The sequence below is a fragment of the Drosophila ficusphila genome, unplaced genomic scaffold, assembly GCF_018152265.1.
Source record: "Drosophila ficusphila isolate 14025-0441.05 unplaced genomic scaffold, ASM1815226v1 contig_286, whole genome shotgun sequence".
In the NCBI taxonomy this organism is placed as follows: domain Eukaryota; kingdom Metazoa; phylum Arthropoda; class Insecta; order Diptera; family Drosophilidae; genus Drosophila; species Drosophila ficusphila.
This window is the reverse complement of record NW_025064189.1, coordinates 3,124,133-3,228,296: the sequence shown is the minus strand read 5'-3', so window position 1 is coordinate 3,228,296 and position 104,164 is coordinate 3,124,133. Positions and strand designations below refer to the sequence as shown.

At 40.9% G+C, this 104,164-nt stretch overlaps 12 protein-coding genes and 1 long non-coding RNA gene across 18 annotated transcripts; 7 read left to right on the top strand and 6 right to left on the bottom strand.

Annotated features, from left to right (window-relative positions):
- Nucleotides 1-1,103: 1,103 nt before the first annotated feature.
- Nucleotides 1,104-61,335, bottom strand: LOC108089476 (collagen alpha-1(XVIII) chain). The gene is given in 25 exon segments (XM_017187739.2): nucleotides 1,104-2,622; nucleotides 3,176-3,409; nucleotides 3,475-3,654; nucleotides 4,206-4,278; nucleotides 4,281-4,335; nucleotides 4,712-4,726; nucleotides 5,990-6,112; nucleotides 8,478-8,570; nucleotides 8,655-8,803; nucleotides 9,792-9,869; nucleotides 10,049-10,304; nucleotides 10,411-10,488; nucleotides 12,298-12,540; nucleotides 15,151-15,264; nucleotides 18,694-18,840; nucleotides 21,069-21,206; nucleotides 21,781-21,926; nucleotides 22,030-22,096; nucleotides 22,371-22,439; nucleotides 22,535-22,570; nucleotides 23,143-23,238; nucleotides 46,274-46,812; nucleotides 47,346-47,455; nucleotides 60,374-60,566; nucleotides 61,236-61,335. Coding segments are annotated over 23 exon segments (3,114 nt in total). The 5' UTR covers nucleotides 47,437-47,455; nucleotides 60,374-60,566; nucleotides 61,236-61,335; the 3' UTR covers nucleotides 1,104-2,528.
- Nucleotides 31,001-32,097, top strand: LOC108089478. The gene is made up of 2 exons (XM_017187753.2): nucleotides 31,001-31,299; nucleotides 31,441-32,097. Exons 1-2 carry the CDS (start codon nucleotides 31,054-31,056, stop codon nucleotides 31,903-31,905), a joined length of 711 nt encoding a protein of 236 aa, XP_017043242.1. The 5' UTR covers nucleotides 31,001-31,053; the 3' UTR covers nucleotides 31,906-32,097.
- Nucleotides 61,336-66,000: 4,665 nt separating the features above from the next.
- On the top strand, nucleotides 66,001-67,696 carry LOC108089593 (differentially expressed in FDCP 8 homolog). The gene is made up of 2 exons (XM_017187951.1): nucleotides 66,001-66,819; nucleotides 66,893-67,696. The coding sequence occupies exons 1-2, from the start codon at nucleotides 66,075-66,077 to the stop codon at nucleotides 67,600-67,602; spliced, it is 1,455 nt and encodes a 484-aa protein (XP_017043440.1). The 5' UTR covers nucleotides 66,001-66,074; the 3' UTR covers nucleotides 67,603-67,696.
- Nucleotides 67,618-70,499, bottom strand: LOC108089592 (protein KRI1 homolog). The gene is given in 5 exon segments (XM_017187950.2): nucleotides 67,618-68,469; nucleotides 68,532-68,695; nucleotides 68,759-70,056; nucleotides 70,059-70,259; nucleotides 70,326-70,499. Coding segments are annotated over 5 exon segments (2,538 nt in total). The 5' UTR covers nucleotides 70,444-70,499; the 3' UTR covers nucleotides 67,618-67,712.
- Nucleotides 70,500-70,758: 259 nt separating this feature from the next.
- On the top strand, nucleotides 70,759-71,393 carry LOC108089646 (autophagy protein 12-like). The gene is made up of 3 exons (XM_017188014.2): nucleotides 70,759-70,918; nucleotides 70,987-71,123; nucleotides 71,182-71,393. The coding sequence occupies exons 1-3, from the start codon at nucleotides 70,843-70,845 to the stop codon at nucleotides 71,302-71,304; spliced, it is 336 nt and encodes a 111-aa protein (XP_017043503.1). The 5' UTR covers nucleotides 70,759-70,842; the 3' UTR covers nucleotides 71,305-71,393.
- LOC108089645 (NADH dehydrogenase [ubiquinone] 1 beta subcomplex subunit 5, mitochondrial) lies at nucleotides 71,384-72,409 on the bottom strand. Its single transcript, XM_017188013.2, has 4 exons — nucleotides 72,216-72,409; nucleotides 71,916-72,145; nucleotides 71,668-71,774; nucleotides 71,384-71,608 (listed from the first exon to the last, which is right to left on the bottom strand). The coding sequence occupies exons 1-4, from the start codon at nucleotides 72,298-72,300 to the stop codon at nucleotides 71,467-71,469; spliced, it is 564 nt and encodes a 187-aa protein (XP_017043502.1). The 5' UTR covers nucleotides 72,301-72,409; the 3' UTR covers nucleotides 71,384-71,466.
- Nucleotides 72,410-72,688: 279 nt separating this feature from the next.
- Nucleotides 72,689-77,364, top strand: LOC108089526 (rho GTPase-activating protein 68F). 3 transcript variants are annotated; one of them, XM_017187858.1, is made up of 7 exons: nucleotides 72,689-72,784; nucleotides 73,823-74,006; nucleotides 75,032-75,063; nucleotides 75,145-75,270; nucleotides 75,422-75,457; nucleotides 75,515-75,710; nucleotides 75,782-77,364. In XM_017187858.1, the coding sequence occupies exons 5-7, from the start codon at nucleotides 75,430-75,432 to the stop codon at nucleotides 76,821-76,823; spliced, it is 1,266 nt and encodes a 421-aa protein (XP_017043347.1). In that variant the 5' UTR covers nucleotides 72,689-72,784; nucleotides 73,823-74,006; nucleotides 75,032-75,063; nucleotides 75,145-75,270; nucleotides 75,422-75,429; the 3' UTR covers nucleotides 76,824-77,364. The 3 variants fall into 3 exon arrangements, with proteins under 3 accessions (XP_017043347.1, XP_017043345.1, XP_017043346.1); XM_017187856.1 differs by lacking the exon at nucleotides 75,032-75,063; XM_017187857.1 differs by lacking the exon at nucleotides 75,032-75,063 and having other exon boundaries at nucleotides 72,698-72,932.
- A 106-nt stretch (nucleotides 77,365-77,470) lies between these two features.
- LOC108089525 (eukaryotic translation initiation factor 3 subunit L) lies at nucleotides 77,471-79,572 on the bottom strand. The gene is made up of 4 exons (XM_017187855.2): nucleotides 79,421-79,572; nucleotides 78,819-79,297; nucleotides 77,789-78,761; nucleotides 77,471-77,729 (listed from the first exon to the last, which is right to left on the bottom strand). Exons 1-4 carry the CDS (start codon nucleotides 79,451-79,453, stop codon nucleotides 77,595-77,597), a joined length of 1,620 nt encoding a protein of 539 aa, XP_017043344.1. The 5' UTR covers nucleotides 79,454-79,572; the 3' UTR covers nucleotides 77,471-77,594.
- A 646-nt stretch (nucleotides 79,573-80,218) lies between these two features.
- LOC108089480 (neurexin-4) lies at nucleotides 80,219-90,940 on the top strand. 2 transcript variants are annotated; one of them, XM_017187755.2, is made up of 12 exons: nucleotides 80,219-80,675; nucleotides 82,350-82,466; nucleotides 85,587-85,783; nucleotides 85,936-86,077; nucleotides 86,140-87,318; nucleotides 87,382-87,507; nucleotides 88,034-88,237; nucleotides 88,297-89,226; nucleotides 89,288-89,467; nucleotides 89,528-89,872; nucleotides 89,933-90,070; nucleotides 90,130-90,940. In XM_017187755.2, exons 1-12 carry the CDS (start codon nucleotides 80,570-80,572, stop codon nucleotides 90,318-90,320), a joined length of 3,855 nt encoding a protein of 1,284 aa, XP_017043244.1. In that variant the 5' UTR covers nucleotides 80,219-80,569; the 3' UTR covers nucleotides 90,321-90,940. The 2 variants fall into 2 exon arrangements, with proteins under 2 accessions (XP_017043244.1, XP_017043243.1); XM_017187754.2 differs by lacking the exon at nucleotides 85,587-85,783 and adding an exon at nucleotides 84,781-84,977.
- Nucleotides 82,493-83,917, top strand: LOC108089481 (L-aminoadipate-semialdehyde dehydrogenase-phosphopantetheinyl transferase). Its single transcript, XM_017187756.1, has one exon. It carries the CDS (start codon nucleotides 82,972-82,974, stop codon nucleotides 83,854-83,856), a length of 885 nt encoding a protein of 294 aa, XP_017043245.1. The 5' UTR covers nucleotides 82,493-82,971; the 3' UTR covers nucleotides 83,857-83,917.
- Nucleotides 90,941-91,120: 180 nt separating the features above from the next.
- LOC108089482 lies at nucleotides 91,121-98,696 on the bottom strand. 2 transcript variants are annotated; one of them, XM_017187757.2, is made up of 3 exons: nucleotides 98,440-98,693; nucleotides 93,450-93,989; nucleotides 91,121-92,390 (listed from the first exon to the last, which is right to left on the bottom strand). In XM_017187757.2, exons 2-3 carry the CDS (start codon nucleotides 93,882-93,884, stop codon nucleotides 92,031-92,033), a joined length of 795 nt encoding a protein of 264 aa, XP_017043246.1. In that variant the 5' UTR covers nucleotides 93,885-93,989; nucleotides 98,440-98,693; the 3' UTR covers nucleotides 91,121-92,030. The 2 variants fall into 2 exon arrangements, with proteins under 2 accessions (XP_017043246.1, XP_017043249.1); XM_017187760.2 differs by lacking the exon at nucleotides 91,121-92,390 and adding an exon at nucleotides 92,646-93,216 and having other exon boundaries at nucleotides 98,440-98,696.
- On the top strand, nucleotides 95,761-96,743 carry LOC108089483. Of its 2 annotated transcripts, XR_001771286.1 has the most exons (3): nucleotides 95,761-95,920; nucleotides 95,980-96,192; nucleotides 96,285-96,743. It is a non-coding gene; the product is annotated as an uncharacterized LOC108089483 (long non-coding RNA). The 2 variants fall into 2 exon arrangements; XR_001771285.1 differs by having other exon boundaries at nucleotides 95,761-96,192.
- Nucleotides 98,697-99,184: 488 nt separating the features above from the next.
- Nucleotides 99,185-103,650, bottom strand: LOC108089316 (opsin, ultraviolet-sensitive). The gene is made up of 3 exons (XM_017187492.2): nucleotides 103,314-103,650; nucleotides 102,444-102,769; nucleotides 99,185-101,920 (listed from the first exon to the last, which is right to left on the bottom strand). The coding sequence occupies exons 1-3, from the start codon at nucleotides 103,547-103,549 to the stop codon at nucleotides 101,028-101,030; spliced, it is 1,455 nt and encodes a 484-aa protein (XP_017042981.1). The 5' UTR covers nucleotides 103,550-103,650; the 3' UTR covers nucleotides 99,185-101,027.
- Between the last annotated feature and the right edge of the window lie 514 nt (nucleotides 103,651-104,164).

Below are 104,164 nucleotides of genomic sequence, written 5' to 3'. Positions count from 1 at the left end.
ACTCAAAATACAAGGGCCTCTGTCCTTGTACTTTTTGGGAGTGAGACTTGATTTGGCTTCGCAGCTAATCAACTAATACCGCAGATTGGCATGCATTCATTAAATTAAAATTTCATCCCGCTCATCTGGTTTGATTGCTTTGTGCCCAAGTGGCGGTCGTTCCCCCAACTCCTCCTCCTCCAAATTCGCCGTCATATTGCGGCTTCCGACACAATTGGACCTGGCAGTCCCAATCCCAAACCGAATCGCAACTGTTGGCGCTGGGCGGCTTCTTGGCCTGTTTGTTTATTTGCCTGACAGCAGCCGAAACCCCATGCCTCCTAAGTATCTCTATCTTCATCTGTATCTGTATTTTGTATCTGTATCTGAGCATCTCAGCCAGGATAAAATCCGCATCCGGAAACTATGTTGGCCTGCCATTGAAATTCATAAAGCATCAATGGCCCCGCCGAGCTTCTCTTTTCCGTGGCTCTTTTTGTTTGAAATCATTTGCTTTAATTCAAGTGAAAAATTATTTAAATTGGTTATCAAACGTGCGGCTCAGACAACCATCAATGTGCCTACGGATGCAGATACAGATACACGCTCAGATACAGATACAGATACAGATTCAAATTCAGATACAAACACAAATACAGGTGCACGTTCTATAGACATTTGTTTTTCGGGGGAAATGGCATAATATTCTGTGTTTTGCCCTCCAAACAAATACCTTTTGTTGCCGGTCTGCTGGTGGAAATGAAAATTGATTCCAACTTAAATGAAAAATATTGATCAAAGTAATTTCTTGGCTTTTGCCCAGGTAGATGAATTTGTAATATTTTTTTATTTAGTGAAAAATGCATGAGCCTATAAAATATTTCCAATGCAGATAGACAGCAATTGCGCCTGGATCCATGGGGATTTTGTCGATATGCCAGAAGTGCTCCGTTCGCTCTGAAATTTCCAATGCGTGTTCGTTGCCATTAATATTTTAAGGCCAAAACAACTGACACAAACTTTCCGGGTTGCTTCATGTGCAACATCACTTTTACTATTATTCTGCGGCCAATTATTAATTTTTACCTCTCGAAATGTTTCCATTTAAAAGCATTTGGTTTTTTGCATTTGATAGTTTACCTTTTATTGTTTCGTATTATTCAATTATATTATGCTATTATGTATTTCTGTTATGCTCTCTTTTCTTCATGTTTTAGGCTTAGGACTAGAGGGTCTGCACTTCAGTTTTGATTTCACTAAATATATATTTTATACTTTAATCGTACTATATAATGTCACCTTGCGGCTGGCTACCGCGCGCCATTCGCATTGTGTTCTGCGTCTGTGGTTTATTGTTTTAAATTAATACCTTAACTGTCATTACAATTACGTTTAATTACATTACAAATTTTGTAGTTTGGAAATGCATTGGTTAAATGCAAAAAGAAATTATCATGTAACTAACTATGCTCGGTAATTATAATTAGAATTTAGTTAAGTATTCGTTATCGAATGACAATAAATTACGAATTCACCATCCATCGGGTGTGCATGTATTTATGTGTGTCGATTAGGCTATAATTTCATTACCGTTACTCATTTGATGCATATAAAAACTGCGATCCGAATTTGGATTTCGATTACGAGTATTTTGGGAGTCGCGCTGGCTACACTGTAGAAAATCTCTGGCCTAAGATAGGAGTAGAAATCGGTCGTAAAACATATATCCTATATATATATATTATATATAGAGTGGGCAGAAAGGGCTGCATGCGATAGTTTAAAAACGGTTTCGTATCGTACCCATTCGGATTTCCTTATAATGTACACACACCTAGAAGTCTTTTGACAAAAATACACATTTATACACGCATATACAGGGTCCTGTGAAGAGTTCGTCCTTTCTCGCTTATCCCTTCTCTCGATTATTAGTTCTTGATTCTGGATTCTCGGGTGCACTGCCATACGAGCTAAGTAGGATACTAATTTGGCCAGTATTGCGTAGGCGGAGGCGACTGGGTGATCCGCTGCTGTGTTTGGATGAGCTTACGTAATTACAAAAATTACATTAGTTCTCGGTTACGGCTATCGGTTAGTTACAAATTACAGATTACAAACTACGAATACGTTTTTCCTGCTTGTACAAAAATTGCTATTTGCTGTTGCCTCTCGTCCTGAACATAAAGTACAACTCATATATATATATCAGCGATATATATCCTTAGCTGTGTTTATCATATATGTTACGTGTAGAAATACATTAGACATTACCTACGAGTAGTGTGTATGCGTATGGGTAATATAGGTATGTATTTATATGCAACATCCAACTGTCGTCTGAGTATTCTCTTTTTGGTTTTTGTTTGGAATTCGCTGATTATATGCATGGCCATGATTTACGTTTACATTCAATGTGTGCACGTGTCTCTGTGTGTGTGTGAGTGTGTGTGTGCTGTGATTTGTTTTGTTTCGTGTATGAGAATGGTTTGGTGTGACTCGCTGCTGCTTCTGCTGCTGCTGCTTCTGCTTCTTCTTCCTTCCGGTTCCGCTTACAGCAGTAAATTTTCTAAATGCGCTGCATACTCATCGGCCGTCCGGAACTCCAGACTTTCGCTCTCACCGTGACTGCGACTGTTGCTATAGCTGTAAATTTACACATCGAGAAAAATATTATATTACCTATATAGTGAAAAAAATATATAGTTGGGTATTTATGCTAGCCATGATTTAATTGGTACAATTATATACATTTCATTCAAATCGTGAAGTAAAATTCAACAGCTACCCCATTTTTTTATATTTAATATACGGTTGATTATTTCGGTAGCCAAAATTTAATCGGTTAAATTAAACAGATACATCCAACATCTACTCACATTTTTAACAAAAAAAAGATTTTTAACCTTAATTGTAATACTTCAATTAATTATTGTACTGCGTTCTTTTAAAAGCCTTAATTCTTTGTTTTCAAATAAGTATAAACCTGATCAAATTTAATTTTTAGCTTAAAAATTAAAGGCCACCACTTGATTTGAAAAATACTCAATTTAAAAGTATATTAAGAATATGTACCAAATTCCTAATGGAATATTTTCTAGCTGTGTAGTGTTTTGCGACCACAAAGGTAATGAGTAAAGTTGGCGAGTAATAAAACGTTAATGCCAAATCAATAGGACACGTGTCGTTGTTGTATTACCTGTTTTCGGAGAGTTCCCGCTTCTTGCGCTTTCGATCCTGCGAAAGGGCCTCCACGCACAGGATGATCAGCTTGCTGTCGCAGGACTGTCGCTTCTGTTCGAGCAGCTTGTGGCCATCGAGATTGCTGGCATACCCGGACTTCAGGTGGTCACCGGAATGCCAGGCATCGCAATACGTGTCCATGGAACGCTCTCCATTTGGCAGCGAACCATGCCAGACCATCTTCATGGGCCTAAGAATAACATTAATTTTATATCCTATTTTATTAGATTTAAATGGGATTTATAGAGAGCTTACCACAAGGGATCCGTCATCACGTTCTTGCCGCTGAAACTGTAGATTCGCGGCGCTTGGGAGAAGAACCCGCCTTGGCCGTTGAAAATGCCCTTCCAGGAGTTGAAGAGCACATCGCCACGGGTGTTCACCACGGGCAGATCCCGGTCAGCCGGACGGACAATCGTGTCCAGATTCTGTACCCTGCAGGCCACCAAGAGTTAAGCATTTCGTTAACGTACAAATTATATTGCCAGCATACGAGCGCCAATTACACGCGCACAAACAAACCGCCATCAAAAGATGTCTGAAGGGCAGGTGCTGCGTGCCAGCTCTTTGTTCGTTCACTTATTTATGTTTTCACCTCCCCAGAAACCCCCAAAGCCCCCGAAAACCAAAACTCCCCGAACTCGAGACCTCGTTGCCGGAGCACTGGGTAAATAAATTGCACGAAATTGTTTTCACAAGCTTTTGTTTTCATACTTCGAGCGCGCGCTTTTTTCCGCTTTCGCTTCGCTTCAAATATCAAGATTATGCGGCAACTAATGAGTTCCCAAAGTGTCGGCTCAGCCCGGCAACGTGGCGTATGAGCAACGCGCGGAGTATTGAAGCGGCAAATACGCTGGTCTGGATTTGCGCAAAATCTTAATAGCCTGAACCCCGAGAAAAAAACTAAACAGGAAAACAGGCCTAATACGCGTGAAAAATCTAAAGAATGATAAGACACATTCGCCAGTTCTTGTTGGGTAACTCACCTGGATGAGAGGAATGCCTTGAAGGTGCCCAGGAGTCCTGCCCGTCGTCCTTGCCGATAGCAGGCGAAGTCCGCCCCCGAATCCCCTGCAAATCGCCGGTGGAAGGCTCGTTCAACGCCGCAACGCGTAGCTATTCCGGATCCAAGAAAATATGGCATGAAATTAATGCGGAATTTATGTCAAGCATTTTAAGATCTAATTAATACAGAATTTAATAGCCAGAAATTGTTTGTTTAACAAAGGTCCTGCGTTGGATGGGAAACGGGAACCAGAAACAAGAACGAGCAAAGCCCGCGGGGAATGTAGCGCAAAATGATAGGTGGGAGTAATGGATAGTAAAATATTTCAAATAATTGCTGGGGCCCCGGAGAAACAATAACAAAAAATATGCTGAAACCCACTTCAGCGGGGGCAAAAAAAAAAGCACTCATAAAATTGCCGGTTTGTAGAAAGGAACTCAAAGGTCGGATCTAGCTTAATTGAAATACAGGGAACAGAGGACTCACCATTCGCGGATACCACTGGAAATGCGATTTAAATTGAATTTTTTTTTTTTTTTTTTTGTCAATTCCGTTAATTTTGTTTGAAGACGCAGCAGTAAGATGTGGGACGAAAATATTTTTCATTTAATAAATCCAAATGGAAATTCTGAGCATTCTAACACCGACACATATATATATAAATTTATATAAAAAGAAGCTCTCAACATTCTCGACTTTCGTGTCGGATGCGAAATGTTGAGAGCAAAGCTTCATGGATTACCCAAAGCAAAGACAAAATTCAATCAAGAAGCGTCTAGTAAAATAGCAAATCACACAGAAAAACACACAGAAAGCAATGGAATTAAAAATATAACTTATTTAAATACAAAAATATATGGAGTTTCCATTGGCTCAACAAAAACCGACAATCGGTAGAGACAAAAGCAGAAAATCAAACTACACCAATTGTTCCGTGTACAACAGCAGAACTTCAAATGCAATTTTCGCTAATTAGAAATATTTCCATTGGCCAGCAAACAAAATCAAATTATTTATTCAACGAGTGTGTGTGCAAGAATCGTTGGCTGATTTAAATTCTCCCGTTGGTTTTGTTATATTTTTTTTTAGTCGACACTAGGATATGCAATATTATGGATTTAATTACCGTTTCGTATTCGGGCGCGGTTGTAAACTGCATTTAACGACAATTAATTATAAATAAGTTTAGTAGGTTATATCGATAACATTTGCTTCAGTTCGTTACACTGAGTATTAATTATGAAATTAGGAACAAGTAGTGTGTGTGTTTGTGGTGTAGTTTTGTTGCTTGTCTTGGATATTTGAACATTACAGTGGTAGTTCGATATGAGAGCAGGAAAGTCATCGATTACATAAAAATTATGTTTTTACGAGTACTTTTTTGGCTTAATTTAAATCATGGAGAACATTTCTTTGACTGAATTATTAACCATATTTTTTTATCGATAATTTGCCAGCTCTTTTCGAGTTGTAGTAGTAATTGTTAGATACTGCCGGCGGGAAATGACAGCCAGGCGAAACATCAGCGTCAGAGCTTTGCGCTTTATACATAAATATTTCATTTCGAACTCATCAAAGTCGAGTACAATCAAAGCACACAAAGGAAATCGCAACTAGGACTTCTGATTTCCATTCGAAGGGCTCTGTATTTTCGCCGGCATTCAGTATCAATGTCATTATCCCGCCGACGGAAGCGAGTAGATGTGGAAAACATAATGTGCGGAAAAAATAACAGCGATGGATGTGGATGCAAACATCACTCACCGTTGGCGTGTTGAGCAGTGGAGGTGGACTGTTGAGCAGGTTCTTCGACTGCAGGTCGAATCGCATCGATGGAGCCACCGTGGTGGGCGGAGCGGGCGTGGCAATCGGGACCAGGGTTCCCAGCTGCGAACAGATAACACACAAAGGAGAATTAAATGCGAAATCGTAATTAAAAGGCGCGGCGACAAACAAGCGTTTGACGAATTCGTAATTAATAAAACAAGAGCTCTCCGCAAATAAATATGTATGGAGGTATATATAGTATGTATGTGTTCTCGGCAGATCCTTTCAAGTAGTTAATATTTCAGGAGGAGCGAAAGGCAAACAGTTGAGCTCTCCTGCTGAAACTGAAATCAACGTTGTATTGAAACTTTTGCTCAAATATTTGCATTACGTGTAGCAAAATATGTATCAACTGTCCCGGTCGCAGTTAAGGTTCCATTCCAATCCCACTTCTCAGTCGAAACGAAAATCCCGCTCAAAACTCCTTGCAGGCACGGCACTGTATTAGGGTCAAATTTTCGACAGCCATAATGCGCGACGTCGTCTGACAAAAGTTTTAATTACTATTTTGAACTTTAAGTAGTCGACTCGTGTACTGAAATCTAATTAGGCTTGCGACTCGGCTCCCATCTCGGTATCTCGGCAGACAGCTGTGTGTTTCGCCCAGACGAATGCGAAATGCAAATGGGGACCCGAGTACACTGTGCAAAATTTTTAAATTGTAAAGAACACTTTGTTCACTTTATGAAAAAAAATTAAAAATTTATTGACCCTTACTGTATTCAATTTTATTTAAATGTATTTCTTTAAAAAAAAATATTTTTTAATAATATCTTCAAAAAACTTAAAATTTCATTGTCATGATGAACAATGACTTTTACTTACTCCACATAAAAATAATTATTTTTCTTGGATATTTTTCTTGTGCTGTGAAACCCAATATAAATTCACATCAAACGAAGGATTAAAAAATATAAAAAATATTTTACCGTGTAGGCAACTTCGTGACTCCCCGACCTAACCAGATTTCGCCAACAAAGGGTCCCTTGCTTTGGCCCGATTTTGCCATATTATTCGGCACACCCTGACAGTTCATGGTCCTGTGCCGGGTTTTTGTTGTCAAAAGTATTTAAATGGCGCCGTCAAAGGCAAGAGATTTCGTTTTCATTCCGGACTGCCTCATGCACATGCCAGTTGCCAGTTGCCAGGAGCGAAGAGCATGGAGCCAGGATCCAAAAGCCAGGAGCTCGAAGCCTGTGCCACGCCCCCAAAGCCATGGGGCGAAACCCTGTTGTGCCTGCTTTTGTGCCCTGCAACAACGGAAGCGGAAATCGAATCTCGAGCAGTTTTTTGCCACTCCCCGAAATTTTGAGAATATTGTACACTTCGGCACTATGTAGTTTCTCCTGCCTTTCACTCCTGCCTTTCATTTTCAATTTTTTTGATGATTTCAATAAAGCAACAAGCTGGCGAAATTGCGGCCACTTTAATGTTTAACAACCTATTGAGTAATCGACCAATTCTGCGTGTAATTTCGCTAACTTCAGAGGACTCCACAAAATGCTGACCCGCACAAATTGCCGGGCAGAAAATCGGGTAATAAAAGGCTCCCACTCGCCCAAAGTTCACCTTGGTCGAGATTAATTGGCATGTGGCAGAGGCGAATTTCGGCATTTCAGGGGAAAGGACAATAAAACCTTCGATTTCCGTTTAATATTATTTTTAATCTGCCAAAGGAATTTATGGCTCCAAGGAGGGTCCTACCCACTGCCTACTTATGACCCCCGCAGATCGGACGGATGCATGTTTTATATATGTTTCATCAATAAATGTTTTGAGCCTCTGACTACTGACAGCCTCACTCAAATTGCCTGCCACATGCCACATGTCCCACTGTATCCCCAGTATCTCTTGTATCCGTTAACCGGGACAAGTGAAAAGCCAAGCGCAAGTCAATATAATTGAATAACGCAGATATATCCACACACCCACACACACACTTATACACACACACACAAGTGACGGATGGCAATCCAATGGCAATCAGTCTGTACGTCTGCAACATTTAATGTGCAAATAAAAAACGAGTCGATACAAGGGCAATGCCAAACAAACCTTACTTTATGGCAGGCAAGAAAAATAAATAAATAAATAAGGCGAGCAGAAGACAAACACGGGATACTGTCCTTTCTATTTTTGCATGCATTTGTCTCTTCGTTGGCTCCTATTTTTTCTTTTTTTTGTTCTTTTTTTTATTCACTGCAAAGGGGCTTATGGCCATAATGGAACAACGAACGAGGGAGCGGGATCTATAAAATAATAACCGCCCGCCAGCGAGCTCAACGCCTGTCATATTTGGCATTTTAAAAAGTGCTACCCGAAAAGACCCTGTTTGTTTGCTTAGGAGCAAGAAATCAAATCCTGTCCCCCTCCCTCCCCCCCTCAAGTTTGGCTAAAAGTAGAGGGGATTTGGGCCAAAACTCACCGCAATGTACTGCCATCCCTTGTTGACGCGAACCAAAAGCGCCTCCTCCTCGGTGATGTAGGCCAACGTGCCCGGCGGATTGAGGGCCGATTTCTGCGGTGGAAATATCATCGAAAGAGTTTTTTTTTTTTATTAAAAATACATGGCAGTTGCCAAATTTAACCAATCGACACCCACTTTTGTCATTTCATCGATGTTCTGGAAGGTTACTGCTCCCGGCACAATCTTCATGTTCATATTGGATGAGGAGGCCGAGAAGTAGGGCTCCTCGCCCTCGACGTGGCTCTCATCGTGTTTGTGCGAGTGTCCCGACTGGCGTGGCGGCTCTGAAAGGATAATTCATGCATTATGACACATGATTCCGATATCCTGCATTCATTTAAATGCGGACTTTCCAAGTGCTACGCCACAACAGTGAATAAAGCTTTATTTATAACTTTCTGTGTGTGCTTCGAGTTTTTTTTAATGGTTGGAAAATCTTTCAAAATAAATAATGCAAGAGCTTAAGTTTAAATTTACAGGTAATACTTTCAAAGTATTTAAGTAGTTGGAGTTCAACTTTGTAGTCTTCATGCAATTACTAATTTAAATTATTAATTTTCACTGTTGAATTTTAATTTCGTTTTTCATAGTTTGAACAACTTTAGGGGAAACATTTGCTTATACAGAATCAAAGTTGATAATTGTATTTCAAATTTATTTTTAGGTTTTTTTAAGTACCTTAAAATACTTCATGCTACAAGAAGTGTATGATACTTGGTAATGAAAAACTTGTTATTATGCTTATTATTTTATTTTATAGAAAAAAACGTATAAATAAGTCCAAGTATTTTTAACAAATAACTAAAATAACTTCTACTCTTCATAATTACTTATGTCTGCATACGCCAAAAAGTGTGTTTTAATACTTCATCATTCCCCCCATTTAAACTGACTGAAGGAGTCAAATACTCGCATTTTAGGTAACTAAAATACCATGAGTCGCGGGTTTGAGTTCTTTTTCGGCTGAGAAAAGTCATGACGGTGTGAAAATACGCGCATAAAGAAAATGTTTACACGTTGTACTCTATCAACGGCAAATGAGTTAATGATGATGTGCAAATATGGCCATTAAAGGTGCTAGTTCATGAATGGTAAGGTGTGTGTATATATGAGGGCATGCCAGGTGGAAATTGGGGAAGGAAAGGTGTGCTGAGGACTGGAGGCAATTAGCTGGTTCAACGGTGGGTCATGCGAGCATTCCATAAAAAGCTACGGCTAATATGATGGATGGAGTTGAGATTGTAGGTTTTTAGTTTGGTTTAGTTCGATTACCGGCTGTGCCATCGGGACGATCGCGCAGATCTTGAAGCTCTCGCAGGGCTTTGAGTTCGTCTAAGGATGAGCGCGCTCCTTGATGACGAGTACGATACAAATGACATGGATTGATATTGGTTGGATAAGTTAGGTTCGTTTTGTTTGGCTCTTGGCCAAGGATAATGCTAGCTATGTACAGATATTTGACCACTAACTAAGCTCACACTTCACATATTTACAACATGTTTAAGCCATATTCTTTGGGTTTAACTTACCTGGTCTTCCATAATAGGAGGCATCACCAAAGAACGTGCTGCGTGAGTCCATTCCGGGTTCTCCTTTGGGTCCTGAAATCGATAGGCCAGGTAGACCTGGGGGTCCTGGAGGTCCTGGCGGTCCTGCCGGTCCTGGCATAGCTATGTACTGCACTCCGCTGCTGTCGCCATCGCCACCTCCAGTGGCTGGAAGTCCAGGAGGTCCTGGCAAGCCATCCCTGCCATCCTGACCTCGGTCGCCTTTATCGCCCTTCAACTGCAAACAAGATACACCCGTCAATACAACCGGAAACCCTTCGGTGATCCATCAACATTCTGTCGTCGAACGGGGCGTATACTTGACATTGACTTTTGGCACTTACCCCCTCGCGGCCTCCGGAATCGCCTTTCGGTCCCTTGGGACCCATCTCACCCTTTGGTCCTGTCATTCCAGGGCGGCCCTGTGAAGCAATTAAATTACAACCTGTTATTATCATTAAGTCGAGGAGTTTGAGTAGTTAATATGACGATTAATATGTCAGATCTTTGACTTAATAAGCCATTAATCATTATTGATTGTGCAGCAGCTATTTCTTCAATTAATCAACGTGTTGCCTTTTTCCAGCTTTAAGTTTAATTATTTAAATGGAGTGCTTTATATCTACTAAATAGCAAAGTCACGTAGCAAAGTTTGCAGATGGCCAGCATTCTCCCATTCGTAAGTGCTAAAGTTGAGAGCAAATTATAAGATCATTGGCAGCAAAAGCCGGCAGAAAACAGCCACATGAATGCCTCGTGAGGAGCGTGCAAGTTGGCCAGAATGCAGTTTGCAGTTCGCTGGCAAAATCGGAGCAACGAGGCAACTTGAACTATGACCAAAAACGAGCAAACTTTTGCCGTTTCGAAGTGCAACAATTCCTCTACTCGAGTCGCAACGTTTTTGTCTCTCCACTCTACTCGTTCCGGCAATTGAGCCAAAGTTCCGGGTCGCATTCTACCACTGCCAGCTCATGTAATTACGTTGCTTGATTTTGATTTCGGGCGGTAAACGATGCCAGTTGGCACAGAATGCCAAAGGACATCGCGGCGGAGTAGCGCAGCACACGCGCCTGCCTCTCACAATTCAGTGACTCAGTGATTCCGTGGCAAAGGGAAAGTTTCCTTCGCACTCCTCGCTGCCATTGCCATTGCTTAGCTGTTGTTATTGCGAAATAATGTTGCAAATTCTGGCCAAACTGCAATTGGAATCGTGCGATGCGCCGACTGCCGCGTCCTGAATAACCGTGATGAAAATGCACTTAAAATACTTTTCGTTTGAGTTTATTCCGCTGCTCTGGTTCTTTTTTTTCTTTTTTTTTTGTAGTTGCTGTTCCCTTTCTGTGTCTGAACCTCTTTCGAGTGCCCTGATTGTCTAGATCGCGAATGCGGCCAGAAAATGTCTGTTTGTCTCCGAACTTTTCCGGCAGCGACAACAATGGAGCCTAAATCATGGACGTAGTAAGCGAAAATAATCCTAAGCTCGATTATCCAAGCAAACAAGGTTGAGTTTTAAAAAAGTTTTACAAGATTAATATAAACTTCTATAAACTACTACTAGAAATTTTTGACTAAAATCTTTAAGACGACCAGCAAGTTTTGGGGATAGTTTAACAATATCAGACAAATATAAGTATTATAAAATTTACTTTGAAAGGCATTTTATTCATGATGTTTTTTTCTGGCATGTATTCGTTCTGGTTTAAGTAGTCTTTATTATACTTTTTATAACTTTGCAGAAGGTTGATTTTTTGACCCTGTTTTGACCCTGTCAGAAATCCCAAAAATTACTTTTTTTGAAAAATGACCCAAAACCAGCACTTCAAAGCCCAAAGCTTCCGTAATTCAAGTTGTCACATTGTCTCCTAAGAAACTGCATTATTATTATTATTATTATTATTTTTTACATTTTTATAAAAATACTACAAAGTGGCTTTTTGTTAAATGGCGTTAAGAATTTAAAACAGCCTATAACTTTTCTTAATGATGTCTGATCTTGGATTCGTATACCTCAAAGAAATGAAAATTATGTTTGTTATCATTATAGAACCCTATCCTTGTTTGACTGTTAAAACCACATTTTTCCTATCGCACAACCCGCAATCTGGCCCCTTCAAGTGATTTCGACTACGCTTCTGGCCAGAAGGGCTGAAAGCATGTGAAAGTTGGTCCAACTCATGAATATGCATGCAAAAGTTGCGAGTGGCCGAGTGGCGACTTTGCCTCTTACTTACCGAGTGTCCAATATCGCCCATGGCTCCGGGTTTTCCTGGCGGTCCGATTGGTCCAGTGGCCCCAGTCCCGCCGCGCCTTCCCCGCATACCCTTCTCACCCTTCTCGCCCTTGGTCCCGTTGGCGGAGAGCCCCTCGAGTCCGCCGGGCTGTCCGGCCTGTCCGGGGAGACCCGGCAACCCAGGAGTTCCCGGTTCGCCGGGCTCGCCCTTTGCGCCGCTGGGTCCGTGTGCACCTTTGTGACCCTGTTGTTGTTGTCGGTGGAAAAATGGCAAGATGGTAAGATGGCGAGAAAGGAGCGAAAGCGAGTGTGTGAAATGATTTACGGTCTCAAATATACGGCTACATGTGCCCCAAAAGGAAAACTGGGAGGGGGATTCAGGGGGGCATTGGATTGGTGAGGGAATTTCGGGGGAACTCTCTTGCCTAATTTGGCCGTAAAACTCAATTTCAAACGTTTTGTCGACGACAGAAAAAATTCAATTCAAACTCATTTTGAAATCAAATCAATTCCGAAATCCCGCACACGCACACATACACTAACGCACACTTACACACACAGTTATTTATGCAATGGCTGGGCGACAAGCCCGAAAACACAAAACCATATTCCTTTTTGGGGTCCTTTGCCTTTGTGGAAAATTTGCTCTCTTCCTTCTCGGCTGAACTCAATTCATTCCCAGCGTCGTCGTCGTCGTCTTCCACATCATCAGCGCCTTAAATGGTTCGCCATAAATTCGCACGCTCGATGTTGGTTAAATCCGGAGGCTGGGAAATCAAGCTGGGTTATCCTGCTGCTGCTGCTTTCACTTGGGCTTACTGTTTCGGGCTTGTTGCGAACGCCAACTTAATACCAACTAATGAATAATTAATAAGGCAACACACACACTCATACACAGTTGACTGCTCCGCAGGCTGTCTTTCAAGATCCCCGGCTTGCGTCTGTTTTTTAGGCCTAATGAAACGTACCTAATTGTGCGTGTATTCATACGTTTAAAATGCTAATTTCCATATTAGTTTCCCCCCCGGAAAATCGTAATGCAATAACTTTGGCTGGCTGGATATACTCGTACCTATATGATGGCGTCTCCCTGACAAATTGGGCGTGAATTTATCATAAAATCCCAATCGATTTTTTTTTCATCATAATGTGTGTGTGTGTGTGTGGTGTGCGCTTCGTCGACGGCGGCTGTTTGCATAATTTCTTTTTATTTCACGCACGATTAATTTTGGGTGTGGCCACCGGGGGAAAAACTACTTAAAAGCGACCTTGTTACGCCAGATTCCTTGGCCACAAGCCGCATAAATATTACTTATGTATATCAAAGGTCGTGTCGGTGTCTTTATGGGGCCCAATTTGGCTCCTGTTCCCGAGGAGTAATCTGCGACACCGGAAGCCCTCCTCGTCCACGTGAGAAAGAGACCAAACCCAACCTAACCGGCCACATCATTTCGACAGCCGAAAGCCAAAGCCTGGCCGAAAAACCAACAAACAAACAGACTAACAACAAGCACATTATGCGAGTCCTGCTTGCCAGATTTAAGTTTTGAGGTTGCACATAAAAGAAATACGAAGGGGGGATCCCTTTTTCAGGATCCTTCTCCCTTTTTTTTGGAAGTCCGAGGGTGCAAAGCCACCCCAACTAAGCTGCTAAATGGCATACAGGGTAATGGCTGGGAAGTAAGCGGCGTCTAAGCAGGATGAGCTCCCCAAATGGCCAAAACTTATTATGAACGTAATGCCAAAACGAGAGAAGTGAAAAGAAACGAAACGAAATAGTTTATGTTGGTTGGTTGGGACAGACAGCCCCTCAGTCTCAGCTTGCGATCATATCCACTGAAAATCAAATGAGCTATAAATGCACACAAATTGGCCCCCGAACCAGACGAGAAATCAGGAGACATCGACATCGACATCGTCTCAAGTGACGCATTTGGGGCCAACTGCTGATAGAAATTTATGTCCCAAATTGTGTATTTCCTGCACAAATGACTGCGATGCTATAAATATGAAAGCGGTGGGAGGGAGCTCAGCTGGAGACCCAAAAGAATTATTACTATCTATCAAATTGGGTACAATTTCGCTTCAACTCAAAGAAATAACGTGGGAGTTGGGGATTTATCCTTTCACGGGGTTAATAGCCTGGAATTTATTCCTCAGATATTTATTTTCAACGAGCTATTTATTTTGGGAGCTATAATTTGGTAGAAAATTACTGATAAATTGATTTAAAACTTTCTTTTCATTCATAGAATATATTATCTTTTATTTTTTGGCCATTTAGTATTTTAATATTTTTTTTAAAGGTTTTAAAGATTTCGTATAATTAGACTTTAGATAATTTTATCCAAAATAATCCACTTTTATTACTCTTCGATCCAATATGCTATTTACCGCATTTTCAAATGGCTTTTCAGGGTTTTCTAAAACATAGATACCATATTGTAATTGCTTTTGTCGGAACACCACAGTCAAATCGATAATCAGCACACATTACTATATCATAAATGCAAACCTCAACCGTTTTGGCCCGAAATGCCCTGCCGAAAACGATTATTATCCAGACCAAAAACAAATTTTCGTCGCCGCCTGTTTGCTCATTTGGACGAAAAGCGACGAGCTGCTTGGCCCGATTGCCCTTTTAAGAAGCCTCAAAATCAATTGAGTAGTCAATAGGGCAGAAGTTATTATATATTTGAAACAACAATCGTGTGGGCCCGAGAAACACTTTATAATGCACACACACACACACATCACATACAACCACGCATTTCAGGGATAAACTGGGGAAAGGGAAAGCAGTGGGAAAGTGAGGAAAACCCTGGCCATTTATTAGACATGCCCTCTGACTTACCGGATCGCCACGCTCTCCTTTCTGGCCGGCATCACCTTTCTCGCCGGGAACACCTTTGGCCCCCGGTTGCGTTGTGCCCCGGAATGTGCCCATCGAGTTGACCATTAGGGATTCCTGTGTGTAGGCATAGTAATTTGTTAAATATTTGCTTGTTGTACAATTTATTTTCGATACATGTATTTCGCTGCCCCATTTCTCTGATCATTTTTTCTCTTTTTTTTTTGTAGGCAGCAGGCGGCCCTTTTTGACGAGGGACAAATGCAACAAACACACGGCGGAAATTTGATTAATGATCTTTTTTTTTTTTTTGGTGGACCGCCCACTCAGATTTCGGGGCGGGGCTAATGATGGCAAGTGGTTCTAGTCCATTAAAGGCTGTGTGTGGCCATCGCTTACCCCCGGCAAAGCAAACCTTTTGCGTTTTGTTTTTAGTTAAGTGGTTGTAGGTGGAACGAACATAAGATGAAATTGTTAAAATGTTTATACCTTGAAGGTCCTGGTTGGATTCCAATTTATCTGTTATTTATGTGTTGATTGTTACAAGAATACATAATTTTCGATACGATATACGTTTAACAATAATATAGAGCAATGGGCGTGAAATTGAAGCGTATTAGTATATGATTTCACTGGTTAAAAATCAGAAAACTTTTCAAAATTGCAACTTTTACGGGGGAGCACTCGAGTGTAGGTAATTAAATTTCTGAATAGAAGATCTGAAAACGAGGAGGTCGTGTCAACAATCAAAAGCCGTTCTAATAAACATAAAAGCATTTCCCTTTTAAAGACTCAAATTGCTCGGGTCTTCAAACCCATTTCATACCCTTCAAATTATGGGGTTAAAAATTATAAATTTAATGCTTCAATATTTTTTGAGTACTTTCCATTGACAATCTGTGGGCAACCCTTCCTTTTTTTCGGATTTCTATTATACTATTGTATGCCCGAATCGAAACCCATTTGTTTAACAGCCGGGAGCTTCCTAGCCAAATGTCCTGGCTCCGCCCAATGCACAGGATAACAAAGAGGGTACGACACCCAGAGAAAGCTTTTAAAAGGCACCAGCTTTGGGGGCGATGATAATGATGATAAACCCGCCGACATTAAACAATGGGAGGCGGGCCGACAGGCGAGTGGCTGTCTGATTTTTACTGCCGCCTCGTCGACCACAAGTAGCTTGACACTTTCATAAACGTAATAGTGCGATAATGATTACAACCCACCCACGCCCACTCCTTTCCACAAATACATTTAGACGGGAAGCGGGCAACACACGGTGTTGAAATGCGGTGATAAAGCCGAGCGGCAAAAAGAAAAGTTTCGCTCCTGCATGAAAGGGTTCAAAGTGGCAACGGTGCGGATGAAAGCGGAGTGATGTGTTTTTCAGCTCGCCTTTGTGTGGGTGACTGCTCCCTGTACAGTGTTCCCTGCTCCCTGTTCCCTGTTCACTGTTCCCCTTCACTGTTCCCCCTTCTCTGTTCCCTGTTCCTGCTATCAGTATCTGTGTGCGTGTTACCGCATTTAACCGCGTGAACTGCGCGCCCTGCGCTGATAACGGTAATTGCCACCAGCTGGAACACCGCCATCTACATTGCCATGTGGCATGCGGCAGGCGGCACCCCGAATACAGGACTCCTCAAAACTGAGCCCATGCCAAGCGAAAGGACTATACTCAAGTCTACAGCTGCACTGAGATTTATTCAATTTATATACTACTCGTGTGAATGGTAATTCAAATTTTGAAGAAAAAAAAAAAAATATTTAACTGCTCATTAAAATAAAAATTTTAATATAAAACAAGAATAAAAGTTTCCTTCAATTAAGTGAAAAAATAACATTTATTTCGGTTTTTAAACATAGTTTAAAATATTTATGTACAAGTAAAGCTTTTAAAAGAAATGATTATTAACCCAAAAATTGAAAAAACTCATTTACACTTTCATGTTTACTACAATATCTTTTTCTCCGGAAATTTCTCATGTAATTCCTGAATAGTTGACTTTTTAAATTACTAATGCGAGTCGTAGGCTCACAATTCCAAAGCACTGTATTCTAGTTATTAGTCCTTACATTGTAAGATAGGCTGTTACATGGAAAAATTACTAGCTTCCTATACAAGTTAATTTTTTGCCTGTGTAGACTCCACTTGACTTCAAAGTCGACACGACGACTCCACTCAAATTTGGGTTATTCCTGGCGGCTCGCGTGCTCAAGACGCTTACGTTTTGGCCCTTTCGCCAGGAGATGTTTCCGTGGAACCTTTGCGGTTTTAAGATTATTAGCAGAGATAGGCCATTTGTGGCATTCGCGACAACGACAATGGTGGCCACTGAACGTGCCTGCTCCCGCCAGACTCTGCCACTCTTCCACCGAATAGAGGAATCTGGAGCTGGCGTGACGCCACGAATCCTCCAGGGTGGCAATTTTTCACAGTTACTGCGCGAGCCAGGAAGGAAATTAGTTTAGGCAAATTGTGCGGCGTGTAAAACACGACGGACGTTTACCTCGGTCAGTTGCAATTCATAAAGATGTGCGTGATTGAAAAAAACAGACGGAGGAGAAGGACGCGGAAGGATACAGGACCAGACATCGGACAACTGCATTAGCCTCCACTCCTATATTTATCCTGTGTAAAAGGTGCAATTTTGATCGAAAGAAAACGCAAAACGAAGTATGGAAAATAAAAAAAAAAATCTTCGATTATCCGAAGAAAAAATACCTTTGCTCTGTATAAAAATAGTTACGTAGTGATTGTCAACAAAAATATTTAAAAACTATTAAGAACATATTTTTATAAGAGAAAAGGTTTTAAATTCTTAAGATTAAAAATATTACATAAATTCTTAATTCAACCTTAAAGCTCTGATCGTTCCAAATAACTTTTTTAGTAATTTTGTGGAGTTAATACTTATTAAAATATTGCTGTCTTTAATTTAAATATATATTTTGGGACTCTAATGAATGAAGAAGACTCGAAGATTCCATTTAACTTTAATTTAAAGCTAAGCTGATCCAGTGAATTGTAATAATTGAAAACAGGCATTTTCACCATTAATGAGCATTGTGAATAATTAAACAATCAATAAATTAAACAAAAGCCAATTCAGTTTAGAATTTCACAAATACTTAACTTGCATTCTGATTGGTATTCATAGTAAATTCTTTTTATATTTTACGGAATAACTAAATAAAAAAAATAGCAAAACTGACTTTGTAATGCAGCAGAATAATAATGTTTTGATAGAGGAGAATGCAGAATAATAATGTTTTGATATAGAGGAGAAATCTGGAAGCAATTTATATTGATTTCAATTTCAACTTTGACCTAATTTAAACCCTTGAGCCATAAACTTGTTGCAATAAAGTTAAGCATTTTGCATGCTGCAATTATTTAATAATTTAAATCCTATAATCTCCACATAAAACCCTCAGTGCACTTTAGCACGTAGTAATGAATTCTTTGTGCAAATACGTAATTTAGCTTACAAATTTGTATATATAAATTGAAATAGGTTTTATTTTGGGAGGAGGAATAATACTTACATCGTAATTCTCGGGCAAACCAGGCGGACCCGGCGGTCCCGGCGGACCCATGACTCCGGGCAGTCCGTCGACGCCTGGCTCGCCCTTCAGCCCCTGGGCACCTTCGGACCCCCGGGCGCCTCTGGCTCCTGGCACTCCGGTGGCTCCCTGGATAAATGTTAACGGAAACGAGACGGAATAGAGAGGGGATAGAGGGGGGATTGAAAAGGAGGAGGGAGGGGGTAGAGGTGAGGGGGTCGCCAGCAGCGACAGAGAAATAAATCACATTAGTGGGCGTGCATACAACGTGTCCTGCGTCCTTAGAGCTACAAATCTACGTCTACATGGCAAGTTCTACACGGTCTGCTAGCTGAATATTTTGTGGGGGGTTTCCTCATTCGAGGTCTGGGGTTCCTAACTGGCTGCGGTCGATTTACATAATCGTTGCGTTTTAGTCCGAGCTCATTAATCTACGCGGCTGGCATGTGGTTCGGTTTGGTCTTCGGTTTTTCGGTTCTCAGGACCTCTGGGATTGGATTTGAACTCGATTTTGGGATTGCGGAGGGGGGTTAGCTTTTCGGGCCTTCGACATTCCAATGGGCATGGCATGGATGGGTAAGCCCCACAAAAAATGTGTCTTCCGATGTTCTTAATCTTATGCAAAATGGTCACGCTGTGAGCCATTTGCGTGCCATGTCCTTGTTGCTGGCCAACTGTGTAGTCGTGTAGCTCGTGTAGCTGTTGCTTATCGCCGTCCTTTAAATTAATTGCCATTAGTTAAGGGATTAGCAGTGGGCCAACAAAGTTGTCGCTGGAATTTCCGGTATGCGCGCCAGCTTGCCATATTTCACCGGGGCAGCAAAGGCTTTTTGATGGAGGAGGAGGATGGGCATAAGCATTGCGGGTTTTAGAGGATTTTCGGGGGAGGGAGGAAAGGGTCATTCAGCAGGCCGAAGAGGATTTTGTGGGTCGTCGGAATTGGGCTGGCATATTTCCCTAGCTGGGTGAAAAGCTAGCTGCTGCTGGCAGTGGACCGCAGAATGCCCGGCATACCGCTTTCCTTTTGATGTATTGCATCGCATTGAGGAGGCTGCGTTCCACAGGTTGCTGGAGTGGCCCAGAAAAATCCGAGAGAGAGAGATTGAATGGAGGACACGACGACGACGACGACGACGGCTTTAGAAGTTTCCGTCTGTCTTTGGCCTGCTTTCGCTTTTTGAATAATTCCCAGAGTAATGGACATGCATTCATCGTTTTGTGCTATACTTTCGGTTAGCTGCTCAAAGTTTTTTTTTTCTATTTTTTTTTTTTTTTAGCCCTATTGCGTGATAAGCACTTAAGTGAGTCGAGTAGCCGAGAGGAGAAAAAGAAGAGAGGAGTTCGTAACATTGTGGACTTTGCCTTTGACCCGCAGTCACACACACACTCACTAGAAATGGAGTAAATGGCAAGTACGTAGTCAAGTGAAGTTCAACACATGGAAACGGAGACATCCTTTGTGTGTTTCCACAGCGAACTCTTATGGTTGCCAAAGACGTTACCAGTTGATGAGATAATATAACGACTAGCACCCGAGGAGTGGATAAGTGTTTAAGCGTGAGCTGGCGCATAAAGAAATTCTCTTTACGATTCGCTTCCATTTTCTCCTTTTCCTCATCTTCTTAGTGTGCGTGTGTGTGTGCGTTAACGTTTTTTCCATTTCCGGTTACACGCACACACTTACACTGCAGTGCAAATTATGATGTTTGACATAGGAAAACATGCAACCCCCTTTGGAGATCCCCTGCCTCATCCTCCTTCGAGCCACTCTTCACTCTTCGAGATTAGACGATGTGTGTAATGAAATTGAAAATGTGTTAGATTCATGTCAAATATTGCCTTTTTGCCAACCCGTTGTAACTCGGAATTGCCGTGCACACAGATAAGCCCGTCGAACGGAAGAAAAACACGGAGGAAAGTTCCGCATCAGCCATCGAAGTCCTAAGTACCTTTCTGTTTGATTATATGGTCCGACGAAGCCTGAGTGTTTCTAGTATACGACTTATTGACAAAAATAGAACTGAAATCTCTTTCCCTACAATCAGTATGTGAGCTATAATCTAGTTTCCTGATAGCTTCTATATTTCAATAATAACAGTACGTTCTGCATACTTATTCATGTTAAACAGTAGTAATACAGTTCTTCCTTGAGTTAATTATACTAATGAATGCTCAAATATAATTACACATATGTATAACCCTTTTGAAATTAATCTCTGTCTAAATATTGAATGTAAATAAATTGAAAGCCTATCCTAAATTTCCTGCTAAACTTATTGCCATAGCTAACTAGTCTTCTGACAGCGTATTGAAATTGGTATAGGAAATCAATCAATAGGAGAGGGGTCTGTACTTACGGTGTGACCAGGGGTACCTGGCTTTCCATCCTTGCCCGGCGTTCCGGGCGCTCCTCGCAACGTTTCCCGCAACGACTCATTGTCCTTGATGGCCTCTAGGATATCAGACGCATTACATGTACACTCGCCAGTGTATTTCTGGGGGAGAGATGAAAAACAAACTTAGCACCTGGCTGTGCCTGTGGATCGGATCGCATTACCGCCGCACATCGTTATGCCAGGCAGGCAATTTCGCGTTGCCCACCACAACTGCACAGAGAAAAATTCTTTATTGCTATAAGATTGCTTAAATTTCATTCTAAATGAGCAATAGAGCAACACAATAATAAATAATATTGTATTAATTAGCTTCTTATTAATGGCTTAAGTTGTTTGGTAAAGAAGTAAGTTGATTTCATTTTAAATTAGATGGAAATGTTTCGAAACATTTTCCTTTCAAATATTGTTTCTTGAATTATAATTCAATATAACTTTTAACAGACATGGAATATTTATTTATTTATATATTTATTTCATTTTTTTTATTATATATTTATTTATATATAATATTTATTTTATTATTTATTTATTTATATATTTATTTTATTATATTTATTTATTTTTATGATTTAACTCAAATTTATTCTTTATCATTTTTTATTCTATATTGCTCATTAGTATTTTTCTCTGTGCAGATGCTGGCGGCGAATAAGTCTCAATTTGCAATACTCACAGCCCCCGCACTCGTGGTCTCGACAAAGGGCGGATAGGCGGCCGTTTCGCCTTTGGGCCCGGGCGGACCCGGCGGTCCCGGCGGACCGCGAATGCTGTCGCCCTTGGGTCCGCGCTCTCCCTTCTCGCCCTTGATGCCGCGGTACGCTGCAAAATAAAATAGAGGAGCAAAAAAGAGGGAAGATAGAGATTGCATTAGCTTTGGACACATTAGCCGGAGTGGAATGGACTCCGGCGGGGCAGCACTCACGTCTCTCGTGCGAATATGTCGTCTGTCCCGGGGGCTGCATGCCACTGGCGTCGAAGATGTCCGTCGCCTGCGGAAAAGGGGGAAATCGAATACTCATTAAGACACGAGTGCAAACTGTTGTCGAACTCATCATCGATTTTCACTTCCACACCGCGGCATTAACTTATGGCTAAATATAAATATTTAATTATGCAAAGTGCAGCCAGACTGCTGACCAATATCCCCATTTTATGGCTTTTCAAGAGCACTGTCAATAGCAATAGCAATATCAAATTGCACTTGCTCCATGAACCAACAATTACTCTATTTGTTTTACTCTTTTTTTCGCACGGTGCACTAACCTCGTCGTCTGTCTCCCAAAAATCATCATTTAAAAGGTTAACTTCCGTTGACTCTTCGAAGGTAATACTCTAGGGGCCAAAAAATATGAAAGGAGGAAGGGGAAACAAATAAATGAAAAGGGGGAAAACAGTTTAAGCAAACAAGAATTTGGAAACCAACATACCTCTCCAGATCCTTCCATTAGAAAAGATTCCTCATCCTTAAAAAATAAGAGAAAATAAAAATAAAAGGCCAAAGTTTTAGGTAAAGAAAAAAAAACAAAAAAGGGGGATGAAATATATGTAATAACTTAAAAGGCACAATAATAAAAAAAAATATAAAAAATAAATACACATTTTTAGATAAATAAAAAGTTTTCAAAAAAAATTTAAATTACTATTTTGGCTTATTATTTTCTATTGCCACATTGCAATGCATTGCACTTCACATTTGCAGGCTTAAACCAACCAGATTATAACCGATGAACTGTTTAATTCACAAATTTAACCTTACTGTGCCTGGATTAAAAATACATGATCGAATAAGTGTATCTGATTACATGTTATTTGCGGCATTAGCAGTCTCAATAAATAAACGCAAAGCCCATGCAAATATTCTCTCACTTATGGAGACATAATGCAATTTTAATGTAATTTGTCAGTAAGATGATTTGCCTGGCCATTCATTAATTAATTTAAATTTAAACCATTTCATCGCACTCTATAGCTGTTGTTGTTATTGTCGTTTTTGTTGTTATTGTTTCTGGTGGTGGTGACCCCAATGATGACTTACCGCTGTGGTTGGGGCGACCGTTGCCTTTGGGGGCGGCATACATGTGACGTTTATGGCATCGGGATTACCATAGACATTGATTTTTTCTAAATAGCCCTGCGTTAGATATTGACGTTTGTGTTAGCAGGGAAATATATGCATACCATAATGCGAGGGGAATAATTTTCGAAACGCTTTTCATCGAGTCCAATGCACAAGGCACACAGCCCACAGGCTCCCCCATACATAATAAATCAATCAATTTGTATACTATATATATATAAAGCTATAAAGTATATCCCTGTTTAAGCCCACGAGTAGAACCAGACGTAATTGCCGCAAATCGAAATTTATTATTGATGTTAATTTGCAACAGTAACTGCCGACCGGTTCAACTAATGTGCCGTGGTTTCGGATTTGAAATTACAATTAAGCATGCATATTTCACATTGGCCAAAAGGGGCCTGGCCAACTAACCACTTGCAGCCAGCAGGCAGTCGAACTGCTAACCGCAGATACTAACTACGGAATACGGAATACGAAATACGGAATGGGCCTATAAAGACAATGAACCACAAACAATGCGCAACGTTCCCGGGTTCCTGAGTCCTGAGTCCTTAGTCCTGCTCCTGAGTCTCCTGCTCCCGATTCTGATTCCGATTCTGATTCTGATTCTGGTTGTGATTCTGAGCCCGCTTCTGTTCCTGGCTGGCAGACCCACTTACCCAGATAGAGACACAAATGCTCAATGCACATTTGCCCATAAACTCAACCCCTGCAAATAAAAATGGCAGCAAACACTCAGGCCCAGAACTCCGGTTTTCAGGACTCGAGGAGACCAGTTCGAGGATCCCAGGACTAAGCCACCGTAATGGCAGCCGGTTATTGTAGTTGTTGCTGCTCCTCCTGCTGCTCCTCTGGCTGCTCTGGCTGCTCCTCTTGTGAATGATAGTAATGGCCGAGGAGCTTTTATGCTGCCGCTCAGCTAAAAAAGTTTTGTCTGAGACGCTAACTCGTTGAATTTCGGGTTAAAAGCGTACTGGCGAGGCCCACAATGGCTTAATATTCGCCGAGTCTGTGGAGGACTCACAATCTGGCTTTTGGACCCCAAGTTTATGGCAGAAGCAGAATATACTATACATGGCTCGGATCACAAAAGCGAGAATATAGAGTTTTAGAAATTTAAAACCTACATTTACCATCTTTAAACTTGAAACAGTTCCGTAAAGAATTTTATTACATTAAAGGAAATATTAAATGCATAATTCTTTAATATTTAAATTTTATGAAACAAAAACCAATTAAAAACTTTAGGTGTTCACCTTTTATTATAGCATATATTTTTAATAAATTTTTTTAACGAAAAAAATACCACTGCATTTTAACTATTTTTTGACAAGAACAAACTTCGATTTTTAAACAAGTTTTAATATTATCTTCTTCTGCAAAATCCCTGCAGGTTCACGAACTCCGGTTCTGTTCATCGCATAAACTTTGGTCAATGACAAAAGAAGGGGTTTTCAGAGAGTATTTATATGGGAATCGAGGGGAAGATAGCGGGTTGCTACACACACGTGGCCCATCAATAGACATTGAAGTGCGCATTGTTCGCTATGTTGCTTGTAGCTTGTTGCTGTTGTGCCATTGAATGCGGATATTAAAGTTTTCGCTTTGTTTCTGGCTCTGCTTTGTTTTGGTTCAAGAAAACTATGCGCTAAACAAATGGCAAGCCGGCGAAAATCACTGGTCGGAGAGTCAGAGCATGAAAGCAATGTCCGGGTCCGTTTCTACTCTACTCTACTATATATGTCCGTACTTTTGTCCGCCATGGTTTGTCCGTCCGTGGTCGTGTCCGTTTGGCCCAGTTTCCATTGGAGCACGTGCTTCTAAGTTTTTTCTGCTTCTGTGTGTGTGTGTGTGTGTGTGCAACAAAATTAGCAGCAAGGAAATTCACTTGAAACGGAAATTAAGCCGCAGGAAGTGGCATTTTTGGGCGTGAGTCGCCATCGCCATTTTGGATTTTTTCGCTACCACTGGCTTCTGCCTCATTATTACCTGCATTTTTGGCTAAGTAAATTGACAGCAGTTAGCATTGTGCAGTTGCCCAACAAAGGTAAAGAAAAACAACATTTTATCTGCATCACAATTCTGTGAAGGTAAAACGGAGGCCCTTTTTAAGGATATCGCATTCTCTGCTGGAATAATAATAACTGTTGCCGTATTATTCTGTGTACATTTGCTTAGCCAAGTATTAGCTTTCACAGTCCGACTTATCCCTTATTTCCAGTGCGGATCTGCCAAAGGAAAACTATCTGGGCATCGCAAAAAGGACTTAACCTCGACCGAACCGAGAACCCTTTTCGACCGCTCCTTCAGTGCGGCAGAAATTCAGAGCGATGAACTGATAAGAGGACATCAAAGCCGCTCGCCTCCGCAATATTGTGCACGACAACAAGCCGCTGCAAAGGCAACTGGCCACCAAAAAAGGCGTAAGTAAATAAGTACACGGAGAGAAAAATATATAAAAAGCATTCATAATGTGAAGTTACTTGATATATTAGAACAACTCTTTTTTAATTGTGACCAATTAATAAATTCTTAAAATAATCTATGATCTTTATATATCGAAAGAATTTCTTCATAAATAATTACAGGATACATATGCAAGAAATTAATTAAATATATTCGATTTAAAAATTAAAAAGAAAAGTTCTAATTTATTTAGTGAAGTACCTATATATTTTACCATTCAGTATTATGAAATTGGCTACCTAAAGTATCACACTGGCTTATTTATGAATATGAACTTAGACCCCAGACTTTTTTCTAGTGCACTTGGGAATTGTAGAGGCGAATGACAACAGCAGTTGTGACAGAGGGTCAAGCGCAGACAAAGGCCGCTTTAAATAACGAAAAGCTGGCCGCAGGCTAAAGAAACATTTTCGGTGCCCGAGATCCTGGCGGAATGTGATTTTAAGGTGAGCATTTAGCTTAAATAGTGTCAGGCTAAGAGTTGGAAGGATGCAGAAGGGAATGCGAATGGGGATAGGGATGAGGATGAGGATGAAGATGGCAGGATGGCGACTCGGAGGAGAAGGACTCGGCTCAGCAGCAGCGGCAGGTCGGTCAAGTGGCGCAGAGAGTGCTCCGAGTGCCATGAGCAATTAACTGGGCTGAAAGTGCATGTGCACACGGACCATATGTGTGTGTGTGTGTGTTGTGTGTATGTTGTGTGTGTGCTGATGCTTGTGCATTTGTTGTTTGTTCTGTGCCGCACATAATTAAGGCCAGAAATGAACTGAAATGCGAAAGAAGCGGAGCAAGGACACAACATGCCAGCAAACCAGGAGGAGTGTGGGTTGCGAATGGGAAATGGAAATGGAGGTGCGGTAATATTTGCGCAGCAGCAAGGCGGCTTTCATTGCCTAGCAATGAGTCCTTTGCTCCTGACGAGGGTTCGCCCTGCGTATTGAAAATAAAGCAAATAATACGCAAATCGTTGACCCTTTTCCATTTGCCATTCGGACGAAAACCAGAAAGGTAAACCGTCCTTTGTCCGAGCTTCTCAGAAATGCCAGACACGTTTCACGCTGCAAGTTGCGAGAATAAGAAAAAGGACTCACAACTTCGGCGAACAGAAGCTCCACCCACGCTCCTCTGCGGCTGTCTGGCAATTTGTCAAAAATGTGTCAATAATGGAGATCGATTGGGGGCCTCTTAAAAATTAACCGAAAATGGATTCGGTTCGAATGAATCCATTGCCCGGCAATAACTCTTCAATTGTCTCAATCAGAAAGTTGCGAAAGGAACTTGGGTTCAGTCGATGTTTATCGAAACTATAAAATGTTGTTTGTGTTTATTTGCCAAATAAGATTTATTTATTTTAGCCGCTGTCATGCGGAGCTTTACGACACATTGTTTGACAACTGTTGGCAGTTGTGTACGAGTTTTAACGATAGCGATTCGTCTATAGACTATTTTATTTACATTTAATTGTTGTCTCTTTTATCTCTGGAAAGCCTATTCAAGTTAAAGAATTATAATTTATTAGTAAAACTAATTTAATTTAATTTAAATTCAAATAAATCTTTAACTAGGCAGAAAAGTGTTAAGCTTCCTGTGGAGGTCATAGCTCAGGGTAGCTCTCCACACTCGTACACATCTAGCCTGTATTGAATTACATTCAGCAAAACTTAAAGCCGAGCTTAAAACGTGCTCCCAATGCCACAAAAGGTCTGCTCTTGAAGCCACTTACCTCCCAACATTTCTCATGTCGAGAGTTAAATTCTTAATTAAGCACAAATATTTAATAAGTGAAATTTACGGTATGCGGCAGCATCAAAACAAAGGAAAGCTTTAGGCATTAAGATTACCATAAAACTGTTTCCGCCATCCATGCTTACATACTCTAATTTTTAGAAAGTTTATTAGGGGTTTGATGGTATACATTTTTAGTTTTTAACGAAATATTTCTTGTTTGAAACTATAAGTTTTCAGGTTGATTTCAGTTCAAAGTTTTTATGAATTAATACAAATTCAAGCATTTTTTGAGAAGACTAGATATTTAATTCTAAGATATATATTAAAAAAATAAGAATTTTGTAAAACGGGAATCTATTTTCATTATCAGGATTAACAGATAACCACTACTTTTTTATTTGAGATTAAAGTAGTTTTTCCTCACCGCTTTTCATTTAATAATCTAGAGTATTCGTAATGGCACTTGATTCGTGAAAGCTTTTTAATTTTTCTCAGTTTCCTCTACCTCTTACATAACGACAATGGCAGCCAACAACAGCGGAAGCGGATGTATATATATCCTCGACTCGCTCCGACACAGTTTGAGGTTCTTAATTTGCTTGTGTATGTGTGTTTGTGTGTATCTGTGTCTGTGCGGGAGTATCTGCATTTGTTAGCTGTTCTGAGTTCTGGCAAAACGTGCACTCGCACCCCCCGAAAAAAAGTTATGCTCAAGTTAATAGATAATTAACCATGCAAATTGCCGCGCAACAGTTTACAGATACGGGTGTCTCATCCTCGTCATCATCATCATCATCATTATGATCATCATTGGCATAGTCATCGTCATCGTCGTTTTCATTTTCATTTTCATCGTTCACAGATTCAGTGTCTCTGTGTCACCGGCAACATGCGTAAGCACTTTGAACGCGGCGACTACCTGTGCCACCAGCCACCAGCCACCTGCCTCTTGCCACCCTCACCACCTTGCCACTTGCCACCTGGGCGCGCTCAAGTACAAAAGAATTAACTCTAATTACTTTGTAATGTTGATTAAGCCTGTTAGAGCGCATTAAATATGTAAGCGACGTTTTGACATTTTCAGCATATTTGCCAGCGGCTTTGCGGGGTGCAAAAACTATATGAATTATGCACACTTGCCACTAGACTCCCGTGATCCTAATTTCGAATGGAATCCGGCTTTGGCTTTAATTTGGCTTCAATTAGCAAGCCGCATAAATGTTCAAACAATTGGGTTTTCAATTCGCTACAAAGTATGTATTTCAATGGCCGCACGAATGGAAATTGAAATGGGAATACCAAATACCGAAAAGGCCGAATTTAAATTCAACTTTATAGCCGCCAAACGACAGGCGGTCGACAGCCAACAACAAACAAAACGCCAATCCAACTCGGAACTCGCTGAACTCGCAGAGAACTCCGCTTTCGACCTGGCCAAGTTACCCGGGTCATAGCATAGTTTCTAAATCACTTTCTGACAGCCGTTTCGGCCCTCGGTAAAGTCAAGTTAAAAAAAAAAAAAAAAAGAAAAAAAAATAAAGGAAAACACCGGAGCAACGAGGATAACAATCGCTACGTCAAAAAGTTGCGCACTTTTTGTAATTTTATTTTATTTCCGTTTAAATGCGTGCGCCGCCCCCTCGTTGCCACTTTTCACTTTTCGGATGAGCTGGGGTCTGAGGTTTCGGTGCGATTTTAAAGCTAAATTATAGCAGCATAAATTTTTACGGCCCCCTTTTCCGAGGGGGGCGGACTACTACTTCTTGGCCAAAACGAACGAAAATAAGGCGGCGGCCAGGTGCAGGACTTAATTCTCTTTACTCTGCACTTGACTTCAGAGCTCTTTTTTCTGACACTCGACGGCCGTTTCAGATTTTATTTGATGCCCATTTTCATTTTTTTTTTTCGGCTGCTCTTGTTTTGCATATAATCAGAATAAATTACTTTGCACATTTTGCGGCACATAAATTATTTAAGACGCAGTCGCATCAAAGCGCAGAGAGCACATAACGCCGAACTCACACACGCATTTTTAGCATCTATGTTGTGTACAGTTGTGCTGTATGCTTTTAAGGACCGAAATGGTAATGGCCTTAAAATTAAAAAACATTTCAGCTTGGCCATGAAGGTTGGGGGAACTCTCCGAGGGAATAGGGGGTTCAAAACCATAACTTAAATAAACTCTTATTTCAAAAAGAAACACAACCAAAAACTGGTTAATGTTTATATTAAGCAAATATAATATTATTGAAAAAATACATTTTTTTTATATATTTTATTATTTCTGTAGAATGAGAGTCACATATGTTATAGTGGCTTAAATGTTTTTATTTTAGCTGACACTCTTATGAATAAGCAGGATTAATATCATGTATTTTGTCAATTAATATAAATAACATGTTCTCTGCTTTTTTAAACAAGTTTTTCTTATAGCATTAATTTGAATGCGTACATTTTCCAATGTCCATGTGCACCGAGCAGAAGTGACTATCTAAATAGTGGCAGAGAGACAGAAATGGAAAAACAAACCGAATCCGAAAAGGAGAAGAGGGGGAAATGAATCTAGAAAATTGGGGGAATGGGAAAGGGGGGAGGAGGGAGGAGAGCGAGGGGACTTGGGGCCTCAGCCAGGGGACCAAAAACAATGAAACGGCAAATGCCAACCGCATAGTGACAGATTTTTTTTAATTTTGCTAAAAACCTACGACTAATTCTCAAACGAGCTGACACAAATCTCGAAAAGTTTTTGCGCCAACGTTTTTGCAGAAGCGTCTGTCGTCCCCCGGTCCTTCAGTCACTTTGTGTCCTTCCCTCTCTGCGACTGTCACAGTGCCTATCTGGCCGCCTGTTTATCCTGGGGAGTACGAGGCACACACTATATATACAGATATACACCAGATGATACATATGTACCAACTGCAGAAAAAGAACTCGGAACAGGAGCTTCTGGCCTTTCGGCAAATGCGAAAAGGATGTTTTACCAAAAAGCTTAAGCTAAATATTATGCATTAAAATATCTATCTTAAAAAATGGTATATTTTAATCTAAATCTCAATTAAATCCTTTATTTAAATACAAATAAAATCTCTATTCCACAAACTTTTAAGTTCATGAAGATATATTGTTTTTATCTTTTTATTTATTCAAGATTGTGTGTCACTTTTCTGCTCAATGAATTTATTAGTATATTTGCATCTCTTTATTTACGTTATTGTTACCCCAAGAAAGAATATGAAAGCGGAAGGGTTACATCTGCATTTTATTGTTGGCCAAAAGTGCCGGCTACAATTAGTTTAAAACGAGAAAAGCTCACAGAAGCAGAAAAAATGGAACTAACGTTGTGTATAAACCAACACGTTATGTGTATGCTAAAGATTTGTCAGAGTTTTTATGCCTGTGTGTGTGTACGTTTGTATGTTGATTTAGACAATTTATAAACCCAAACCAAACAGACTGTGACAATGTTGCGTATACGCAGCGTAAACCGTTTTCCTGAAGCAGCTGCAGCTACAGAAAAGTATCCACCACTCGAAGCACAATTCAAAACAGATGCACAAAAAAGAAGACAAAAAACAAGGATGGTTGGCAGAATTTCAGAGATCAACTCTTCTTTGAAATTAACTTCACTCAATGCTAAAATGGTTATAGTTAAATTATTATACAAATTTCAACATGGAAACCCCTAAGATCATAAACAAACTGTTGAAGGAAGCGCCCAAAAATACAAAAGGTTGCAAAGAAATTGCAGATCTCCGAAGTTTAATCATCGAAATGATGAAACCCCGCATGGATAAACTATATCAGATCTCAAAGATGCAAATGGTTCCATCCACACGCGATGAGTTTTATGATGAAGAAGAAGACTGGTGGCCAGATTACGAATTGTTCTCGAATTCACTAGCCATCACCGATATGAATGTGAGTTATAATGCTTAATTTTTTTATTATTAAATTAAATAATTAAATCGCCAAATTTTTAACATTTTTAAAACATATTTATATAAACTGCTTCTTTCTTAAGTAAACCCATTTAATAAATTTGAATATTTATATTCAAAGGGCCTCCTTGTCTACACCCAAGATGCCCTAAAGGGCATGCCGGATGACTTAAAAGCCATTGCTGAAAAGTTTGACTTTGCCTACATGGTTTCAAAGCCCACAAATATTCAGAATAAAACCAAAAATTACCGCCTAGCGGAAGAACTAATAGAGGACATCGGAGACTTTGTCATTCACTTCAATCGTCTGTGCATTAAAATACTCGACGATCGAAGGAACATCTATGATCTGGCCGCGTTGACAAAGGACACCGGCGATCGAATCAAAGTGAAGATCTTCGACGAACAAGCTTTTCTGAAACTAGTCTCGCGAATTAACAATTTGCGGAGCTATATCACAGATTTCTGTGCTCTTTTTGAGGCGCATGTGGAAACCAAGGAGGAGGATGAAGCCAATCCGCTCGATAAGTTTGCCAAACGCCGGGGAACGCTTCAAATGGCAACCGTTGATAAGGGCCAGACTTAAGCCAGATCGATCAGGAAGTCATCTCGTTCTTTATTCCCAGGGCTTGGCTTCCATCGCTTTCATTGTACAATACACACACACACATGGCAGACACAAAGCACACAGATACACAGATACCAAGATACAGATACATGACTCCGGCATGGGCGGTAATAAAGAGTTCGCCTCCAGTGTATTGGAGTATCTGGGAAAGCTTTTTATGCTTCAAAGTCAATATAGTAGTGTGCCATGTACAGAGCGCACAGTTTTAAAACGGTAAGTATGCCTTTCAGTTACGTGGTCGTGTGTGGTGACACACTTGCCCCGCCGCCTTCCCGCTGGCCAACCGAAGCAAACCCATCTCAGCCCCGCCCAGGCGGCCCATCAGCCCTCCAGCCACCCACCACCCACCACCACCCATTACCCCCACCCTTCCGAACCGACCGACCGCCCACCCACCAACGGCCCCTTGTCAATGGGCTGTTAGTTGCTCCGAGCACAGACGCCATTCAAGCGGAAATGCAGCACCGAAAGCCGGCTACGAGCTACACTCAGGAAATTTGTATATAAATTAAAAAAAATATTCTTATAATACATATTTACCCTTATTTCTTTGAAAGGGTTAAGTAACCCAAACGAAGGCAAAGATATTCCCTGATGGTCTGAGAAAACTTTCTCAGAAACAATAAAAAATCTTTCATCAATAACGACATAATGGTTAGGATATAAAGTAATTAAATAAAAATCGAAGATATTGCCACTCCCCAAAATCTGAGAAAACTTTTACCGAAACACTTGAATACATCTTCACACCGACTTTAAACCAAAAACGTCAAATTGCTTACTGGATAATGTAATTAAACCTTTAATTCTGTTTATAACAATAGTTTGTTGTCAGTTTATTTTTAAAATGGACGTCGACCTTGAAACAATATCTTTATTCAAAATTATTTTCAAAGGCTTTATAATACTTTTGGTTCATTTTTTAGCCGGGATTTTAAAAATTTTATTTTGTTTAATACAATCAAACTACAACAAAAGCCAGAGTGCAAAACCACTTCGAAAGTATATTATACATACACCTAAATATGATTATTGAAAGGAGTTTCTGTGGTACAGATTTAGTTTACTAAAAGAGACTAAACTCCCCAGTCTCCGAATCATTGCGAATCCTTTTGTTCATAGATATACCAAAATCTTAAAACCATTTTATTTTTCTTTCTCTGTGAGGTCTGTTAACGGGCACACGGCAACGAAAAAAGAGCCAGAGCCAGAGGCAGAAACCTCCATGTGAAGTGTGTCATCAGTTTAAGGTTTTTGTGGGCAGCACTCTCACACAGACAGAAATCCACTCTCACACACACACGCACACTAATAGAGACCGGCACACACAAACAGGCTCAGAGGAGCGGAGACAGCGATATGGAGGAGCTACACTCACGAGACCGAGCAGCCCGTATTTTCATAATAAACAAATGGGTTGGATGGTTGGTTGGCTTAACTTTCGGGCTGCCAGCAAGTCGCAGATAGCAGATAGGAGATGGCAGATAGCGACAGCCACCGCTCCGTATTCCGTATTTGTTAGCGCAAATCAGTGCTATTTATATTGCGGCGGTGGCAAGGTACGAATATATCCCGGCGCACATACTATATCTCCGGCCATATCTGGAGTCCGACCCCCGGGGGCATCGCAGTGCGTGGCGCTTGTCAACACGCTTGCCAACTGCAGCTGGAGACTGAGACTGAGGGGTTTGCATCCAATTTGCGGAGCAACGCGAAAAGGGCTACATACTCAGATGCAGATGTAGATGCATCTGCACAGTTTGCGATGAAGAACAACCTGCAAGTTACCCGGGGATTGTAACAAGGGGGGAGGACATTTGTCTTAAAAACAAGCTGATTTTTTATATTAAGGAGCAACTCTGAATACAAAGTAGTAACTACAGAAATAACTGAAAAGTATTGTTTACAAAATCATTATCAATAATCTTCTTCTGATGAAAAACATTGAAAAATATTCTAAAAGATATTAATTGTATTTTATTATAATAGATACAATATTTTCATTTCTTTATATTAAGTGTTTAATATCTCAAACCAAATATTTTTTAAATATTTCCAAAAGTCGTACCATAATCATGACTCATATCAGGATCGGTGAGATAGAGCACAGCTGCACTTTGACTGGGGGAAACTTCCACTGCAGGTTGTCAATGCAACAAGTTCAAAAGGCGAAACTTTGCTTTGCCTATCTCCCTGTCGAAACCGCAAGAGTTGGGCCAAAGTTGCGCTATCTTTGCCATCAAAATTGAACTACTGCCGTCGTCCTCGAACTCCTGGCGCAGCACAATAATAAATTTATTACGGACGGTTGGCGGGGCGTGTCGACGTCATCATCGAGTTCCAAGTTCTCTCCTTCTACGACTCCTCGGGTGCGTGCAACTCCCTGCCACTCGACTGGCATAACCCGTAGTTATAGTGGCATGCTGCGCTTTAATAAAATATTATCATAAACGTAACGGAAGCTAGTTTTTCATATGCTTATTCCCAGCCAGTGGGAAGAAGCTTTCACAAATATCCGTATCCCCGTATGTTTGCTCCGCCAGTTTCCCTTCGCAGGATGGCAACTGGAGTAATATGTTTTCATAAATCAAATGTACGGAGCGTTGCTCAATATTTAATGTTTCGCCTTTCGGAATTTATACACATCAAGAATGTGGGGATTATATTTGAAATTTTCGTGAAGCAAAGCTTCTCAGCACGACACTCATGAATATGAGAAACGATTCCTTGCTCTGCCAGCAAAATGTCGAGAGCTCGACTTGACTTAATTCCAACCGACGTTTTGGGATTTGCTGGTATTTAGCAGGGAAAGAAAATTCTTAATAACAGCCTTTTAAAAAATTAGAGTCATCAGTTTCGTTTGAAAATAAATACAACCAGTGAGGGTATATTTTGTAAGTAAACACAGATACGTTTGCCAACATTTCGCTTTGGCATTTTCTATCTGAACTGGCCGGAAACTTTCATTCTGCTTTCAGGGTACTCGGATATTTTCATTATTTATTGCCAGCCACGAATGCACATACACGTGTATGTTTGTCTAGGTAAATCTAGGGAAATGGAAGGAATGCTTTTCCGGTAGTTTTTTATTGCTCAATCGAGACGAGGCTAGTGGGTGTGAGTTAATACCGAAGGCTGGCTACTTTCTTTCCATCCCACACAAATGTTCTTGGTTGCTCCTTCGACTTGGGGTGCAAATGCCTTTTTTATGCCTTCGAGGGATACCGCATAACATGTACCTTATTAATTGGAATTGCGCAACAAGGAAATGGAAATCGACGAGTGGCTTGGTAACACAATACTTGTCAGCCCATAAATGTCCAACAACTTGGGACGAATCGAATCGCTAAATGCATTAACTATAATTGGCTTTTGCCTAATTTCGCTTTTGGCTAATTAGGCACTAATGAAACCTAATAGACCTTCCTAGTAAGCCACATATCTAAGCCCCGGGGTTTCCGAAGAATCAGTCAATAAGCCAACTGCTGCTGGCAGTGGATAACCACCTTGTATTAAGCAAGGACAAATTGCCTGTCAATCTACGTGTAATTTTTATAAATTTCCAATTGTGCGCCAACCGGATTTTCCTTTCGTTCCTTTCGCGATTTTCTCCCCCCTTTTCCTCCGTTTTAACTTGGGGTCGTAATTAACAGCGCCAAGGAAACTAGGAAAATAGCGACAACAACCAACGGCAAGCCTGTGTAATGTAAGTCACTGCTAATGAACCCATCGCTGGTTGGTAGTGGCAAATAGTTGTCGGGAGGGAGGCAGTGGGTTAAAAGCCAGTGGGTGGTGGTTGGTTGGTGGGTGGTGCCAGGTGCGACAGGTGAGACAGCCCATGCAGAAATGGCTTTATTAACAGCCTGACTCCAACCCACCGCTCACGCTCCGCTTTTTAGATTTTTATTGCTAAACTTTGTTGCTTTGGTTTTTTGTGCTGGTTTTCCTTTTCGCGTTCACCATGTTTATTTGGTTTTGTACTGGGAGAAAATATGAAATGTTCATCGGTAATAATATTAATTTTTTTGTAACAAAAAAAAAATTACTACATTTTATATAACAAGAAAGGAACTTTTCTTATTGATATCTTGCTTCCTTTCTTGTTTTTTGATTTTACTTTTATTCTCTTTGTGAATTTAATGGTAATCACTGTAAAAATATAACAAATATATAACTATAGCATATGTAGCTATACTATTTCTTATTTTATTAGATATTTTTTTAAATGTATTAGTTTTATTTTTTACCAATTCAAACAAATTTTTTCTTGTGCATGAAGATGGAAATAAATGGAAAATAGAGCTCCCATATCGAAGTCAGTCCGTTAACGCTTGTCGACATTCACCTTTTCCGTTCTCATGCGACACTTTGAATGTTTTAAATGGTTTTTTATTACCTCGCCCCTGCCATTTGCTCGCTTTCCGCGACTCGTCACCTGTATCCTTGTTTTCGCCCTCGTCCTGCTCCGCTGCTGCATAAAATTAGTTTAATCACTGTTTTCAGACTCGACTCGAAAAGGGGAGAGAGAATGGCAGGTGAGTGCCAGCCAAACCCATAAGTAAGCGTAAATAATGGAAAAGCAGTGCAACTATGGCGAAGGACACAGGACAAGCCACGCCCCTCGTCGTCCTGCGGGTGTCAATAGAAACATTAACTGGGCGTGCTGACAAAATTAGCACAACAATTATGCAGGTATTAGTCGAAGTTTGCTCTTACTGTGGCTCTGTATTGGCCGGTCCTTTGGGAAAGGCCTTTTGAGGTGGAAACAATGGAGGAAAACGTTTGACAGAAAGAAGGAAAAGGTTTTGCCGTCATGGGAATAGGACCCTTTGCTATTTTCTGCTGCCTTGGAGGTCAACTATTTATTTAAGTTTGGAAAAATTTGTATAACTCTTAAATTTAAAGCTTAAAATTTATTTATGGATAAAGCCCTTTGATATAAAAATGTATCATTAACTAAAATATGTTTGTTATTATTTATAAGCACATATTATGAATTAATTCCTTATTAAAAACATCTTTAAACCTCATTTAGTACATAAAACCATTTAACAACAAGCTAAATTAAAGAGGCAAGCAAACATCAAAATAAGCCACACATTAAACTGAGTAAACTTAATTAAGTTTAAGTGCGTTTCTCTTATTTAATTTCAATGAAGTGCAATATTTTTCCTAAATATATCACTTCTCACTTGAGATGTCATTAGTTTAGCATACTGTGTGAAAATTCCAAATACTCTGTGGTAAATCAGTTAGACCAGTTTCCACAATTTAATTAGTGTTTATATATAGAAATTTCAGAAATGCTAAGAATATCACATTCCACAAAGACCACAAAGGAGAAACGCTAGCTTTGTTGTGCAAATACTTGCGCAATGCTTTTGAGAATAACAACTAATGAAAAAGGCCAAGGTTCATTAAAGGGCAGTTATCAAAGCACCTTGATTGAATACCGTTTCGGCATTTTAAACCGCAAGCAAACCATCCACGAAATAGATTGCAAAAACTCCCGTTGCGTATACGCCGCGTGGGCAATAACCAAAAGCCCAACAAAACTTGAACCCAACTCGTTACACGAAAAACACAAGAAGTGCCGGACAGGTGAGCGGACCCGTGTCAGGTTTATCAATTTATCTTGTGACCTAGCGTCGGGAACAAAATGCTTATAATGTGTTCTAATAATTGCAATGGCTTTTTATTTCCACGCTCCGTAACAAAAACGGCAGTGTTTCACCTGCTGGGTGGTAAAGGTAATGGGGTCGGGTGTGCTAGACCAGAGCGAAATGTGCTGTTGTCATGAAACATTTGTCACAATAAACTTTATTTGTTTTCGTGTACTGCAGGCACACGTGCACATAGAGGAATTCGAGGTTACAACACTTTAAAGTCTCATTTAAATTGAAATATTATATTTAAAAATAATTTAATTAAGCTAAATGCAAAAACTACTACGTAACTAAAAGTGGTTTTACGATTAAAAAGTTTCATAAACAAATCAAATTGTCTATTCGCTGAAGAGTTTTAATATAGTAAAACCACTTCAACCAACTTTCATGCAAAATTATAATTACAACTTTATAGTTTTACAGTGATTTTTCTAGAAATTTATCAGCGGAAAAAGATCAAAATAAACAATGAATAATTTTATATATTATAGTAAAATTTCCATTTATCAAATAACAATGATTATGTTCATTTATAAATTTTAAGGGGCTTTTATGACTTTCAACGCATGTTTAAATGCGTTCTAAAGCTGACTAAAAAGCTATATTTGATTTTGTTGTTATAAACAAACAGTGTCCTTGTTTTCCGTGTATATCCTGGCATGCTTTATTTGCTCTTCGCTCGCAGTGACTGCGACGATGTTTGCGAGTGTGTGTGTGTTTAAAAGTTTCCCCAACTTGTTGTGGGTGCTGGCTGTTAGTTGTCGCTGTGTTTGCTGTATTTGCTGTATTTGTTGTGTGCGTGTTGGACTCGCATAAGCCGCCGCATAGCCAAAACCCCCGACCCTTGTAAAAAAAAAAAAAAAAATAGAACCCTCGTCCTGGTCAGTACTACAGGAGCAAAAGGAATCCTTGCCCAGGAGCTCGCAGCGGTGACATTTGTTTGCATTTAAAGGGGCAGGATGTCGGGCATTTAGCAGTTGGCATTACACATTACACAGTTCGTAATGTTCAGATGCTTGGCGAGCCTCGCCAAGTGCTCGTGGTTAACAAAAATAAAAAAAAAAACAAGAAATTGCCAACTGTGCGGCAGACACGTGTTGATTATGATTATAATTAATTGGCTAGTTCTTTTTAATTAGTCTGAAATGCCATTCGGTTTAAACGCAAACCCGAAAAACTTGTTGCGGTTGCGAGAGTTGTGTGGGTTTTTTTTCGTGTTTTCGGGTTTTTTGGGTTTTAGTTACCTGAATCCTAGCTGCCACACGTTCGCCGTTGTAGCGGTTGGGGTTGAACCAACCTTTGGTGGAGCCCGTTACGAGAACGATGCCGAGGAGGAAGAACAGAATCAGCGCGGTAATCACGAGCTTGGCACGCGTCGATATAACCATTGCCATTTTGTACGATATTTACACGTCCCGAATGCGACACCGATCCGAAAATACAACAGCAACACTTAAAGCACTACGAAATCAACGCTAACGAAACGAACAACGAGCAAAACCGGCGACGAATCGAATTGCCTGAAAGGAAATGCATAAATTGGAATATTAATTAGTTGGGGGTGTGGGTGTATATTGCTTTGCCAACGCCACACAAATGGTTTGGTTTTCGTCTCTGGTTCTCTGATTTTTAGTTCGATTTCGTTGACCATGGCAGTGATGAGAGGGGTTTTCTTCTACAAAATCCTTTTTAAATGGGAAAACTACTTTTACGAAATATATTTTTTTCCGCATTTAAGTAATAGCAAAAGTACTCTTTAAATAAGTATTTTCCTATATATAATAGATAGGTACTGCTGACTACTTGGCATCCCTGGTTATTGAGATGTCGACAAGTGTATTTGACCCGCTTGGACTTTGGCTTAGGGATATTGCTCTGCCTGCGATGCTGATGCCTAATGGCTTTTGTGGCCAGGTCTTAACCTTGCGAACTCCCCATCCTCATTCCTCCTTCCTCTCAGATGTTTGCCAAGACGGAAGGAAGGAAGGTGCTTTCCCAGCCACAAAGCGTTTTTGTACACATGCCACAAGCACTCGCACATGTATGGTAAGGAACTCACACCAACACACGCACACTCGCACACACTAATACACGCACACGCCCCTTAACAGGCACTCGACCAAGGACCCCCGACCCCCACACTCACGCTCACTTCCTGTAAACGCTACAAATGTAATACGTTTTATTTAATTCTGCTTCCCGTATTTTTTTTCCTACCACCCGTCGCTTGTCAGCATTTTCTCACTGATTTGCGGCGCCAAGGGTGGCGGCTGAAAAATATGGCCAAGGGCGTGGAAAAGGCTTTCTGACACCCTATACAAAAAAACATTTTAACAGGGGGAAGTCCCCTTAGATTATGTTACCTCCAAGCAACACAAGAAGATCACATAAAATCAGAAATTTAACTCGTTCTTTAAGGAAATCGAAAATAAATCATTAGGTAGTAAATTCAACTTTTTCTTTTCGCCACGCACAATTTATTTTGAGGTTAAGACTCCAAGCTACCAAAAAAAAAAAAATGTTGGGTAGCACTTCAAGTAAACTTTTCGAAAAGTTAAGCTGCCAACAAGTTTATTTGGAAAAAATATTGAATTATAGCGACGTCAAAGGCAAGGAATGAAGGCAGCTCAGAAAATTGGTCACATGTTCGCAAGATGTCTTGCTGCAAGTTTCCTTCTCCCCCCACATTTCCAGTTTATTTATTTTATTTTTTTGGCAACCGCATAAAGGCATAAGCCGAATGTTTTGCAGCGGGTTATGAGGGTGTCCTTGAGCCAGTGCACCCCCGAAAAAAACGAAAGTAAAATAAAAATAAAAATAAATAATAAAAAGCGAGCAGCAACTTTGGCAACCTACATAATTGCGCAAAAGTTGGCCCAACACTCCCACACACTCACACACACACACGCGTAAGGACTCAGGATAACACACACACACCACAACAACTTATTATGGGGCTAAGAGTTGGCTCACAAAAGTATGCTACAGCCAGCGCATAATTACGATAATCGTGTCAGTCTCGAGCCACCAGCAGCGTCCATGCGCTCACCTTAAGTCTTTAACACCCAGCCACGCCCACTCAGCCCCCCTTTCTAACACGCCCACCTTTTCGGGCCTTCTTCGCCTTAATTTTTGTCTTCGTTTTACTTTCTTTTTTTTTTTGGTTTTTTGGGCTAAAGCCAACCAGTTATTGAGTCAACGAGTCGGCGGCGTAACACAAAGTTTTGTGCGCGCCCAAAAAGTGGAAGCCCAAAAGGAAACTTTTTTATGCCAAGTCAAGCGACTGGCCCACACCTCAAAATCGGATCCTCCATCCCTCTCCCTCTCTCTCACTCTCTTCCTTTCTCCCTCACTCCTGAGTTTTCCTTTCTTCACGGAGCATTAAAATTCTGCGACTGCCGGCACACAAGCTCAGTTTAAGCTTAAAGTTTTTGGCGCGGTTCAAGTTTTCTAATGAAATTACCTTCTCCTCGACTCTCAGCCTGGCTTTTAATGAAAAGGGGCAAGCAGCGCTCTGCTGTCTGACGGGGCACAAAAAAAAAAAAAAAACAAAAAGTGGAAGGGTGATAAGAAGGAAATTTCATATCTCTTACCAAATTAAGTACACAAAAATGAGTAACGACTTTTGAAGTTGTCATGGTGGCCAAAACAGCCGGAGAGTCAAATTCACCCAAAGGGAAAAGCAAAGTTGCAAAGGGCAGTAGTTGGATGGGAAAAACCCTTTTTTTTTTTTTTTTGGACATTAGCGCCTAATGAAGATAATGGGGCGACATATTTAAAAAGGGTTTCCTTCTGCCAAAAATGCTTTGTGCACAGTCATCTCATAGGTGAGCGTGTGTTGGTATATGTGTGTGTGTTGGTGTTTGTATTTGTGTGCCCGAGAGATTTGGGTTTTCTCAGCTGCTTTTCCGTTTGACATGTAATTTTTAATAAGCACCGTTTTCCGCACAAATTTCCCTTTTTCAGTGGGTCTGTCTTTGTCTGCAGTTATCTGTGACAAGGTCGTTGGGGGGGAGGAAAATGGAGGTGGAGGGGTGTGAAATGGTGTGGGAGGGGGACTTGTCACACATGTATCCTTAATACGAGGGCGGAACAAAACAAACCGTCAGTGCAAGAAATGTCTAATGTCTAACCTCAGGCTTCTGTGACTTCTGTGAGCGTTTGATCGATAAGCAGAGACCGGCCTGACAGCTCCTTCCAGTCATATATAAAAGCCAAGATATCCCCACATACTTTACTATACAGATATATATACATATATGGTTCCCATGCAGATGGGAACGGGGACGCGTGTTCCCAATGATTAAAACGCGCTCATGAAGCCTTTGCTTAATTAATAACAACCCAAATAATCGGGCTGGAACGGAACACTGGGCGGTTCTATCAGCTCGTATAATTAAAGTCTAAAATTTGCATAATTTATGTCTATTGGTGACGCCCCATTGGTTGGAACGAATCTCCGCCTTTTGCCTTTTGGGTAGTCATAAAATTACAAAATAATCATAGTTTGTCGATGCTCCATTCCCCCTTGTCATCGAAGACATTTCCGTTCCGTTCGCATTTCTGTAAGGGTTTTATGTCGCTCCCAGAAATCAGAATCATCAGCCCCGCCAGGTTCATAAAATAGGCACCGAATATGTACGACTTTAACGACCAGCGGCTCTAGACGTAATAAAAAACCCATTTATGGCATAAATACAAAAGGTACGTACATGTGTTCTTGCCGAAGGGGCAAAAATGCTCATGGCCGTCCTTCGAGCCGAATTAAATTCGGCAAATGACTCGAGGAATCAAAGCACGGCCATGGCTGTCAATTATTTACTACGGAAATCCCAGTGAAATATGTCGTTTTATTCGAGCAAAGAAAACAAAACTCATTATCAAAACAAATGTGAAGAAAGATTTATGAGAAAATGAAAATTTTACAAGCTCCTTCAAACTTTATAACAAAATTGAGATATATTTATGTTGTATAATTGGTGAGCCAACCATCAGAGAATAATAATCACATTCAAATCCTTATGCGTAGAAAATGTATGGAATTAAATTTCAGGATTATTTAGCTTTAATAAGAACGAGCCAGCTGGCTGAGAATTTAAGCAAACAGATTTGCAATAAAAACAGCAAACCAATTATTTTTTAAACCAAGCTGCATTGTCTGTTTTTCAACATGTAGCATATTGACCAACTATGAACTAACAAAACAAAATAAAACAAAACAATATAAACTGGTCGATTTCATGTGGTGGCGACCTTAGTGTTTAGTAGAAATTTAATTTCCAACACAATTGGAAAGGTCAGTGAGGGAGTGGCTTTGGTCGAATATGTAAACAGACATTTCAAATTGAATTTCGAAATTGTGTCAGCATAATGGGCCCTAATATTGCATTATGATGATAAATTGATAAATTTACAAATCAAAATTACATATTACTGAAAGCGAGGGGAGGATGATGCAAGTCAGCTGTGGAAAACAACAGCAAAACAATCTGGCTGTGATATCTGAATGCATATTAGCATCCAACACACACAGTAGAGTAGAGGAGCAACATGAATATTTATGATCACTTAGGCCAAGAACTGCAGAGCAAAGTTTGTTTTGTAATTGAAATTTCAGCCTGCCTCTTGTGCAATTAAATGCAGGCAAAATGACCAAGGACCTTTAAACTTGAAACACCGACCTAAAATGGCCAGATGTACTTTTCAACTTCTAGCAGGAACAATCCTTCGGAAGGGTTAACTTTCGCTTTATGGCGCGTAGGAGCCTTTTCTCTGTTTCTGTTCTGTTTGATCCGCCACGATGCCCATTAAAATCCAAGCCTCGACTGCTGCCTTCGCCAGCCAGCGTTTTTATTTAATAAATAAAACGTATTTTCCTTTGCCTTTCGGCCATATGCGAAGAACGCGCAGCTCAGAGAAGGCGAAAGACAAAGGGCGGGCTGGTTGGTTGGCTGGTTGGTTGGCTGGTTGGTTGGGCAGCCCACAGAATTATAAATGTATACATATATACATATTACGCATACGCCCAGTGCTGCTTTAATATGCATATGCAGGAGCGATGGGTGGAAAGTGCTGGCTGTGTGGAAATGGAAGTGAAAAAAGGGAATGAAGCTCAGTCAGTGGTTAGTGACGCGTCGGGGCAAAAACTGTTTTCGCTGGCGCTTTAATGAGTTTGCCATTGATTTAGGCGTGCCACAGCGAGTAAGCAGCACCCACAGCCAATCCAAACGGACTCTCTAGTATATCCTGCCTGTTTTTTGGGGTACCAGGATTGCGGGCTTTGACCCTGCCACCAGGCTCGTCATAAATTATGCGCGAACCATGTTCAATGCGATGGGCGATGGGCGATGGGCGACATTCCAAACCATTTGCGGTGCGAGGAAGCCTCAATTCTCTATTTACCTTTTAAGCCGAACGCACTGGGACCTCACTTTTCACTTTAAATTATGGCTTTTCGCGCGCGAAATATTAAATATGTTGACAAAAATCACAGATAATTTAATTGCAAATGCTTTGCTTTATTTATAGGTTTGAGTTTTGCGTTAAAATTTATTATAGTTGTAAATTGTGTATGCTACTTTTTTTCAGAGGCTCATTTGTAATTACAAACGACAGCCTTGTTATGTTGGTTTCGCTTTTTGTTTTAATTGCGAATCAATTTTTTTTTTGTATTGTTAAATTGCCGTTCGGCGTGTTTCTTAGTTTTGACGTCGTGCTGTGCAATTAATTCACTTTTTCACACCAGATGCACTCTGCCATTCTGCCATTGTGCAATTGATTGATTTCCATTCGAACAAGCTCGCTGAGTGGAGTTTTTGGTGGGGGTCAGACAGTTGGTTTGAGTTTGGGTTTTAGTTTCGTTTCATTTCGTTTCGTTTTTCCGCCACTTCTTGAACTTTTACAACCGGCAGCCGCAACGCGATACAAAAAAAAAACAAATAACGAACTGCGACAACGATATAACAATTTCAACAAACAGAAACAGAGGGTAAAAGTAATTGCAGTTTTGATAACTGGCGTTTATCCTTGCAGTTGATAAGTCTGTTTCCTTATTTTTTTTGGTTCACGATATGTGCTTGGATCTTGTGATATGATCGATTGCGATTGGGATTATGCTTGGGAACACTTGCATGGCAGTTTGGACTTGCGATTCAGTCAGGTCGGTTCAGTTTAGCGGTCGAACTTTCAAACGCTTTCGCGGCCTCTCCTTCATCTTTGGTCGCATAATTGAATTTTAATTGACTCGATTCCCGGCTGGCGGTCGGTTCACTTAGGCGAGCATATTTCATTTGGCCGTATAAATCACTTTCATTTCCCTTTTTTGCGACTAAGCCAGCACAAGGGCTTTTTCTTGTGCAGTTGTTTTTTTCGGGGCTAAAGCAGCAACGGCAGGAGTTGTAGTAGTAGCAGCAGCATAACCAGCTGCCACCGCACTCACGACGTCCAACAACAGCCAGGACGAAGACGCTGACGAGCAGGACACCGATGTGGACGTGGACGAGGACGAGGACGATGAGGACGAGTACCGACCGCACGGCAGCGAGGATAAGCTCATCTTAGAAACGACGGCCGCGTGGCCATCTGAACTGCTGGGAAACGCGAACGCAACTGAAAAGGTAAACGCACTCGCCGCCCAAGGAGGCCCATCAAATCACAGCAATCTGTTCGGGCCACAGACAACACATTGGGCCGAGTGCCTGCCACTCGTTAGCTGAATAACCACGAGTGCTGAATTTGCTCACTCAGAGAGAATGAGAGAGTGAGAGAATGAGATAGAGAACAAGTATCGAGTGAGTCAACGGGGGGTATACGCAATATTTCGAGTGTAACTCAAGCCCACATGGCGTATACGCAAGGTTTCAAGTGCTCTGCAGTTCTGAGCTGAGCAATTGAGTAAATTTCGAGTGGTTGAATGAGTGAAATTCAAGAGGGTGGTTCGAGCTCCCTTGAGTGGCTGCCAATTTCTACCGCCAGATGGCCAAGTGGCGCCACTTAAGGGTGGCTCAGGAGCAAAGTGGTGAAAAGCTTTCAGCAAATGCTGAATGCAATTACACTACAACAAAATGTGTCTTATTTATGAAAGGCATTTTTCTTAATTTCTCAACTAGGAAAGTATTATTAATACATATCTACATAATACAATGTTGTATACAATCATCCAATGGAAAATTCATGTAAACTTAGTTTATAATTTACAATAATTATATAATTTATAAATTATATTATTAATATTAATTTATAAATTACAAGATCTATATATCTATCTATATATCTTAGCTATATGTATATATTAAATCTATATTCATCTAACTATTTACCTTTGGGAAATCAGGAATGTCTAATGCGGAATACTTGAGTAATCCATAACACAATGCCGAACTTACATCACTGGAAATTGATCCCAGACAAATAAATAAATTCAAAGAAATAGAATACAGTTTGGTTTTAGACATAGTTCCGAAAACAAAAAGCAATTATTTTCGACCAGAAATTAAAAAGCCACTTAGGGCCACTGCCACCCGCACCCGTTCGGTAATAAAATTCCAGTTCAATTAAATCTTGGGCAACCTGTGAGTGCCCGCCTGCGTTTCGAAAACTTTTCCCCCGCTGCAACAGATCGCAGATCAAAGGTAATCAAATTGGCCGCCGCCAGAACTTACCTCGAACTTGCCGCCAATGATGGAGCCCGCCTGTCCAATGTACAGAGTGGATGCGGAATCGAAGACCAGTTCGGCGGGGTCCCTGGTGACCAGCGTGGTGTTGCGCAGCTCGCAGTCGTAGTAGAAGGAGACACGGTCGCTGAGGACCTGCAGGGCAATCGAGTTCCACTTGTCCGGCACGTGAGCCACACCGAAGCTGGCCAACTTGCGGCCGATGCTCTGGTCCGCCTGCGTGTAGACCAGCGATACGTTGTAGCTGCTCTTCACGACCGGCGACAGGTGGACGCCCAGCTGAACGACCCGGTCCAGTGGGTTGACCACGCTGAACAGGTAGCCGCCCTTCAGCGAGCTCTGCCGGAAAGTGATGAGGATGGCGAACTCGTACAGCTTCTCCGGCAGGAGCATGCGGTACGGCGACTTAACGTCCGCCGTCTGCAGGAACCGGAAGGCGGGGAAGCCGTCCTCCGCCTCCCCGAACTCGATGCCCGCGAACTGGTTGTTGTTCATGATGTCCGTCAGCGTGTACTCGGCCAGGGCATCTGCAAAAAGAGGGGCCAAAAACAGGTGCTTCAGATTCGCTAATTGCAGCACAAAAGCTAGTAGCGCTTTATTGCAGTTTGAGAGCCACTGGAGTTCTGTCACAGCTCTCGAAAGTAGGCAACAGTTTTTACAGACCTCCAGTGATAATTTCTAACCTTAAGTATGCTATAAACTGTGACGTTGTGAATCAACAAAAATATTATAAATGCAAGCCATTTTAAGATTTTAAGAAGCTTTCCAATATAATAAAAAATGTTTAAAATTGCCTATTTAAATTTTGAAATTTGTACAAGCGTTTATTGCTTATGCATAAGATAGCCTTCAGAATAACTAACGTTTATATGGTTTAAAAATCTTTATTGCTATATTTAAAATGTGCAAGTAATGAAACCAGTTTTTGTAAATTGTTAACTTTTTTCAGGTAAATTTATAAGATTAATTGTTCAACTCTTTTATATATGAAGCGATCTTATCTAAAGATACATTCCATATTCAAACTTAACTTCTGAATACAATAAATAAATAATCTTACCTTTGATAGACTGCCCCACAAGGTCAAAAGAACCCTGTGCTGGAACTAGAAGCGTCCAAATCAGACCCAAAATAAATTGTGGCACACGCATCTTAATGAGAGACGAAGTGCTGCAAAGAGTAAATCATATATTCGCAATCAGCCAATTGAATCTGAAAAATTATGAGATTAAAGAGGCACTTCCGATTCAGTCGGAATCGGTAACCAATACGCAAATGTGGCCAGCTGCAATTGCGACCAGAAACAATTCGCTCCGTCGGACACTTATGCGTGGAAATAAACCAACCGCAGACACTTTATCCACCGCCCGCAATTATGGGCACCAGTATTGGCAGGACGAGTCACTTGACTCGCTGCTGAAATTTTATGCGCACGGGCATCCCTCGGTTTTGGCCCACATCGCTGCAAACATTTTGTAATTACCTCCCGAAAACCGCAAAAGCCCTTGTCCCATTCCCATTCCCTTTCCCATTGCCCAATGCGATTTCCATGCCATCGCACACACCCAAAAGATAGTTCGTCTGGAAGCCACACAACTTTGCAGTTGGTTCTCGAAAACTCACAGTCTTCCACGGAACAAACTATGAATCACTCTTTGGGATCGAAAAAGGGAGATCAAAAGGCACGATTACAAAAATAATGGTAATTAGGAATGGCAGAGGAGAGCACCCAGAACAAAAAGATTGTTTGAACGTGAAATCATTCCTATCAAATTGTTCTTGTCTTTGTGATCTAAAACAAAATAACCCTATTCATTGAAAAAAATTTAATTCAAAATATGAAATAATAGACAAGCCACTTATATATAAATATTTTCAATGAGATGTAAAATAAATTTGTTCATTTATTTATTTGAGTTATATTGTATCTGCTGATGTCATTTCTATCCAACATTTTTTATATCTGCATAAAGGGTTTTTTATTCTTGTCAAAGGTCAAATGTCTTATTATCATCAAAAATGGTTCCCACATCTATTTGAACATTAAAACCCCACCCAAGTCACTTCTCTTTTTCAGTGTATCTGTTTGCCTACAAAACCTAGAGCCACACCTTGAACTTTAAACATCCGAAGATTAAAATTACTTTTTTGATCAGGGGCACTGTGTCAGTTGGCAGTTCAGAGATCATTGTGAATCATTATCCCATAAATACAAATTTTGTCAACTTTACAGTCCACAGCCAATAAATCATTTGTTGATCCCAGCTTCTACATGTTTCCTAATTGTCCAATTCCAAGGGCAACTGATAAAGTCATTTTGTTCGAAATTCCCAAGCAACTTTCAATTACTCCAGTTGTCATGTGTTCATATTATAACGCAATTAATTAGCGCCAGTTACCCAGCAGATACAGATACAATTTACATTCAGAAACTATGTCGCTGACCCCGAACTGTCTCCGAACAATTAATATTTATCAAGAGCGACTTAGGCGCACCAAGAATCGAACAAGAATATATGTTTGGAGCCAACACTTTCTCGCCGATGGGGAATGCAAATTACTTTCAATTGTCGGCATTAAGTAAAAGTGTATTCATTCCTCATTAGCCAGTTGACATCTCTTTCAAAACATTTCGGCAAGCGACTGGTCTTCAAATTTGCTCTTCGACAAATTGAGCTATATTTCTATGAAACTGCATAAATTATAGACTTGCAACAGACCGCTGATCTATATCTTAATTTTCGGAAGAATAACAAAATCTTTACGAGCGCTTTTTTAACCGAAAAGTCATAAAATATGATGAGTAATAAGTATAAAGATATTATATGAAAGTCTTAATTAAGAAGCAGAAAATAAAATGATTGGTTAAAAGTAAAAATGTTTTAAATTAGAAAGATGCTTATACATGTTTGGCTTTATATCATTTAATATAATAAACGTGAAATAGGTTGTAGGGCTCTTTTTTTTAGGGAAAATAGAAAAAAATTTGCATTGTTCTGATTCCGTTTTTTTATAGAATGCTGAACATGCCTCACGTGAAAAATAAATGTCCAATTGCGTCACGTATAAAAAAACATTACTCTTCAGCTTTCAGCGCAAACAGAGATGGAATAAAAACGTTGTAATCCAAAAGTTTGACTTTTTTCAAACTGACAACTGAAAAAGTGCTGTCTCCATATGTGGCCTTACATCATTTCTAAACGGAAGTCTTCCTAATCCGAACAGCTCTTTCAGCAATCTGCTGCAGCCACTTAATGACATCATTGGATGGAAAAAACAAACAGCCCTACAAATTGAACAATCCCCGAAGAGGCATTTGATTTTCAAGCATTATCATATGAATTCCTGGCGATTCTGGTTGCGTGTCTCTCCTGTTTCTGTTTCTTGGCCTTCCCTCAATTGGCTCCCTGACATAATGAGGCAACGTTTATGCAGTTCACAGACGGAAAAGCCGCCAGCACGTGCAACATGGACCGCGTGGCCAATGTCAGAGGCGACCCTTCTGGCCTTATTCCCTCTACCCGATCGGAGTGCCCCTCGATGTAACTACACCTGAGGATGATATATTAGGTCTAAAGATTCAATATGAACCAATACATTCAATAACGAATGCAGTTTAAAAATATATCTATATAAATATAAACACAATACCAAAAATGTTAACCAAATATAGTTATGTTAGTTTATTTTTATTTTTAAATAAAAAAATAGATTTTGTTTTCGAATTCAAAAATCAAAATCAATGTTTTCATTTCAATTCAAGACAATTTAAGTCAAGTATAAGTCTATGAATTATGTTCCCAAAATTCTATTGCCTTGCCCTCGTCTGTACTAGTACCCTCGCAATTGTCTGACTCCCGGGTAGGCCAATAATAGTACTCCGTCTGTTTGTTTAGAATGGGACGCACGTACGGCCGATTATTGGGGCCTAACCGGCAAACTTGGGCGTGGACGCAGCGCGATTCATGTAAATGCCCACGAAAGTGTCGAAAGAACAGTCATAATAAATAAAACTCCCTGGCTGGCCCAAATCGAAGACCCATGTATTTCACTTATGAATTTACGAGTCATTATGATTTTCCGCCCTGTATCCGCCGATCGGTCAAAAACTCATGGCATGCCATTTGGCCCATGCCATATGCATATGCAATTCCTGTAGCCAATAAGCAATAAAATTTTATTCAAACTAGCAGCAACAGCTGCGTGAACCGGCAAAAGTATTCCCTCGGTTTTTTTTTTTTAAATCAAATTCGATACCCCGACCAAGGCGGCAAATCTGAGTGGTTAGCGTCGTAAAAAGTTGCGCACATCAAATTGAAAAGTCGTCGGAGCGTTGCACATTTAAAGGCGGGAAGACCGCCGGTGAAGACCCATTGAAGAGAAACCCCCGAAGAAAAGCGGGAGGAGACACAAAAAAGCAGCAAGGGAAATTCTAATAAAATTTTATTTTCAATAGTAAATCGGCTCAATATGACTAAGGGGCATATGAAAGGGCTCCGTGGTCACAGACGACCAACGAAAGGCGAAAGACGGGAAACTGTGCCACTATGTCATACGAAGACCAAAGACCCATCTTGCTCTGACAGCAAAAAAAAAAGGCGGAGAACCGGCGGAAAATGTCACCAAGTCAGACATGGTCGAGTAATACCCTTAAAAAATATATACAACTAATGAAATCTACTGTTCTGTAAATAAAATTTAAGTTTTTGATCTGTCCTAATAGCTAAGAAGTTTTATTTAAAATTTATAAACAAAAAATTCAACCAAGATATTGAACATTTTTACAGCTTTTATAAAATATTATAAAATTATATTATAATTATACAAAAATTATCTAATACCTACAGAACCTTGAATAATATTTTTACCACAGATCTGATCTAAAACCGGTCTTGGTTTATGAGTTATTTTAACTTAATGTACTAAAACGAAGTAAGCAAAAATAAGAATAGAAGAGAATACAATGACTCACCTCCCCGTATTTTAAATTTCTGAGGGCTCAGTTCGGTTCGTGGCGTACTTTTTGTCGCCGGCTCTGCGCCCCTAAGTGAACTATTAGCTCTGTTGATTTTATGTTTTCCAATTTGTTTTGTGATGTACTTGCCTTGTGGATGGGGAGGAAAAAAAAAGAAGCAAAGAGTTGGCTGTCAGCTGGCGTGTCGCCTGGCGACGTTTATTGGCCTTGGCTTATCCAATCCGCCCAGGACCAACCCACTTGCGATTGCCTTTGTTTGATTCCCAGGGATTTGCATGCCAAATTTGACTTTATTTGTATTTAAGGTTAACACGTACACGCACATCCAGCAAATTACAAACACATCATCGTGTTTGGCAGGTGACTGGGCGACTGACTGGTTAACATTTTAAGTGCCTTCATTTAAGGTGGGAAATACTTTACAGACAGCTTTGCATAAATAAGCGAGAATGCATCGAAATCAAGAGCTGCACAAACCACTTCCACAAAGACATTCAACCCAAGACCAACTGTTGCATGCTGGCCAAAATTATGTGTGTGAGTGTGTGTGTGTGAATTGGATGAGCGATAAAAGCCCAAAGCGTAATTTGATATTGGCCAGCTGACAGCCAAAACCGGAGGTGAAGAGTGGGATTTAGTTGCAGAAGCATAATCGTAATAAATGAATGATAAAGACCCACATTCAGTCAAAGCAATTTGAATGCCTGAATGAAAACAGTGTGCGAACAGAATGGAAATTTGTTGATTAGGTTACACATTGTAGAGTTCCAATTACATTTGAATGGTAACAAAAGTAGACAATTCCCAAGACTCAAGTTATTTAAACGTAATAAAGAAAAGAAAAAATAAAAACGAACATAAATTTTATTAACAGGTGCAATACCTTATATTCCTTTGTTTATGAGAGAAAAGTGTTTTCTTGGTAATTTCTCAAATTTCTTTGTGTATTTTTTGGGTTGGGGTTATTGAAACATCAAGAGAAAATTTCGCAAAAATAAATAATTTGACTGACTGACAGCATAGATGGCAAACCATGCGAAATAATAATATTTGAGGATTTAAGGGTTATTCCCAGACGAACGATTAATATTGCCTCCGGAATGGCAAATAAATAAAAAGATTTTCCGCTCAGGAATTTTTTCCAAGATGAATGCAATTTTGTGTATTTATTGGTAGTATAAATATTACCAGTCCACGCATTTACGTCTCGTTCTGAATTCACAAAAAGGCATAATTCCTGTGTTTAGCATTTGGGTTAATTCCCTTGATAATGATGCTGGCGACTAGCCACATAAAAACCGAATCGCCAGACAAAAGCCGCCACAAAAAAAAAAAATAGCATAACATAAAGTATAAATATCCACCGATCCCGATTTCGGTTCCCATTTACTTGGTGACCCCGATCCCCCAGGAACGTGGCTAAGTTGCAGTCCTACTAATTGCCCACATGCCTCGGGGGCCCAAGAACAGAGGCTAAGACAGCTAATGTGCCACTTGCCACACAGCTTCTCCCTCAACAAAGTACTTTCCTTTTTTATATACAGTTGGAAAAAAAATGTATGACTTATTAAAGCAACTGTACAAGTATGTATTACACTATAAAAACTATTTGCAGTATTCATCATTGAGTATATACAATTTATGTAGGGAAATATTATATATTAAAAAGGCTTTTATTTAAGTACTGTGAAATTAAATTTAATGATATTCTTAAACAGAAAAGCTGTCTTCATTTTTTGAAAACCTCTTATTAAATACTTATTAAATAAATTTAATATTTTGGAAATTATTACCCTTTAATTGTTTGTATAGGAATGAAGGCAATTACAATTGCAATTAAGATTATTTTTGTTCATACAAACTATTTAATATTTTGCAAATACATTTTTAAAGTTATATTGTAGTTAATTAACGATAGTTTGTATATTTTTTCTAGTGTGCAACAGCTGCCGGCCAGCGATTTAAATAATCTCTAAGCGACGAGTGCTACTCATATTGCACTTAGCTGGAATGCCCCGCCATGTGCAACATGTTGTCGCAATCCCAAAAAGCGAAGGCGCAGACAGCGCAAAGCGAAAAAGTTCAATGAAATGTGCATCATAACGCTGGGGATTCGGGAATGGGGAATGGTTTGTGGATCGGAATGGGAATCTCCATCGGGAGATCTCCAGATTGCGAGGCTGCGGCGTGGCGTGCGTGTCCCATCGAAGTTGATGAATGGGGTGTGCCGAGGCATCAGCGTGTTCGTTATTGCTGTCATTATAATGCTTTGCATTTATTTATAGCTCCTTTCCTTGCTTATCTCGCATGCGATATGTGTGTTTGTTTTCTTCGGACATTTCTTTTGGCCACTCGAAAAAAGAACCCGAATTGATCAACGATCCCTGGCAACGCAAGAACCCGAAATAGGTAGTTGAACTCCTGTCCGCCTGCCACACGGGATTCAAGGTTGGCCGGGTGGCCCCTTCGTTTCACGCAGTCTGGAATCGGGAATCGAAAAGAAGAGAGGTGCCTGCTCCTTTCCTTTGGTGTCTCCATTTAGCTGGCAGTTGGCCAGCCACGCAAAGCAAAAGTGTAACTCGAAATGGAGCAAAAGTTCACTAAATTCTGGCGACCAGTCGCCGCCGATGAATATAGCCAAATAATTTATTTGCTACTCCCACGAATTATCTGGCTGAATGATACTCTATAATTTTTTTTTAAATTTTAATGTCATATAAAGAATATTCGAAATGTTTTCCGCTTTTTTAAAATAGACTTAATGTTCGCACTTCGCCAGACGACAGCTGTCAGGGAGACAATTAAATGTCCGTCAGTGGGTCCAATTGTTATGATGGAATTATTTGTCTACGCTGACCTTGCGACAAACAGACAACAGATGTAGGGCCAACTGCAAGGCCCATAAAAGACCTATAAACATTTCAGTTTATTTCCAAATTGGCTTCACTCTGTTGTTATTGCTTCTTTTCGCATTAAATTTAAATGTTAACGGGAAAAGTATTTCCGACGTATGTCTCTTTTTCCCGCAAAAACAATGGAGTGGAGAAATACCAGTATGCAAAAGAGTGGGAAAAACATTCATCATGCTAGTATGTGGTCTAGGATTCGGTGGCGTATGCGTAATGCGGCCACTGATATGAACTTGCCGCAGGCTGGAAAGCGTATTTATGGCCCAAAGGCGACTAACGTTATCAGCCCGGCAACAGAAGTACAGAAGTGAGAAATGCGAGTTAAAGCCTCGCATTAAAGGCGAACTAAATCCATTTGACTGGAGTTGATTGGCAATCAATGAGTGAGTGGGACCCTGTCGCCAGATAAACACAAAAAATCTATTAACCGGACTCGGTGTGTTCTGGCCGAAAACGAAATCTAATATCCATTTGGAAGGGATGCGGCTGCCCGGGGCAGCATCTCCTTCGCCAGGACACGCACACCAAATGGCGGCGGATGGAGGGCAATAAAGAGTCCTGGACTTGTGTTAATAATCAATGTGAGTGGGTGGGCGCAACACACTCCGCACTCCTTGAAAGGTTAAGTAGCGAGTTGTCGAGTGGCACTTGACTGCCAAAGGCAGGAAACGGAAGCCCAGGACACACGATAGATGTCGATAAGTCACATCCTCGCCCGGCTAAAGGCGCATTACGCATACGTGGCCATTAGTCAAAGGCCTTCTCCACCTCCGCCGACTAATTGAAACGAGTTCCGTGGTGGCTGGTGGCTCCACAAAGCCGACTAAGTGACCCCCATTCCACCGCCGTCGTCTTGTCCCTGCCACAGATAATGAAATGGAGTAATAAATAAATATATTAAAATGCTCACACGTCTCGCGTATTTAGCTCATTGTCGCTGGCAATACGTAAAAATAAAATAACAATAAGCAGTATATATAATATATATACTATGACTAGGTAGCTAGAATTTTCTGCACCGCTCACAAATGATTTCAAAGTGTAATCTGATGTTTTCACAGCTAGTCGGCAATTTATTCGACAGCTGGACCATCAAAGAGACGTCTTCCCCTTTTGAATTCGCCAGTGTACACAATATTTTGTAAGCATTCACATTAAATGTGAATTTATGAGGAGCACGCGACGAACAGGTTCAGGGAATGAGTTCCCATCGCCGAACTATTTGCAGCCATCTGCGTTTTAAAAATAACTTTGGAGAACTTGGAAACAGCGAAATCAAGAAATAGACCCCTCGATCTAATTGAACATATCAATCTGCATGTCAAAGAGTCCACAATCTTGGATTACAGATACATCGAACACATCAGCGGATTACGCAATCTGCTTAATCTGCTTACGCATCTTAATGCACTTTATTTACGAGTTTAATAACGCCTTGAAATGCTGAGAATAACATTAATGACCTGCCAAGCCAATCAATAGCAAATGGATTCCACAAAAGATGCGATAAAAGAAGCGATCTTCAGGTTTACCTTCTATAGAAACACATTGACGATATCTAAATTGAGATGTTCGCTTATATAGAAATCGTGACGACATTTTGGCGAAAGCTCTAACCAAGTGTCATTCATAGATTGGCTAAAAAAAATGGCAATATTTCATATTTCTTATTGCTTTCGTTATCAAAAACTTTCCTACGGCACGTGGAGCATGGAAATACCATTTATCGCAGTAGTTTATGTTTGTTTATATTTCACTTAAATTTATTAGAAATTCAAATTTGTAATCGCGTCTGAGAGCTAACATCATTAGGTGTAGAACTAGTTTCCACTAGTCGGAGCTGATCGAGAATTTATATATGCTCAGTAATTGCACTCAAACTTCAGGTCGATGTTGGCATAAACTGTATCCACCGGCAAATTTAGTCGTAATATGTAAAGTAATTCCCATTACGTCAAATTGATGTCTAGTCAATGAGTATGCATGAATTTGAGTTTCCAAAGTTTGCATTAATTGGCGAACGAGAAGTTGGAAAAAAAGATCTGCGGCTAGAGGACAACCGCAATCCGATGGAAACCAGACTCCAACTCCAGATGATCTGATAAAAAAGCAAGCTCGAGATTAATGAATAGGTGCACAGAAATAAAAATATGCAAATTTATTACCGAACAAGGAATGTTAAAGAATTAATTTCTATGTAAAAAAAATCTGTTTATTTTTCTTTTGTTTATATACTTTGAATACTTTTAACCATAAACATCTATTTATCTTACTTGATTTACTTATTTAAAACTCTTTTAGCTTTTAGTTTTTGTTTTTTATACATTCCGCTGACTCATTTTATTTCCCAAAAATGTATATATTTTTTTATATCTTTTAATTGCATTCGAATTGAGCTGCAGCTTTTGCATAACACCTTAGTCGCGCCAATCGAGGCAAATAATCACTGCCAACTTGGCACCGCATCAAGTCGCACAATGCATACCAATTAATTAAGACCTGGCACGGCTCCCTGCTCCACGTCGACTTATTTGGCTAATTGTCTTTCGATCGGCCAGATAGCGGCCGAAATAAATAAATGTATTCCAGCCCACAGTCGTCGAGCAAATTTAGATTAAACGGGTTGCGTTGCGCACGCGCTTAAAAGGCGGCTGCCGCCAATTATTGTTAACACAAGCCGGCAAATCGGCGAATCGATCGAGATACTGATTCAGAGGCGCCAAGCTGAAATGACGGCGCTCGGCGATTTGCATAAATTAAATGATATTATTTAGCTACAGATTGCAATCGGACAAGGGCAATTAAAAGGCGCGGGAATGAAAAGCATTGTTATTACGGGGTGTCTTTAATGGGTTCTCGTAGGTGATGAAAACGGAATTACAAAACGTGTGTAATCGATGGGAATTATGATTAAAAGCGAAAGGCAATGCACCTCTTTGTTTTACTTTGAACTTAAATGCATAAACAACCAGGGACAATGGCCATTGTCCTGGGTCCGCAAAACAATGACAACAAGTTCCAAAAAAACAGAATGCTTGCAACGATAAATATATAACGACAAGGTCAGCACAAAAAAACGACCTTATGATTCACTGAAACTGCAGGAGACAATATTCTGGGAAAGTACGAAAAAATATATATTTAAAACCGAAATGCCGCCCTTATCAAAATTCAATACTGCGGCTTGGGATCGTGGGAATGCGGCCTCAAATGCAAAATGCTGATTAAGCTAATCCGAAGCCCGTATGCCACGCCCACCGCAAATAATTCATGCCAATCTTTCACAACAATTATGCGCAACACTTGCGAGCTAATATTTATGTAAACACGGACACGGACAGCTATTTTCACTTGGCCCGAACACGAATCTGTGGGATGCAACTGCAAATGTATCTGCATCTCGGCATCTGCATCTCAGCATCTCGGCATCTCTGAAAGTCAATCTGAGTGTAAGGCCGCGTTAATGCCCCAAACCTGTTCGTCTTCTGGCTATTTATTTTGCCGCATATATTTTGTTAATTTTGTTACCTTTGGAGCTGTTTTGCCCGGCTGCTTGGCTACCTGATTTAGTAGTTTACTTTGGTAATATACCGAGAAAAAATGCAACTTTTTCTACCTGTTTTTTAATAAATAATTATTAATTTTTTTCTGCTTTTTAAAATCTATAAAAAAATATCTCCATAAAATGCCTTGCTTTTAGGTAAACCCAATTCCTTTCTGTTCATTTTGGACATTCCTTTATTAAAAAGTATTACAACTTTTAAAAATATTTCAAAAATATTTTATAGATGCAGACTTCCCCAAACTCAAAAAAAAAAAGTATTGGATTTAGTATTAAGTATTTCAAGAGTAATTGGCCTAAGTTCCATTATATTTTCAATACCCTTTCCCCCCTTAACTTTTTCTCGCTCTGTAGAATTAACTTGCAGACAGCTGGCTGCTGAGGAGCCCTCTCGATCTTTCAGCGCCAACTGCCTGGTTCCATTTAACAATATTATTATGAGATGCGAGTGCGCGGCATTTATCAACCAACAAGTGGCGGATACCGGGCATGTTTCTAATTTAAATATTTCGCAAGTGCGCGAATCGGACTCGCGCAAACCATTCACAAATGACCTAATTGAGACATAGGTTCTCCCAGTTATCTGTGGCGGTGATTTTTTACTCACTTCGGCCTGAGTCATTGGCAAAATTACGACATCGGGGGCGTGTGGGGGTCACATGTAAATTTGTAGACAATTTTAATTAATTTGTACATATTTCCAGTTACTGGTTTTTTCACTGAGAACTCATGCATTTTCACTGCTGATTCATGAAGATTTATACTTGTTTTCGGGACGGACTCTTAAATTGGCCTACATTGTTGTGGTTCTGGTTTTATGGCTGTGCCTATGACAAAGTCCCCCTTTTGCCACATATTTTTTTATTTTTTTTTTGTTCGCCATTTCACCCGCCTTTTCAGCTCTTGCAACTAATATTGGTGGCATTCCCTTTTGCAGTTATCCGCCTCGTGCAAATGTTTATGTGTATTACATCAAAGTACATTTGTACATTTGTTTTTCAGCCGGTTGTCGCTGCCGGTTGCTGTTGCCGTGAATTAGAGTCACAGTGCGGCAACAAAAGGGGGGAACTTTCAACAGTGTCGGCCATGTCAGGCCCACGAATGTTCACAAATGTGTACCGAAAATGTTTGTCCTCAAAACTTTTTGTCCTGCCAATTTATGGGGAAGGCGGAATAACGAGGCATTTGTCATCTAATAAAGACAACTTGGGACAGCCCGCATGAAGATAACAATAAGATATTTACCGTTGGGGAGTTTCTAAAAACAAGAATTTCCAGTAAGATCAATGATTCAGCCGCCTACTTAAAGAATATTTATTAAAATAAGGCATTTTCTATGCATATCACGATTCGCTAAATAATTCACAAGAAAAACGCTGCTTCAAAGAACAACAATATCCACACTCAAAAAGGCCTTTTAAATGCTCTTATAAAAGACCATTTGAAAAATGATGAATCAATCCTTCAACCAATTGTTCACATTTCTTAGCTTTTAATTAACGCAATTCCCAGTCATTCCACGCATTGCAAAATAACTCACCAGAAAATCAAACTGTCAAAGAAGCCACCCAAGAAATAATTATAGTTTCAAAGAATCACGACAGCACTCACTCAAGATTTATATGCATTAATTACAAGTTTATTTCGACATGATTGCAATATGCAATTATCGCGTTTAAAATACACAAGCGAGTATATAAAGCTGTGCCCCCATAAATCGGAAAATCGCAGGCGGTAAGTTGACATATTGCCTAGCCCTGGCGACAGCTTCAATTTCCGCTGCTGAGCCAAAGATCGTTCAATCAACATAATGCCGTTGGGAGATCATTAACGTCTCTTAATGCCGGCAAAATATTGAGGGAAAAAAACGAAGACAAAACTGGCAAGACAAATTTGGAAGATGGCAAATTGGGTCTACAAAAGATTTCTTAGTTATTAAGTATTTATTTTTATACTCTGGATATTAAATGGAAATCATGCTGAGAAATATAAATTTCTGTATTATTTTGATAACAAATTTAATTTTAATTCAATACAAGATAGCTTATGTTACCAGCACATAAATAGTTAAGCAAAGTTTATTAAGTTTTCCTTATGAGTCACATTAAACGTAAATTAAATATGTAAACATATTGAAGAAGCATATTACCAAGATTACAGACATTTTGCAAATATTTGCGGCAACATCTGGCCAAGAAATCCGTGAAGGGCAACCAAACGCCGAATTTGCCTCATCTCTTTGTATTGACTTAAAGTTATATTTATTAATGAGCTGCGCAAATATGCATAGTTAATTTTCAGTTCATTGCCGTTGTTTTTGCCTTATTTGTTTGTCGAGTATTTTGTTTGCTGTTTACTGTTTGCAATGACTGGGCAATGATATGAGCAGAAATAGAGAAATCAACTGAAATAACTAAAAGTTATTTAATAAGCAAATGAAAGCGACGCTCTACTCAATTATCAGCTGGGTGGCACAAAGATACCCACAAACTGAAATGCATTTCCTCCTAGCAAATATCATTTGCGAATGTCCGACTTCAAGTGGTCTTAGTGGGCAATATGGAATTTTTGGCCGTTTACCCATTTACGTGACGGAATAATCAACCATCAAAGGTAATCGCTTGAAATAGTTTTGGACTCACCTCAGCCTCCAGTTAAAGGACAATGAATGTTTCCACGTATTCCCTGGCGGAAGTGGGCCTCTCTACTGCTGCATAGTTTCGGGCGACAGTTTCCGGCAAACAGGACACTTTTCACAATGCCCTCGGACACTTTTCTTTTAGGCCCGTTTCCTTTGTACTCTCGGGTATTCCGTTCTTCTTCTGATTCACTACACTACACAAAACGAAACGGCGAAAAGGGGGTTGATTTAGAGAACGGGGCGTAGTTGACAGGGGGTCCATGCAATCGGCGAAGGGGGTAGACAATGATGGCTCATTTTAAATGGCATTGACATTGGCCAGTCATTGTCCGGCAGTGGGACAAAGCAGGAACCACAAAGGCAATCCAAAGGATTTCTGATTTTTCTGAACACAAAGTAGACCGATCGGCAATTGGCTATTACAAAGCTCGACACGCAAAAATACACTGAAGATTAAACACGGATTTTTCAAAACAAAGATATGATTGTTTAAAATAAATAATAATTAAGAACACAATGCATTTTAATTACTCAGAGATATTTCTGTCCACAAAATTTATATGTACCAAAGTATTAAATATATACTCTTTTATTTATTATTATATATACACTTTCTAGCTTGTGGTTTTTATTTAATTTTAAAAGCTTTTTTGTTTATATTTTCGTTTACGTTTCTAAAACACTTTTGGGCTTTTAAATAAAAACATGGTTCTCTATCGCAAAATCAAATTTACTATACAAAATTTATGTTTTTCGCGTTGAAGCTTTAAGCAAATTCATTTTTTAAACTACAATTTGGATTTCAAATATTTTGTTTTTTTTTTGTGTGTACCGATCTAGGCGGAGAAAAACACAGCACTTACACACGGAAAGCCGAGTTTTACGATTTTCGAATCGCCGGGAAAGCACGCGTTGAAGCCACCGGCACTGAATTCGCGTGTGGGTGCTCCGTGATGCTCTCGGTTCAGCGGTCAAACTGAGACTGAGACTGAAAACGAAACTTATTGCGAGTAGGAAATTTTGCGTCGGCGGCAGCAAAAGCAGAGGGCAGCGACGCCGGCAGCGCCGTCGACGAATTCGAGAGATGTAAAAGCTAAAATGCTACCGCTTTTTTTTCCCGGCTCTTGTGAAAAACGTTTTTGCTGATACTTTGACTGCTGATATAGTAGGAGCGCAAAATTCGAAATGCAATTAAAAGCATTGTTTAAAAGAATTCGAAACACTAGATAACTTTTAAATGCGGAGAAAGAGAGATAGACAGGCTCTAAATGAAACGAAAACTAAGAAAACAACAATCTGGGCTTTCTGTTGTTTGTATTTTGGGTAAGCAAATTAAATTGATCTGATTGACTTTTAATCCGGAAAAGTTTACTATTCTGAAACTATAGTCAGAAAAGTAAGAGGATATGTTAACAATTTCAATCCCCAATATATAATTTAAAGTACTAGTTGTTAAGTAATTATTTGTAAACATTTAACTAAACAATTTGTATGCAAGCGTTGGTTAAATGAATTCCTCGCTAACATTATGAAATGCACTTTGTTTTGTTTGGTATTAATTAGATAAGCACATGATCTTAAAACCATTTAAAAAGATTTTATGCTGCTTATCTAATCTTAAGTATATCATTTATTAGAAATCTTTAATCTAATCAAGCCCACAATTTGCTTAGCAAGTATGGTAATTATGTGGGTTAGATTTCTTAAGCCTATAAAAACAGCAAAAGCATTTGTCCAAACATAATCAAGTTTTTATTAATCAAGGCTTACAAGTCGGCTCATTAAAGTTTGGCAGAAGGCAAATTCAAATAAATTACAAGCGGCTGACGCATTAAAGGTAAACAAAATTTACAATTTGGTAGATTTGTTTATACCCTATATTGATTTATTGCTTCCTGTATTTATTAGTGAAAAGTATATAACATGCTAGTTCCAATATATTTGTTTATTTAACTAACTGGGATCTACCATCTTCAGTCTACTATATCATTTTTAATTTGGTCTGCGGTGTTTTCTGGTCTCGTCCGAGTCAAATCAAAACGCAATTTCGCAGAGCGCAGCGCAATTTTCCGCCGCATGGCGGGCCAAGTCTGCAGGTGGCTTGGCTTCTGCATTTCCCGGCTTTTCCCACAATTCGCCTTCACTGCAACCACTTGGCTATAAATAGGACCAACTGGAGACGAACCCAACGGGCAACACTTTCGTTTAACTTTTGTGGAAAAGGCGGGGAGACAGCACCAGAAATTAGTTCCCAGGCGGCTTTATAAGCTTTTCCAGCGCGCAAAGGGTTGAGGCCACGAGTGTGGAAATGCCGGAAAATTGTGAGGAGAAGAAGCAGTCGATAGACAAAAACATGTGCCGGTGGTCCCACATGTGGGCCGTGGCAAGTTTGCCGCCTTAATTATTTATACGTAATAAAACTAAGCATAATTCTCTAGCAACAACTACGCACTGGCGCCTCATTTCAAATTCTATAAATAATTTGAAAAGCAGTTGATACGAATGGCAAAAGTCTCTAAAGGCTTCCCCCAAAAAGCCGGAAAAACTGTAAAGACATTCATACAAGTTGTTGGGAACAAAAAGGAGGGAAGCTCCAAAAGAGAGGGAAAGAGAGAGGACAAAACAGAGCGTCGGCAGAGAAGAAGAGAGCAATAAAGAGTCGACTGCAACGCCGACTGCGCGGTAGCAGCGTCACATGCGGCGTATGCGTAATTTTGTCGGCCTTATCAGAAAGCCATTGCAAGCAAACTTTATTTTAAAGAGCCGGGCCATTTATCGAACTTGCAACGTGTTGTCTCCTGCGGTTCCATCTACTATCTCCCTCCACCATACCCCTCCCCCCTCTCCTATCGCCACTCCCACAAACCGTTGCTGCCGCAAGAGTCGCGTTGTTTGCACGCCGGCTGCCCAAAGCCCGCCAATTGTTTATTCAAGCAGCATCGCAGCTCATGTTGCCCATGTGCACTTGAACTGCCTTCGTCGAAGCTCCCATCCCCTGCCTTCCCCAAGCTGCATCTCCCATTTCGCATTCCCCATCCGCAGCTCCCTTTGCCCGGCATGCCTGTGCATTCATTTGGCCGGCGATGTGTTTGTCTGGCCATTTTTTTCCGGCTCTGCAGCCAGCCTCCGCCTAAAACACTGGGAGAAACTATAAGTGAAAGTTGTAATCGATAAATAATGCGTTATAAAAAATAAAAGATACGTAGGTTGATGGCAGGGTTAGGATTATTTATTAATATCTAACCTGAACTTGTTGAAAGTACAAACATTTTTCTAAAATTAACTTTAAACTTATTGCGCTTGTTAAGTATTTCACTTCTGATTATCAGGATGATCAGGATGATTTTAACTTAAAAATTTATTGATGAATAATTTACAAAAAAAAATGTAGACTACTATTTAAAGTACTGGAAATGAATAAGTTCTCAATAAAAGTCAGACATAAAACTATAGTGAATATAAAACTATATGAAAGCTCTGAGAGCCCCAACGCGTTGCAATACTGCCTATTAAAATTTCAAAGTGTTGTAAACTATAAACATTTTAATTGCGTCATAAATTGGAATATTTTTTGTTCTATAAAATCAAAGTGCTCATAATTTTTCTTTGTGCAGGTAGCACTCATTGCAGTTGTTATCGCCGCAGTTTGTTGTTGTCGCCGGGTTTAAGCGGCTCTTAGTGGCAGTGAATCAGTGGCCAAACATGTAATCTGTTTAATGGCCAACTGGCCGTGCATCGGCGTCGACTGGTCCTTCACGCCCATGAACCATTTTAGCCGGTCGCGTATACGCACCGTGAGCCGGACAAAGTCTTGGAATTTGCATAGATTTTTTTTTCAAATGCTCGTACTCTTTTTTTGGTGGCTCTATAAAATGCCCACCTGTTGAATATGGCAAAGCCGAAAAGAAACACAAATGCCACTTGGTAATTTGGACCAAACAAAAAACGTGAAAAATCGCTGAACAAAACAACCGAAACACAAAAAACAAAGTAATACTGAAAGCGGCCGCAAACTTGTTCAACAGCGTAGCTTGTGATTTGCATAAAGCGCTAAAAACGTAAGCTGAAACAAATAAACATTTACCACATCTCTGAGTAAGACAAAATCAATATAGAGATTGCATACAGTATTATTCGCTTTGATTTTTCAATTAGTCAGGCAAACTCATCGCGCATCTTAAAACCCTTAATCTAAGCCTCCGATCTCGACACTTTCGGGGATTTTATTACACCGGCAAAACCTGGTATTCAAGCTTTTTCGGGCCTTTTGATTCGCGATTAACACCGTTTATCGATCTCCAGCCAAAGTTCTAAAATAAATGGCCCAGAAATTCCATACTCGAACGCAGAACATGTCTAATTTCCATAAATAACGACCTGAGTTGCCTTGACTCGATATGATTTTAATCATTATCTTGAGTCAAAACTTATTTGCATTTCAACAAATAGATATCAATCTGATTGCATTCTAATTTCGCGATGTTTCCGTTTCAAATCCTGATAGACCAAATTAAATGACGTTGAATAGTCATCTTTTAAAGCCAATATAGTTTTTACGAGTCCAAAGTTATTGCCAACTAAATGTATTCTAAACAGATAATCGACCATAAAATTTCCCCAATTTTGTTCGGCTTTTGCTAAACCTGCTTGTCAATTTTGATTGCCAATTTTATTATTTTCAGACACTTTATAGATCACATATAAAAATGGGTATAGGATAAAAATTTTGAATGCTGCTGTTCTAGACTGATTAGCATTCAACTTGAATCGCATCGATTGGGATAATACTATTCATTTGCCCTAATTAAGTGAAGTGATGATTTGCATTTCGAATTAATTTACCACAAATGAGTATGCTGTTTCGTTAGTTTAAAACCATTTAAAGATGGAAACCATTAAAAATTTGTTTTAGTATTTCTAACAGATTGGGGTTTGAATTAAAATTTGTCTCTGACAAAGAAGCACACATTTTTTCTTGTTAGGATTATATTTACTCTCAATCCTCAGTTACATATACAACATGGCGTATACTTTATTTTATTAATGCCTTAAAACTTTAAAAATAAATTTTTTTAAAATAGCGAAGACATGAACGACTAAAAACGATAAAAGGTGGCTCTAATAACGGGTTGGGGTACTGGGACAAAACCAACAAAATATCCAACAGAGGAAAACTTAAAAACAAAAGACCGAAAGGAGGCGCTAAAAGTTACGAAGGTTTAAAGTGGGCGTAAGTGAAGTTCCTATGGGCTGAGAAAGTATAAGAGTTGTTTTTAAAGAATTTCCCATATATAGCCATCTATGTGTGGCGACTTGGCGAAAGTGTTCCCAGTGTTCCTACAAGATGCCAATAGGTGGAGCTAAAAACTAACTTGCCACCCGCTTATTAGTCGAACCTAAAAGCGAATTAGAATTAAGAATACATTTAATAATGAAATACAATTTAAAGGTGTTTTATTTACGGTTCAAGTTTTAAACTTTATACGGTAATTTTTATTATTCATTAACAAGCACCTTTTTGGGTAAATTTTAGAAGGCCTTTTCCCAAAACAGATTAGCATATACGCAAACCTGCAATAGTAAAATCTGAGTACGGTCACCCTAGCCAATCAGCTGTTGCCCCGCCACTCCCCTCGCCTATCCACGCCCATCGTCATTGTTTATCTGTTTTCATTTCTGCGACTTTTGTTTTTCCGTTGAAAATGAGCTCCTGGCGCGAGAGTCTTACCAGCATTCCGGGCACGGTGGCTCAGCTGATCAACGAGAGTGCCAGCAACCTGTTGCACGCCTCATCCTCTCTGGGATCAACAGTTGGCTTCGGTGGCTCCACAGGATCCGTTTCCGAGGGCACGGGCTCCGAGGAAAGTGGCCCGATGAGCGAGTACCGCGCCCTGCCCATTCCCGCCTCCCTGGTGCGCGAGCAGTGGCGCCTGATCTTCACCAGCGATGCGAACATCCAGGACCTCCAGGCAGCCATTGCCCACTGCAGGGATCTCGTCCTGCTGAGCGAGGAGCTAAGTGACGAGCGGCGCTGGCTGGTTCGTCACCTGGTGGACCTACGCTACTCCCTGCAGGAACTGGAGGAGGCCCAGGAGCAGCAGTCCCTGTCCTCCGACATGGTCGTCATGAACGCCATCCGCGCCGTGGTCGGTCATCACTTTGTGCCCCACCATCCGCATCACGGCAAGCGCAGTCGCCTGCAGGCGGCCGCCAAGCGGAACTACTGTGACCACTGCACCGCCATCATCTGGAGCGTGGTGCAGTCGTCCTATGTGTGCAGCGACTGCGGGTTCCTCGTCCACCAGAAGTGCATCGATGGGGTCAAGAGGGTATGCGCCCATGTCCTCGTCTCCGAGAGGCAGTATCCCATCTCGGAGATCTCTCCGGAAATTGGACTGGCCGCCCAGGGTTACAAGTGCGCCGAGTGCGGAACGCTCCTTAATTTGAGTGAGTTTATAAGAGGTTTATAACCTTGCAGATAAAATCCATGATTCCATCTAATGAAAATCATCTTCTGCAGAAAACACCTGGATTGAACCACGCCTATGCGACTACAGTGGCTTGTACTACTGTCCTCGTTGCCACTGGAACGACAGCAACTTTATACCGGCTCGCATCATCCACAACTGGGACTTTTCACCTCGCAGAGTGTCGCGAACGGCGCTCCAGGAGATTCGCTTGTTCCTGAACAAACCCCTCATCCGCTTGGAGGAGGACAACCCGAAGCTCTTTGTTTTCGTGGAGAAGCTGTGTGCGGTGAAGAAACTGCGCCAGAACCTGGTGCACATGCGGCACTATCTGGCCGCCTGCAGGATCGCCAGCGAACTGAAGCTGGTGGATCAGCAACTGGGCGGCAGACGTCACCTGGCACAGTCGAATGAGTTCTATTCCCTGACGGATCTCACGCAGGTGGAGTCCGGGGCACTCACCGAATTCCTGCAGGCGGTCTTCAAGGCCTTCAACGAGCACATCCGGTCCTGCCACATGTGTCTGGCCCAAGCGTACATCTGTGAGATTTGCAGCAACAACGAGGTGATCTTCCCCTTCGACGACGGCTGCATCAAGTGCGATCAGTGCAACTCCATCTTCCACCGCGTTTGCCTGACGCGCAAGAATATGATTTGTCCCAAGTGCATCCGCATCCAGGAGCGGCGCCTCCAACTGGATCGGATGCGGAGCACGGAAGATGACCAGGCGGCCACCGATGATGAAGTGGCTGCCGCAGAGTAACTGATCTAATCAGTGTTAACTTGTTCTGTGCTGGTTTTTAATATTATATGTACATAAAATGTAATTACAAAGTGTAACTCTACTATTAATCATAGATTTATCCTGGATTTTTACTTATCCTTCTTCCCGTATTTTTCCCGTTTGTGGAACTTTCTGGGATTTATTCCGTAGGCCTTCAGTCGATCGTCGGTTATTCCATTTTGCGTTTTGTTCATCTTGTTTTTCGCCTTAAAGTTATTGGTTTTCTTTGCTGGGAAGGGTGCGCTTGGTTTTTCATTCGCTTTCTTGAAAGGATTGGCACCTGTGGCATTTCTAGGATTTGTTTTGTTGTCACTTCGGTTCTTGTTTATTTGTGGTTGCAACTGCTTTTCGTTGGGGTTTACAGATGGCCTATTGAAAGGATTATTTCCTTTTGGCTTTTCGTTCTTTGTGGGTGGATTTTCCGTATTTTTAAAAACGTTTTTGGGCTTTGACTTTGCTTTACTATTTTGATTTTGTGATTTAGTCAATCCATTTTGCCCGTTTTTAGGCTCCTTTTTGTTATTATTTGCGGCGTTGTTGTTGGGTTTCGTTGTTTCGGTCTTCTTCATTTGTTGATTTGCTTCATCTTTGCCCTTCTTAGCAGGAGGACCTTCATTGTTCTTAGTTTCCTCTGCCTTTTTGTTTTCTGTTGATTCTTTTGGTTCCTCTTTGGAAACCTGTGATGAACTGGCTGCAGATGCTGCAGCAGCCTTGCGCTTTAGCCGTTTCCTCTTCGATTTCGATAAGCCCTCCGTTGGAATTTGTGCACTTTCAGCTGCAGCTGGGGTTTCAACAGCTGGTTTACTTTCAGGCGCTGCTTCCGCTGGCTGCTCTTCATCGTCAGATCTGCAAAAATATCACTTTATAGTCCATCTGCTTACTAAAATACAAATGTTAAAATTACTTACCCATCGCCATACAGACTCTTGAATATCTTTCGCTTGAGGTCTTCATTTTTTGCCTTCATCTTGTACAAACGTTGCTCCTTTTTCTCGATATGTTCGGGCCTGTTTTGTACAGCTTTCTTAAGACTGGCCCATTGGTTGAGTTCCTTATTCTTGGCCAGCAAGATCTGCAAATAAGAAATAAATAAATAAAATTTTTATTTATTAAAAACGGATTAGGCAGAAGTTACCTCTTCTATCGTCAGCCCGAAATCATTCGGTGTAGTTTCCACATATTTGAACCGACATGGCTGATCTCCCACGATGTCCTCGCAGTCCATTTGGTAGTACTCGTCGATGTACTCACTGTAGGTCTTCTCGTCCTCAGGATTGAATGCGGGCTTTTCCGCCTGAATCATTTCCATAAAGCGATTTCGCCTGCCCTTGCGACCTTTTCGTCCCCGCGTGTTTTCAATGAGCTCCTGTTGGAGTTGCTGCTTGGATGTAGATGGATCATAGTCGCAATCCATGTTGAAGTCATCGTCCTCGCAGTGTCCTTCGTAATCCTCATCACCCGTATTTTTGTGCTGCTTGGGATCGTAATTGTCCCAATCTTCCAGAACCAATTCATCAATATCCGAGGGGCATTCTGGTTTCTCCTCGCCCTCATCCACTTTGTAGTAATCGTCGTCGAAGAGCTCCTGCATTCGACGATCATGCGCCGCTGGATCAAAATCCTCATCGAGTTCCTCGTCTCGGAAACCGAGTTCATCGTTGCCAGTAACCGCTTTCAGTTTCCGGATTTTCTCCTCGATTTCCTTGCGTTTCATTTCCTTTATCAGCTCGAGTTCCTTCATCTTTTGCTGCTTCTCCTGATCCTTGCGGTCCTTTAGCTCCTTGCGCTTCTCTTTTCGCTTGTCATCTGTTCGACGAATGGACTGCTCGATTGTACGGGGATAGCGTTTGATAAACTCCGCATCGGGCTCTTCAAACCTGAAATTGTACTTGTGCTCGAACTCCGCCTGCTTCTCGAGCTCCTTTTCGTCCTCGGAAAGTGGGGCAGTTTCTCCCACGATTTCATCATAAGTGGGAATGGCGGATTCATCCGTGTTCGCATATCCTTTGTTGAGGATGTAGTCCCTCAGGAAACTCTCGCCCTGCGTCAGCTTACTGCTAGTCCAGTACTGTTTTAGGGGTTCCAGCTGCTCCTTATCGGTGGGCTGGATCTCCTCCTGCTTTCCTGCTAACCACTTGGCAAAGTCCGCTTCCTCGGCCGCCGTCTGCTCCTTGGTTTTGCTGCGCTTTTTGAATATGCCGCCAAATTCCTCGTCTTCGCCATCGTCCTCCTGGTTCATTACACTCCTGAATTCGGCCTTAAGACGCCGCTCCTCCTCCACGGCCGTGGGTGACTGGGCCCTTTCGAATTCCTCCTGCTCCTTCTCTTGCTGTTCCTCATCCGAACTCTCAAATTTGCCATTGTGCTCCAGGATCACCTTTCTCTCGTAGTCCTTTAAGGTGACTGGCTTGGCTTTCTTCTTCTTTTTGGGGATTCCTTATCCTCCCCCTCTTCATCGCTAGAAGATTCATTAAAGAATCTCGTGTCCTTGTCGTAAATTCGCGGGTCTTTGCTTTTCAGCGACGAGAGCGTCTTAAAAAAGTCTTGGTCAAATTTCGGGTCCACCTCGTCCTCTTCGGAGGAAGAACTGTCGCTATCGAATTCAGATTCGGACACATCTAAGCCACGATCTTTATCTAAAAGTATTGAGTAAGATAATAAATCAAATTAAATTGATCGCGGAATCAAGAGTTGTAAGTTACATTTCTGAAGCAGTTCCTTTTTACGCAGGATGTTGTAGGTCTTTGCATAATCCTTGTTGGTGGACAGCTGTAGATCCTCTCCATCGTCATCGGAGCCCTCGAATAGTTTATTATTCATAACTTTGTTTATTTTCCCGGACGGTTTTATAAATCCCCACACGTGTTGACGTTATAGACCCACTGTTAAATAACAGTGGCTGTTATCGCTAGAGGTGGTACATCTTAAAGAATTATTTTTAAGTAACGGAGTGATTAACATATTACAAATAATTTGTATTTCTTTAGAGTATACATAACACGAAACTACCTTAATATTACAATTTAAACATCCTTAATCCTTTTTAATTAACTTAAGATAATTTATATATATATTTGATGGTTTCCATTTTCATTCAAATAATCTCGTGACTTCTATCGATGTTGTCCCAATAGTTGTGTCATCTTTGGTTCTTTATTTACAATTGGCAATTTCTATCTATCAATTTAAAACTAAGGAATAGAGCTACATTCCATTTAAATGGCAGATACACCAGAATCCCAAGCATCGTTGACTACCTCCTCCTCCACGCCCGCTGATAAGGACGGTTCAAAAAGTGAGAATCAAGCCCATCTTTGTAACACTATCTTTGGATCTGCATTATCACAAGCTTTATGTTATCAGTTTGTATCCTTCTGAACGCCACTGGAAATGTACCCATCATCAAAAAGCGAACGTGGACCGTGGATCCCAATAAAACCGTCAGCTGGATCCAGAAGTTTATCCATAAGTTCCTCAAACTTGATGCCAATGAGCAAATTGTAAGTAGACCAGAAATACTAATGATTCCCTATCTCATTTTAAATCTTAATGTTGCAGTTCCTGTACGTTAATCAGACATTTGCCCCCGCTCCGGATCAGATAATAAAGAACCTTTACGAGTGCCACGGAACCAATGGAAAACTGGTGCTCTACTACTGCAAAAATCAGGCGTGGGGCTAAATCGATATACGCACTTGGCTTGGCTAAATTTAAAGTATTTATTCGACTACTAAGTAATTTGTATATTATTAAATGTGAATAAGCTGATATTGCGAATTCGTTTCACACTTTATTTCCCCCAGAACGGGAGCCTAACAATTGTATTTAAAGAATATTACAAAACTAGTTGTCTCCACGCAGAGCTTCCAGTTCTTCAGCAGCCTCTTTGGAGACCCTGTGGTACTTGGCCACCGAAGGACGGTAGTAGTAGGCCTGGTAGTCGTTGCGCTCGGACATCTTGCGGCGAACTTCATCCTCAAGAAGACTAAAATATATTTGAAGCAGTTAATAACTGGTTTGCTCTTCAATATATCATAGCCTTACCGAATCTGGGCTTTTTCGTTCTCCTCGAAGAGGTAGTGCAGGGATTTTTCATAGTTCTGCTGCTCAGAGTTCAACATGTAGCGGGAAATGAAGCGCGAGATGGGGTGCTATGTAATATAAACAAGAATTAAATTATGAATTGTGGTATCAACTGTTCCTAAAGATGTTAGTATATGCAGTTTTGGGGTATTACTACAGTATAGTATTATTACTTCAAAACTGTACGTTATACGTATACGCCCTCATACCTTCTCGTACTCCCAGTGCTTGGGCTCGTAACCCTCGGGGATCTCCGACAGCTTCGCCGGGCCGATGAAGATGTTTGAGTACAGGATCAAAGCAGTGACTGGAATCACGCCGAGCATTACGTAAAAGTGCATCAGATCCTTGAACTTGTCCCACTGGAAGCGGGAGGGCTTGATGGTCATGTGGTGGTGGCCATGATCGCCTCCCATCCTGCGCAGCTGTTGCTGCAGGGCTAGAAATCCAGAATATTTGGTTGCGTAATGTGGAGTGTGTTTACGGCGAGTTCTGCAAAAAGTTCTCACCATTTCGGCAGGCGGGATCCTGTAAGACAGCACGGTAGTTGGCGAACTTCACCGCCGGCGACAGCAAACGGCTCCAACCGACCATTTTATTGTAGTTTTTCGCAAATCTCACGATATTTTGGAACTGGTCGTGTTAAAGTGGCGAGCAGCACAGCGAACGGTCACACTAAGGAGGTAGCGTTTGTATGTTATTGTATATCGATAACGGTAGGAATGACAGCGTGAATTAATTTAGATGTATTTGGAATGTAAAAAATCATATTACAATTATTTTGAGAATAAATTGTATTAAATCAAAATAATAAAATATTTTCCATAGACTAGTATGATTATCTTTACAGACACATTTGTTTGTTATACCAAATTAATTACAAAAAATCAAAATCGTGACACGAAAAGTATTCACCGAACGCTCATCGCTTCGTGACTCCTCCCAAGTTTGGTCGATTTTGTGCTTTTTTGCAGCACTAATGGGTTCGCCAAACGTTTACCATCACTTTCTTATCCATCGACAAAAACAACGTCTGGCAGTAAAATTAACGAAGATTTTTTTTCCTTACTGATAAAAGGTACTTCCTCGCAACTTGTGATTCACAATCAATGTGTACACATAAAGAAATGTAAAACGAGAGCGAAGTAAAAACCAACAATTACCATTGTGTGAATTGCGATGTTTTTTTGACGCTGATAAAAGTTCGAAGCGTAGTACACAAAAAAGTAAATATCATTAAGAGGAGGCAAGGCAAAATGCGCAGTTTACTTGCAATTATTCCGGTTGTGTGTGAATGTTGGCATTTGTGATTTTCAAAAAGGAACTTGTGCAAGTTTTCCTTTACTCCTGTGTGTGTGTATGTGCGAACAGTGGCGGGACAAAGGAGCCGACTCCCTTTTACAGTGGTGGCTGAAAGGATCAGCATAGTCATGTTTACAGTGGTGGCAAAAAGGAGCTGTATGCTCTTACCAAATTGGTGGTTGAAAGGATGTTCACATAGTAAAATCAAAGTTTTATAATCTTCAATGAAATTTGGCAAACTTTCTTTCACCCTTCAGGGCAGTGCATCCTCCTAAAAGAGACGCTATACTAGTTAATTTTATTTATTAAAAATAAGAGCGAAATAAATATAAAAAAGAAAGGCAAACAACATAATATACTACTATTTTGAATATTAACACTCCATATCAATTCCTTTTTAAGATTGTACCACTCAGTGTTACTTTGCTGTTTGTGTATTTGTATTGAAATTGCGATAAGCATCCTCCGTCGTTCCATTTGGTGTCGCTATCTTTCAGAAAGCAATCCATTTGTCTTGAAACCGCTGGCGTGGCTATTTTAAATGTCCCCACTGTGTGTATACAAGACAAGATGGGCGTGGATGTGGGCGTCTTTCAGGGCCAAGTAACCAAGTTACCACTTCGCCTTAGACTTTGGCCAAATCCATTGAAGTGAATGAATGTGAATCAGCAATGCCATATAACCTGTACTATGTCCAATACAAAGAAATAACAACCCAAACAACAACAAAATGCCAAGAAAACTAGCTGGCTAATGACGTCATCGATAGAGTACTGGCACTGCTGCTTTTGGCTAATTTATTCTCATATTTCAGCCGCACATATACATATATTCTACATGCCAATAATCGAGCCCAACGACTGAGCCACGTCCTGCGTCAACGCGAGAATTCCAATCACATCGAACGGACAAGCACCTGAAGTCTCGAACACCCGTCGACACTCGATAGCAGCCGCCCGCAATGGACGCCCATTCGCGATTCGCCTCGAGATTGCCAGGTAAGTCCGCCGGCCGATCGGCCAAGTTATGCTTTTCGATTCGACTATACTTAGTTTTGATCTTTGGTTTTGTAACTGCTTAGCATTTTGAGCCAGCGATTTGTCTTGTTTGGGCGTTGAAAAAAAGATTCCCAAAACTAAAGAAACTAGTGATTGGTTTTTAACTAAAGTTAGATTTTTACTAATTTTTTATACTGTTACTTCAAAATAAACTTTACACATTCAATTTGAAGCTTAAAGCTGCTTAAAAAAGTTTTTACAGTTGACTATCAGGCTGAGAAAAACTGGCCTAAAATATAAAACAGAAACTAAGCCCACATTTTTTTTTTAATGCCTCCAATCTGTGTTTCAAGTTTTGGGAGTCGTTTCTTTGCGCTGCTTTGTTTTGTTTTCATTACCGTATCGTAGTTTCTTTGAGGGGAGAAGTGCCCTCGTTTGAGAACTAACAGTAATAGCCAGCAATTACGACTAATTTTGTGCCCAGCCCTCGTCCCCCGTCAACCGCCCCCCGCCCTCCGCCTTGCCCAACCAACCCAACCGCCCACTAATCCAACCTCTTTGTTTTTGGTATCAAGTTGCGCTACTAACCCCATTTTCAAACTGTTTAACCCAGCCTATGTGGGCAGCTCACCGTCTCTGTATATATTATACATACATACTCGTACATACCTTGCATTTTTAACAACTATCCAACGTGTTTGCTTGGTTTGCTGTGGATCCTATTTGTTTATTCAACTTTTCGCTAGCTGTGTTTGTTGCCAATGTTTGTTACGAGGTTTGTGTGATCGTGTGTTTGCCCTAGCCTTATTAGCCCTAACCCCTAGCCCTAGTCCTAGCTTAGAGTGTTACCCCTAATCGTCTCTGTTCTGTTCGTTCTGTTGTTCAGTAATCGTCTGCCAATATTATCGAAACCGTAAGACTCTTGATAATCCAATCAGATGCCAACGTACTCATCAAATTAAATTTCTCTGATTCATGTCTATTCACTTACTCAAACTCAATCCGAACTAAACTTGTTGCCTCAGGCCGTCAAAATACTTAACTGAAAGCATTACTTGTAAGATTACGTTTTTGGAATACCAGTCCGCGCCAGGGAAACCTACGAGATTTATAAATGCCTTCCCTTTCGCACCCCAAGGTCCTGCCATCAACCCGATCATCGACAATTCGGACGAGCCTCAGCCCAGTCTCTCCGATCTGCACGACTTCGAGCCGAAGCTAGAGTTTGACGATACCGAGCTGCTGGCCCCATCGCCCCTAGAAAGTAAGTACATAATACGCATAGTGACCCAGAAATTATGTAAATTAGGGTTTTACAAAGAGATAAAAAAGCTAAGCACTGCTATTAAATATTGTACTGTTCAGAAAACAGATATAATTATACTAACTAATTGGTTGTCTAATTTTTCCCACAGAAGATGTTATGGTCGGCGATTTTGTCCTGGCCGATGGTAAGTAGATAATTTCTCTTCTGTTAAGCTTTGAATAATGTTCCTTTATTTGCATAGACCCAGAACTAGAGCCCGAGGAAGATGTAAATCCTCTAGAGGACGATTTCGAGGACCAACTCAGGGAACAGTCCGAGAACTTTCAGGCGCCCAGGAACAAATGCGATTTCCTCGGAACCGACAAGCAAGGTCGTCACATTTTCGGCATTTATGCGTCTCGCTTTCCCGAAAAATCCCAGCTGGAAGGTTTTGTGCGGTAAGACAGACTTTAAATAATATAATTTAAAAATTTCATATATTATCCAATGCATTTTATATCTTCAACAGTGAAATTATCAAAGAGATTGAACCGTTTGTGGAGAACGATTATATTTTGGTGTACTTTCACCAGGGCCTCAAGGAGGATAACAAACCATCCGCACAGTTCCTGTGGAACTCGTACAAGGAGCTGGATCGTAACTTCCGCAAGAACCTGAAGACGCTGTATGTGGTGCATCCGACGTGGTTCATTCGGGTCATTTGGAACTTCTTCAGTCCCTTCATCAGCGACAAGTTCCGCAAGAAGCTAGTCTACATCTCCAGCCTGGACGAGCTGCGCCAGGCGCTCGGTTTGAACAAGCTGAAGCTGCCGGACAACATCTGCGACCTGGACGACAAGTTGAACCCCAGCCGGAAGCCATCGACGCCGCCTCCTAGCAGCAGCACCAGCATAAATGCATCCCGGCAGCAGCAGCACAAAATGGCGACGACGCATCAATTTGGGGTGCCTCTGAAGTTCATCGTGATGAATAGTCCCTGCCTGAACTCCATTCCGCCGATTGTGCGCAAGTGCGTGGACTCGCTGTCCATCACGGGAGTGATCGATACGGAGGGCATATTCCGGCGATCCGGAAACCACTCAGAGATCATGGCGCTCAAGGAGCGCGTCAACCGAGGCGAGGATGTGGATCTGAAGAGCGTAAATGTGCACGTAATTGCCGGCCTGCTGAAGAGTTTCCTGAGGGATCTCGCCGAGCCGCTGCTTACCTTCGAACTGTACGACGATGTGACACGATTCCTGGAGTGGCCCAAGGAGGAGCGTTCGAGGAATGTCACCCAACTGATACGCGAAAAACTGCCCGAGGAAAACTATGAACTGTTCAAGTACATTGTCGAGTTCCTGGTCAGGGTGATGGACTGCGAGGATCTGAACAAGATGACCTCCTCCAACCTGGCCATTGTGTTCGGTCCCAATTTCCTGTGGTCGCGCAGCACCAGCACCTCCCTGGAGGAGATCGCCCCCATCAACGCTTTCGTCGACTTTGTGCTGCAGAACCACAAGGACATCTACTTGATCGACGTCAATCAGCGCACGGTGTCCGTCGATTAACGACTGGCCCCCCACAAACAAGTCCGTAATTGTAAATTGTTTGATTTTAATGTTAGTCCTAAGTGAACCAACGGTTAGCTAAAAAGAGAGCACACACAAAAGGCAGCAGAAACTAGAGCTGAAGGCTGTTTCGTGTATAAAGTGTACTGTAATCCTAAGTTGAATTTTAAACTGTGTGTAAGTGTGGAACTGCTTGTAGCCCCAACTCCACGTCAACTCTTCCCCCAGATCACAATTATTTAGCCCCACTAAGCGCTTAGTACGATTGATTTACCAAAGAAGATTGCCTCTGTTCGTTTTGGCGGCAAACAGAGGATAAATTCAAAATGAGATGTTATTATTATAATATGATTGAACGCACATTCCCCATAACCGAAAACGAATCTTGGTTGCGTTGCCGAATGCACCTGCTGCGCAAAAGTGGAGTTGTGGCGAACTCAAAAACAGTATGTGTAGAATTTTGAATTTCCTTATAGTCATACAAACAATTTTTATAAAATAACGGTATTGTTAAAAATAAAGCAAATGTTAAAACCACAAATCGGGGAATAATTATCAAATTCCTTGTAGAAGTAACTGAATTTATGAATAAATTTTCGGGAATTTAGTAAACTTTTAAATCGAAATCAAAAGCCATTAAAGAAAACTTTTTGTGGACCAAACTTGCGCATAATCGCAAGCGATTTTATTATTATTAATTTTAAAACAAATCGGTCCAGTTTGGAATATTAAATATATCATTAAGGGTCACAAGGAGTCGGTTTAAATGGCTTAAATGTTGATGTTCTTCAGCTTGCGATTCAGATCGTTGAACTTGAGGATTTTACGCACAAAGAAGTCGCCATAACGATGAGATACCTTGGTGTCCGCTATGTGAATCATGTCGTCATCGATGTAGAAGTCCAGCTGAAATATTAACCAAGGATTAGATAACTTTTTCGGAAATATTTTTTTTTAAAACTCACCTCAGAGCCCGACTTAAATGTGCCCTCTAGGCCACTGGGACCCTTGCTCCACACCAGGTTGCGCATTTTGTGCTTGAAGCAAAGCAAACGAATCAGCAGCTTGGACACGTCATCCTCGCTGGCGTTGGGATCGATAAAGGAAGCCAGTTTGGTCAGCGGCAGGGTGGTGTACAGCTTCAGATACGAGCGCGTGGTGGGCAGATCCTTCTGCTGGCGCACCTCATCCATGAACACCAGCAGCTGGTGCTCCATGGGGTCTTTTACGTAATCCTCCATGGGCGCATCGGCGGCAGGCGGGCAGGGGCTCACGAATCGCGGGCAGGCGAACACAAAGAAGGACTTGAACACCTCCAGATCGCCGCACTGCATCTTGAACATGGCGTCGTGGTAGTTCTTCTCCCGCAGCACCTGCTGAATGGATTCGTCGATGCACTGAGGATGCAGAACCAGGCAGATGGCCAGGAGGTGGTACATCTGCTCAGCCTGCTTGTTGATCTGGTCGTTCTGGTACGAACGCGTGCTGTACAGCTGCTTGGTGCGCTGGATGTAGAGCAGGATGTCCGAGAATGTGCGAATGGCATCGGCGTAGCGGCGCATCATCATGTAGGCGAAGCCGACGTAGTAGGATGTGGAAATCTGGCAGGCGGGGATGTGCGAGTATGCGGACTTCTTGTGAATCTCAATGGGTTCCAGCACCTTGATGGCCTGGTAGTAGTCACCCAGCAACGAGTGCACGCGCAGCAAGCCAACGAGAGAGAAGTAGCCCAGCATCTTATAGAACGACAGCTTGCCGAAGTCACCGGCCACGGTCTGGGGATCGACGCCCTGGGAGATGGCCTCCAGCTGCTTCTTGATGTTCGAGATGTCCACCAGGGAGTGCAGCACGTTCAGAATGCAGAGAATGCTCCACACGTTGCTGTGGTTCATGCACAGCTGCTGGATCTCTTCCTGGGACTTGTCCGTAAGGCGGGCACTGCAAAAGGTGTTTGGTTAGCCAAATTTCGAAGGATATATTTATAGTTTTACTTACCGATACTGCGCAAAGTTCTGGAACTGATAAACGAACTCATCAACCAACTCCCACAGCCAGATGTCGGGCAGTTCCAGCATCACCGGGTTCTGGGCCGAGATGATCAGGTTGAAGAAGTCGCAGTAGTTGAAGAACGAGTTGATCCTCTGGTCCAACTTGGGGCCGCCAGGAATGCGGGCATGGATGTGGCGGTAGTAGAGCTCCTTGTACAGAATCAGGAAGACCTTATCGTTGTCCACGATGGCAGCTACCTCCTGCTCCTCGGGCCAGGCGGTCTTGTCAAAGTGGTGGTCGCTGATCTGCGGGAAGGTGTTCTCGTACATGTTCTGGATGTCGTACAAGTTGCCCTCCTTGATCGCCTGGCAGAAGTTGATCAGGAAGTACTTGACGTTGTCCGGCATCCGGGCAGCGTAGTAGTTCCTCTCGTACTCCATGTCCAGCTGCGGATCCCCGGTATGCGCGTAGTCATCGTAGTACTCCTGGAAAATCAAAAAACCCAATGAGTTTTCGTGCGAGGGGTACAAAAGTTGGGTTATGTTGTCGGCGGTGTCTCAGGATTTTCTCCAAAAAAAATTGGACCCTTTCGGAGTTCCGCCACTTACCGAATTGCTTGCGTATTCGTCTCCACCGTACATTGTCGCTGTTTTATCTGGTCCGGTTCTATCGAAGCGAAAAGCCTATCAAATGCTAAAGAATTTGACAACACGCCAACAAAATTTTGGCGAAAAGAGGGAGAAACAGTGTGACCGACTATCGATTAGGCTGCCGTATATCCATGTTTAATACCACTATCGGCTTGGCTATTCTGAAAATAATACAAAAATGTGTGCCACAAAATGGAAACTTGCAGTAAACAGAAACAAGTGATTTCTTAATATTATTAATGGGTTCGAGGTCTATGACTGTTTTTAATAATGACAACGGGAGCCTTTTTTGAATGTGGACTTAAACTTTTGTTTTTAAAGTCTGTACTGAAGAATTGCTGATATTGTATTTTTGTTCCAAACGGAATTCGTTATGAAAAAAATAAGTTTTATTAATTTTCGCAAATTTATACAGAAAGTAGTTGTATTTTTCTTATAAACGAAATTTGTTAAAATTAAAATACCTTTATTAATTTTTGCAAATTCATGGCGAAACTAAAAATCAGAGCAGATATTGTCTATTTGTTATGAAAAAAAATTCGTTATGAAAAAAAATAAGTTTTACTAATTTTCGCAAATTTATACGGAAAGTAATTGCATTTTTCTTATAAACGAAATTTGTTAAAGTTAAAATAACTTTATTAATTTTTGCAAATTAATGGCGAAAGTAAAAATCAGAACAAACGATAGTTTTCTGTTCTAGTATTTTTTTTTTTATGTGACTTGGCTAGCTGAGAGTCCCATGGTAAGTTGACACGTTTGCGCCACGGTCACACTGACAGCGAGACAGAGTGGAGTGTTCGTGTGTCATCCGCGTTAATTATTTTCCTAATTCGAACGAAACTCTTTCGAAGTGGGCGTGATCCGTTGGAGACTAAGTGCAACAGGGTTTTCTGAAAAATTAACAAAATATTGGAGCCCGTTAAAAAAAATAAAGCGGATAGTGCAAAGAAGAATTTCGTACAGCCCTGACGCGTTGCTATAAAACATCAGCTTTTCCCTGAGGTTTTTCCATCTGTAAAGTGCATTTCGTGAAACGTTTCTTGGAAATAAGATAAATGTGTTTATAAATCGGTTTCGCGGAAGTTTATATCAAAAGGCTCCAAGATGAGGCCGCCCAGGAGCTATGCGCAAACAGCATTTTCTTCGCTTCAGTTTGGATTGTTATGCCTCTTATTGCTGGCCAATAACGGCATAAAACCGGTACAAGCAGGTAAAAACGGTGTTTTAAGTTGATTCACCCAAGAATTTAGACGGTTTAAGTTAAATTTTGTAAGAAAACTGTGACATAAAACGTTGATTGTTTGTAAGCCAACATTTTGGGCGTGTTCCCCAAAGCTGAAGACTCGCTCTTGCATTTTCTTTTGCTCAGTGCTTCGCTTTTAACTCGCTCTTTCTGATCGTGAGAGGAAGAGCGGGCCGGAGAGCGATCAAAACGTTGCTTACGGACAGCGGTGGCAAAACAAAAACCTACGCTTAACAACGCCCGTTTTTTACTCGTTCTTTTTTGAATTAGAATTTTTTTGATAATTTTATGGAGCTTCTCAGGGGAACAATTCCAAAGTTTGCCGGCGGCATCTCAGCATTTTTTTCTTATTTATCCGGCTTTTTCAATGCGCATGCGACGGAAAAAGCATCTGCTGATTTAGATGCTGCCGGAACACGTGCTTTTATCAAATCGCTTCCATATGTCAACAGACTTGAAGTATTTTCCCCCTGACTTTCCCCGTTCCATGGAAAATAAACAAACCAAAGATCATATGCAAACATTTTTATGACTAAAAATAAACAATGCCACGCAATTAGTTTGCCACTTTCGCGCCTTGAAGCGTCGAAAGCAGACAGCCGACATATATCCTCAGTCTTTGGTCGATTTCCATAATTTATTTCAGTTCTTATTGCCCCGAAAATAGCATCATTCGCACTTCGAGATTCTTCTGATGGGCGGAAATTGCCTTTCCAGACCTCGTCATATAGTTTTATTGAGAACATTAGACAGATTTTCTGTTCAATTTATTTTTCCATTACCGTTGTGCAACTATGTGGCGGAAAAGTAGTTCAAACTTGCTGCTTCGAAAAGTATTGATTATTTACCTAGAGATTGTCGTGCGTGTTACGCTCTGTTTCTTGTCAGGCTTATCAGGTTGATTTTTCCCACTCCTTCCAAGGCTCAAAGTCAGCTTAAAGTGCTCACGAACTCCGAATGACCTCGCAAGGGTTGTTTTGCCATGCCATCCAGTGTGTTTGAGGAAAGTGGCAGTGTGTTTGCCTAGGAGCTCCTGCTGCACCCATTATAAAACATTTCTTGGGGGTTGCAACAGACAGGGGCAATTGTCTGGATTTCCGACTCGACCTGCCCCCCACATCCGTATTGTCACGGATCCTAGGGGCCAAAGGACTCTCGTCGCCAGCAAATATTATGGTACAAATATGAGACAAGAATCTGCACTGATTTTCACAGTAGAACCTAAATAATTCTTTAAGTAAATTTAACTTACATACTTACATACATAATTATACATTATGGAGCAACATTCATTAGAATTTCTATAAGAATCAATTATTTTGAAGTATAATTATAAAATAATGGCATAAGTAAATAAATATTGCCAAACATTTATCCTTCAGTCTCAGTCTGGACTTAGCTTGTTTACGTTTTTCTTACTGATGTGGCTTTATTTATGGGTCCATAAAAAGAGGCCACTGGAACGATTATGGCCCGAGTGAAGTACTTAAAATTATTGGCCGCCATCCAAACAGATTCTTCGTATCTCAATTTTAATTACGTCCGTGACAGTTTGCGTTCACTTTTTTCCCAACAATGTATAATTGTTTATGGGTCACGGAATCCCGGATATTTATAGATCGATTTTGTTTATTTTTTCAGACGCCTTTACGGATTACTTCTCCGATTATGAGTGCAATCAACCGCTCCTCGAAAGAGCTGTTCTTACAGCAACTTCATCGCTTACAGAACGAGGACCCGACAAAGCTCGATTAAATGGTGAGTCATATTATCGTTAATAATTAAAAATAAATTGTTGTTTATTGTTCAGCTGCTTTTAATTTATTTTATTAGCAATTATTTTTATAAAATTCTGCCTTAAATCTAAGAAATATTTCGTTATTTATTATTGAGTTTGTAGCAAATCAATTAGTAAGAACGACATTGAAATATATTTATGTAGTTTACAATTTTGTGAGTCTTGAAAGTTTTTTGTTTTTTGATTATTTTAGAAATATAAATTAGGCTTTTTATAATTTACATGTTTTTTACTTAGTTTATATAATTTTTATAAAGTTCACAAACTTTAAGATTTGAGAATCGAAATTTAAAACGGGAACACAGCTCAGTATTTTTGTAGTATATTTATGAAGCGTAATCGCTGGGGTATTTATTCTCTTTCCACTTGTGGCCATACTGCCATACAAACAGCGAATGGGCAAAAACATTGCAAAGCGAAAACGCCCAGAAACAATGATTGTAAAGTCAAGTAGATAGTTATAAAATGAGCAAACACATCTGCACCCGCTGGGCTTTTGACCTGGCCAGTTGGAAGCCCACACTTTCTCAACTGAGTCAAGCTGTAGCCCTGATTCAACCGGAAGAGCGTGTCCGCCTCATGAAGTTCCACTTCATCGACGACTTTCTGTCCTCGCTAATTGGTCGACTATTGATGCGAAAGTATGTGAGCACATGCAGTGGATTGGAGCTGCACCAAGTGAAGTTCGCCCGTGATGTTAGAGGAAAGCCCTATTGGGTAAGGGAGGATATCAATGGGCCACCTCTCAGCTTCAATGCCTCGCACCAGGGAAATATGGTGCTCCTGGCCGGGATTATCGGAGAAGCTAACGATCCAGACTTTGGAATCGGCGCCGATGTTATGAAGATCGAGTATAGTGGTGGCAAGTCCCTGGCAGAATTCTTTCGCCTGATGAACAGAAAGTTTTCGGCCCAGGAATGGAAGCATATATGCAGAGTGGAGCATAATGAACGGGAACAAGTGAAGGCCTTCATGCGACACTGGTGTCTGAAGGAGGCCTACGTCAAGGAGCTGGGAGTTGGCATCACAGTGGATCTGGAAAAGATCAGCTTTTCCGTGGACACCACTCACCCGCTGGAGGAGAAGGTCACTCCTTTGGTCGGTACCAGTCTGCGATGCCACGACAAACCCATGGATAACTGGCACTTCGAAGAGCATCTACTGCAGGAGGAGTACTGTGCGGCCATTGCTTTCCGGAACTGTTTGCCTCCCGATCATGGCAGATTCAAATTTCTGCGAATTGAGGAACTTCTGGTAACGAGTCCGGAATCCGAACTGGAGGAAGTGCAAAGCTACTGCCGAAAGGCTCTGCTGAAACCCTATAAGAGATCGCAAAAAAACAAAGAATAGATCGTAGATCCTTAAACAGACTTGTTATCCATAGAATAAACACGCATTTATATTTTTCCAATCGTTTGTGCCCAATTTGGAATAATTTGTAATCCTTGTGTTGTCATGTTGCGCCGCTCACCCCAGGAAAAATCGCTTGTTGTTTGCCTGGCACTGGATAAACAAAGTCTACGAACGAAACGAAGCCGGAAATATGCTTAAAAGGCCATAAACCGAAATTTAGGAACCCGTAATGGGACTCAGACAGGGGCCAGACATTGGTTTTGGTTGAATTTATGCGCCAACAGGATAGCTATCCGCAAGGGTAGCTCTGCTCGGCTCGTTTATTTGAATTATTTTTGGCATTCCCGAAAGTTTTATCGATGGGAACGATGGCTGGCTATGATATGCACGTTGCCAACGTCGCGGACAAAGGAAACTTTAATGCGGAACACAAAAATATTGGGGAATGGGTTTTCCCATAGAGAAATCCCTGCAGTCTGGCCCTTCTCACACTATTTTGTCACACCTGCTTGCAATTTGGCGCGGATTGCAATTAAAACAAAGGCACGCGGTCGCAATTGTTTATGCTCAAGCATTTAAGAGCTCGCCCATTTTGTGTTGACACCAACTCAACCCTCGGGATTACGAAATGCGAAATCCTTTCATTTTTGGCAGGGGGTTGCATTTCGTTTTGAAGGACCTGGACCACTTGCAGCTGTCAATCGGATTCGCCCCTAAATTATGGTTTATTAATTGGAAACACCCTCGGTTTAGGCGATTTAGGCAATTTTGAACTCTAAATTGTACCAATTTTATAGAGCAGGCCTCCCATTGTATCCCCTCCTTTATGTGAATTTTTATGTTGCTTTCGTTTGGTTTTAAATTCATTATTTTCCTTTTATTGCCCATCACCATCCCATCGCCACCATTTGAAAACCCCAGCTGGCACCTCGTGGTCCGCGAAGAACTCGGACTTCGACCAGCGTCTCATTATTGACCTGGGCGTGGTGCGGAACGTGACGCACATCGCCCTCCAAGGACGACCCCATAGCAATGAGTACGTCACCGAGTACACCATTAGCTATGGCATAAGCGATCTAGAGTTTGCCGACTATAAAGAGCCGGGCGGCAATGTCAAGGTAAACAATCGATCTCGAATGAAATTGTGTCTCTAATCCAAACTGAAATGGAATTGCTTGGTGGTTGGTTTGGTTTACTGCACTGGAAAAAATGTATTATACATTCGATATAAAATGTTTGTGTATTCGATTGCATACCATTCATAATTAAATCCCTATCACTATAACATTCTTAAATGGAAAAAGATAATTTTAACTTCTAAATAAACTCTAAAAAAGAATCTAATCTGAAGAACTTTGTCAGCTGATACACTTTTTGCTAAAATAATAAACCAATTAGAAATAATATATTTTTTTCTGAATATTAATAGAAATGTAAACTCTATTTTTATTCAAACATCTAAGTTTTTCTCTTTGTGTGAAACATAATCGTTGGTGGCTGGGTAAATCTTTCATTTGTGAATCGGATTATCATTTCATCAATCCATTTATACAATTGCTTGCTTTTGTGCTTGGTTTTTTATGATTTCTGTATACCTTTATGTCCCGCATGCATCTGTTATTTGTTTGATTACTAGTCCTGTAGAACACTCTGTGTAGATCACATCCAGATCCCTTTCCACACTCTGACACTGTTACTAACTGGTTTGGCTAATGCACCTTGTGCAGGTAACGCTGCTTGGACACCGGTCGAGAATACGTATAACCACTTTCTAACACTCGACCTGGGGGATCCGCGCATGGTGCGTAAGATCGCCACAATGGGACGCATTCACACGGATGAGTTCGTGACGGAGTACATTGTCCAGTATTCGGACGATGGCGAGTTCTGGCGCTCGTTCGTGAATCCCACAAGCGAGCCGCAGGTACTGTGACTAAACCTAGACTAAGACCACAAAACACAACTAAACCTGGCTTGAAAGTTGGCGGGGTATATAAATGCTTTTAATTCTAACTAAGCACTAATCACTATATTCTTTAAATATGTAATTAATAAGTGCTTTAAATTTTATCATAGATGTTCAAGGGAAACTCCGATGGCAACTCTATTCACTACAACGTCTTCGAGGTGCCCATCATCGCCCAGTGGGTGAGGATCAATCCCACGCGGTGGCACGATCGCATTTCCATGCGAGTTGAGCTCTACGGCTGCGATTACAGTGAGTTGTTTAGTCATCAACTGGATTTTCCTGGTGATTAATCAATATACTTGCTTTTGCAGTTGCTGAAAACCTATACTTCAATGGCACTGGCTTGGTGCGCTACGATCTGCGGCGGGAGCCCATTGCCTCCACAAAGGAGTCCATTCGATTCCGTTTCAAGACGGCCTTTGCCAACGGAGTGATGATGTATTCGCGGGGCACCCAGGGCGATTACTACGCCCTGCAGCTTAAGGACAACAAGATGGTGCTGAATCTCGATCTGGGATCGCAGATAATGACCTCGCTGTCGGTGGGCAGTCTGCTGGATGACAATGTTTGGCACGATGTGGTGATCTCCAGGAACCATAGGGATATTATCTTCTCGGTGGACCGTGTAATCGTTCGGGGACGCATTCAAGGCGAGTTCAGCAGGCTGAATCTCAATCGGGATCTGTATATTGGCGGTGTGCCCAATGTCCAGGAGGGCTTGATTGTCCAGCAGAATTTCTCCGGCTGCCTGGAGAATATCTACTTCAATTCCACCAACTTCATTCGAGGAATGAGGGACAGCTACGAGCTGGGCGAGGCATATCTCTTCCAGAAGGTTAACACCATCAACGCGTGTCCATCGCCGCCAATCTATCCGGTGACCTTTACAACCCGCTCGTCATTCGTTCGCCTGAAGGGCTATGAAAACTCCCAGCGCCTCAATGTCTCCTTCTACTTCCGCACCTACGAGGAAACTGGAGTAATGGTGCACCACGACTTTTATTCCGGCGGCTACATCAAGGTCTTCCTAGAGTTTGGCAAAGTTAAGATTGATCTGAAGGCCAAGGACAAGGCGCGCATCATTCTGGACAACTACGACGAAGCGTTCAATGACGGCAAATGGCACTCGTTCGTTATCTCTATCGAAAAGAATCGCTTGATCCTGAACATTGACCAACGGCCGATGACCACAACAAAGAGTCTGCAGATTGCCACTGGAGCACAGTACTACATCGCTGGTGGAAAGGACAAGAACGGATTCGTGGGCTGCATGCGCCTCATTTCGGTGGATGGAAACTACAAGTTACCCCAGGATTGGGTGAAGGGCGAGGAGGTTTGCTGCGGCGACGATGTGGTCGTGGATGCCTGCCAGATGATCGATCGCTGCAATCCGAATCCCTGCCAGCACAAGGGTCTTTGTCACCAGAACTCCAGGGAGTTCTTCTGTGACTGCGCGAACACAGGCTATGCCGGAGCAGTTTGTCATACTTGTGAGTCCTCATAACCGATTACCCATTATGCCTTTGACTTATTGTTTAATGTTGTGTACTCAGCCAACAATCCATTGTCCTGCCTGGCGCTCAAGAATGTGCAGCATGTGCAGCAGCGTGTCAACTTGAACCTCGATGTGGATGGCAGTGGTCCTCTGGAGCCTTTCCCAGTCACCTGCGAGTTCTATTGTAAGTAGATGGGGTTTAATTTTTACTTCTGTGTGAATTTAATGGATCTTTACTATAAAGCATTAAATGAACTACATTTTAAATTTTAAAAATGAAATTTTATATCATTTTTAATTTCCTAAATAAAAGGCCAATTTAGTTTGACAATAAAATAATAAAATATAAAGATATAAAATGAAAATATTGCATTCTACAATTTCAATGTATTCCATATGCTAGTTTGCTTTTTATTATATGCAAAAGTGCTACTGTTTTTATTTGTCTAACCCCTGTACTTCATATTCAAATTAATATTTCATGTCTGCTTGTGTCCAACCAAACTTTCCAACTAAAAAGAAAACTCATCAATCAAATTATGATGGCACAAATAATAAAAACATTGTTTTAACTCCCCGTTTAAAACAAACAAAACGAAGTCTATACTTCAGTTACAATTTGTCACGGTCGAACTAGTTTGCATGTATTCTTTTTTTTTTTTTTTGCATTGTTGACATTGATTGATTATTTTTATTTAATATTTCTGCAGCGGATGGTCGTGTGATTACCACCCTCAGCCACAGCCAGGAGCACACCACAACGGTGGATGGCTTCCAGGAACCGGGCTCCTTTGAGCAGTCCATCATGTACGATGCCAATCAACTGCAAATCGAAGCTCTGCTGAATCGCTCCCACAGCTGCTGGCAGCGCCTCAGCTACTCCTGTCGCTCCTCCAGACTCTTCAACTCGCCATGTGTGTATTAATGGATATTCGCAGATTAAATCAGTATTATATTGACATTTTTTATCCAGCTGAGGCAGGAAACTTCCGTCCGTTTTCGTGGTGGATCTCCCGCCACAACCAACCCATGGACTATTGGGCTGGAGCTCTTCCCGGATCGCGTAAGTGCGAGTGTGGAATCCTGGGCAAGTGTCACGATCCCACAAAGTGGTGCAACTGCGACACAAACAGTCTCGAGTGGATGGAGGATGGTGGCGATATCCGGGAGAAGGAGTACCTTCCTGTGCGCGCTGTGAAGTTCGGCGACACTGGAACGCCGTTGGACGAGAAAATGGGTCGCTATACTCTGGGACCACTGCGCTGCGAGGGTGATGACCTGTTCAGCAACGTGGTGACTTTCCGCATTGCCGATGCCTCCATTAACTTGCCACCCTTCGATATGGGTCACTCTGGCGATATTTACCTGGAGTTCCGCACCACGCAGGAGAACTCTGTGCTGTTCCATGCCACTGGACCCACGGACTACATTAAGCTGAGTCTGATTGGCGGCAACAAGCTGCAGTTCCAATACCAGGCGGGCAGTGGTCCACTGGGCGTTAATGTGGGCACCAGTTATCACCTGAACGACAACAACTGGCACACCGTGAGTGTGGAGCGCAACAGAAAGGAAGCTCGTCTGGTGGTGGATGGATCCATCAAGGCCGAGGTTCGAGAGCCACCAGGTCCAGTGCGTGCTCTTCACTTAACCTCGGATCTAGTGATTGGCGCCACCACCGAATATCGCGATGGTTATGTGGGCTGCATCCGAGCTTTGTTGCTCAACGGAAAGATGGTTGACTTGAAGGATTACTCCAAGCGTGGATTGTACGGCATCAGCACCGGTTGCGTGGGTCGTTGCGAGTCGAATCCTTGCCTGAACAATGGCACTTGCATCGAGCGTTACGATGGCTACAACTGCGATTGCCGTTGGAGCGCCTTCAAGGGACGCATTTGCGCAGATGGTTCGTAATTGCAAATAGCCATTGTATTGTATCTTATTTAATTTGCATTTGATTATTGCAGAGATTGGTGTCAACTTACGCTCCAGTTCGATTATTCGCTACGAGTTCGAGGGCTCCTTCCGCTCCACCATTGCCGAGAATATTCGCGTTGGCTTCACCACCACCATTCCCAAGGGTTTCCTGCTTGGCTTCTCTTCCAATTTAACTGGCGAATATCTGACCATTCAGATATCGAATTCTGGTAAATTGCTTTAAACACTGTTGCATTAAATGAACTTTACTTATACTTTTTTGTTTGCAGGTCACTTGCGTTGCGTATTTGACTTTGGCTTTGAGCGACAGGAAATCATATTCCCGAAAAAACATTTTGGTCTGGGTCAGTACCACGACATGCACTTCATGCGCAAAAACGGTGGATCCACGGTGGTCTTGAAGGTCGACAACTATGAGCCGGTGGAGTACAACTTTGATATTAAGGCCTCAGCGGATGCTCAGTTCAACAACATTCAGTACATGTACATTGGCAAAAATGAGTCAATGACAGATGGCTTCGTGGGTTGTGTGTCGCGAGTCCAGTTCGATGACATTTACCCACTGAAGTTGATGTTCCAGCAGAATCCACCCAAGAATGTCAAGTCGTTGGGCAGTGAGTATTAAATTAAGGAAAGGCTTAAGAAGTTATATTAATTAATCTCATATGTTACAGCTCAATTGACGGAAGATTTCTGCGGAGTTGAGCCAGTGACGCATCCGCCTATTGAAATCGAGACTAGGCCACCACCTTTAGTGGATGAGGAGAAGCTGCGCAAGGCATACAACGAAGTAGACTCTGTGCTGCTGGCATGTAAGTGTAATCGGTTTCCTCCGCTTGAGACAAACTATTTATCTAAAATGTTATTTCAGGTCTGCTGGTGATTCTCTTCCTGCTGCTGATCCTTATGTTCTTCCTTATCGGTCGCTACTTGCACCGGCACAAAGGCGACTATCTGACGCACGAGGATCAAGGCGCCGATGGAGCCGACGATCCCGACGATGCTGTCCTGCACTCAACTACTGGCCACCAAGTCAGGAAGCGAACAGAGATCTTCATCTAAGCCTGTCGCAATATATGCACACAAATCGTTTTTAAATCGCCTAAGACACGCAACAGCGACGATTCACACTCACCAAAAACAAAAAAAAAAATTATAAAATGGAAAATCAAATGAACACGGAAAAGTCTCACATTACAGACAGAGAATATTTAAGAACTTTTCCATGCACTGCCAATTGTTTTGCGCAGATGATCGCTAAATTATTGATTTCAAATTGGTTGGTTGAATTTTTTGTATTATTTGGTTCTGTCTGACGGCATTTCACCTTATAATTTTTGTAAACCTTAATAGTCACAGAATACCGTCCATTTTTAGTTAATTTTATGAACACTTTTTGTTTGCGAAATTAAGTTAAAAACTTATTTTAGGCTGCTTCCAGAGCAGTTGACCGAAACCGCCAATAATTTGTACTTTTATCGCGCGAGTGCATACAACAAACATTCCATTAATATTAATATGTTTCTCTCGCTATACGTTTAATTTAAAATGTCTTCTAATTTACACACAAGAGAACCCGATAATTATTCTGTGGCTAAATAAAATCGGCTACTTTAGAAACACAAAGCATTAAAAACAAATTGTATTTTTGGAAAATACATTTTGAACGTCTTGACTTGAAATTTGCAAATATACATTAGTATGTGTATATAGATATATATAGCTCTATACAAATATATATAATTACGAAAAAGAGACAATGAGAAATTAAAATTTTTATCTTTCAATAAAAGAAAACTACGAATACTTGAAAATGTTGTGTTTGACTCACCGTTCTGGAGCTCTAAGGAAACTACTGGATATTCAGTCTCTTAAAGTTTATTCAATATAATTTTGTATACTAAAATATATATGTGTATAAGTATAGGCTATTCCAAGTATTAATATTTGCATGTTTTTGATTTCTTCATGTAAAGTTAATCGTAACAATATAGTATAACGCTAATTTTGATTACTACGGTTTCGGTTTTTTTTTTCTCTATTTGTTGTTATTTTGTCTGTGGTTCCTCTACTAGATGTACTGGAATATTTTTTGGTTTGTCGTGGCGAACATGTATAATATTGTTATTATCTAACAACAGTCTAAGTCACGTGTAACTTGTTAAGGTAGTATAACACTGGGTGGGTCTGTGCTTCCACAATCCGTAATTAATATTAAGTATTCGCATCGTTGTTCCATAACTAATCTACTGATGTATGCACGTCTGTAATAACTGTTTATCGTTGTATCTAATGGGGATGATACCCATCTAATCGCTTAGTCCTGGGACTCCCAGCACCGGTTTTACTACATTGTACCTAAGGTCAACTATGGGTTAATGATAATGCACTTAACATCGGTCAACGGTTCTAAATGGAAGATTACAGTTTGTTGTATTGATTATGTACCGTGGTTAGTTGATAATTACGCTTATCGATATGCTCGTCGTTTAACTCATCTCTCATCTTCTCAACCGAAACAAAAACTATCACAAACGTTAAATGAAAATAGAAAATACTACAGGAATACAGGATATTCCGCACTTACAGCCGTCAAGTGCCGCTATTGTCCACCCACAATCCATTCAGTACCAGAAGCTATCGCCATCGCCTTCAGTTGTGCACATTTCCGCTGGCCAGCATCCGGTAGCGATTCAAGAGCTGCACCGCCGCATCCTGCATGGGCACAATCTTTCCGTACCGCTCCTCGTAGACCTTCAGCATGATCCGCTCTCACAAAACAGTGCAGATTACGAAGAGCAACGACACCAGGCACAACATGGCCACAATGTCCCGGTAGAGATTGCGATCGCGGTAGAATGGCCGTGTGCAGTAGCTCTCGCGACGGGTCTGCCGGAGCAGCCAGACCGGGACGAAGAGCTGGAGGAGATCCGGAATCATGAATCCAATATCCCGCACTATCTGGTGGGCGTAGCCCTCGCCGCGCACCACATTCATGAAAAATTGGTCGAAGCTGCTGGCCAGAATGTGCAGCAATGCGATGCCCACAATGCAGAAAACCTTTTTCGGGGTGACCACGTTTGTGGTGTTGGCCAAGTGCATCACCAGAACCGTTGAGAATAATTCGGTTATCTGAAAAATAATATTTATTATAACATTTACATAGTTAGTACTGGATCTCTTAAATAGGCAGGTACGAAAATATCTCTAGTAGGTCAAAATAAAAATAATAATTATTTATATATTTTAAATTGCCGAAACTACTTTCTTTAGAATATAGAACATTTTGTGGGCTTAAACTGTGCCTATAAAAATTTCAATCTATAATGCAATTATAGCTCAATAATTTATATTTTTATTACTAATTATAAAATTTAAAAAAATTAATTGTGAGGGAAACCATTTGTAATATCTAAAAGTAAATCAAGGAATATTTAAAGAGTTCAAAGCAAAGTATGTACTTTATTTTGGCTGCTAAGGTTACCGAACCCATATATTTATTCTTTATATATAAAAATATTCAAATTGTGCGCTGACCACACTCGTGTAATTTTAGCTAAAGGCCCTTTTTAATTTCCACTTTTTAGGTCAGCCCACTGGCGAAACGCTCATTAGCAGGGATAAACTTTTAAGTTTAAACTTTGGCTGGATGGATGGATTTGCTCTTGAAACTTATTACTTAGCCGTGCTTCTATTTCCATGAATAGCTATCCAGCTATCTGCTGGAATGGATGGATTTGGATGGTGAATGGTGGTCTAGTGCGGGACAAGTGCGAAAATTCAACTAAAATTGAACGGGAAAGTGTTCGAATTGGAGCGCATATTGTGCAAGTTTGGAGCGCACTCGCGCAGGACGAACTTTGCCAATAAATTATGGATGACCGGTAGCAGGCTTAGGACACATATGATGGCACGTAGATGGGTTATTTGACATTGACTTCTGATTTGTAGTTGCCACCTGAATTGTACACAGAAAAAAAATCAAAAAAAAAAATTCAAAAAAATGTTGAAAACTTGGGATTCTCAGTAAACCAATACATAATATCATATATTGTTAAGCATGAATTTAAAATCCAAACTAAATAGTATCACGTTCTATATCGAATTGTAATTTAATCTCTTGTTGGTGATTTACTTTACTATTCACCTTGCTTGCTGTATTTTTCCGCAGTGTACTCGATTACAACTTACCGTGAAAAAGAGCTGGTGGTTCCACTGGTTGTAGTAGTCGTCGTTGTAGTAGTTGATGTACGCCCACCAGGCGTAGTAGTGCGAGAATATCGAGAGCAGGAACAGCAGGAGCATCGAGTACCGCACGCGCTGCTGCAGGATCAGGGCGATTAGCCTCTTGATGCACTCGTACAGGGCAATCACGGCGAACACTGTCAGAATCCACATCTTGAAGCTGTTGGGCGTGGCATTGAAGTACATGTGCTTGTAGGCGGCCACGCCCGACTCGTAGGGTCCCTTGAAGACGGTGTCCCAGCACGAGCAGGTGCAGAAGTGCCTGTCCACGTACCTGGCGTAGTTCTCCCAGAAGTACCACAGGATGACGATGTGGGCCGGCGGAATTAGAGCCGGAGCCAGGGATCCGCAGGCGGTGGGCAGCCAGGTGATGTCGAACATTTCGCAAATACTGATAAGGCTAACTGGCTAATGATATGTCCTCAGCTGGTTTCGTTTTTCAATCCCTTCTTTAAGCTTAAAGCTGGCTGGTCATCACATTTATGACTAAATTACGAGAAAATATATTTTCTATGTTTAAAAAATGTTGTAAAGAATTAATTTTCGAAAAATGTGAGGTTGCTGGATGTGAATGAACTAGATTTGTTGTTATTAATAATACTTTCTTATAATATTTTCTTATAGTATTTAAAAACACATCCGTAAATGGAATCCTTTTCTTAAATTTTATTTGTTTGTTTTATTAGCAACTCACTTTTAAGGTATAGTAAACAATCAAGTCATTTACACATCCGTAACCGTCAGGAAAAATATTTCAATCGGAAGTTGTCTAGCACTTTGTAATTCCTCAATTATATGTCGCCATAAATCAAGAAAATTATTCCTATTAACATCTCCCTTAACTCTCATTTTAGATAAGCAAATTGACGGGGTTTTCCACTGAAATGGACAATGCATTGTCGATTTAATGTATTCACCATTCACCATTGACATACATGTGAATTCGGTATTAATTAATCAAATTGTTCCAAGTCATATAATTCGAAATCAACTTTAATTGAATGACTATATTTCTGTTAACGTTCGAATTATGCAAATTTGTTTGATTTAAACATTAAACATTTCAATTAGTATTTACTGAATTCAATAAATTGTATATGTGCATTGTAGAATGTGGATCCAAGATTTTGCACCAAACAAAATATTTAATAGACATTAAAGGCGAATTTTTGCCCAGCAAAAGTATACTTTAAATTGATAAACACTGAGAAAATATACAATTAAGGAAATGTTTGTGCGATTGGTATTCGCGTATTTATAAAGATTTCAATATTTGGCGTTCGGTCAGTGTGTTATTTCTGTTTTGCATAGTTATGAAAATAAACAAAAAGAGGTGCCCAGAAAACAGAAAATATATTCCGCCCTCTTGGCAGTGCGATGCATTGCATTGGTGTGCTTTTTTAAATTATCCCAGAGAAGGCCTGCCAGTTGACGCATTGCCATTGCATTGCCATGGCTCTTCGTGGATTCACATTCGAAATTTGCATGCAACGGCGGCGAGTGCAACTGCAGTTGCAGTCGCCAAGTGACCGACTGAATGACATCCTCGGGTACTTGTGTTCCCAAAAATGATGCAATTATGAATTCATGTGCTGCAGGGGCGCTCAAAAGGGGCAAAGGAACAGGGTTCTACGCACAGTGAATGGCATTCCACGTGCTGCAACGGCTGCCAAAAAATCAAAAGCCAAAGCGAGCGGTCATTAGTGCGGACACGGAGCCAGCCCCTCTCAATGGGATTCTAAATGGGAACGGGAATGGGATTTGGAAATGGGAATGGTAATAGGAATGGGCCTGGTATGGGAAAGCCAGCCGCTGCAATTGAGACAACAATGAGAGGTACTAGCAAACAGAGGTGATAGTTCTCCAAACTGAAATCTTGTATACCCTTTCTTGCTAATAATCTCCTAAGAAATTGAAGATCTTATATACGTAGTTTATTATTTAAATAAGGTTACTATTATAGGAAATTATAGATTAGGTAATTCCAAGACCTTTTATAGATTTATTTCTTTATAATTTAAATAAGTTTACTATTTACACAGGAAATTATAGATTACGTCAACGTAATTCAAAGACCATTTATAGATTTATTTCTTTGCACAACTATTAGTACTAACTCCATGTTTATGAGTGTTAAATATTTTCAATTTAAAAAATAAATGCCTGTAAATATCTTTAAGAACATTTAGTAACTCGACCTATGAAAAGTTTTAAAAAAATGTATGTTCATCGAATTAATTGTCAATATATATTTCATTTCATTATTCTCTTTACATTTTTTTTATCATTAATTAAACGATTCGATTGACAATTTGTAAGCCCTTGTAAGAATGGCAAATCCCCTTGTTGCTTCTGCAATCCATAGCTAAAAATAATAAACCCTCGGAAAGGGTACAAAAAGTAAAAGTGCTACTCGAGTGAGTTCTGTGCGCGGCTGTTCTTCAACTTAATTAATACATCGCCCTGCGATGCGCAGCTGCCAGTGAAAAACTATTTCGATTTGTTTTGATTGCCTCCGCTGTTTGGGGGGCTCCTGACTTGCTTTTGTTGCGCCACATCGCCCTATAAAAACCCGGCCAAGCCAAACCAAACCAAACTGAAACTGAAAGCCAAATGGAAGCGACCGTTTACAATTGACGTCACGGCGGAAATCAGGAGCATTGTATTGAAAACTTAGCTGAGCATAAGAGTGAGTTCACTGCAGCATACAATATGAATTTCAAATTGGGAACGGAACATTGTAAATATGGCATAAACAATAAAACCCGGAACTTTCCGCAGCTGGAACCGAATTTATGCGGGACTGCGGGACAACTCCTCGAAATGACCCGCAAATGTGTCAGAAAACTGAATAAATGTGTGTGGATGAGGACCTTAATTTGTCAAAGGTGCGAACTCATGCGGAAGGAGACAACTTTCAATTCCTATTATATCAATCTCTCTGGTCGTATTTGGGTCACAAAAGGGACAGGACTTTAAATTTAATGTATTCCGTGGCAAGACAAATTCATGCTTCAATATGCAATAATCTGTGACAAACTTTTTTGTAGCTCTGTTCCTTCACAGGAGTATTTTTTTCGAAAAGTAATTTCATTTTGATTTTGTCAAATTGGGAATGTATCAAATATCAGAGGGGGAGTAAAAACGTTTGGTATTTAAATTTAACTTGTGTTCTAGCTTTAGATTTTACCAAAGAAAACGTATGGTATTGATTAAAGAAATTTGAATATTAAATGTGAATCTATGGCACTGTTTCTAAAATATTTCTGATATCTTTTAGGTTTAGCTTTTACCAATGAAAATGTCTAGTATGGATTAAAGAAATTTGCAAAATTAAATGTGAATCTATGGCACTGTTTCTTAAATATTTATGGTACTATCCTTGAATATATAAACAAAGCTCTTTTACAAAAATTCCCTTTACACATTGATTCAATGATTGGCTGCAATACTTGCTTGCTGGGAGTTTCCAGATTTCGTAACGAATTTAGGACGACAAAAGCTATGATTCACCTTTGCACTTTAAACCCCTGGAAGTGCTTTTCCTTTGAGCCTCCTACGCCTGACTGCAAAAAATCAAACACTTTCTATTCCGGGCGAGTATTATCCCGGATAGTTGCCCCCTTTGAAATCGCGTGCACAAATTCACATTTCTCTCAATGGCTGTGTGTAAACAACACCTCAGGCTATGGAAACAACAAGCGTTTCAACTGAAAGTCGGTGTGGTGGGCGACGGTAAAGCTGTCAACAGTCGTCGCGTCGTCACTTGAGCCGGCATTGTTGTACAAGTATTTGTCGCACGGGCATCGCGTCGTATGAGTAATGTGGGTGTGAGGAGTGAAAAAAGCGAAATGGTGGCGGTGGCGGGGGTGGGAAAAACGGGGAGGGGGTCGGGAAATACCACCCACCCGCCAGGCAAGCCGTCTATGCAGTCGAGTGGCGTTCTTTGCATGCTCATTTGTGTCCCTTTCAATTGTCATTCGGGGCCGCTGTTGATGTTTTTCTTGTTGGCATTTGTTGGAGTGCGCCAGACACTTTGTCTGCTAGTCTCGAGCAAGTTGTAAGAGCCATGGAAATGTGGCTCCTAAACTTGAGAATAAATTTGAGGCACACGACCCTAATAGCCGTTGCAATAGCAGGTGATAAACGAACTAGTGAGGAGCATTGCATGCGGGGAAGCCGAATGCTTCAGGCACGCAACACTCAAACTTCCCTTCGTATCTAGGTGGATACATAAACACATGAGCTTCGACGAGCGATTTAATGGTGTTTACATGCAGAGAAACAAGTTTTATAAACAATTTCGTATTCAGTGTAATTAAATTAATTTGTAAGTACTATTTGTTTAAGTTGTAACAAGCTAAATACAAGGAAATTAAATTGGACTTTAGTATTGATGCTCTGAATAATTTAGACTTATTAGGAAACAAAAATAAATTAAAGTTCTTATAAGCCAATGTGTTTAATTCCATATTTAGATTTTTAAAAATGTTTTTTTAAGAGTTTTTGTTGTATTTTTTATACTTTATAAATTGGGAAATATCTTTCATAAAAGGCAGACTGTTAATAAATTATTTTCTCTCAAAATATCTAGTTATTTCTTTGTTTAAATACTAATTTTTTGCAGTGCACAATAGTAAGGGAGTGTGCTGCCCTGTAACGATGTGGGTGGCTAGCTTTGCACTGAGATAAATCACAAGCAATAACACTGCCTGCTCGACGTTTGTTTAGTCAATATTTATTCGGGCTAAGGCACAAGCACACATACTGGGAATTAGACCGAATTAAATGGAATTGCTCCAATTGCAATTGCACACAGATTAAACACAACGAAAATCAGAGCCCCGCTGGCACTTTTCTTTCCGTAAAAATGTTGGAAAATCGAAATAAAATTTAGGAAAAGCGTCGGGAATGGGTACATAAAAGCAAACCGAACCTAATGCGGGAGTTCCTTGGGCTGGGTTCACCGGGATGCTGGTACTCGTTATCCTCTTACTCTGCCGGCTTTTTCGATTTCCTCACTTCACAGGTCCGTGGGCAGTTGTTCAATATCTGCGATATGTGTATGCGATAAACACAGATTTGTTTAAACAGATTTGATGCTTTAGTTTTTGGTTCGGAAAAAGAGGAAACTTTGTTGGAACAACAACCGCGGGCAGGTCGTGAAAAACGCGACTGAAATTATTGTTATGCTGCGTGTGAAATTTTGCTCTTGTCTTTGCAGCCGGCGCCGGCGTCGTTGTCTGGCGAATGTTTCCTAACAACAAAATAGGGGGAAAGCTCTCAGCTGACGAGAGGCTACCATGTATCAGTGGGTGCCACACTCATGGCGCGCACTGTAGCCGGCTCTCTCTCGCCTGCGCTCTCTCGGTCGAAAAGGTGCGCTGAAAATAACGGGAAATGCATGCGGCTTCCTCAGTGGCATATTAAGTATACGCAGCGTAACCGCTCATTGCATTATCAGCGTCCAGCAAAAAAGCACTGGACTCACGTGGATCCTTCATTTCTCCATTCATACAAACTCAGAGAATATATACATATATATATTATATTTATTTACTTTTTATACTTACCCAGTCAGAACTATTTTCCTTTGCACCTGTTGGCAGCGGGCTTCCCATTGTTTACGTTTACTCTTAAAAACACACTTTCTGCTGTTAGCTTAAAGTTTTCACACATTTATTTCGAGTTGCTTGGTTTTCAACATTACCGCCATAACATAAACATAAGTACTTGTCAAACAATTACTGAGCTAAACTAATTTAAATAGAAGCTGCTTAAGTGAAACACACACAATGCACACTCAAGATTGCTGTCAAAGTGCATTTTAAATATGCTAATTAAATGGTTTTTCCCCGCTTTTCTCATTGTTTTTCCCCCTTCTTCTTCTTTTTCTTCTACTTGTTTTTGTGGTTTTTTCTGCAATTCCATTTTGAGCACAGTTACAAACAGCAGTGTCCATTGTTCGTTCACGTAGTGAAGGAAATATATAATTTTGTCGCAACAATGGCTTAAATTTGTGTTCTAGTAATTAAAATGCTGGCCGAGACTTATTCATCTGGCGCTACCATTGTTTTATAGCCCATTGTGGCCATACATTACCCGATCTACTCGTACATGTACATATATAAAATGATACGGCTAAGTAAGTATCAAGAGTATAAATTCGTTACATATTTTTGGCTTAGTTACAATGCTTCCCTCTCTTTATATTATGTTATCCTTACAGGTACAAGTACTCGTCGTTGACTTTATCAAAGTCGTTTGCCTACTTAGGTTTAAGAGTAGACATTGTATACAATCTATTATAATACCTATAAGATACACAGAGCCAACGGATTAGACATCGATATACACAAACGCAATTTGTTTAATTTGTCGTGATTTTACAAAACTTCCTTGTCGGCTGTCATCACAATCGAATTGAAATTCAAGAAGCCCACAATCGATTTCGATTGTATTCCCCCAAAGTTAAACTACAATACAAATAATCCGCAAATCCGCTTGTTAGCATTTAAAGCCCGCGGCGTGTCCTTGATTTCAAGTGACTTACCCTGGAATTATGTATTATTGAGGTCCACCCACTCTTTGTACTAATTTGGACCTTGCCTTGACCTCCACACATAATAGGCCTCACATATTTATCGACTGTGGACACTCAGACACTTCTGTGCTCCTCTTGCTGTCTAAACATCACATAAGCTCATTAAATATGTTTAATATCACCACTGTGGTTGCTACTACTGTTCCTTGCCAATTTCCCACATTTCCCACTGCTCGGCGGATTTCCCTGCTTCACTTCTGTTTATTATTTTGATTTCAATTGTAGGTCCATCAATGACATTGCATTCAGCACAGTGAACAATGCCATTGGCTTTCATTATTGGAGAGGGAAATTACTTTGCGTTTGTCCCGCTCTTAGTTGGTACTATTATTTCCACACATAAGTGAGATTAGTCCAACAATGATGTCTGCATTGCCTTGGAAACTTGAGACGATCCATACCAATTTTGATTAGCCGTCTTTCAATCAGACTAAATAAGACTGCGAGCATTGACAGATTTAACTAGGATAAACTTTAGTGTACAACAAAGAAATGTCTATACTTGAGAAAAAGTTTATTTCGCCGAAAGGATTGAACTAATTAGAACTAAATTAATAAAGTTTGTGTTCGCTGATTTAATTTGTGGGGCAGAAAAAGAAACTTGTATATCTTTTAAGCAATTTTATATATAAATATTTGGTTGCAAATAAGGAAAGTTTGTACATATATACATGATATTCTAAAAAACAATTATTTTAAAAGGATATTTTTTCGGAGTTCTAACTAAATAGATTTACATTGCTGTCTTATTTTTTTTTTTTGGTGAAGCCACTTTTTATGTTTTTTTTTCTTTATAAGAATACATAAAATTAAGCTCGTTAAAAATGGAGTTTAACCACATTGAATGAAATTTATATATCTTACTTCAACTTGATTCATGAAATCCTCTTTTTTATATCATTACAGATTTAAGTGCCTTCCTAGAACTTACTCTGTTCCATGGCACTGCTTACCGAATGGTTGATCTCTGCCACCACGACGATCTCCTCGTTCTCCTCCGTTTCCTCGGGCACCATCATCAGGTTGTTGTTCATCAGGTAGTTCTCCATCCGGTGATCCCCCATTCCCCCATCTCCAGTGTTGCTGCTTCGCAATCGGTGGGTGAACGAGGACCGGGATCGGGTCATGTAGGAGGATCTGGTGGTGGAGACCCTTCGTAGGACCCCTCGACCATAGAACAGAATTCGAACCTCGACGCGAAACCGCGGATGGGTGGCTGCATACAAGTAGGGATCCACGCAGGCGGCTGTTTTGCAGAAAAGCGCCGGAATCATCGAACCCAACGGGGTTATGTGCCGCTCCTGGCCAAAAACGCCCATCATGGCCACGATGGCGTACGGCGACCAGGCCAAAAACCATAAGCCAATTATGGCCGCCACTATGAACGCCAGCTTCTGCTCCGTTTTGGCCTTGTCCTTGTTCGACTGAATCCGACTGGCGGTGAAAACCACTTTCAAGATGTAGAAGTAGGAGTACACAATCGCGGTCAGCGGAATGCAGTAGGCCGCCACGAAGAACAGGGCCATAAATATCCGGGCGGGCGTCTCCTTGTTCAGATAGTCGAAGCTGCAGGTGGTCAGAAATCCCTCCGGCACATACACCGACAGTCCAATGTCCAGTGCCGGCATCACGGCGAACAGGAAGCTGTAGCACCAGATCAGCAGGATAATCAGGTAGGAGCGCAGGCGGGAACAGCGCCTGAGAGGCTGCAGTGGATGCACCACCACGTTGTACCGATCCAGTGCGATGGCGGTGAGTGTTCCGATGGCACAGGTGCCACTCAGCCCGCCCACAAATCCGTACAGGCGACAGGCTGCGGGCGGAAAGTCGGTTAGTTTTTTCGGCCAACCTCAATTTTAAGTCGCAACCCAAACAAAAAAAGGTCTTTGTAAAGCAAGCTCCATGTCAACAGAAACTTTGGCTCTTTAAGCATAAAGTGACGGCTTTCAACTTTTGCTATTGCTCTTTGAAATGTCTGACGATTTAATCTTAAAGTTTTACAAGGATAACAAAAATGTTTAACGATGCGGATGCAACTACACTTAAAAATGTATTAACCTTCATTTGGGCACTTTTGTAAGTATTACTAAAAGCTTTAATCGATAAGGAAATATATTTTAATACAAATTTAAGTGCTTTTAAATTATTAAAAATTTAGAGTAAATGCTTTACTAAGAAATACATTTTAAAATATGCACACCAGTTTTATTTATTCTCTAAGAGTCTTTCCGATTGTCTTGCTTAAATATTTGTTTAGTTAAAAGCTTCTCACAGACGTTCATTTGAATTTTTATAGCTATAATATATTTTCTCATTTATTATTTTTATTTACTCACCAACATCTCCCAGAGCTGGTCCCTCCTTGATATTGTTGTATATGGCAATCGGACATTTGATGAGCATCAGAAAGTCGCAGATGGCCAGGTTCATCACCAGAATGTTGGCCGGGGTCCTCAGCGACTTGCGGTTGGCGAACATAAAGATGACGAAGGCATTGCCCACGCATCCCACCACGGAAATAATGCAATACAGGGCGGCCATCACGAAAAATGTACTCGACTTGGGCGGCTCGAACTGCAGCCAAAAGGGATTCACTTTCGCTATATAGCTCAGATCGTATTTGTCCCGGTAGTGGATGTAGCTGGGATATGAACTCAAATTGCTGAAAATGTATTAGAAAAATAACTCTTGGGAATAATATAATTTTTAAAAATATAATATATAATTCTAAAATATAATTTTTAAAAATATTTTATACGTTTTGCCTTCGATTGCTTAAATTTGTATTTTTTTAAATGCTTTAAATGAAAGTTTGAGAATAAGAAAAGTTTTCACATATTTTTTTTTTAACAACCGATTGAACATTTAACTATGCTTTGAATTTATTGAGTTTCTATTCAAGCTGAACTTTTCTAGGTAAAGCAATAAACAGTTCAGTTCAGTTAAATTGGATATTTAACCAATAGAAATAATCTTAAAGTAGCTTTTACTGCAAGCTCTCCTTATATACAAGTAATCTGAGGATTAGCCCCTGGCAGTTAACTACTTATGCATATGTTATTCAAAGGCATTTCAAACATATGCATTCAGCTAATTGAATGCGGGTCCTAGAAAATTAAGCCGAGCTTATCGCGATGGCTTCTTGGAAAACACGCAAATGTGTGTTATCCTGGCAAGTGGATATGCACAGGATCTCCTCCCCTTACCTTAGTCCCGTAGAGACGCTGTCGTTCACGTGCTTGTCATGGTCCTTGGCCACATTCACCGCGGTGGATCCAGCCGATGGATTCCCCGTTGCGGAGGATGTGTTGCCAGTTGGTCCGTGGCTCGAGTTGGCCAAAATCTCGGAGAGCGATAGGGCTCCGGTTAGCCAAAAGCTGCTGCTGTCACCAGCAGCATCCGCTGTCAGGTTGGGCAGGGTCGTCATCATGATGGCCTCCATGTCTGGTCTGGTCTGGTCTGGTTGCAGGCCAGAAATTTACGAGCTCATCCAAACAGGACCTGGACGAGGATTTGGATTTGGAACGTGCCCGCAACGGTGGACGCGAGAATGACGCTTATTTACTCGCCAGCTGCCCAAGTGCCGCATTTGGCAAGGATGCCGCGTGTCGCGTGTCGCCGCCACAAGGATTCCTTCGCTGGTGCGGATCCGAATGCTGGTAGTGGTGGTGGTGGTGGTGGTGTTGGTAGTGGTAGTGGTAGTGGTGATGCTGATGGCGGTGCAATGTGGTTGCCGCGGTCACGAAGCATTTTCCGTTTGCTAAATGCCAATGGGGTTAGCTGCAATTAGCCCGACGCCGGTGACCCTAAAAGTGGGGCAGATAAAGAAAAACCGTTGGCTTAATCGAGGCTCTATTTAATTAACCGCATCAGGTTTAAGTTGTCAAACTGTACTTAATTTTATAGAAGTTCAGAGGTTTAAGTTTTGACTTTAATCCCAAAAATGTTCCCGTACATTTTAGCAAAGGTTTGCTTTTTTTTTTAAGAGGAGCCCTAAATGCGTCTTTTGGTTAAAGCAGCGTGAAACCAATAAACTTGGCCTGAACTTTTTCACATA

What these genes read in the sequence shown, in the direction of transcription:
- LOC108089478 (XM_017187753.2), top strand. Translation starts at nt 31,054, where the DNA reads ATGGAAACCCCTAAGATCATAAACAAACTGTTGAAGGAAGCGCCCAAA. An exon ending in TAGCCATCACCGATATGAAT is followed by an intron (nt 31,300 to 31,440) that starts GTGAGTTATAAT and finishes TTATATTCAAAG; the next exon opens with GGCCTCCTTGTCTACACCCA.
- LOC108089593 (XM_017187951.1), top strand. Translation starts at nt 66,075, where the DNA reads ATGAGCTCCTGGCGCGAGAGTCTTACCAGCATTCCGGGCACGGTGGCT. An exon ending in CGGAACGCTCCTTAATTTGA is followed by an intron (nt 66,820 to 66,892) that starts GTGAGTTTATAA and finishes CATCTTCTGCAG; the next exon opens with AAAACACCTGGATTGAACCA.
- LOC108089646 (XM_017188014.2), top strand. Translation starts at nt 70,843, where the DNA reads ATGGCAGATACACCAGAATCCCAAGCATCGTTGACTACCTCCTCCTCC. An exon ending in TGATAAGGACGGTTCAAAAA is followed by an intron (nt 70,919 to 70,986) that starts GTGAGAATCAAG and finishes TTATGTTATCAG; the next exon opens with TTTGTATCCTTCTGAACGCC. An exon ending in TTGATGCCAATGAGCAAATT is followed by an intron (nt 71,124 to 71,181) that starts GTAAGTAGACCA and finishes TTAATGTTGCAG; the next exon opens with TTCCTGTACGTTAATCAGAC.
- LOC108089645 (XM_017188013.2), bottom strand. Translation starts at nt 72,300, where the DNA reads ATGGTCGGTTGGAGCCGTTTGCTGTCGCCGGCGGTGAAGTTCGCCAAC. An exon ending in GGATCCCGCCTGCCGAAATG is followed by an intron (nt 72,146 to 72,215) that starts GTGAGAACTTTT and finishes CTGGATTTCTAG; the next exon opens with CCCTGCAGCAACAGCTGCGC. An exon ending in AGCACTGGGAGTACGAGAAG is followed by an intron (nt 71,775 to 71,915) that starts GTATGAGGGCGT and finishes TATATTACATAG; the next exon opens with CACCCCATCTCGCGCTTCAT.
- LOC108089526 (XM_017187856.1), top strand. Translation starts at nt 73,970, where the DNA reads ATGGACGCCCATTCGCGATTCGCCTCGAGATTGCCAG. An exon ending in ATTCGCCTCGAGATTGCCAG is followed by an intron (nt 74,007 to 75,144) that starts GTAAGTCCGCCG and finishes TCGCACCCCAAG; the next exon opens with GTCCTGCCATCAACCCGATC. An exon ending in CAGCTGGAAGGTTTTGTGCG is followed by an intron (nt 75,711 to 75,781) that starts GTAAGACAGACT and finishes TATCTTCAACAG; the next exon opens with TGAAATTATCAAAGAGATTG.
- LOC108089525 (XM_017187855.2), bottom strand. Translation starts at nt 79,453, where the DNA reads ATGTACGGTGGAGACGAATACGCAAGCAATTCG. An exon ending in CAGAACTTTGCGCAGTATCG is followed by an intron (nt 78,762 to 78,818) that starts GTAAGTAAAACT and finishes CACCTTTTGCAG; the next exon opens with TGCCCGCCTTACGGACAAGT. An exon ending in CATTTAAGTCGGGCTCTGAG is followed by an intron (nt 77,730 to 77,788) that starts GTGAGTTTTAAA and finishes TTAATATTTCAG; the next exon opens with CTGGACTTCTACATCGATGA.
- LOC108089480 (XM_017187755.2), top strand. Translation starts at nt 80,570, where the DNA reads ATGAGGCCGCCCAGGAGCTATGCGCAAACAGCATTTTCTTCGCTTCAG. An exon ending in AGTCACCTGCGAGTTCTATT is followed by an intron (nt 87,508 to 88,033) that starts GTAAGTAGATGG and finishes ATATTTCTGCAG; the next exon opens with CGGATGGTCGTGTGATTACC. An exon ending in CATTCAGATATCGAATTCTG is followed by an intron (nt 89,468 to 89,527) that starts GTAAATTGCTTT and finishes TTTTGTTTGCAG; the next exon opens with GTCACTTGCGTTGCGTATTT.
- LOC108089481 (XM_017187756.1), top strand. Translation starts at nt 82,972, where the DNA reads ATGAGCAAACACATCTGCACCCGCTGGGCTTTTGACCTGGCCAGTTGG.
- LOC108089482 (XM_017187757.2), bottom strand. Translation starts at nt 93,884, where the DNA reads ATGTTCGACATCACCTGGCTGCCCACCGCCTGCGGATCCCTGGCTCCG. An exon ending in ACCACCAGCTCTTTTTCACG is followed by an intron (nt 92,391 to 93,449) that starts GTAAGTTGTAAT and finishes ATTATTTTTCAG; the next exon opens with ATAACCGAATTATTCTCAAC.
- LOC108089316 (XM_017187492.2), bottom strand. Translation starts at nt 103,549, where the DNA reads ATGGAGGCCATCATGATGACGACCCTGCCCAACCTGACAGCGGATGCT. An exon ending in AGCGTCTCTACGGGACTAAG is followed by an intron (nt 102,770 to 103,313) that starts GTAAGGGGAGGA and finishes ATACATTTTCAG; the next exon opens with CAATTTGAGTTCATATCCCA. An exon ending in ACCAGCTCTGGGAGATGTTG is followed by an intron (nt 101,921 to 102,443) that starts GTGAGTAAATAA and finishes TTCCGCCCGCAG; the next exon opens with CCTGTCGCCTGTACGGATTT.